This window comes from Triticum aestivum, chromosome 7D (assembly GCF_018294505.1).
Source record: "Triticum aestivum cultivar Chinese Spring chromosome 7D, IWGSC CS RefSeq v2.1, whole genome shotgun sequence".
NCBI classification, from domain to species: Eukaryota; Viridiplantae; Streptophyta; class Magnoliopsida; order Poales; family Poaceae; genus Triticum; species Triticum aestivum.
In genome coordinates, this window is record NC_057814.1 from 3,885,480 (window position 1) to 4,029,658 (window position 144,179).

The 144,179-nt window shown below is 45.1% G+C and overlaps 3 protein-coding genes, 2 long non-coding RNA genes and 2 pseudogenes across 14 annotated transcripts; 4 read left to right on the forward strand and 3 right to left on the reverse strand.

Moving 5' to 3' along the window:
* The first annotated feature begins 36,269 nt into the window (after positions 1 to 36,269).
* Positions 36,270 to 39,595, forward strand: LOC123163642 (uncharacterized). The gene is made up of 3 exons (XR_006481934.1): positions 36,270 to 36,597; positions 36,998 to 37,094; positions 38,760 to 39,595. It is a non-coding gene; the product is annotated as an uncharacterized lncRNA (long non-coding RNA).
* On the reverse strand, positions 38,453 to 42,444 carry LOC123163640 (disease resistance protein Pik-2-like; annotated as a pseudogene).
* A 1,338-nt stretch (positions 42,445 to 43,782) lies between these two features.
* LOC123166555 (uncharacterized) lies at positions 43,783 to 51,023 on the forward strand. 9 transcript variants are annotated; one of them, XR_006483594.1, is made up of 9 exons: positions 43,784 to 44,418; positions 44,783 to 45,011; positions 45,109 to 45,182; positions 45,291 to 45,437; positions 45,975 to 46,286; positions 46,368 to 46,740; positions 46,826 to 46,976; positions 48,664 to 48,819; positions 50,831 to 51,023. It is a non-coding gene; the product is annotated as an uncharacterized lncRNA (long non-coding RNA). The 9 variants fall into 9 exon arrangements; XR_006483595.1 differs by having other exon boundaries at positions 45,975 to 46,216; XR_006483596.1 differs by having other exon boundaries at positions 45,975 to 46,085; positions 46,167 to 46,740.
* A 2,344-nt stretch (positions 51,024 to 53,367) lies between these two features.
* Positions 53,368 to 109,723, reverse strand: LOC123166693 (uncharacterized). Its single transcript, XM_044584489.1, has 12 exons — positions 109,719 to 109,723; positions 103,323 to 103,475; positions 98,104 to 98,233; positions 54,806 to 54,940; positions 54,474 to 54,518; positions 54,309 to 54,388; positions 54,119 to 54,215; positions 53,929 to 54,018; positions 53,819 to 53,872; positions 53,675 to 53,740; positions 53,493 to 53,612; positions 53,368 to 53,388 (listed from the first exon to the last, which is right to left on the reverse strand). The coding sequence occupies exons 1-12, from the start codon at positions 109,721 to 109,723 to the stop codon at positions 53,368 to 53,370; spliced, it is 996 nt and encodes a 331-aa protein (XP_044440424.1).
* Positions 71,085 to 82,995, forward strand: LOC123170469 (disease resistance protein Pik-2-like; annotated as a pseudogene).
* LOC123170470 (F-box/kelch-repeat protein SKIP11-like) lies at positions 86,127 to 87,369 on the forward strand. Its single transcript, XM_044588336.1, has one exon. The coding sequence runs from the start codon at positions 86,212 to 86,214 to the stop codon at positions 87,328 to 87,330; it is 1,119 nt and encodes a 372-aa protein (XP_044444271.1). The 5' UTR covers positions 86,127 to 86,211; the 3' UTR covers positions 87,331 to 87,369.
* Positions 109,724 to 117,943: 8,220 nt separating the features above from the next.
* LOC123164561 (disease resistance protein RGA5) lies at positions 117,944 to 129,230 on the reverse strand. 2 transcript variants are annotated; one of them, XM_044582092.1, is made up of 6 exons: positions 128,514 to 129,230; positions 122,096 to 123,044; positions 119,689 to 121,719; positions 119,572 to 119,618; positions 118,382 to 119,479; positions 117,944 to 118,276 (listed from the first exon to the last, which is right to left on the reverse strand). In XM_044582092.1, exons 1-5 carry the CDS (start codon positions 129,028 to 129,030, stop codon positions 118,401 to 118,403), a joined length of 4,623 nt encoding a protein of 1,540 aa, XP_044438027.1. In that variant the 5' UTR covers positions 129,031 to 129,230; the 3' UTR covers positions 117,944 to 118,276; positions 118,382 to 118,400. The 2 variants fall into 2 exon arrangements, with proteins under 2 accessions (XP_044438027.1, XP_044438026.1); XM_044582091.1 differs by having other exon boundaries at positions 117,944 to 118,281.
* Positions 129,231 to 144,179: the final 14,949 nt, after the last annotated feature.

Genomic DNA, 144,179 nt, shown 5'->3' on the forward strand with positions numbered 1-144,179 from the left:
CGCGCATGAAGAGTTATTATATATCAGCGGGTGAAATGAACATGGATTGGATTGAAGTGAAGGCAACATGCATGTGGTGCGTGTCGAAAGTAGTACAATCCAAACTTGATCATGTCCGGATTAGTATTACTTTCGACATGCACCACATGTTGCCTTCACTTCAATCTAAGCCATGTTTAGGCATAGCAGTACGTAGCGTTGGTAAACCAAGCACGGAGATATAAGAGAGGACACTTCACTCTAATAGCTACCTAATAACAACCTAAATTAACCCCCCAAACCCCCCCCCCTTTCAAAAAAAAACAAAAACCTCAGCTCCTGCCAGGTGCTGACGCGTGGATGCCTATTGGTCCCGGTTGGTGGCACCAACCAGGACCAAAGGCCCTCCTGCCTGGGCTCCCCGCACCGGCCACGTGGACGGCCTTTAGTCCCGGTTCGTGTAAGAACCGGGACTAAAGGGCTAGGGCATTAGTAACAACCCTTTAGTCCCGGTTCCAGAACCGGGACTAAAGGCCCTTATGAACCGGGGTAAAAGCCCCTTTTCCTACTAGTGTTACCTTGCATGCCAACATGCTATTAAAATGGTTGTGATGTGGTATGATAGGGTGGTATCCTCCTTTGAATGATTCGAGTGACTTGACTTGGCACATGTTCACACATGTAGTTGAAACAAAATCAACATAGCCTCCACCATATTTATGTTCATGGTGGATTATATCCTACTCATGCTTGCACTCAATGTTTATTAATTTTAATGCATATTTATGACTATTCTCGCTCTCTAGTTGGTCGCTTCCCAGTCTCTTTCTAGCCTTCACTTGTACTAAGCGGGAATACTGCTTGTGCACCCACTTCCATAAACCCCAAAGTTATTCCATATGAGTCCACCATACCTTCCTATATGCGGTATCTACCTGCCGTTCCAAGTAAATTTGAATGTGCCAAACTCTAAACCTTCAAATAAAATTCTGTTTTGTATGCTCGAATAGCTCATGTATCAACTAGGGCTATCTGTATCTTCCATGCTAGGCGGGTTATTCTCAAGAGGAGTGGACTCCACTCCTCACTCACGAGGAAATGGCTGGTCACCGGGATGCCCAGTCCCATGCTCTAATAAAATCAAATCAAAATAATTGCAAACAAAACTCCCCAAGGACTGTTGCTAGTTGGAGGCACCCGTTGTTTCGGGCCAGCCATGGGTTGATGCTTGTTGGTGGTTGATACGTCCATTTTGCATCATGCTTTTATATCGATATTTATTGCATTATGGGCTGTTATTACACATTATATATCAATACTTATGGCTATTCTATCTTATTTTACAAGGTTTACCATGAAGAGGGGGAATGCCGGCAGCTGGAATTCTGGCTGGAAAAGGAGCAAATATTAGAGGCCTATTCTGCGTAACTCCAAAAGTCCTGAAACTCCACGGAACACCTTATAATAAATAATAAAAAATCCTCGCCAAATATGAAGGCCAGGGGGCCCACACCCTGTCCACGAGGGTGGGGGCGCCCCCCCTAGGGCGCGCCCCCTACCTCGTGGGCCCCCTGGTGGCTCTCCGATACCCCCCTTCTGCTATATGGAGTCTTTCGTCAAGAAAAAAATAAAAAGCAACCTCTCGGGACGAAACTCCGCCGCTACGAGGCGGAACCTTGGCTGAACCAATCTAGGGCTCCGGCAGAGCTGTGCTGCCGGGGACACTTCCCTCCGGGAGGGGAGATCATCGTCATCATCATCACCAACGCTCCTCTCATCGGGAGAGGGCAATCTCCATCAACATCTTCACCAGCACCATCTCCTCTCAAAACCCTAGTTCATCTCTTGTGTCCAATTCTTGTCTCCAAGTCCGGGATTGGTACTAATAGGTTGCTAGTAGTGTTGATTACTACTTGTAGTTGATGCTAGTTGGTTTATTTGGTGGAAGATCATATGTTCAGATCCTTTATGCATATTAATACCCCTCTGATTATGAACATGAATATGCTTTGTGAGTAATTACGTTTGTTCCTGAGGACATGGGAGAAGTCTTGCTATTAGTAGTCATGTGAATTTGGTATTCGTTCAATATTTTGATGAGATGTATGTTGTCTTTTCCTCTAGTGGTGTCATGTGAACGTCGACTACATGACATTTCACCATTATTTGGGCCTAGAGGAAGGCATTGGGAAGTAATAAGTAGATGATGGGTTGCTAGAGTGACAGAAGCTTAAACCCTAGTTTATGCGTTGCTTCGTAAGGGGCTGATTTGGATCCATATGTTTCATGCTATGGATAGGTTTACCTTAATACTTTTGTTGTAGTTGCAGACGCTTGCAATAGAGGTTAATCATAAGTGGGATGCTTGTTCAAGTAAGAACAGCACCCAAGCACCGGTCCACCCACATATCAAATTATCAAAGTACCGAACGCGAATCATATGAACGTGATGAAAACTAGATTGATGATATTCCCAATGTGTCCTCGGGAGCGCTTTTCCTATTATAAGAGTTTGTCCAGGCTTGTCCTTTGCTACAAAAAGGATTGGGCCACCTTGCCGCACTTTATTTACTTTTGTTACTTGTTGCTCGTTACAGATTATCTTATCACAAAACTATCTGTTACCACTTATTTCAGTACTTGCAGAGAATACCTTGCTAAAAACCGCTTATCATTTCCTTCTGCTCCTCGTTGGGTTCGACACTCTTACTTATCGAAAGGACTACGATAGATCCCCTATACTTGTGGGTCATCAGTGGTGGGGGAGTATAAACTTTACCATTCTGTTTGGGAACCGCCTATAATGTGTGTTGCATGGAAGATATCGAGATCTCTCGGTTGTTATGTTGACAATGAAAGTATGCCGCTCAAAATATTATTTGTCTCTACTTTAAAATCGAGCTCTGGCACCTCTACAAATCCCTGCTTCCCTCTGCGAAGGGTCGATCTATTTACTTTTATGTTGAGTCATCACCCTCTTATTAAAAAGCACCCGCTGGAGAGCACCGCTATCATTTGCATGCATTACTATTAATTTATATTGGATATGACTATGATTGGATCTCTTTTACCATGAATTACAATGTTTAGTCAGTCCTTGATCTTCAGAGGTGCTCTACATTTATGTTTTGCGGTCTCAGAAAGGGCTAGCGAGATACCATCTTGTTATATCATACTATGATTGTTTTGAGAAAGAGTTGTCATCCGAGATTTATTATTATTGCTCGCTAGTTGATTATGCCATTGATATGAGTAAACATGAGACCTAAGCGTTATTGTGAATATGGTTAGTTCATAATCTTTGTTGAAAACTTGAATGCTGGCTTTACATATTTGCAACAACAAGAGCAAACAAAGTTTGTAAAAGTTTTTCTTTATCACTTTCAGTTTGTCAACTGAATTGCTTGAGGACAAGCAAAGGTTTAAGCTTGGGGGAGTTGATACGTCTCCGTCGTATCTACTTTTCCAAACACTTTTGCCCTTGTTTTGGCCTCTAACTTGCATGATTTGAATGGAACTAAGACGGACTGACGTTGTTTTCAGCAGAATTGCCATGGTGTTATTTTTGTGAAGAAATAAAAGTTCTCGGAATGACCTGCAACTCAACGGAGATTATTTTTGGAATTAATAAAAAATACTGGCGAAAGAATCAAGGCCAGGGGCCCACACCCTGTCCACGAGGGTGGGGGCGCGCCCCCTGCCTCATGGGCCCCCTGGTGCTCCACCGACCTCAACTCCAACTCTATATATTCACGTTCGGGGAGAAAAAAAGCCAGAGAGAAGGATTCATCGTGTTTTATGAGACGGAGCCGCCGCCAAGCCCTAATCTCTCTCGGGAGGGCTGATCTGGAGTCCGTTCGGGGCTCCGGAGAGGGGAATCCGTCGCCGTCGTCATCATCAACCTTTCTCCATCACCAATTTCATGATGCTCACCGCCGTGCGTGAGTAATTCCATCGAAGGCTTGCTGGACGGTGATGCGTTGGATGAGATTTACCGTGTAATCGAGTTAGTTTTGTTAGGGTTTGATCCCTAGTATCCACTATGTTCTGAGATTGATATTGCTATGACTTTGCTATGCTTAATGCTTGTCACTAGGGCCCGAGTGCCATGAGTTCAGATCCGAACCTATTATGTTCTCATGAATATCTGTGAGTTCTTGATCCTATCTTACAAGTCTATAGTCACCTACTATGTGTTATGATCCGGCAACCCCGCAGTGAAAATAATTGGGACTACTCCCGGTGATGACCGTAGTTTGAGGAGTTCATGTATTCACTAAGTGTTAATGCTTTGGTCCAGTACTCTATTAAAAGGAGGCCTTAATATCCCTTAGTTTCCAATAGGACCCCGCGGCCATGGGAGGGTAGGACAAAAGATGTCATGCAAGTTCTTTTCCATAAGCACGTATGACTATATTCGGAATACATGCCTACATAACATTGATGAATTGGAGCTAGTTCTGTGTCACCCTAGGTTATAACTATTGCATGAGGAATCGCATCCGACATAATTCTCCATCAATGATCCAATGCCTACGAGTTTTCCACATATTGTTCTCTGCTTAGTTACTTTACCGTTGCCACTGTTGCAATTATTACAAAACTATAACTGTTACTTTTGCCACTGTTACCGTTACTTCCATACTACTTTGCTACTAAATACTTTGCTGCAGATATTAAGTTATCCAGGTGTGGTTGAATTGACAACTCAACTGCTAATACTTGAGAATATTCTTTGGCTCCCCTTGTGTCGAATCAATAAATTTGGGTTGAATACTCTACCCTCGAAAACTGTTGCGATCCCCTATACTTGTGGGTTATCAAGACTATTTTCTGGCGCCGTTGCCGGGGAGCATAGCTCTATTCTTTGAGTCACTTGGGATTTATATCTGTTGATCACTATGAGGAACTTGAAAGACGAGAGAACTAAGATTTTTCCCTCAACTACGAGGGGAGGTAACGAACTGCCATCTAGCTCTGCACTTGATTCACCTTTTGTTTTGAGTAAGCTTGCGACACCTAAACCTGCTTCTGCTATTCATTCTAATATGTCGCATGTTATTGATGATGCCACTTCTGCTATGCATGATACTTATGATGAAACTACTTCTATGCTTCATACTACTGTGCCACTAGGTGAATTTCTTGATGAACAACTTGCTAGGGCTAGAGAGAATGAAATTATTGAAACTGATAATATTGATGAAAGTGATGATGAAGACTCTCCCCCTAGATATGAATTACCTGTTGTGCCTGAGGGTTATGTTATGGATGAAGAAACTGCTAGAGACTTTCTTGCTTGCAATGATAGAAATGATTTTAAGAAATTATTAGTTAATCTGAAAGAAAAATCTTTGAATGCTAGAATGAAATATGACCCTGCTTTTGCTACTTCACCTATCTTTGTTACTGATAAGGATTATGATTTCTCTGTTGATCCTGAGATAATTACTTTGGTTGAATCTGATCCTTTTTATGGCTATGAATCTGAAACTGTTGTGGCACATCTTACTAAATTAAATGATATAGACACCCTGTTCACTAATGATGAGAAAACTCGCTACTACTATATCCTTAAATTATTTCCGTTCTCATTAAAGGGTGATGCTAAAACATGGTTTAATTCTCTTGATCCTGGTTCTGTGCGTAGTCCCCAGGATATGATTTATTATTTCTCTGCTAAATATTTCCCCGCTCGTAAGAAACAAGCTGCTTTAAGGGAAATATATAATTTTGTGCAAATTGAGGAAGAGAGTCTCCCACAAGCTTGGGGGAGGCTTCTCCAATTGCTTAATGCCTTGCCTGATCATCCTCTTAAGAAAAATGAAATACTTGATATCTTTTATAATGGACTAACTGATGCTTCCAGAGACCACCTGGATAGTTGTGCTGGTTGTGTTTTCAGGGAAAGAACAGTTGATCAAGCTGAATTGCTATTGAATATTATGTTGACTAATGAAAATAATTGGACACTTCCTGAACCAACTCCTTGGCCAACTCCGAAGAAAAGGGGTATTTTATTTCTCAGTCCTGAAGATATGCAAGAGGCAAAGAAATCTATGAAAGAAAAGGGTATTAAAGCTGAAGATGTTAAGAATTTACCTCCTATTGAAGAAATACATGGTCTTAATCTGCCGCCTGTTGAAGAAATACATGGTCTTGATAACCCGACACAGGTAGTAAAGCTAAATTCCCTCTATAGATTTGATGAAGGTGATATTCCTCGTTATAAGTCTACTAGCCAATGCTTATATGAGTTTGATAAATTTATTGTTAAACAAGAAAACTTCAATGCTTATGTTGGTAGACAATTGAAAAGAAATGCTTATATGATTGAACATGTCGGGGATATACCCCGTGGTATAAATAAGGGAGGTACACTTTCAAAATTGGTGTGAGCAACAGTTGTGACCCGGTACTATCAGTATTTACAAGTCGGCAGTTTTGGCAATTATAACTCGCCAGCCTCTATATCCTTAAACCGGCGGATCACCAGATGAATCTTGAGTCCAATATGTTTATTAATCCGGAGCTTTGGAAACCGACTCAAATGGATTATTTCTTATAATATTTCCCTACGAGAAACTAATGTTAGCAAATTGATTATGAAGCTGGTCTATTGACCCGGATTTTTTCAGAAGAAGTATCTGGATTTTTTGCATTGATAAAGTTGAAATATATATGCTAAGGAAGATTTGCTATGAGATCATGGACATGTATATATCAACAAAGAAATTACAAGGACTTAACGATGATCAAATGCCGGCTCAGAAGAACCTTCGACCCGGCGTATTATCTATCAAAGTTGGTCTTGTTTTGCAGGATAAGTTTACCATGGATAAATCCAAGCTAAACTGGGGGCTAATGTCGGGGATATACCCCGTGGTATAACCCGGGCGGACTTGGCGGCTCACCAGAGACACGACAGACATTTGACGATTCAAGGAGACCCACCCGATCATCGGCGACCTATTAGTGACCCGGCGGGCGGGTCAGATAGAGGACTAAGCCCAAGGCCCAGAAGGACGGCTCATGTTGTGGTGGGCCGGCTTAAGAGGAAAGCATAAGTAATATTCCCTTACAAAGGAAGCAAGACTAGGAATCCACTTGTAATAGAGCAATCCTAATCCTACTAGGACTAGTCATGTAACTCGCCCCTCCAACTTATATAAGGACAGGAAGGGCACCCCAAGAGGGACAAGCAAGAAAGAAACAATCTCTAGGGATAGACCCAACTAGAAGAGAGCCGGAGACACGACGTCTCCCTCATGAGCATAATGAGACCTAGCCACAAACAACATGTAGGGTTTTTACCGGATGATATTTCCCGGGGTCCGAAGCTGGCTAAATCGTTGTCTTGTGTGATGATCCGCTTCGCGTCTCTCATCCAGATCAACCCCTCTCAAGCTATCACATAGATGTGTTGGCCTCGCAACTAAGTTCTGACACTAAGGACATCTGCCGTGACAAATCCACGACAGAACACTTGAGTGATTGTATGTCTAGAGTTAAAGGTGAACTTAAACTCACTAGTAAACATGCTTCTGTGGTTACCACTCAAGCAGAGCAAGTACTTAAAGCTCAGAATGATTTGCTCAATGAATTAAATAGTAAGAGAAATAATAATGTTGTTAGAGTTGTGACTAGAGGGGGTAAAATGACTCAGGAACCTTTGTATCCTGAGGGTCACCCCAAGAGAATTGAGCAAGATTCTCAAAGAACTAATGTTGATGCACCTAGTCCTTATAAAAGGAAGAAAAAGAAAAATGATAGGATTTTGCATGCTTCTAGAGAACCTATTGTTGACACACCTGAGAATCCCAATGATATTTCTATTTCTGATGCTAAAACACAATCTGGTAATGAACATGAACCTAGTGATAATATTAATGATGATGTTCATGTTGATGCCCAACCTAGTAATAACAATGATGTAGAGATAGAACCTGCTGTTGATCTTGATAACCCACAATCAAAGAATCAGCGTTATGATAAGAGAGACTTTGTTGCTAGGAAGCCCGGAAGAGAAAGAGAACCATGGGTTCAGAAACCCATGCCCTTTCCTCCTAAACCATCCAAGAAAAAGGATTATGAGGATTTCGAGCGCTTTGCTGAAATGATTAGACCTATCTTTTTGCGTATGCGTTTGACTGATATGCTTAAAATGAATCCTTATGCTAAGTATATGAAAGATATTGTTACAAATAAAAGAAAGATACCGGAAGCCAAAATTTCCACCATGCTTGCTAATTATACTTTTAAGGGTGGAATACCTAAGAAACTTGGAGATCCAGGAGTATCAACTATACCATGCTCCATTAAAAGAAATTATGTTAAAACTGCTTTATGTGATCTTGGAGCCGGTGTTAGTGTTATGCCTCTCTCTTTATATCATAGACTTGAGTTGAATAAGTTGACACCTACTGAAATATCTTTGCAAATGGCTGATAAATCAACAGCTATACCTGTCGGCATTTGTGAGGATGTGCCTCTTGTGGTTGCAAATGTTACTATTTTAACGGACTTTGTTATTCTTGATATTCCTGAGGACGATAGTATGTCAATTATCCTTGGTAGACCCTTTTTGAATACTGCAGGGGCTGTTATTGATTGCAACAAAGGCAATGTCACTTTTCATGTTAATGGTAATGAGCATACGGTACACTTTCCGAGGAAACAACCTCAAGTCCACAACATAAATTCTATTGGAAAAAATCCATCGATTACTATTGGAGGTTTTGAATTTCCTCTTCCTACTGTCAAGAATAAATATGATATTCTTATTGTTGGGGACGTGCATATCCCCATTGAGGTAACCTAGTGTTATTCGAAATTTCTCCAGTTCCATGTTATTCAGAATGATTTTGTTAACAAGACTTGATCAACCTTGTTAGTGGATTCCTTTTGATGAGCATGAGATGGATGAAGTTAGAAAGCACAACCTTCTGTACCCTCCTTTTACTTTCTGTTATTTAGATTAAATAAAGCAAAAATAGTATTTTCCGTCTGTTTTCTGAATTATCTGTGCAATAAAAAAATACCCCAAAAATAAAAGTTCTCCAAATGCCCTGAAAATGAAATGTGATTTTTTCTAGAATATTTGAGAATATCTGGCACTGAGAACACATCAGGGGGAGCAAGCATCTGGCCACGAGGGTCCAGGGCGCGCCCCCCTGCCTCGTGGGCCCCTGGTGGCTCCCCTCCACTTATTCCTGCACCCACACACTCCTTCTTCCTCCCAAAAAAATGACCAACCAGCTCAAGCACGAGTTCTAGCTCATCTTGCTGCCATTTTCGATCTCCTTGCTCAAAGCTCCACTCACAAAACTGCTTTGGGGGATTGTTCTTCGGTATGTGACTCCTCCAATGGTCCAATTAGTTTTTGTTCTAGTGCTTTATTCATTGCAAATTTTGCTGCCTAGGTGACCCTGTTCTTGAGCTTGCATGTCAAATTTATTTGGTCCCAAGTAGTTCTAATGCATGATATAGTCTCTAGGCACTTGTGGGAGTAGTTTCTATCAATTTTGTTGAGTTTGGTTCACTTTTATTTTAAGTTACTAAAAATTTCAGAAATTTTCAGAAAGTGATGAAGAGATTTTTTAGGGGCTCTTCTAGCCGAAGCTCGAAGGATAAGCAAAGTGAAGAGGATAAAAGGCCCAAATATAATCTCCCTCGCACCGTGGAGGTTCGGCCGTGTGAATGGCCTTGTGATGAGTTCTTGACAGCAATCGGGATTCATGATGACTTCTATTATTTGGCTGAGAATGCGGGCCTCACCGAATTCCTCCACGACCAACGCGAACAATATCTCCTACTCACTAATATTTTTGTGCAAAATTTTCATTTCCATGCTAGAAGGTCACCACCTTCGGTAGATTTTTATTTATATGATGAGTTTAAGGAGATGTCACTATTTGATTTCTGTCGGGTCTGTAAGATACCCTTTACGGGCAGCATAGAGGAACCACATCGTAATGATGTGGAAGGATTTATTGATATGATTGTTGTAGGGGAAACGAGGAAAGTTTCCGATGCAAGAATCACTAGCATACACTTTCCTGTTCTGCATTACATTGCAATATTTGCTAGTAGATGTTTAATTGGTCGCGGAAACTGTGGAAACCTTAGTGCCCCTGATATTGTTATTTTGTGCCATGCCTTGTTTCGTGATAACTCCTTTAGTCTGGGCGCCATTATTGCAAAGCGATTAAATCTGAACCGCACGAAGGGTCCCATCTTGGGAGCTATCTTCGCCTCGTGCCTAGCTGCACACTTTAACATACCTATTAGGCATTATGAGAAAGAAGAAAAGTTGTTGCCTCCTGTTTTTCTAGACTATAAGAGTATGGTAGCACATGATTTTATTGTTAAGAATAAGGAAGAGAAGCTTAACTATAGACTGATATTTGATAAAAATTATTTTGAGACTATTACTTTGCCTGCTCCTTCTTTGTTTAACTTATTTTCAGGCAAGTATCTTGTCCTACCGAAGGCCTTTCATGTCTACCGGAGCCTAGCACCTGCTCCAGAGCCAGAGTCGGAGCCACAACTTGATCCTCCACGTCAGTCTATTTACCAGTGGGATCCGGAGGAGATCGCCAATCAGTGGTACCCCAAGGCTGCATCTCAGTACGACCCCAGCTACAACTTTGGATATCCGCCAGGCCAGCCGTGGCCATAAACCAACTTAGGCCAAAAGCCTAAGCTCGGGGGAGTACGTATTTCTCACCGACATTACATTCATGTTCAAACACTCATTCTAGTTGTCGGTGCTCATACTTTTTCATTGTAATATCCATGCTAGTTTATTTTCTTTTCTTAGCTTCTTCTTGTGTGTTTGAAAAACCTTAAGAAAAACCAAAAAAATTAGTTGTATCTTTTAGCTAGTTTACTTTCCATGCTTGTAGTAGTCACTAAAAGAAAATCTAAAAAGATTTATTGTTCTTCTTTTTGCTTGTTGGGAGCTTTCCCGTGTAAATAGTTTTATTTCTTTTCTTTTCTTTGGGGTCGAGAGGAGAAGACCATAATGAAAATGTTAAGTGGTTCTTATATGCATTATTGTTGATTTAACAAAGAGCCCATATTACCTTGTCTTCTCCATCGTATTGAATGCTCGCAGATTCTAGGTTAGTCCAATGCACGTGCACTATTATTATTATCCACACCATTCAGTCGTGCAAGTGAAAGGCAATAATGACGATATATGATGGACCGATTGAGAGGAGAGAAGCTAGTATGAACTCGACCTCTCTTTTTTTGTAAATATGATTAGTTCATCGTTCCTGATTTAGCCTATTATGAATAAACATGTTTGCAATGACAATTAGAGATTATAGTTGCTTATGCCATGCTTAATTAGATAGGAGTTTCTAATGGTTTACCTTGCGTGCCAACATGCTATTAAAATGGTTGTGATGTCGTATGATAGGGTGGTATCCTCCTTTGAACGATTTGAGTGACATGACTTGGCACATGTTCACACATGTAGTTGAAACAAAATCAACATAGCGTCCACGATATTTATGTTCATGGTGGATTATACCCTACTCATGCTTGCACTCAATGTTTATTAATTTTAATGCATGTTTATGACTGTTGTCGCTCTTTGGTTGGTCGCTTCCCAGTCTCTTTCTAGCCTTCACTTGTACTAAGCGGGAATACTGCTTGTGCACCCACTTCCATAAACCCCAAAGTTATTCCATATGAGTCCACCATACCTTCCTATATGCGGTATCTACCTGCCGTTCCAAGTAAATTTGAATGTGCCAAACTCTAAATCTTCAAATAAAATTCTGTTTTGTATGCTCGAATAGCTCATGTATCAACTAGGGTTGTCTGTATCTTCCATGCTAGGCGGGTTATTCTCAAGAGGAGTGGACTCCGCTCCTCACTCACGGGGAAATGGCTGGTCATCGGGATGCCCAGTCCCATGCTCTAAGCAAATGAAATCAGAATAATTGCAAATAAAACACCCCCGGGACTGTTTCTAGTTGGAGCCACCCATTGTTTCGGGCCAGCCATGGATTGATGCTTGTTGGTGGTGGGGGAGTATAAACTTTACCATTCTGTTTGGGAACCGCCTATAATGTGTGTAGCATGGAAGATAACGAGATCTCTCGGTTGTTATGTTGACAATGGAAGTATGTCGCTCAAAATATTATTTATCTCCGCTTTAAAATCAAGCTCTGGCACCTCTACAAATCCCTGCTTCCCTCTGCGAAGGGTCTATCTATTTACTTTTATGTTGAGTCATCACCCTCTTATTAAAAAGCACCCGCTGGAGAGCAGCGCTGTCATTTGCATGCATTACTATTAATTTATATTGGGTATGACTATGATTGGATCTCTTTTACCATGAATTACAATGTTTAGTCAGTCCTTGATCTTCAAAGGTGCTCTGCATTTATGTTTTGTGGTCTCAAAAAGGGCTAGCGAGATACCATCTTGTTATATCATATTATGATTGTTTTGAGAAAGTGTTGTCATCCGAGATTTATTATTATTGCTCGCTAGTTGATTATGCCATTGATATGAGTAAACATGAGACCTAAGCGTTATTGTGAATATGGTTAGTTCATAATCTTTGCTGAAAACATGAATGCTGGCTTTACATATTTGCAACAACAAGAGCAAACAGAGTTTGTAAAAAAATTTCTTTATCACTTTCAGTTTGTCAACTGAATTGCTTGAGGACAAGCAAAGGTTTAAGCTTGGGGGAGTTGATACGTCTCCGTCGTATCTACTTTTCCAAACACTTTTGCCCTTGTTTTGGCCTCTAACTTGCATGATTTGAATGGAACCAAGCCGGACTGACGCTGTTTTCAGCAGAATTGCCATGGTGTTATTTTTGTGTAGAAATAAAAGTTCTCGGAATGACCTGCAACTCCACGGAGATTATTTTTGGAATTAGTAAAAAATACTAGCGAAAAAATCAAGGCCAGGGGCCCACACCCTGTCCACGAGGGTGGGGGGCACGCCCCCCTGCCTCGGGGGCCCCCTGGTGCCCCACCGACCTTAACTCCAACTCTATATATTCACGTTCGGGGAGAAAAAAAGCCAGAGAGAAGGATTCATCACGTTTTACGAGACGGAGCCACCACCAAGCCCTAATCTCTCGGGAGGGCTGATCTGGAGTCCGTTCGGGGCTCCGGAGAGGGGAATCCGTCGTCGTCGTCATCATCAACCTTCCTCCATCACTAATTTCATGATGCTCACTGTCGTGCGTGAGTAATTCCATCGTAGGCTTGCTGGACGGTGATGGGTTGGATGACATTTACCATGTAATCGAGTTAGTTTTGTTAGGGTTTGATCCCTAGTATCCACTATGATCTGAGATTGATGTTGCTATGATTTTTCTATGCTTAATGCTTGTTACTAGGGCCCGAGTGTCATGAGTTCAGATCTGAACCTATTATGTTCTCATGAATATATGTGAGTTCTTGATCCTATCTTACAAGTCTATAGTCACCTACTATGTGTTATGATCCGGCAACCCCGAAGTGACAATAATCGGGACCACTCCCAGTAATGACCATAGTTTGAGGAGTTCATGTATTCACTAAGTGTTAATGCTTTGGTCCGACACTCTATTAAAAGGAGGCCTTAATATCCCTTAGTTTCCAATAGGACCCCGCTGCCACGGGAGGGTAGGACAAAAGATGTCATGCAAGTTCTTTTCCATAAGCATGTATGACTATATTCGGAATACATGCCTACATTACATTGATGAATTGGAGCTAGTTCTGTGTCACCCTAGGTTATAACTATTGCATGAGGAATCGCATCCGACATAATTCTCCATCAACGATCCAATGCCTACGAGATTTCCACATATTGTTCTCTGCTTAGTTACTTTACCGTTGCCACTGTTACAATTACTACAAAACTGCTACTGTTACTTTTGCCACTGTTACCGTTACTTCCATACTACTTTGCTACTAAATAATTTTCTGCAGATATTAAGTTATCCAGCTGTGGTTGAATTGACAACTCAACTGCTAATACTTTAGAATATTCCTTGGCTCCCCTTGTGTCTAATCAATAAATTTGGGTTGAATACTCTACCCTCGAAAACTGTTGCGATCCCCTATACTTGTGGGTTATCAGTGCCACCAACCGGGACCAAAGGCCTCTGCTTCCCGCCCTTTGGGCTGCTGAAAAGAGACCTTTGGTCCCGGTTGGTGGCACCAACCGGGACTAAAGGCGGCATTAGTCCCGGTTGGTGCTATGAACCGGGACCAATGCTCTGGGTATATAAGCAGGACTTGTGGAAATTTTTGCTTCTCATCTCGCAGTTGCCGCCCCGACGACGCCGATGACATCGACGCTGCCAGGCTGCCGCCCCCGTCCGCCATCTCCGTCGCCCCTGCCCCGACCTCGTCGTCGCCGAGCCCTGCCCGGACCTCGCCGTCGTCGAGCCCTGCCCCGACCTCGCCGAGCGCTGCCCCAGCCTCGCCGTTGCGCACGCCGAGCGCCCTGCCCCGACCTCGCCGCCACTCGCTTGCACTGTGAGCCTCACGGCGCCGTTCCCCCACATCTCCCCCTCCCTTACCCCCCCCCCCCCCCCCCGCGCCCCGACGACGAAGGCGCTGTTCACATATATATATATATATATATATATATATATATATATATATATATATATATATATATATATATATATTGTTCATATTGTAGTAGTAGTAGATGATGATGATGATGTATGTATGTTCACATGCAAAAGTTAGGTTTTTTCTGTTCATAGATTTTTTTGGTGATATTATTGTAGAATATGCAAATGTTTGTATGTTCATATGGAAAGAATATGTCATTTTTTATAGAATTTTTATGATTTTTTTCTGTTGTAATTTTGTTCATAGAATTTTTATTTTGTTCATAGAATTTTTATTGTTTTTTCTGTTGTAATTTTGTTCATAAAGTTTTAGGATGAAAAAGAAGAAGAAGAAGAAAAAAAAGGGAGGAGGAGAAGTTTCGTTTAGTTTTAGGATTGTTTTAGTTTATGTTTAGTTTAGGAAGAAGGAAAAGAAACAGGAGAAGAAGAGGAGAAATAAATAAGAAGAGGAAAAAAGGAAAAAAAAAGAGGAGAAGAAGAAAGGAATAGAGGAGAAGAAGAAAAAATATTCTTCCTTTTCTTATTTTTTATCGGGTATGTCGTTATCGATATACCCCCTCCCCGATAACTTCGACATGAGGGGGGGCAGGGGTCGCCGAGGGTTCGAGGGGCGAGGGTCGGGAACTAGCTAGGGTAGAGGGTCGAGGGTCACCAACGGGTCGAGGGTCGCCGAGGGTTCGAGGCCACCCAAATTTACCAAGTTAAAAGAGCGTTGTCGTCGAGGCCCCCCCGAACCCTTGAAGCGTTGCCGAGGCCACCCCATACCCTAGAGAAGCGTCGAGGCCACTAATGATTCCTTGTTGTGATTAGGTAGCTAGGTCTACGTTTGCCACTAATATATCCACCTGCTGTCATGTTTGTATAATAATTGCCATGCTGTAATATTTGCAGAAACAATGGAGCACGGACGAGACGAGGCAGCAGAAGAGGTGTTGGGGGACATAATCGCAGCCGGAGGTGATGTCATATCGTATCTCAATGAAACCGATGGTCTGGAAGGAGAGGGTGAAGTAGGCTACGGTTATCGAACAATGGAGGAGGAAGGAAATGATTATGATGGCTCCGGTGACCGAATGCCGGTGCAAGAAGGAGACCGTGATGACGGCTTGCTATGTCTTGAGCTTGCGTTGGTTTTCCTTGAAGAGGAAAGGGTGATGCAGCAGAGTAGCGTAAGTATTTCCCTTAGTTTTTGAGAACCAAGGTATCAATCCAGTAGGAAGCTCCTTCAAAGTCCCACGCACCTACACAAACAAACAAAGAACTCGCAACCAACACAATAAAGGGGTTGTCAATCCCTTCACGGCCACTTGCAAAAGTGAGATCTGATAGAGATAATATGATAAGATAAATATATTTTTGGTATTTTATAATATAGATGCAAAAAGTAAAGATGCAAATAAAAGTAGATTGACAGCTTATATGATAAAAGATAGACCCGGGGGCCATAGGTTTCACCAGTGGCTTCTCTCAAGATAGCATAAGTATTACGGTGGGTGAACAAATTACTGTCGAGCAATTGATAGAAAAGCGAATAATTATGAGATTATCTAGGCATGATCATGTATATAGGCATCACGTCCGTGACAAGTAGACCGACTCCTGCCTGCATCTACTACTATTACTCCACACATCGACCGCTATCCAGCATGCATCTAGAGTATTAAGTTCATAAAGAACAGAGTAACGCATTAAGAAAGATGACATGATGTAGAGGGATAAACTCATGCAATATGATATAAACCCCATCTTTTTAACCTTGATGGCAACAATACAATACGTGCCTTGTTGCCCCTGCTGTCACTGGGAAAGGACACCGCAAGATTGAACCCAAAGCTAAGCACTTCTCCCATGGCAAGAAAGATCAATCTAGGATGCCAAACCAAGCTGATAATTCAAAGAGGCTTGCAAAGATAACTCAATCATACATAAAAGAATTCAGAGGAGATTCAAATATTTCTCATAGATAAACTTGATCATAAACCCACAATTCATCGGATCTCGACAAACACACCGCAAAAAGAGTTTACATCGAATAGATCTCCACAAGAGAGGGGGAGAACATTGTATTGAGATCCAAAAAGAGAGAAGAAGCCATCTAGCTAATAACTATGGACCCGAAGGTCTGTGCTAAACTACTCACAACTCATCGGAGGGGCTATGGTGTTGATGTAGAAGCCCTCCGTGATCCATTCCCCCTTCGGCGGTGGAAACTGTTTTTCGGTGGCTCCCTGGATGTTTTCGGGGTATGTGGGTATATATAGGAGGAAGAAGTAGGTCGGTGGCCGCTCGAGGGGCCCAGGAGACAGGGGCGCGCCCAGGAGGGGTGGGCGTGCCCTTCTATCTCATGGCCGCCTCGTTTTCTTCTTGACTTGCACTCCAAGTTCTCCGGATCACGTTCGTTCCACAAATCACGCTCCCGAAGGTTTCATTCCATTTGGACTCCGTTTGATATTCCTTTTCTTCGAAATACTCAAATAGGCAAAAAAAAAGAGCAATACGGGCTGGGCCTCCTGTTAGTAGGTTAGTCCCAAAAATGATACAAATGTGTAAAATAAAGCCCATAAACATCCAAAAGAGGTAATATAATAGCATGGAACAATCAAAAATTATAAATACGTCGGAGACGTATCAAGCATTCCCAAGCTTAATTCCTGCTCGTCCTCGAGTAGGTAAATGATAAAAACAGAATTTTTGATGTGGAATGCTACCTAGCATATTTCTCAATGTAATTTTCTTTATTGTGGCATGAATGTTCAGATCCAAATGATTCAAAATAAAAGTTCATATTGACACAAGAAATAATAATACTTCAAGCATACTAATAAAAGCAATTATGTCTTCTCAAAATAACATGGCTAAAGAAATTTTATCCCTACAAAATCATATAGTTAGGCTATGCTTCATTTTCGTCACACAAAAATGTTCCCAAATTCTACACCCCCGATGACAAGCCAAGCAATTGTTTCGCACTTAAATAATCTCAAACTTTTTCAAATTTCACGCAATACATGAGCGTGAGCCATGGATATAGCACTATGGGTGGAATAGAATATGATGATAGGGATTGTGTGGAGAAGACAAAAAAGGAGAAAGTCTCACATTGACGAGGATAATCAACGGGCTATGGAGATGCCCATCAATTGATGTCAACATGAGGAGTAGGGATTGCCATGCAACGGATGCACTAGAGCTATAAATGAATGAAAGCTCAACAAAAGAAACTAAGTGGGTGTGCATCCAACTTGCTTGCTCACGAAGACCTACGGCATTTTGAGGAAGCCCATCGTAGGAATATACAAGCCAAGTTCTATAATGAAAAATTCCCACTAGTATATGAAAGTGACAACATATGAGACTCACTATATGAAGAACATGGTGCTACATTGAAGCACAAGTGTGGAAAAAGAGATAGTAACATTGCCCCTTTTTATTTATTTTCTTTTTTTCCTTTTTTTCTTTTTTCTTTGGCCCCTTTTTTTCTTTTGGCCTTTCTTTTTTCTTTTTATTTTTTCTTTCTTTTTTTCCGGGGACAACGCTCTAATAATGATGATCATCACACTTTTATTAATTTACAACTCATGAATTAAAACTCAAAACTAGAACAAGATATAACTCTATATGAATGCCTCCGGTGGTGTACCGGGATGGTGCAATGAATCAAGAGTGACATGTACGAAAAATTATGCATGGTGGCTTTGCCACAAATACGATGTCAACTACATGATCATGCAATGGCAATATGACAACAGTAATGTGTGTCATGATGATAAACGGAACGGTGGAAAGTTGCATGGCAATATATCTCGGAATGGCTATGGAAATGCCATAATAGGTAGGTATGGTGGCTGTTTTGAGGAAGATATAAGGAGGTTTATGTGTGATAGAGCGTATCATATCACGGGGTGTGGATGCACCGGCGAAGTTTGCACCAACTCTCAAGGTGAGAAAGGGCAATGCACGGTACCGAAGAGGCTAGCAATGGTGGAAAGGTAAAAGTGCGTATAATCCATGGACTCAACATTAGTCAAAAGAACTCATATACTTATTGAAAAAATTTAGAAGTCATCAAAAACCAAGCACTACGCGCATGCTCCTAGAGGGATAGATTGGTAGGAAAAGACCATCGCTCGTCCCCGACTGCCACTCATAAGGATGCACAATCCAATGACACTTCATGTTTCAAATTTGTCACACAACTTTAACCATACGAGCATGCTACGGGACTTGCTAACTTCAACACAAGCATTCTTTAAATTCATAATCACCCAACTAGCATGACTTTAATATCACTACCTCCATATCTCAAAACAATTATCAAGTATCAAATTGATCATAGCATCCAATTCACTTCCTATGATAGTTTTTATTATACCCAACTTGGATGCCTACCATTCTAGGACCAATTTTATAACCATAGCGAATACCATGCTGTTCTAAGAGACTCTCAAAATAATATAAGTGAAGCATGAGAGACTGGCAATTTCTACAAAATTAAGCCACCGCCGTGCTTTAAAAGATATAATTGAAGCACTAGAGCAAAAACTATCTAGCTCAAAAGATATAAGCAAAGCACGTAGAGTATTCTAATAAATTCTAATAAAGTAGGCTTCTCCCAAAAGGTGTGTACAGCAAGGATGATTGTTGAAAACTAAAAAGCAAAGACTAATATAATACACGACGCTCCAAGCAAAACACATATCATGTGGCGAATAAAAATATAGCCCCAAGTAAAGTTACCGATGAACGAAGACGAAATAGGGGATGCCTTCCGGGGGCATCCCCAAGCTTAGGCTTTTGGCTATTCTTGAATATCTTGGGATGCCTTGGGCATCCCAAAGCTTAGGCTCTTGCCACTCCTTATTCCATAGTCCATCAAATCTTTACCCAAAACTTGAAAACTTCACAACACAAAACTCAACAGAAATCTCGTAAGCTCCGTTAGTGAAAGAAAGCAAAACCACCACATAAGTTACTGTAATGAACTCATTCTTTATTTATATTGGTGCTAAACCTACTGTATTCCAACTTCTCTATGGTTTATAAACTATTTTACTAGCCATAGATGCATCAAAATAAGCAAACAACACTCGAAAAACAGAATCTGTCAAAAACAGAACAGTCTGTAGTAATCTGTAACTAACACAAACTTCTGGAACCCCAAAAATTCTACCAAAATAGGAAGTCCAAAGAAATTTGTCTATTTATCAGCAGCAAAACGAATCAACGCAAAATCACTTTTCTGTGATTTTCTAATAAAAATCTCGTGCGCGCAAAGTTTCTGTTTTTCAGCAGAATCAAATCAACTATCATCATAGGTTATCCTATAGGTTCTACTTGGCACAAACACTAATTAAAAGATAAAAACACATCTAAACAGAAAGTAGATGCAATATTTATTACTAAACAGAAACAAAAACAAAAAACACAAATAAAATTGAATTGCCTCCCAACTAGCGCTATCGTTTAACGCCCCTAGCTAGGCATAAAAGCAAAGATAGATCTAAGTGGTGCCATCTTTGATTTTCAGTTTTTTAGCGGAGTCATGCTCGAATCCAGGGGGTTCTTTACATTTCCCCTCATACTAGGAAATTTTTAGATCTAAAGAATCCAACTGCTTATTGCAAAGAGTAATCAACATATTCATGCGGTGAAGATTTCCGCTAACACTCTTAAGAGGTTCAAGAGATTTTTGTTACTTCCCAAATCTTTTCAAACACTTGTGTTTCTTCTTGGGTAGGATGTGATCCCCCTTTTTGAGGTGGTGTTCCCACTACTCCCTCTATAATCTCATGCGCAATACTAGGATCAATTTCAATAAAATTCCCTTTGGTAATGCAATCCAAGAGTTGTCTATGGGACATATTTAGCCCAACATAAAAATTGTGAAGTAAAATTCTGAAATTCACATCTAAAGTGCAATTACGATAAAATCCCATCATCCTATACCAAGCATCTTTTAAGTTTTCTCCCTCCCTTTGCTTAAAATTGAGAATTTCATGTTCGGGAGTGATAACAAGGATAGGAGGACTAGCCATAATGACAAGGTAACGATCTAACACATGAGCAAATGGAAAAGGGCAAGCGACAAAGGGAGGAGAAGATTGGGAAAGAGAGGGCAAATAAAATGGCAAAGGTGAAGTGGGGGAGAGGAAAATGAGAGGCAAATGGTAAATAATGTAAATGCGAGGGAGATGAGTTTGTGATGGGTACTTGGTATGTCTTGACTTGGTGGAAGCTTCCCCGGCAACGGCGCCAGAAATCCTTCTTGCTACGTCTTGAGCTTGCGTTGGTTTTCCTTGAAGAGGAAAGGTTGATGCAGCAGAGTAGCATAAGTATTTCCCTCAGTTTTTGACAACCAAGGTATCAATCCAGTAGGAAGCTCCTTCAAAGTCCCACGCACCTACACAAACAAACAAAGAACTCGCAACCAACGCAATAAAGGGGTTGTCAATCCCTTCACGGCCACTTGCGAAAGTGAGATCTGATAGAGATAATATGATAAGATATATATTTTTTTGGTATTTTGTAATATAGATGCAAAAAGTAAAGATGCAAATAAAAGTATATTGGAAGCTTATATGATAAAAGATAGACCCAGGGGCCATAGGTTTCACTAGTGGCTCGTCTCAAGATAGCATAAGTATTACGGTGGGTGAACAAATTACTGTCGAGCAATTGATAGAAAGCGAGTAATTATGAGATTATCTAGGCATGATCATGTATATAGGCAACACGTCTGTGACAAGTAGACCGACTCCCGCCTGCATCTACTACTATTACTCCACACATCGACCGCTATCCAGCATGCATCTAGAGTATTAAGTTCATAAAGAACAGAGTAACGCATTAAGAAAGATGACATGATGTAGAGGGATAAACTCATGCAATATGATATAAACCCCATCTTTTTATCCTCGATGGCAACAATACAATACGTGCCTTGCTGCCCCTGCTGTCACTGGGAATGGACACCGCAAGATTGAACCCAAAGCTAAGCACTTCTCCCATGGCAAGAAAGATCAATCTAGTAGGCCAAACCAAACTGATAATTCGAAGAGACTTGCAAAGATAACTCAATCATACATAAAATAATTCAGAGGAGATTCAAATATTTCTCATAGATAAACTTGATCATAAACCCACAATTCATCGGATCTCGACAAACACACCGCAAAAAGAGTTTACATCGAATAGATCTCCACAAGAGAGGGGGAGAACATTGTATTGAGATCCAAAAAGAGAGAAGAAGCCATCTATCTAATAACTATGGACCAGAAGGTCTGTGGTAAACTACTCACAACTCATCAGAGGGGCTATGGTGTTGATGTAGAAGCCCTCCGTGATGGATTCCCCCTCTGGCGGAGCGCCCGCGAAGGCTCCAAGATGGGATCTCGCGGATACAGAAGGTTACGGCGGTGGAAATTGTTTTTCGGTGGCTCCCTGGATGTTTTCGGGGTACGTGGGTATATATAGGAGGAAGAAGTAGGTCGGTGGCCGCTCGAGGGGCCCAAGAGACAGGGGGGCGCGCCCTGGAGGGGTGGGCGTGCCCTCCTATCTCCTGGCTGCCTCGTTTGCTTCTTGACTTGCACTCCAAGTTCTCCGGATCACGTTCGTTCCAGAAATCACGCTCCCGAAGGTTTCATTTCGTTTGGACTCCGTTTGATATTCCTTTTCTTCGAAATACTGAAATAGGCAAAAAAAACAGCAATACGGGCTGGGCCTCCGGTTAGTAGGTTAGTCCCAAAAATGATATAAATGTGTAAAATAAAGCCCATAAACATCCAAAAGAGGTAATATAATAGCACGGAACAATAAAAAATTATAGATACCTTGGAGACGTATCACGGCTCCGGTGACCGAATGCCGGTGCAAGAAGGAGACCGTGATGACGGCTCCGGTGACGGAATAGAGTCCGGCCAGGTATATATACAAATTAAGCCTGTGCTGACTAGCTAATTGATGCATTCGTTGTTTTGGTATGTACACATATTAACTCTCGTCTTTCTTATTTTTTCTAGCCCTCCGGATCGAGCACAACTTCGGTAAAGAAACGAGGCCCGAAGAAAAAGTTGCGCTCGGATGAAAGGTTCACGATGACAGCAATCGCGCGCGATGGCCAACTGATTGAACCCATCCGGACCAACAAAGCATTTTCTGCTCAGTGCGGGGTTCTTGTTAGGGACAAGATCCCGATTAGCATCCACCAATGGTTTAAGCCTAAGAAGGAAGACCCTGAGGTGTCTTATGTCAACGATATGCAGAAAGATGATCTTTGGACCGCGCTAAAGGCAAATTTCACCCTACCACCAGAGGAGGATCCGGAGAAGCCAGTTAAAGAGAAATTGATCAAGTCTCATGCTCTTAAGAAGATGGCAGATTCAGGAGGTGGAAGAATGAGCTGAAAACATCGTTTGTCGACCAAGAAAAGACACCAGAATTCACCGGCCGGTATGAGAAGATCAGAGATCACTGGCCCGCATTTGTGGCCCACAAGACATCGAGAAGAGTAAGAAGATGTCGGCGACAAACAAGAAAAATGCTGCGAAGAAGGAGCTTCACCATCGCACGGGGTCAGGTAGCTACCTCAAAGCCCGGCTATTGTGGGCCAAGGCTGAGAATGACCTGCTTGATAAAGGGGTCGAACCAGAGACATTGAACTGGACAGACTGTTGCCGGACTTGGTTCTTCGGGGTTGGTGGAACCTTGGACCCTGTATCAGGGAAGTGCGTTTGGACGAACGACCAACTTGACATACCCCTCAAGAAGCTTCAGTAGTATATCGATGCAGCACAGCAAGGGACATTCATTCCAGACAGAGAGAACAACGAGCTCACAATGGCCCTCGGGAATCCTGAGCACCCTGGACGGACACGAGGCACGCCAGGCTCCGTTTCGTGGAAGGCTGGGTTTTCGGACGCAGGCGGTTACAAGCCGGGAGAGGAGGAAGAAAGTGGAGCAGACCCAACTCCAGGCGCTGCACGCAAGGGTACAAGGGCTAGAGGAACGAGAAGCAGTTCGCAGCAAGCGACCTGCCGAACCTACCCCCAAAGCTACCCCGCCATCTCAGCGGAGAAGCAGCAGGGCTTCCACTGAGCTGCTTCAGCTGGAGCCTGTCTTCACGGCTGCTACTAGCTACCCCATGCATGCTATCACGGAGTCTCAACATTGCCACCTTATGACGCAATGGCACAACTTCAAAGTCAAGGCGGCTGTCGGCTCTGTTCGACCTCTTGAACCCGGCGCAACTTTTCACTGCCGTCCAATTCCAAAGAATATGCTAGGGTGACGGTGGACGAAATAACGGAGGGATTTGAGAAGCTCCAGCTTGACCACCCTACCGGTGAAGGGGAGACTCGGCTGGGTTCTGCTCTGAAGACTCCATGCCTATGGCGGAAGGAGCTCATCAACCTTTTGAACTGGATGCCTCCGCCTCCTCCTCCTCCTCCGGCGAGTCAGGGCACTCCGCCTCCTCCTCCGGCGAGTAATCAGGGCACTACGCCTCCTCCTCCAGCGTGTGGCGGCACTCCGCCACCTTCTTCGCCTGCGCCGGCGCGCCCGAGCAGCCAGCCTCCTCCTTCTCCGCCTCGTCAGCAAGGGCGGAAGAGACCCGCCGCCGCTCCGGCTGCTTCGGCGCGTCGTAGTCGTTCTCCTCCGCCTCGTAAGCAAGGAAAGAAGACAGCCGCAGCCGCTCCGTCTGCTCCGGCGTCTAGCAGTACAGCCAGAGGCGGGAGGCAATACAGATTCGGTCCATCTCTCAAGCCTCTAGAGAAGTTACCATACGAGAGGACCGTGGAGGAAAACGCGAAGATCGTGAAAGCCGAAGTGAGGGACTTCTTCGAAGCGGTGAAAGCAAAGAAACATCCACCTCCGGAGGAGAAGATAGATCTGGTGAAAGTGAAGAGCTCTATCGATGCATTGAAGCGACCACCACCTTCTCCGCCGCAATCCAACTATGATCGCATTATTCAAAGGTCATATATTGAAGCGGACTCCTCGGGAAGTACTATCAGTGATCAAAGGTTAGCAGAACGACGAGCTGGGAAAAAAATTGCCCAGCTCGGCGAACAAGCGAACCAATCGTACCCCCCTCTCAAGGTGTCTAGCGATATCATCGCCAATCATCCGTAGATTTTGCCCGGTACCAATCTTGGAGATTGCCTGCCTGAGGATGTACATTATGATACATTGGAGGTGGACGAACACAAATACCATTACGGGAAGCCTCTCGTCAAAGATGAAAGATCTCTAACAACGATGATGCGAAGATTCCATGATTGGTACATGAAAGCCTGCAGAGACTCTAGGGGGAAGGATACTTTGACGCTGAGAGTTAAAGAGGAGCATGACCTCGTTGGAATTGAGCTGTTGTCTGTTCCATTTGACGAGTTCTTCAAGTTTTTCAATCAAAAGGCCCTCGATAAATTAATGGTCACTTGCTACTTTCTGTAAGTACTACTCCTGTCATTAAGTCTCTATATATAGCTCAGCTCTTTCATTGCATGTACATATAATGATCCTCACTATATTATGCAGATTGAAAATCGCCGAATTAAAGAAAAGACAAATCGGTGATATTGGGTTCATTAACACAAATCGCATAGATGAATATATGGTTAAATTTCATGCCAAAGATACCGAGGCCAACTTGCTACGATCGTTGGTAATAAATCAAAACAAAGATATAATACTCTTTCCTTACAACTTCAAGTGAGTGTTACTGTCTTGTGCATATTCGGTTTCCCTTATTAGTCGAGGTTATAGTAATGTAATTGATGAGTTATGCATGCGTGCGCAGGTTCCACTATATTCTCCTAGAGATTAAGCTTGAGCAGGGACTAGTAACCGTCTTAGACTCGAGACGAAAAAATCCCTAGGAGTATGCAGACATGACTGAAATGCTCGAGAAGTAAGTTAAATTGATCATTATCGCACCATATCGGCAACTTTGTTCATTTCTTGATATCAAGTAATTGTTTTCTTTGTCTGGCAGGGTTTGAAAAAAATTCACCGCAAAAGCTCCGGGACTGCCGGGAAGCTCCGATTTATACACCCGAAAGTAAGTACTACTAGCTAGTTCCGCGCATCTCTCCTAGTGATTCAAGCGCTAGTTTCGTCAATACCATTTAGCATGCTTGCTTATCAGTTTGATTGACCTCTATTTCTTGTAAAGTGGTTGTGGCAGGAACCCGGGAATAATTACTGTGGATACTACGTTTGCGAGTCCATCCGCCACACGACCTGTGAGTGGGGCTACTCTAAAAAACAATATGAAGTGCGTAAGCAATAATATTCACAATTTTATTTTATTACCATCATTTGTGTTGAGTTTCATTCATTCATATATATGTATTGACCCCTTTCTTCAAATTAGATGTTTCAGATGCGGGATGAACTCCTAGCATAAGATCGCATGCGAGCAATTCAAGAGGAATTGGCGGGATTCTTTCTTGACCACTTGATCAATAAAGACGGAGAATACCATGTGGAAGTTGACTTGAGATGTTAGGGGAATATATTGTAAGAGATCTTACATTGTGTATATGTAGCCAGTAGCGTCGGATAGATATACGAAAACTTGTTGTTCGCCAATCTCTCGGAGAAGGAGAGGTCGATATCACTTCTCTCTATATGCATATGTTCATGACGATCTTCTGTACTTAATGGTTTCCTTCATTTGCTTACTAGCTAGCATGTCGAGTCCTCCCTATACGTATAGTACGTAGTGTCGACGAGATGAGAGAGGACACTTCTCTCTATTAATTAGCTAGCTAAAACAATATATGAAACACCTAAATTAACCCTACAAAACCCCCCAAAACCCCCAAACCCCCACCCATTTTCAAAAAAAAAACAGCCCCTGTACTGCTGACGCGTGGATGCCTTTTAGTCCCGGTTGGTGCTACCAACCGGGACAAAAGGCCCCCCTGCCTGGGCAAGCCGCAGCGGCCACGTGAAGCCCCATCTGTCCCGGTTGGTGTAAGAACCGGGACTAAAGAGGGGGCGTTTAGTACTGACCCTTTAGTCCCGGTTCTAGGCCCTTATGAACTGGGACAAATGGCCCTTTTTCTACTAGTGTCTCTATTTTTTTGACGGTGCATCAGCTCTTATCTGTATAAGGACTGCTACCTTACTTCTGAAACTGAAGAGTACGTGGATCAAGCCCTTCACGGATCCCACTTAAATTGAACCTGTTTACATAATGAGACATCATTATTGAACACTACGAATCCCAATTGGATCAAACCAACAACATTTAAATATTAAATACAAATAGTTATTACCCAGCAGAAATCCATACCAAATTGTAAAGATTAGAGAAGAGATAAGAAATAGTGGGTTCAACTTTCAAGAATTGTAAAACATACTCCCTCCGTCCGGAAATACTTGTCATCAAAATGGATAAAAAAGACGTATCTAGACATATATTAGTTATAGATACATCCATTTTTATCCAATTTGATGACAAGTATTTTCGGACGGAGGGGGTACATATCATCTTCTATCTTTCTTCTTTTGGAATGCACATCATCTTCTATCTACTATATATATAGCTAGTCGGTTCAATTAATATAAGCAGCAGCGACTCAGCGATCTTTAAAAAATAAATCAATAAGCAGCAGTAAAATCGACAATAGCAATAGCAACCAGCGTTGGTTGCAAACAATAAGCATCGGGTTGTACATTCCATCAGCACGCACGCATCACACAACCACATGCACGCGAGCCAATCATGCATGCAGCGGTAGGCAAACGCAGGCAGGGCCACCGGAGAAAGATCAAGACAGACGCCAAAATAAAGCAAAAAGGAGCACCATCGCCGCGGAAGGCTTTGCGAGCCGCAACAACCGCCCCCACGCGATCCAATCGGTAGTTGAGGAACACCGCCGGGGCTCCACCCCGTGCTCCTCTGGCCTCGGGTCTGTCTCCAGTGCTGGCCACAACCGGGAGAAGGGAGCGCACTCACATCACACCACCATCAAACCTCCAGATGCCACCAAGATCCGTCGCCGCCGCAACTGCTTTAAGCCGAAGCCACGGACGGACAAAAGCCCTCGCTCGCCCGTCACCGCCAAGCCAACGGCATGAGAAGAGAACTTGAGGAAAATTATACCGTCGAAGGAGGATCGTCAGAGGATCGACGAGATCCACCCTTTACGCTGAACGGAATTAGGGAGACCTGGAGAAGCTGGATGGGATCATACGGTTATACTCAGCCATGAACTTCAGAATAATGCAGAACCACATATCTCTCTCTGCGTAGTCCCCTTAGTCATCTCCACTGGTTTTGAATTTGGATCATCATGTTACTATATATGAAGCTGAGTACTTGTTCCATGCGGGATTGTTGGGATTCCGCTGCATCAAGTCCGACTGCTCGAGATAGACGCGTGTGGTGGGATTGAGACAATCTTACTCCAGAGGTACGGCGAGTGAAACAGCTTGTCAATGGAGTCAGCCGCAGCAGAGCCAGGCACGCACATATGCGAGCCCATCGTGAGGGGCTTGTTGGACGGCTTGATCCTCAAGGGTGAGTCCCTTCTTACAGACCTCGACTGCCTCAGGAAGTCCCGGAATTGATCGGGTGTAGGGGAGCTAGTTTTTTATCGATAGGGATGTGATGAAGGACTCGAGATTTGCAGCAAATCGATGGACTAACTCTTCGTTGGGAAGATGAGAGGAATTATATGATGGGGACAAGGTTCCCGATGGTGAACGTCCGAGCACGGATCTTTGATGGAGTTGTATTTGGTTTCTGTTTTTGGGTGATACATAGAAAAAGAAGAAGTCTATATACTTTTGCAGCCCAGCCGAGGCCCAGGAGGGGACGTACAGAGGAATCGGAACAACCAGCGAACGCAACAAACGAATCGTTTTTTTTTTTTTTGACTAAAAAAAACATCTTCCTCCTTCTAAATCTCAGCCGTCAATCTTTATGATTAACATAAAATCAAGAAATAGAAAAGTGTGACGTATGGAGAACTATGAAAGCCTCCTCCCTTTAATATTAGGGTATAGATTCATGGTGTATTATAAAATGCTCACCGTTTATATATAAAAAGTTGGACTATGTATTAAAAAATGTTCAGCATTTTTCTGAAAATGTTCATGGTGTATTTACAAATTGTTTATCGTGCATGAAAAAATGTCCATTATGCAAGAAAAACTCTTTGTTGTGTATTTATGAAAATGATTATCATGTATTGACAAATGCTCTTGTGTAAAACAAATATTCATCTTATAATACTAAATGTTCTACATGAATTAAAAACAATTAATGTGTCATTAAAAGAATGTTCATCTTCTATTTATAAAAAAACTATCGTGTATTTTAAAAGTTCATTATGTATTTCTAAATACTCAAAGTGTATTTGTAAGATGTCCAAAGTGTATTAATACGGTCACCATTTATTTGGAAACATTATGTATTAAAAAATAATGTACGTTTTATAAATATAAGAAAGAGGCAGGTAAATTGTTCAAGTACTTTTATAATAAAAAAATCATACTATTTGAAATTTAGAAAAAAGATGTTGACGATGAAATAAAATATTCATGTACTTTTTTTGCAGGTTAATGTTCATCTACTTAGAAACTATAGTTTAATAAATGTTTGCATACCTAAGTAATTGTTCATATAACTCTTTGAAAAGCATATATTTTACCTTCCAGGAACAAATAAAAAAAGTAAAACAAATTAAAAAATCCGAAGACAAAGAAAAAAACAGCAAAAAAAAAAAAGAAAACCAAGAAAGCAATATAGATAGGAAAAGTTAAAAATGAAAAAAAATCAAGCATGTATACTATTACTATAGGCGTGGCACGTACTTGCGGCTGATCATCTTGTTCTCGTTGTAGCTGAGCGCAAGCGCTAGGAGGTTGGGGTCGATGTGGGGATAGCAGCTTCGTTGCCGAAAGCCGTCGCAGAGGCCGAGCACCTGGTGTAGCGTCGACTCCTTTCCGATGCCGTAGTCGGCCAGCGTCTGGCCGTCCTCCTCATCTAGATCTAGCTGCTTCCCGACGAAGACGAGTGACGGCAGCTGGTGCGGGTCTTGGGAGGTGGTGCCGGTGATTCCTTGCTTGTCCTGGATCTGAGCATTGACGCCTGTTGACAGTGTCGGCGCTCTGGACCTCAAGCGTGAGAGTCTGCCCGGTGATGGTCTTGACCAAGATCTGCATTCTCGTGGTCGTGGGTGGCGTGAGCTTAGCACCGTGGAAGTAGGAAGTACATATAGCGATCGATCGCTACGAAGCCGATTGAGTAGCTTTGGAGCGAGGTTGCATATGACCCTAGATGGAGATGACGCAAAAAGAAAAGGTGTGCGCCTCGATGATGCCGACAAATTTCAGTTGATCAGTTTTTCAGTTGAGTCAATCTTGAGGGCCGAATAACTTGCGTCATGTATCAGACATGAGTGTCTGGTGTTGGGGAACATGGTATTTTAAAATTTTGCCTATGATCACGAAAGATCTATTTAGGAGAAGCATAGCAACGAGCGGGGAGAGTGTGCCTACATACCCTCGTAAACTGAAAGCGGAAGCCTTTAATAATGCGGTTGATGTAGTCGAACGTCTTCGCGATCCAACCGATCAAGTACCGAACGCATGGCACCTCCGCGATCTGCACAGTTCAGCTCGGTGACGTCCCACGTACTCTTGATCTTGCTGAGGCCGAGGAAGAGTTTTGTCAGCACGACGGCGTGGTGACGGTGATGATGAAGTTACCGGCGCAGGGCTTCGTCTAAGCACTACGACGATATGACCGAGGTGTGTAACTGTGGAGGGGGGCACCAACACAACTAAAATACCAACTTGTGTGTCTTGGGGTGCCCCCTTGGCCACGTATATAAAGGAGGGAGGAGGAGGAGGCCGACCTAGGAGAGGGACGCCTATAGGGGGAGTCCAACTAGGATTTCCAATACTACTTGGAATCCCCTTCCTTTTCCAAGAGGGGAGAGAGGGAAGGAGTCGGAGAAGGAGAAGCAAAGAGAAGCGGTTGCCGCCCCCTCCCTAGTCCAATTCGGACTTGCCATGGGGGGGGGCCACCCCTTGAGGCCCTTCTCTCCTTTCCCGTATGGCCCATTAAGGCCCACTACTTCATCCGGTGGATTCCCGTAACTCTTCGGTACTCCGAAAAATATCCGAATCACTCAGAACCTTTCTGATGTCTGAATATAGCCTTCCAATCTATCGATCTTTACGTCTCGGCCATTTCGAGACTCCTCGTCATGTCCGTGATCTCATCCGGGACTCCGAACAACCTTCGGTACATCAATTCACATAACTCATAATACAAATCGTCATCGAACGTTAAGCGTGCGGACCCTACGGGTTCGAGAACTATGTATACATGACTGAGACACATCTCCGGTCAATAACCAATAGCAGAACCTGGATGCTCATATTGGCTCCTACATATTCTACGAAGATCTTTATCGGTCAAACCGCATAACAACATACGTTGTTCCCTTTGTCATCGGTATGTTACTTGCCCGAGATTCGTTCGTCGGTATCATCATACCTAGTTCAATCTCGTTATCGGCAAGTCTCTTTACTCGTCCGTAATGCATCATCCCGCAACTAACTCATTAGTCACATTGCTTGCAAGGCTTATAGTGATGTGCATTACCGAGAGGGCCCAGAGATACCTCTCCGATACACGGAGTGACAAATCCTATTCTCGATCTATGCCAACCAACACCTTCAGAGACACCTGTAGAGCATCTTTATAATCACCCAGTTACGTTGTGATGTTTGATAGCACACAAGGTGTTTCTTCGGTATTCAGGAGTTGCATAATCTCATAGTCAGATGAACATGTATAAATCATGAAGAAAGCAATAGAAATAAAACTCAATGATCATAATGCTAAGCTAACGGATGGGTCTTGTCCATCACATCATTCGCTAATGATGTGACCCCGTTCATCAAATGACACATGTCTATGGTCAGGAAACATAACCATCTTTGATTAACGAGCTAGTCAAGTAGAGGCATACTAGGGACACTCTGTTTTGTCTATGTATTCACACATGTACTAAGTTTCCCATCAATACAATTCTAGCATGAATAATAAACATTTATCATGATATAAGGAAATATAAATAACAACTTTATTATTGCCTCTAGGGCATATTTCCTTCAATCTCCCACTTGCACTAGAGTCAATAATCTAGTTCACATCTCCATGTGATTTAATATCAATAGTTCATATCACCATGTGATTAGTTCACATCGTCATGTGACTAATACCCAAATGGATTTACAAGAGTCAATAATCTAGTTCACATTATCGCTATGTGATTAACACCCAACGAGTACTAAGGCGTGATCATGTTTTGCTTGTGAGAGAAGCTTAGTCAATGCGTCTGTCATATTCAGTGTAGTATGTATTTTGCAAATCTTCGATGTCTACAATGCTCTGCATGGAGTTACTCTAGCTAATTGCTCCCACTTTCAATATGTATCCAAATTGAGACTCAGAGTCATCCGGATCGGTGTAAAAGCTTGCATCGGCGTAACTTTTTACGATGAACTCTTTATCACCTCCATAACCGAGAAATATCTCCTTAGTCTTCTAAGGATAATTTTCACCGCTGTCAAGTGATCCACTCCTGGATCAATATCGTACCCCTTTGCCAAACTCATGGCAAGGTACACAAAAGCTTTGGTACACAGCATAGCATACTTTATAGAACCTATGGCTGAGGCATAGGGAATGACTTTCATTCTCTTTCTGTTTTCTGCCGTGGTCGTGTTTTGAGTCTTACTCAACTTTACACCTTGCAATACAAGTAAGAACTCCTTCTTTGACTGTTCCATTTTGAACTACTTTAAAAATCTTGTCAAGGTATGTACTCATTGAAAAATCTTATCAAGCGTCTTGATCTATCTCTATAGATCTTGATGCCCAATATGTAAGCAGCTTCAGCGAGGTCTTTCTTTGAAAAACTCCTTTCAAACACTCCTTTATGCTTTCCAAAAAATTCTACATCATTTCCGATCAACAATATATCATTCACATATACTTATCAGAAATGTTGTAGTGCTCCCACTCACTTTCTTGTAAATACAGGCTTCACCGCAAGTCTGTATAAAACTATATGATTTGATCAACTTATCAAAGCGTATATCCCAACTCCGAGATGCTTGCACCAGTCCATAGATGGATCGCTGGAGCTTGCACATTTTGCTAGCACCTTTAGGATTGACAAAACCTTCTGTTTGTATCATATACAACTCTTCTTTAAGAAATCCATTAAGGAATGTAGTTTTGACATCCATTTGCCAGATTTCATAAAATGTGGCAATTGCTAACATGATTCGGACAGACTTAAGCATCGCTACGAGTGAGAAAATCTTATCATAGTCAACACCTTGAACTTGTTGAAAACTTTTTGCGACAGTTCGAGCTTTGTAGATAGTAACACTACTATTAGCGTCCGTATTACTCTTGAAGATCCATTTATTCTCAATGGCTAGCCGATCATCGGGCAAGTCAATCAAAGTCCATACTTTGTTCTCATACATGGATCCCATCTCAGATTTCATGGCCTCAAGCCATTTCGCTGAATCTGGGCTCATCATCGCTTCCTCATAGTTCGTAGGTTTGTCATGGTCAACTAACATGACCTCCAGAATAGGATTATCATACCACTTTGGTGCGGATCTTACTCTGGTTGACCTACGAGGTTCGGTAGTAACTTGATCAGAAGTTTCATGATCATCATCACTAGCTTCCTCACTAATTGGTGTAGGAATCACTAGAACTGATTTATGTGATTAACTACTTTCCAATAAGGGAGAAGGTACAACTACCTCATCAAGTTCTACTTTCCTCCCACTCACTTCTTTCAAGAGAGACTCCTTCTCTAGAAAGGATCCAGTCTTAGCAACAAAGATCTTGCCTTCGGATCTGTGATAGAAGGTGTACCCAACAGTTTCTTTTGGGTATCCTATGAAAAGACATTTCTCCGATTTGGGTTCGAGTTTATCAGGTTGAAGCTTTTTCACATAAGCATGCAGCCCCAAATTCTAAGAAACGACAACTTGGGTTTCTTGCCAAACCCCAGTTCATATGGTGTCGTCTCAACGGATTTAGTGGTGCCCTATTTAACGTGAATGCAGCTGTCTCTAATGCATAACCCCAAAACGATAGTGATAAATCGGTAAGAGACATCATAGATTGCACCATATCTAATAAAGTACGGTTATGATGTTCGGACACACCATTACGATGTGGTGTTCCAGGTGGCGTGAGTTGCGAAACTATTCCACATTGTTTCAAATGAAGACCAAACTTGTAACTCAAATATTCATCTCCGCGATCAGATCGTAGAAACTTTATTTTCTTGTTACGATGATTTTTCACTTCACTCTGAAATTCTTTAAACTTTTCAAATCATCAGTGAAGGTTAGAAAAATAACGATACCCGCCGCGAGTCTCAACACTCATCGGATCGCATACATCAGTATGTATTATTTCCAATAAGTCAGTTGTTCGCTCCATTATTCCGGAAAACGGAGTTTTAGTCCTCTTGCCCATGAGGCATGGTTCGCAAGCATCAAGTGATTCCAAAAGCCCATCAGCATGGAGTTTCTTCATGCGCTTGACACCAATATGACCTAAATGGCAGTGCCACAAATATGTTGCACTATCATTATCAACTTTGCATCTTTTGGCATCAATATTATGAATATGTGTATTACTACGATCGAGATTTAATAAACCATTCACCTTGGGTGTATGACCACAGAAGGTTTTATTCATGTAAATAGAATAACAATTATTCTCTCCCGTATGGCCCATTAAGGCCCACTACTTCCTCCGGCGAATTCCCGTAACTCTCCGGTACTCTGAAAAATAACCGAATCACTCGGAACCTTTCTGATGTCCGAATATAGCCTTCCAATATATCGATCTTTATGCCTCGACCATTTCGAGACTCCTCGTCATGTCCGTGATCTCATCCGGGACTCCGGGCAACCTTCGGTACATCAAATCACATAACTCATAATACAAATCGTCATCGAACGTTAAGCGTGCGGACCCTACGGGTTCGAGAACTATGTAGACATGACTGAGACACATCTCCGGTCAATAACCAATAACGGAACCTGGATGCTCATATTGGCTCCTACATATTCTACGAAGATCTTTATCGGTCAAACCGCATAACAACATACGTTGTTCCCTTTGTCATCGGTATGTTACTTGCCCGAGATTCGATCGTCGGTATCAACATACCTAGTTCAATCTGGTTACCGGCAAGTCTCTTTACTCGTTCCGTAATGCTTCATCCCACAACTGAATCATTAGTCACATTGCTTGTAAGGCTTATGGTGATGTGCATTACCGAGAGGGCTCAGAGATACCTCTCCGATACACGGAGTGACAAATCCTAATCTCGATCTATGCCAACCCAAAAAACACCTTCAGAGACACCTGTAGAGCATCTTTATAATCACTCAGTTACGTTGTGACGTTTGATAGCACACAAGGTGTTCCTCCGGTATTCGGGAGTTGCATAATCTCATAGTCAAAGGAACATGTATAAGTCATGAAGAAAGCAATAGAAACAAAACCCAACGATCATAATGCTAAGCTAACGGATGGGTCTTGTCCATCACATCATTAGAGAATGATGTGACCCCGTTTATCAAATGACAACACATGTCTATGGTGAGGAAACATAACCATCTTTGATTACGAGCTAGTCAAGTAGAGGCATACTAGGGACACTCTGTTTTGTCTATGTATTCACACATGTACTAAGTTTCCGGTTAATGCAATTCTAGCATGAATAATAAACATTTATCATGATATAAGGAAATATAAATAACAACTTCATTATTGCCTCTAGGGCATATTTCCTTCATCTGGTGTCTAGCAGGACATGGTCAGGTCGGACTGTTTTGACAGTGAATTTTGCGAATGGCCTTGGATTGAGATGATTCAAAAGGCAAAACAGTTCGACGTGATGAGGTGAAGACTTTTCATGTTAAACACTTTTCCATTTGAGGTAGTTTTGAAGACATTATCATTTTCGTATAAACATTCCTTTTTCTTTCAGCAAAAAATGAAAGCTTATTTTGTTTCTCCGATCCCAGATATGCTGATTGGGAAGGGTGGAATGCAAGGCACGGTTTCGATGGCACCTAATATACGCTGCACAAAGTTTCTGAAACCTTGAGCTAATGCACATCACGCATTCATCGGGGACATTGTGTAATTCAATAGGCTCTGGAATTTTGCGTGAGATTCACTCCAAGACTTGCATGCATGTAACATCCAACATTCAAAGGTTGGCCAAGAGTTCATTGTCTGTGTTCAACTTTCAGTACAGACAACATTCAGTACAAATGTTTATGCCAGTGATATAGAGAGGCACTGATGGTTTAAATGATTGTGCCGCGGGCACACGGTGAGAGTAGGGAGACGGAAAAAAACGATCGGTCAGTGTTGAGACAGGATGGTCGTGATCCAAAAGCAATCGAGGAGGTACCCAAAAAAGTAAAAGTGATGACTTGTATAGTTTACACACATACACGTACACATGTCAGCGGAATAAAAACGTGCACAGTCGAAATGGGCCCCAGAACGCGGGAAGAAGCCGTGGAGAAAATTGGTTTAGCGCGAACGATGGGGGGCCGTCGGCCCACCTGAGGGCAGCTACGTGAGACACCAGGCTCTCTATCTTGAAGAAAGGGGAAAAAAGGACAGAGACCCATGCCATCGCCCTCCACCCACAGCTCCACGCCGCCGGCGACGATCCTCAGCCGCCGCTTTATCCATTCTTCTCCCGTCGCGCCTCCCCGCTCTTCTTCGTCCCCCTTCGCGCTGGGGGATTCAGCGACCGCGGTTTCCTCTCCCCGTGAGCAGGGGAGCGGAGGGAGGGATGTGGCTGAAGCCGTTAATTACAGTTCGGTCCACCCAGCCACTAAATCCTCGCAACGCGATGCAAGTCCAAGGTTGAAGTGTGGTGGTTCAGATTGTGAATCCACTTCAGGTGAATCTCTTCTCAGTACAAGTATATATTCTTCAGTGTGTAGGCTGTTCTGACTGTGTGGTTACCTTTGACATCTGCATTACTTTCGTACTAGTACAAATTAATGTTCCCTTTTTTCAGTAAAAGTGAGAGCTAATTTCTTTCTCTGTTACAAATGTGTTGATTGGGAAGGGATGAACTAGTCTAGGCATGCTTACAGTTTTGTTATGCCGTGAAAATTCATTTCAGAGACTGGCACTGAATTGCAACATTAGAATATTGTCCCCCTAAGTGGATTTAATTTTGATAACTACCAGTCTTTTGTTTGTGTATGCTGTATGCAGCAGGGAAGGTAAGCATCAAGTCATACTATTCGATCCCTGACCTCTTGGTAAGTCTAGTAACTTCAACTGCTCTGCAGTCTGCAGGCAAGTGTGAGAATATTCAGTCTTAACTCTCCATCACATCGCACTTGAATTTCTGCATCATGGTGGTGTTACCCGGTCTGAGGTCTCATGGTAAGTTATACAACAATGATGTTATAAAAAATAGGACAGTTTTAAGCGACTTTTCGCACACTGTCCAGCTTTGGCACATTGTTTGCATTGGTTACTCCAACTCTGACGAAGGCTACCTATGCTTAGAGTCCATCAACATTTTCTACCTTGGCCAGCCCTCTGTTCCACACTCCCAATGGCTAGCTTTTGAGAATTTCATATGCGTCTGGGCATGGAAGCGCTAGCCCAGCAGTGCAACCGTGTCTCTCTCCATATAGCTTTGTGGACAGGCTGTTATTTACGAGGAACTTATTATTACCAGGAACTTAGAAGCCCAACCTCAGAAAATATACGATTAAATGGAAATGATACTCGAAGAGGAAGAGGCAACCAGTGGGCTGGAGAAGGAAGCACTGTATATATACTCCACTCCACTTCCATGGAAGTAGTGTCCTATCCAAAAACCCGCTGCATGCTTTGGTCTTCTGAGAAGAAAGGAAGCAATTACCAGAGCAAATATGTAGCTTTGTTATTAAGCTCTTCCCAACATTGTTTACTTTGTGGAGTCCAGCAACATTGTTTTCCAAAGATTCAAGGCTCAGCATATTAAGCTCTTCCTCTACCTCCATAAATTGGTCAGGCGCTGTACTCTTGTAAAGGTTTGACTTAGGAAATACACCTTCAGCTCCCATGACATCATGGTGGTGCCGGAAACCTTCCAAAGAAATCACTCTTCATAGTGGTCCCATGGTGTCTTCAGCTTTATTAGCTTCCCAATTCCCAACTCAGCCAAACTTGAACCACCATATTTTGTAGTATAAAATTACATGCATGAACAGGAAACTATATATGGTCAGCCACGATGGTATATACCTAAACAAGAAAATGAAGAAAAACAATAAGCAAAACCTACAAATAAATGAGACAGTAAACTCTAATGACATTAATGGTTTGACATTTCACGAGTTTATACTTGGCCCCTCCTCCTTCTTCCGGGCTTGGGACCGGCTATGCAAAGATATTAGCATAGGCGGAGTTACACCCCCCCCCCCCTCCCCCTACATACACAGAGACACACAAAAACAAGGAACATAAAAACACACATCTGCCTGTTAAGTCTTAATCAATACACACAAAAGGACAGACAAACACCGCAAACACACACAAACACACAAAATGGCACGAGAACCCAACTTTTTTTGGAGTTTTTTCTTCCGAAGTAACCTAGCAACAGACTACTGGACTCCACAAAGTAAACAATGTTGCTTTGTTATTTCATTTTCCTGCACTACAAAAGACAGTAAAACAACCAATTTTTTGTGATTTTTTCATTTGCTACAAAAGAAAACATACCAAACAGTCACTGTTCTTTGCCTTTGTGTCATTTTTAAATTTGCTGCAAAAGAAAGCAAAGTGTTTTTTGTGTGTGTTATTTTTTTCCTTTCGTTCTTAGGACAATAAATAAGACCAAACAAACGAAAGACTCTTGCTATCGTTTCTTTCCCCGCGGCTGGTTTGGTGATGCTTCCAGCCTACAGATATGAAGTAACTTAGAAAACATATAAGTGGAGTGCATGGTTATTATTTGAAATGATGAGAAAGATATACGTAGCGTGCATGCATATTGGTAATTGCTTCTTTTTCTATTGACTGACAATTGCTGTTATTTACTCTGGATTCTGGCAGGTGGATGTACCTTGATTCTGGCAGGTGGATATACACGGCTAGCTTAGGTTAATCAGTTTGGGAATCTGTAAAAGGGGAAAAAGGAGATCGTGAGATACACGGCTAGCTGTCCATGGAGATCATTACTCCCTCTGTAAACTAATAGAAGAGTGTTTAGATCACTATTTTAGTGATCTACACACTCTTATATTAGTTTGCGGAGGGAGTACTGATGAATAAATAAATATACACTTTGTTACCTCCGACTCCAATCCCTCGTATCCTGTTGTATGATACGATGCCTAAGGCAGTTGGGAAGCACATCAATTGTGCACGCTTTGCCGTTTCAGCAGCATTCTCGAAATCCGCAAGAGGGGCCCATAAGTAGACTCTGACTTCCTGAAGGAAAGGGAGGTTCCCTAGGCTACTAAAGTCAAATTCAAAGCTAATCTCATCATCATTGGCATGTGCTACGACATGGAAATCAAGATATTCAAGGACCGGCATATCTCCCTCTTGAAATGAGCAAGTCGTTGCTTGTGTCTTGAAGACCCTCAGCTTGGGGAATGCACCTGCACCGCCCATGGTGTCATGATGGAGAGCTGACCATGTGTCCAACTCAAGGGCAACAAGCTCTCGGAAACATCCAAAGACCTCCAGGTCTGGACTGTATACATTTAGTTGTAAATGGGAGAGTTTGGAAAGAACTGAGGGATTGATCGTTGCCACCAGCCCGGGTTCTTGGTAGGCCATGCGCAGCACACGGAGTTGTGGAGGGAGGATGTTCTGTTCCCAGGGGTTGTCGTCGTGATTGGAGAATCTGTACCCGAGAAAAAAATCAATGTCTATGACTTGGATCTTGCTCAGTTTGGCTACAGACTCTGCCCAACTATTCATTGCGATATTACCACCTACAGTCACACTTTTAGAAATGCGGAGCTTCCTCAACTCTGTCAGCTTACCCAGTTCTGTCACAAAATTTGAGTGCATACCAACTTTTCCTAGGCATAGCTCTTCTAGACATGTCAAATGTCCGATCCAGCATGGCATTTCAATATTTGTTTCGCTAATGTTCAAGCACTTGAGTTGACTTAGTAGATGAATACTCTCGGGAAGTTCACTTATGCTATTTCCAGCCAAGTCCAATACAATCAAGAACTTTAGATATCCTATTTCCTTTGGGAGCTGATGGATACCCATGCTGTTTAGTTTGAGGTGCCTCAAGTGAACTAACTTCCCAACATGCTCAAGAGAATTAGGATAGTGTGAATTAGTGGGGCCATCCAAAGCTAGGACACGCAAAACTTCAAAGCATGAAAGTGATGGCAACATCTCATGACTGCACATGGCATTAAGTGACCTTGCTTGTAATGTGGATGTGCTAGCCAAAGGTTGTACCCTACGATGAACAACTAGCCTACGAGAGTTGCAATGTGAAGTTGTATATTGCTCGTCACTATCCAATACAGCAACAAACTTTTCTTCCTTTGACAATAGGCATATCACGTCAAGCATTATGTCATGGACACGACAACCAAATATGATTCCATGATAAGGTATTTCTACTGGCATTATCATGCTTTTGTTCACCAACTCGTTGAAGTACCTTTCACCAATCTCAAATAGTCTTAACCCTGGTTCCTCGTGGATAAAACCTTCGGCGACCCATTTCCATATCAAACTATATTTCCCAATCAGATGATCTTCAGGATATATGCTCAGATACAATAAGCAAGTCTTTAGGTGACAAGGGAGATCATAATAGCTAAATAAAAGTATTTTTCTTGTGTTTTCCACGTCTTCATTCTCTTCATGCCCAAAACCAATTGAGGTGTATACCTTAGACCAAAGCTCCACCGGTTTACTGATGAGCAAACTAGCTATTGTGATTATAGCCAATGGTACACCGCCACATTTATGTAAAATTTTATTGTATACCTCTGATGGTAGATGATTAGGCTGATTTATTTTACACCCAAATAATCTTCTATGAAATAAATCCTCCGATAAATCACGAGAAAGTGGTTGTAGCCTATATACTTTACCAGTTCTTGTGGCAACTTCAAGTATACGAGTAGTTGTGACGATCCTGCTTCCACAGTTAGTACACACCAAAGCGGTCTTGACTAGTTCCCAAGTTTTTTTATCCCATATGTCATCAATGACGATTAAGTACCTGTCATCACCATCCATAATGCAAAAGATATCATAAATTAGGGAAACTATTTTACAAGGCATCTAAGTATGTAAAATATCTTTAAAAGGAGGATGCATGAATGTCAGCCACCACCTCGTTAAGGAATCTAAAGTTGGCATTATTGAATAAAGAAATGGAGGGGTACAGGAGAGAGATATGCATGCACCAGCAGAGGCTGATCCAGTTTATCCACGAGAACTCTATTTCTGATTAACAAAATTTTACAATCCAGATACTTTCATCTTTCAGATGTATTTTTTAATTGACATCTATCATAAGAAGTTCAAGAATATATGAACATGGGCGAACGTTCAACAGTGAGTCCCAACCCAAAGAATAGCAAAGAAGGTAGGAAACTTGATATTATACATTATTCCGCGCAAAAAAAAAATCATTTTTTGAAAATATACAAGAATGACCATAGTCCATCCGAACCCATCTATAAGAGATGTGTCAAACATAATTTATCACTCATTTTTCCGCAGGTGTGACACTATCTTTGCCCCCTTTTACTATTTGATGTATAGTATGAAACTACATAATAGATGCATACCTCTTTATAACATAGTTCATCAATCAGCTACCTTTCATCCAACTCCCCATTTACTACTTGAACTATATGAAATTAAATAATAGGGTATGTACCTTTTTTTCTCAAGTAATACTCGGATTTCATCAATCAGCTGCCTTTCATCCAAACCAGGGTACATTTTCTTGCCATTCCATAGAGAATGTCGTTGAGAAGTTTCTTCACGCTAGGGTGGCGTCCTACCGGAACAAAAGCACTGCAATCGAACTGTGTTTTGAGCTTATCATATACTGCTTTGGCAAGAGTTGTCTTGCCAAGGCCTCCGAATCCAAAAATAGAGATTGCCTTTAGTTGCTTGGACACATCACCATCCCCGTCACTCAGCATCTTGGTTAGCTCATTCAATGAATCATCAATGCCAACGAGCTCTTTTTGGTCCTTGTACAGAGCCAACAGGCGAGGGTCGGCCGTGGTTGCAACATTTGGATTAGCAACCACCTCGTGGACCCTGTACCGGTCACGCCGGTCAGCCGCCTCCTGAACACTGACCTTAATACTTTTGATCTCGTTGCCGATGGCATGGCGTTTCATAAACTTGGTGAATAAGCCGCCCATATTCTTCATGAGTTGTTTGAGCATGTGTGGCTTGTTTTCAGGCTCAGGGCCCTCGACATGCACCAGGAACTTGTCGATGATATCCTCTATTATGTATGAAAGGTCTCTTACCTCGTTGGCCCAGAGCTTGACTTGTTCATCGAGCTGGTCCCGTGGCACGTCCCCGACCTTGCTGAGGGCAGCGTGCATGCTCTCCAGCTCTCTCTCGAGATGTTTGATATCATCCTTAACGCTTCTCTGCAGTTTGTACTCCTCCTTAAGGAGTTCGCCGAGCTTGGGGAGCAGGCTGCCCATGGCACCTGTTGCGTGGTCCATTGCTTGCTCTTAGCAGCTGGGTTTTTGGGTGCAATAATATTTCCTTTATTTTCGTGATGATGGAACGAGTGGCTAGCTAGAGTGATTATAGATAAGATAGTACAGGCTACAGATAGATAAGCCAGCTACTCGAATTTGTGTGGATCCGATTTGCAGATTTTATCAGCCTGCAGAACATATAACGCAAATCATTCAGGAGCAATCTCCATCAGAGAACCTTTTACTCGTTAATAATTATACAACTCTGCTCTGCTTACAAACCATTAACATTTTCTACTTTGGTCTTTTCTATGCTCCAGCAGACTTTGTTCGTCCCGACTGGCTTCTTCCCCTTTCTGGTCTCCTTGTTGCTGTGGTGGTAGCCTCATTTTGGTTGTAATAAGGTTGTTTCGAGACTTCCTGTTGGTTGCGAGTACCGCACGGACGGTGCCATGTGATGTACTTCCGTTAAGCAATTATTAATAGAAAGGAGTGAAGCATGGTTGAAAAAAAAGTAGAATTTTTTTAAAGGCCTCCAGCAGACTATCGCAACAGCTTTTGAGGATCTCGCATGCGTCTGGACATGGAAGAGCTATGACGGATCACCAGGCCCAACGGAGCAATGTCTCCATAGCTTTGTCGATAGGCATCTCAATCTATCAACCTTCAACGGACTGCGCGGTTCATCTGGAGGGACGCGGAAAATCTCAGTGACGGTGCTGAAGACAAGGTTTCTGCGGGTACTCGGTGAGAGCAGAGCGGTCCAAAAGCAATGGAGGAGAACACCAATGCGCTTCCATTAACAGGCAGTCAGGCACTGACGGCTGCTATACAATTTACCTCTTGGCTCAAGGTTGGAAATTCAGAAGACAAGCAGCCGCTCAAGGTTGGAAAGGTAGAGCTGAGTGTATGTTGCGTAGTGCTGGAAAACCTGCCTTCGGTGCTCTGTTTCTAAAGCGCGGTTAAGGGAACACTGATGGTGTATATATATAGTTGAGTTGTGAAGCTTACCTGCCGGAGACCCCTTGATGATGGACGCCGTCAATTCATTCTGTCTCTTGAGCGCAGGGCCTGGATTGCTCCAGCCAGCGAGGGTGAAGGCAGAAGATGGACAATCACAACTGATACATTGAACATATAAACCTCGCTAGGCTACCCGCCTAGCGAGGGCACCTGCGAGCGCCGACGACTCTGGATCGAGCGATCCTTTTACTGTGCTGCTTTTTACCCTGGTGGAAGCTGGTCAACCGTTGGTCTCTTTCTCACGCACGATCTCATTCTGGCGCTGGATGACTGGTGGGCTCGTTAGATTGTGGGGTCTAGCGAACGGAGAGTGGGCTGCTCATAGGTTTGAGTCGCAGTTTACTGCGTGCATCTGCCAGGAGGATAGAAACGTGGGGATGGGCTGCGTGCGTGCAGTAAAACCTAGCCGCCCCTCATCCCCATTCTCCCCCTCTCGCGCCGCTCATCCCCACCTCCCACGCGCCTTCTCGCTCGCCGCCGCCGCCGCCATGGCCTCTTCCTGCTCTGTCCTCATCCCTGGCGTGTCCCGTGCGTGAGAGGCCGCCACCTCTCCTCACCTTCTCCTCGCTTCCCGGTCTGAAGCGAAGGGATTGACGCGGCCGCCGGGGATGACTCCAGTTCATCGTCGATGGGAGCAGGGGAGCAGCAGCCGCCTCCCTCTCGGCCTCCCCGTCTCGTCGGAGCCGCCGCTCTCGGGGTCCTTCCCAGCCATCCGAGGATCTCCCATCCCATCCCGAGCCGGATTTCAGTGATAGGGGAGGAGAGAATCGACGATGCATCAAGGCGCCCGCCACCTCTTTTGCAGCACAGCACAACGGCCTCTGCAGAAGCTAAGCGGCAGTTGCCTCGTCTCCTTTTCAATCGCAACCCCTGCGACCTTTAATCTCAATAGCAGAGCCCTCAGTTGTTAGGGAAGGTGTGCTCTTGCTTGTGATGGTTGGCCACATCCCAGCAGTGTGTGGGAGCCGCTGTTTTCAGCCAGAGTTGGGTCTCCTTGCCATTCATCACCAGCCTGTCTGCAGGTATGGTAGCTCCTACTCTTCTATTTGATACTGATGAAAAAGGAGAGGCACAAGATGAAAAAGGAGAGGTCCAAATCTTCAGACCTTTGCTTCCGTAGTTTCACTGAACTGAACTTCTCTAAAATATACCCCAACCAGAGCTTAGTCTTAGATATTTTGTTTGTAATTTAAATTTGCTCAGAGTGATTACTCCACCATTACAATGATGTTTATAGTGACAAAATGATTGTATATGTATGATTGATTGATATAAAAGCTGGACAGTTATGTCGAACCTTTTATCTTGACATTTTCCTTTTATGTATCTACTAAAGATAAGGGAGAACCTTTTATCTTGACTGAATCGTTGTTTGAGAGAAAACAGAAAGACGAAGGCGATGAAGAGGATACATGAGCGGTCAAGTCAGCGTGAGGTGGAGAAGATGTGGCGTTTCTGTTGGCGGCGCTGGGCCAGCAACATCAGGCAGTGGACTACGGGGAGCTGCCGTGGGTGGTGGCTACAGTTTCCACGAGAGTGGGGTGGGGGTGGCACACGTGGGGGCGACGGCAGCAAGTGGATCCGCACCGCTGAGGTGCACAACCACTCTGAGAAGGTAATGACCTTGCTTGCTGTCGTGCGCTTTGCTCTTCTCTTCTTGCCCTGTTCAAGTGCTAATTCTTAATTGCTTGTTGGGGTTGATCATTGGTTAGACCACAACAGCAGAGGAGTGGGATCGGCGAGAAGATTGAAGGTGTTGCGGACCCTGATACTCAATTCCAACAAGGTCATGACCTTTTTTTCCTTCTTTCTTTGTCGGTGGATTTGCGGCTGCTGAGTTCGTGTTTGTGATGAAATTAATGAGTTAATGTTTGCACTGGTTTGCATGTTATAGATTAACAAGGCATCTATGCTTGACGAGGCCATTGAGTATGAGAAGCAGCTGTATCTGGAAGTACAAGTTAGTAAGCATGCCTGGATGCATGGTTGGATGATGAACTTAGATTGAGGGAGATGGTGGTCTCATCGAGGACGTATGCATGTAAGATCTCTATGATTAGGGCCCAATGCTCAGTTAATTTCTGAGTGATGGAGTTCGTCGAATAAATGTGAACCACATCATCGGAAGGGGTGTTATTCTAGCTTTAGTCGATGCACATTGTTCAGTTCATATATGATTCCAACGGCTTTACTTCCATATCACAGGTTTTCCCAAACCAAATATTAGTAATGCCACATGTATACGATTAGTGTCTATTCATTTGTTGTTTCCACTTCCATTTTATTGCCAGCAAGCAACATTGACCTCAGACATCTACTACTCATTGCCTTTGCTATACGGATTTATATAAAAAACGAAATTTAGCCTGCCATGTATGTGAACATTTCTTCTGTTACAACTTACAAGGGCTCTCCAGGCTTATGATCTTTCTAGGATAATTGATTGTTGAATCTGAAGGTATATAATCAGTTTCTTAACTCATGTATCTTTATGCATTTTTGTTCATCCTCAAAATATTGTTGCTTACTTTCCTTGTCCTACATTTTTGAGGTTGCTGAGGAGGTTCACTTCTTGTAGGCAGGGTAAAACTTGAGTCGCCTACAAATGATTTTGCCCGTTTGTTGAAGGTTTTTCTGGGCTTGTGCATGGCGAGCCCGCTGGGCTGCTTATGAGCAGTTTGCACTGTAGGTTGTCAAATCCTTGCAAGATAGAATATGTTTTTTGCATTCTGGGCTTACAATGGAGTAATCAACAGCTACGACCATGCAGGTATGAACTTTGTATGAGAGGCTAAGATAGGCATGGCGACATGGATCATGGTAGTTGGTTTTGCTAGATTTCATGTGTCTATCCATCCGTGCTATCTCCAGCAATGCGTATTTTTTCCATGTATCTCTCATTCTTCCATGTAGCTAGAGACTTAGAATAACCAACGGAACATTCTCAGTTTTGTGTTTTCGCTCTTCTCAGATTTTACGCTGGGTGTATAGAGATGTGCGGCACACACGGAATTCAGATTTCAGTGGGAATATATCATTGTGCCATGTTCAAAATTATAACTACAGAGAAGAATGAAATTTTGTGATTAGGCTGCTGTGGTGTTTCTTTTTAAATAAATGGCATGCTAACTTGCTGGTTTAATTTAGGTGTGTAGGATAGTGTCTCCTCTCCGTTGCAACAAACAACTTTCTCAGGTTTGTCCAGTGGTTTGATGCAGCTGAACCATAGAAGCAACCAATAGCTATTCTGAATAACTATGACTGTTCTCAGCTGAACCACACCTGTACTAGCTGAACCAAGGAAGCAACTTATGATCAAACCTGACAATGGTTAGCATGATCAGGTATGTACTTCTTAACTTATCCTGATTTCTGTTTCTGTTTTTTTTTTCTTTCGGTTTGTATCAAACTGATAGTGTTTGCATAAAGGTTGGAGGCGTTATTTCTCGTGAGGAGGTCTTTTTGCTCAGTCTTGGTTTACTAGCTTCATCCGGTTTTGAAGTGTCGGCATGGTGTAGAAGCCCGGTCAGTTTTCTTGGTCTATGAATTTAAGAATTAGAAGCAGCAGGCGGCAGCTCAGGTTAGCACCATGTGCACCTTGCATAGATGACCTACTCCCAATCCTCCTTACCTCCCCTCTGACTCCTTTATGCCTCAGAGGTTGCCCAGGCTTTCGTTCAAATTTGGCATGATTTTTTGGTACACATTACCCAACCAACGCCCTCCCTTTCAAAGGAAAATGATGATTTTTTGTACTTAAGTGTGTTGTGTGCTGTCTGTGGCACTGTGTTGGATTTTTAGAGAAAATATCATTGTTGCTTCACTGCTATATGTGGTTTGAGTTGATGCTCTGTTAATAAAGAAACAAGTTTAGAATAGGTAAATTTTAGTTAAGCCCCATTGTTTTGCTTTAGGCTATCCTTTGTATTTTCCTTGTCATGTTGCGTGCTTCATAGCATGTGTGTGGAAGCATATAAAAACAGCCATATAAACTGCAGTTGTAGTATCACATTTTTCTATCATAAATGTGTAGAAATTTGAGAGCTTAACAGGAGAATAGAATCAAGGAGAAGAATGAATGCTTAGTTTTATGCGTATGCATGTAGAAGCATCTCCTTGATCATTGATCACGGCAACTAGAAATCCATCATATATCTATACTATCTGCACAAGCACACATAATTCGGTAATTAAACTATTTATGGTTTCTGGGAACACCAATAGCTAGCTAATATATCTACTTGTTGAGTTAATGAGGTGACCAGCATGTCCATCTCTAAAAATACAGTAAATACCTATCCTGAAGTTAAAACTTATGTACCATTTTACCCTATTACCGGTAAACACCTATCTTAATAAGCGCATAGTTTAGAAATTAATGAACTTCACGGATAATTGTTCATGTTGTTTGAATCATAATTGGATGAGGTGTGGTTATTCTTAATTTTAACTGAGTGGTACGACTGCAAATTAACGGTAAGCTGTCGGTAAACGCCCTCTTTTTGGAAACTTGATAGTGCTCATTGGTTATATTGCTATATGCTGACATTATAATTCTCTGTTGACCTGCTCATGCAAATCCTACCTTTCCGGTCAGGTCACTACTACATGTTGGTTGACTGATCCTATCCCAAGATCGGTCCCCTCCTGAGCAATTTGATCACCAAATGCGCACGCAAACGCCTCCCTCCCATCCCCATCTTCTGCAGCGCTCGCACGCTGCTGCGTGGTGCGCTCCCTGAGCCACCCTCGTCGGCCACACACAACCTTACGACCAAACTTCTGTACCATTACTATATTACGGGTGTTCTCTGTTCTTAGCATTCTCTGTTAGTTTTCTATCTTTGGTCTTATAGTTATATTCTTTAGAATATCGCCAAGTCATGGCTGTAATCAAACATATAAATCACGCTTTGTTTAGAGTCAACAAAAGAATGGAGTAACAGGGCATGGGCTTCGTTTAGAGTGAACCAAAGAAAAGTTTTTTTCAGAGTAATTTTCAGTTCACTGTTTGCTTCGACTTTTGTGACTTATGATGTTTGGATCAAGGATTTCAAGATTTCCTGTTTTTATTATTGATGATGGAAGATGGATCAGATTTATGCCTGTTCTAAACCATTTATTCTTTGTTTGGGCTGTAATTTCTAAGTTCGCTTTCTTAGTAAAGAACTTAATAAAGCTTTGTTGCTGCGGACTATTTTATCTTTTCTTGGATAAGATTATATTCTTTAGCTCGTGAGCTGACCTATTTGTGATTTGTACCTCAGTTGACGGGATATCTCATAACTGAAACCAAGAACAACAAGTGCTTCGGTTCTGGTGTTGGCGACCCATTGCTTGAGGCGACATCGTGTGCAAGATTATTCTTGTGGAGGCCACTGGCACGGTGGCACCCTCCTCGGCCTGCTGATCCCATTACCCGGGTTAGCTTATTCCCCTTTCCTCATGCCTGATTCCTATTTTTGTGTTGCTCTGTTCGATTTGGAGTTTCCCCCATGTTCCATGAGATGCCTTGGCGATGGCTGAGGCCTCCTGTTAGAATGTGATTTATGTGGTGTTCACGGTGAGATAAAGTTCGAGGTCCATTTGATCCATAGTTATTCTTCCAACATATTTTGTGGCTCTCATAAAGTTTGGATGACATCCCGAATTGGAACTGGGCGAGGTATGTCATGAAAGACATTATATCAGTAGCACGGGCATTGGGCAACAAACTCACTGATGAGACAAAAGCCACCTTTTTCCTATAAACCTCGCTAGGCTACCCGCTATTCTGAGGCTCCCGCGTGCACTACCCTCTGTCCCGAATTATTTCCCCATTTCTCCTTGGTCTAAACTCTAAAAATCCACATAAGATTCCAGGAAGGTTTAGCTCAGCCAGATTTTGTCATGTATTTAAAACAAGTTCATGTATAATGTTTTATAAATAATTCAATTGTGGTAAATCAACGAGTCTATATTTGGTTTAGCATGGATTTTTGGGGATTCAATCTTCGTCTTTGCTAGCTGGAATTTGCGTCAAGAAATCTGATAGATAGCTAAGCTAAAATTTGTATTGTTGCACGAATAGCAATTGTAATTTCTTTCTCACCTTCCCTCTTTGCTCAGTCTCTATTTGACAAATAGTTTGATTGAGGTCAATCAATGAGTCTCTATTTCGTTTAGCATGGTTTTTGTGGGGATTCAATCTTATTCTTTGCTAGCTGGAATTTGAGTCAAGAAATCTAATAGATAGCTAAGCTAAATTTTGTAATTTTGCACCAATAGCAATTGTAATTTCTTTCTCACCTTCCAGCAAAGTCCCTATTTAATATGGTTCTATATTGGTTTCTTTAATCTGATACTTGTCTAAAGAGATCATTTTAAGTTCTGCTAATCACGAGTTGACATCAAAATTCCTTCGAGTCTCATTCAGTATGCCTTCTTACTATATTACCTAATTAAGTGACAATAAGGCAAAAACAAAGCTGAAGCATCAGAATGTGCCGTCGATCAATATTTTAGTTAGTAGATCGTGAAATTGAAAAGGTCAGTTTGCTCTCTCCAAGAAACATCATATCTTAAACCATGTTCACACGCGTCATCTAAACCTATGTGATGCCTCTTTGTTCAGTTTTGATGAGGTGTGTGCAGAGAAAAGGCAGCATAAAGTTGGTCCAAAGAAAATAGTGAATATTAACCTGGGAAGGGTGTGAAAATTGAGCTGCAAGGAAAACCGTAGCAACTTTTTCCTTTTTTCTCTCCTGAAAATTTATATACAATGAGAAAGTTCATATTAGCATGTGGCATACGTCATGAAGGAAGCTGCACTGAATGAGTCATGGGAAATCTGAAACTGCAGGTCGAACCTTCATCACCGCATTCGTGCCAAAGTGAGCTCAAATGAACCATGTGCTATCAGTCAGTATAATATCCATAGATATATCGTGAACCCTGTAACCAAAACTGTTATAACCTTTCCAAGATGCACTATAACTTTATGAATCATAATTTAGCAACTGAAGAGTGGACAAGAAAAAAACTCTTTAGTTTAGTTAGTTTGAAGCCAAATTCTAATCATACAACTGAAGCCGAAAAGATTCTATGGGGTCCAGCTCCTAATGATTGATGATGTACAATGTGTCTAATTCCAGTTCAAACGTCTTTCACTTGATTGGCTTGACCTCTTATTTTTAGATGGTATTAGTAGTCAGTCGAGCATCGATTTTTAGATGGTATTAGTAGTCAGTCGAGCATCTTGCATCTTGCATATTTTTAGATGGTATTAGTAGTCAGTCGAGCATCTTGCATCTTGCATATTTTTAGATGGTATTAGTACTTTAGTAGTCAGTCGAGCATCGATTTTTTCTGTGTTCACTGCAAGTTTTTTTTTTCAAAATTCATCTTTCTTTGTGCTAAATGTTCTTTCTTACTGAACCATCACTCCAATTGTAGGTTGCGTGTTGCGCCTAAAGGTTGGATATATGGTGATATGGTAATGCCGATTTGGGAAAGCAGGTTTACAGTGTGTATAAATTAAGAAAACAATTTATATTCTGTGATGTGATCACTGCATTTTAATTTAGTATATGCGATCCCCTCAAGTAGGGAAGTATCGAATGCACCTCTCTGGCAAGTGCACGCATAAGGGTACCATTTTTTACTCAATCGATTTCAAAACAAGGCATGAGACTAACATACACTCTTTAATTGCATCGTGTAAAGATATGTGGTGTGAGGGGAAGGAGAAATGTGGGAGCTCGTATTTTAAAGTGATGGCCGAGTTGACAACGAAGCCATTATTTGGGCAAGTATTCTTAAAACTGGAATCGCATGCAGTTTAATGACTATATAGTTGGTGAATCACTGTCAGTATACTGGATCTAGCAACTGGTGAGATCATGGTAATGTAGGTGACTGATGTTAGCAAAGTTTAAATTGATTACTCCTGGGATGATGATCTCCATCTCCTTATTGTGGACGTCGTGGTTCAGTAGTGGGGGCCTGGGGGCAACTCTCTTCCACCATGTATGTTGAATGCATTCCATCTGAAACAACGTTAAGTGCGTGCTTAGAGCAGGTAAGACAATTGTGGCTGCGTGGTTGGTTGACGTGTCGTGACGCTGGCCGATGCCATGCATTGCTGGATTGACGAGCTTCATTGAGCTCTATGCGATGGGTGCACCGATCCTATCTACTTCTGTCAAAGTTGGTAACTAAAGCAGTAAGTTAAGCTTGAAGGGAAGCTTCAGCCAACAACAATCTGCCATTCTTCTCCATGGTGCACGGTGCCCCCCACAACAAATGTAGCACATAAGCGGCGTCCATAAAAATCAGCGCCTAATCCAATGACATCGTTGCTCAAGAAACACCGTACCGAACACAGCCCATGACAACAAATGTAATACCAGAGGAAACAATACAAACCAGATCGCACGCAGGGCAAAGCAGCAGGCCGAGAAGACGCAGGGCGAGATGGATGACCAGAACAGCAACGGCGCAGCAGGCCGAGAAGACGCAGGGTGAGATGGATGACCAGAACAGCAACGGTACAGTTCGCGTGGACGGTGAAGCAACGCCCAAGGAGCAGCCGCAGAAGTAGCACCGACAGCCGGAACAACACGACTGCGGGGATCCTCCAGCCACAGCTTGGAACCGAGGCGTACCCAGCACCCCAAATCGCCAATCTCCACTCTTCAGAGCTGTGCCGAGTCGCTAACCCGTTGAGAAGACACGCTCACAGGGAAACCCATACACACACCCGACACGCGGCTTGGACCAGCAGCCAGCCGGAGATTAAAGCTTGCTGAGAGGACACACACACACACCCGACACGCTGCATGCATCAATGCGCATCCTGGGTCCTTGCAGCCACAAGGCGACGAGCGCACTACAGCTCTACCTGCCTACACATGGTCACGGGCGGACGTGCCTTTTTCTAGACCATGGCTCTCGTGATTTTTTAGTGGGATGGTAGTATGGTTAATAATACAACAATCTGTTATAAGGCGTGTCGGGTGTTTTTATGCATGGTGCAAGAAATAAATCATGTCATGAATTCAAAGCATGGTTGAAGGCTATATCTGAATACCCCTCTCCATTTTTATCTTTTATTATTTTATTTCTGTTACAGACATTTGAAAAATTATATGTACATGCAGTAGGATAGTTAGTACTGTTTTCCCTTAAAAATATGTTCAGAAGAGTGTCTATTTTCCTGGAAATTCAAAAGAGTATGTTACCTTCAGCTTCTCCGATGCACACTCTGGACATTCCGATCTGAATGAAATTAAGGGAGGAACAGGCAACCACTTCGCTTTGGCACAAGTTGAAATTTTCAAATATGTTTTTAATAGAGAAAATTGAAACTATGGAATTTCCAATTTCCTTAAAGTCTGAATTACCGGAAGTTTTGAAATTTCAAAAGTTCTAGAAATTCGAAAAGCTGGAGTCGGATTTTCCAAAAGTTAATGGAAAGACTGACCCAGGGATGACTTTCCTAGAAAGGAAATAACATCTGGTAGGAATTGGGCCGCTGAGGAATTAACTGGCGGGTGACCGCCAATTAGCAGCGCCAGACCATGAGCTCAACTTCTCTTCTCAACAGAGACAAAAGGAATTAGATCATCTATCACCTAGCAAAAACCGTGTGTAATTCTCGGGTTACCCCCCTTTGTGGCAAGTATCGCACGCTGAACATTTTCTGAATAAATATATATACCTCAAAAAAATATACATATCTTGGACTGAGCTTATGCACAAATTCAGATCCTAGAGATTCCCACTTGTCTCCACATCACATGAGTTGGACAGAGAAAAATATCATATTTTCTATCAACAGCTGCTATACTTCGTTGGCTCAAGGTTCGAAATCCAGAGGCATCTATTCTTTTTGGAAATTCGGTAGTGTTATTTTCCTTCAACTTTTCCAGTGTACACCTTCGAGAGATCAAGCAAAATCAGCAGCGGTTCCCATCAGCTATCACGCTTGACTACACTGTAGTTTCGTCACCCTGCAAAACATAAATAGCATTCTCCATCACACAATTGTCTGCTTGGTTACTAGAGCTCTGCCGAAGAGCTATGCTATGCTTAGAGTTTATCCACGTTTACTAACCTTGTTATGTCTTATGTTCCAGCAGACTATTACAGAGGAGGAGCTGCCATTAGTTGACAGCTCGACCACCAGACCCAACCGCAGCAGCGTCTCCATAGCTTTGTCGATAGGCATTTCAATCTACACTTAATGATTTCATGACAACCAGAGAATACATGGATATAAGGTGTCAGACTCCCCACCTTCGCATTAAATTTCTCATACATAAACTGCTCGCACATATCTCTGATGCTTGCGCGAGAAGACACCTGCACGGATTAAATCAGGCCAAGGATTCTGTAAATTTAACGTGACAAGTCTCGAGTACTAAAAGGAGCAACACATACCTGATACTTATTTCTGCCGAGTAACATAGCATATGCCAAGAGTGCTTCCTTATACTATACAGAAAGAGACAGTGAGGAAGTTTACATACTTAACTCACTGAATGTGCTACCTGTTGTTGCTCGGAAGCATCTACAAGAAAGTATACTGAACCAAAGCCTCTTGCTAATGTCTTCTCATAGAGCGTCTTATTGACAAGAAGCTGGAGAAGAGGTATTGATGTCAAATAAACTATCGTTTGCAAATTGAACCGCATAAATTTTCCTTTATTATCAAAATATAGAGCAACATAAATGATCCACCTGGTATCTATCCCTGGTCTGTTTGTAGCCCAGCGTAACACGGAACACCAGTATTGCAAGTGCAGTAAAAGCAGCTAGATCAAGAAGGAAAGCTGACCTACATTACGCGGAAGAAATGTAAACAATGTTACTTGTTTTGTGAAAATAAGAAAGAATCCCCTAATAATACTGATGCAAATTACATACTTACGGCGATGAGGCTAAACTCTCGAATTTGTAGTTGACAACATATGCCAACAATCCTATTACTGTAGCTATATCCAGCCTTACCTGTATTTTTGAAGGAAAACAGTATCAACAAACCAAAATGCAGGAAGAAGAAAAGAGAAAGAAAAAGAGTTCAAGAGCGAATTACTGTATCAAGGATGCGGAAGGACAGCTTTTTGTGAGGAAAAACCACCTGCATACAAGGTTCATATGGCAGTTACTTACTATGGTAATATTTGGCAATATTCTCTTAATGCAGAAGATGTGCATTTTTCTTGTGTTTTCCGAAACAGAAAGTACTATGATGCTAAATATATTCTGAATAGTGCATAGGCCTTTAGATGCAACTTCAGTACTGAAATATGCATCAAAGTTTTTTGGCCAATTTTTCCATCTTGATGACCATAATAGATAGGGATTATGAGCAATGTACTGCAGATGTTGGTAAACCAAATGCATCCATGAGACTGATGCACTTACTGGCAGATCTGGGATGGGTATTTTCTCGTAAATTTTCAACTGTGGCGGCAGCATCTGCCTCTCAGAGCTCTCCTTCTCATTACTTTGAGCAGAATCATCAGAATAAAGTATGATCAGTTCTTCGAATGCTGGTTCCTGTCAAATAACAAAATGGAATTATTTATCTTCTTTGTATACTATTTTGATAAAGTAACATTACTGTAGCTTATGAGCATCCACAGTAACCAGAAAAATATTAACAAATAATCATCTGAATATTGTTAGTTTCCTGTAAAATCAAAATATGTCTCGGGTAATTTGGGTAAAGGTTGTGTCCATCATATGTTTGTTACAATTATATTGTTTCTTATGCTTCACTATTCAAGGTGCTTAATGGCCATATGTAAGACTACAGAGTGCACGCCAGTTCTATAATAATGCTCAACTATTTCACACAAACTACTCTACCCTCTCTTTTTTCACACAACATGGAGAATACTTCACAATCATAAACTACTCTAATCTCTCTTTTTCACACAACATGGCGAATACTTCACAATCATAAATGGACATTTATATTCATCATCAGCATACCTGCAGAGTAGACTGGGCAAATAGAATGCCGAAAGAAGCTTTACCGAAAAAGGGTTTCCCCCGTTTTGTATTCCACAGCAAATCACCATTGTACACATCGCAATGCTGGGGCGAGCAGCACAAGAAGCCCAAAGAAAAAGAAAAATAAAAAATACCAACAGCGGCAGCTCGACAAAGCGCGGAAGACCCGCGACCACTGCGCCCTCTGGAAACAAACCACCACAGCCCGAGGCTCCGATCTACCGCGGACTAAGCAACACCTTCAAGAAGGGATGCGACGCCGATGATGCTGCTGCCCGAACAAGTCCTAGGGTTTCCCCTAGTACGCGGAGGGAGGTGGGGGATAGCTACTCCCGACACCCTCCAAGAAGGGATAGTGGCACCCGCCGGTGTCACCGCATCGGAGCCGGACGAACTGGCAAGGATTTCTCCCGCATGCCAAACCCCACCAGCCAATCGGAACCGACCAGCCAAACCACCGCCCAACTATGCGCCATCACGGTTGCGCCGCCACCAACACCGTCTCGCTGCGAACACCACCACGAGGCCAAGAAGACCGGAGAGAAGATCCAGGCGACGGGAGCAGCAACATCAAGGCCGAGCGAGAGGGAACCACCTCCACCGCCGTCGTGCGGTAGGCCTGCGCCTCCGGTACCATCGCGGTAGCCCTCCGGACACGGCAGCGGGGCATACCAGGCCACCCCTAGCCTGGTCAGGCCCGAAACGGGCCCGCTAAGCCCCACCGGCCATGCTGCAGCAAGCTGGCCTCGACGCCGCCAGCACCCCGCCGATCATCGCCGCTCGCCACCGCCTCCTGAAGGCCACGCTGACGCCACTCTTGTCGCCGGCCCGCCCCGAACTAGATGGAGCTCGAAGGGCCCAGATCTGGGCCGGTCGGGCGCCGCCAGCCCGCGCCGCTGCGCTGCCCCGCCGCCAACGGCGCCGCCGCCGCCCAGAGCTCGCCCCCGCCTGCGACAGGACACCCTGCCGCCGCCCAGGACCGCCGCCGCTTGAAGACACCGCCCGGAGCCGCTCCGTCCCGCGCCGGAGAAACCCTAGACGGGGAAGGGCCGGGGGCCGCCGCCACCAACGTCGCCCGGGCCAGGCCCGAGGCGGGCGCCGGCGTCGGCGGCAGGGAGGAGGAGGAGAGAGGGGGACGCGCGCGGGGAAGGAGGGGAGGCGCGGCCGGCCGCCCGCGGGGGCGGCGCGGTCGCGGACGAGAGGAGCTCTACTGCATATATGGCTCCGAAAGAAGCTTTCACTATCTCCCAAACATTGTTGTCACAAGATTCTCTGCTTGCTGGCTCTATGCATCCCTGCTGGTGGTAGCCGGCAGGAGCATATGCTTGGCCAGACTTGTTTTCTCTCTCTGCTGTTTGTCACACCGAATGCTATCATTATTGTGGACGATATGCTGCTATGTTATTCCTTAAAATAAATAAATCTTGGATATTGCAAGGAAACTTTGAAGCTCAATTTTTCTGTGTGGCTTGCTTGTGGAGTACTGTATCTCAACTGAGCTTAGTTAGTGTTAGCAGAAGTGGTTGGAAAGGTAGAGCAGAGTGTATGTTGTGCAGTGCTGGAGAAGCTGAGGAGCGCTTGTGCCCTTGTGTGCTCTGTTTCAGAAGCGTGGTTAAGTGCACACTGATGGTCTATATATGTACGGTAGTTGAGTTGTGAAGCTTACCTGCTGGGAGACCCTCGATGATCCGTCAATTTATTCTGCCTCTTGAGCCCAGGGCCTGGATTGCAATTTGCAAACCCCATGCTTCAGCCTACAATTATCAGCGAGGGGGTGAAGGCACAAGGCAGTGGACAAAGATGGGACAATCAGAACTGATGCATACATAGATACAGACTGCAATTATGTTTTGTTCCATTATATGTGATGATAGTGGAACCTGATCCAATTTCGGTTTGTACGGAAAAAAATGATACAGACTGCAAGTGCTTAACTGTAGCTCTGTTTTCTCAACTCTGAATATTTGGCTGTCCCTTCCTCTGCTTTTGCTCTGTTTTCTCAACCCTCAGTATTTGCATGTCCCTTCCTCTCTTTTGCTCTGTTCTCTCAACTCTGAATATTTGGCTGCAGTTTCAGGTCTGTTTCATGTGTCAGGTTCACAGCGGCTGCTATCTACCCTCTCTTTCTTTTTAACATGGAGAATACAGACTAGACTATGATATTCAGATACAGCGCTGAATCGACAGTTTCAGGAACCCTAGCTAGCTACTCACAGTCCACAGACCCAACACTTACACATCAATCAGCGAGGACTCCACCTGAGCTCTGGGACAGGATGGTGCCAGCACCGGGCAACCTCAGCCGCCACCGCCGGAGAGAAACCCTTCGCTCGCCACTTCTCCGCCATCTCTATCTCTCTCGACCAGAGAGACACCCGTGTGTCAGCGGCAGATGTGCTCGCACGAATCGTAGCGTGGATCCAACGGCCACGAAAACTCCGTTGCTGCTCTGCTATGGCTCTTCTATTTTAAGGGAATGGGAATCCACAGAAGTTTGAGTACCATATAATCACCAAAGCGCTCATGACACTATGCCATTTCGTGTTTCACCAGCCAAACACAAATTAAGCTTTAAATTTTGATTTACTTAATGTTCCATTAACAAAATACTCATGACAGTATGTAGCGACCAAAGTGCATCAGCTTAAATTTGATTTACTTGATGTTGCTGCAGTTAAATTTAAACTGGGTAGTTTGTAGTAAAATTGTTGTTTGTGCCCGGCTGTACGTCAACTAAGATTTGTAAACCTTGCGTGGTGTGCATCTGATTGATCGACGAACCACATATAAACCGAGCTTAAGCTGTGTGTGTTTGATGAAACAAGAAATGTTATGCTGTTACGAATGCTTTGTTAAATATATGGTACGGTACCGAAGAGTTTGAGTGGATAGTCTTGTGGTGCTGCCATCATAGTAGTACTGATATATTCTTCTTCATGAGGCTGGCTTCTGTCATTCCGGCTGATCCGTGATTTGAATTTACTCTAGTAGATTTCACTCAGAATCTGAAGAACATCGCACATTCAGTTTGGATTCATGGTACATGATTTGGCTCTTCCATCGCATTGCCGTTCGTGATGGCCTATATCTTCACTAGCATCTCCACAGTACCATCAGGCTGCAGAATACGGTCCATCTCCAGGACCAGGAGAATGTATATTATGTCACGCCTTTTTTTTTGAGACAAATATTATGTCATGCCGTTTTTTGTCAGTAGCTGTTATTTTTTGTTGTGATTTGGATTCCAGTAACTTTTGACACACTCCCCGGTGTTCTCGTGACATTTCATCTTCAACGCCCTACTTTTACTGTCAGCTACTAGTATTTCTGAACATCAAGTTCAGTGTTGAAGACTGTTCGAATCCTCAATTAATAAAATTCTAAATTCTCGGGTGGAAGGACAAGCCACTGCTCTCCGCCTGGCATTGATAATCTCCGTTCATTAGCATTGTTATGATGATGGTGTGTTTTGTGACCTGCAACTTTAAGTTTTGTTCCGAATTGACAGTTTCAGACTATCGTTAAGAGAAATAAGAACAGGTTCATTCTTTGCCGGCCTGCCCCCAAGGCTGTTCAAATTCTGAAGATATCAAATGGTCCACCGAAACTGACTTGTGCATTTCAACATTACCAAATCTTTGGTTATTTTCATAATCTCCTCAGTGCACTACATTCATCACCCAAGGCGAAATACTTCACAACGTGTCCGAGATGAGACCGATCGTACCTAGTGCCCTGCAACGCGTTGATCGGCTCAGCACAGTCACTTTGGAGGCTCATCCAGGGAGTTGAGCAGTGTTCTGCAGGGCTATGGTGTTCTTCTCTGATAACAAGAAGCTCAGCTTCGACTGCATCAGCATATTTATTTATGCCCTAAATGTGAATATTTGTAGTGCTAAAGAAGCCTATGGACCACTTATTCCTTTTATGCCCTGTTTCTAAATGTTTGTTGACTGTGGTTAAGTACTGGTGTCGCACTTAAGAAGTAATCTCCAATATATCTGGTGTCACACTCAAGGCTAGAGCAAATATGTGATGTCAGACTGTCGTGGCGAGATCCCGTCCTAGAGCTTGAGTGGAGTCTGCGGCTAGTTAGGTTCCTGATGCAGTAGATTTCACGCCCTAGATTGAGTATCTTGGACGTATCACGCAGTCTAGTGTGTATTCTCCTTGCTAACGACAAGACAGTTATCAGCCGCCATTAACGTGAGAAGTCAGCATCTCCGTCTGTGATGTGGTTGACCTGACGCTTGAAACCTCAAGCTAGAAGCACCTATTCAGAGTCCAAAAAGCAGAGGATGCTAACCATAGGCAGGTATTCAGGGTTCAGAAAGCAGAGGAAGCACAATTGCAGTCTGTGTCAGTGTATGCATCAGCTCTGATTGTCCATCTTCGTCCACTGCTTCTGCCTTCCCAAATCTCTCTGATAACCCATCGAGTCGAGTCGGCAACCTGACGAAAATGGAGTCGCTGGAACTCAACAGCCTTTGCAATCCTGGACTGGACCTAGTCAAAAGGAATTATTTGCTGTGGTTAGCCCCAACCGGCTGGCATCTCTTTATATTGATTAAATCAACTTGTACAATAAGGAAATACAATGGGTATACAACACGTACACGTATATATATATAAAATACAACTCTAACACCCCCCCTCAATCTAAACCGTCGTGAACAAGGTTGAGATTGGAACTAAAACGACGAAGTGTGAGCTGAGAAGTAGGCTTCGTGAATACGTCAGCCAACTGATCGCCAGTGGAGATGAACCGAACATCAAGAGTACCCAAAGCAACCCGCTCACGCACAAAGTGAAAATCAACCTCGATATGCTTCGTGCGGGCATGAAAAACTGGATTGGCAGATAAGTATGTGGCACCAACATTGTCACACCACAACACCGGAGGGCGAGAAAGAAACACACCAGGCTCCTTCAGCACCGACTCTATCCATATAGCCTCAGCGGTGCCATTGGCCAAAGCCTTGTATTCTGCCTCAGTGCTAGAACGAGAAACTGTGGGTTGCTTGCGAGAACTCCAAGAGACGAGGTTGGAGCCAAGAAAAATGGCAAAACCGCCCGTAGACCGACGATCATCAGGACAGCCCGCCCAATCGGCATCAGTGAAAATACTTAGTCCCATAGAAGCGGAGCGCCGGAAACGCAATCCAGTAGACACAGTACCTCGGATATAGCGAAGAATTCGCTTCACTGCCTCATAGTGAGCGGTAGTAGGCTGTGACAAGTATTGGCACACCTTGTTAACAGCAAAGGACAAGTCAGGACGTGTCAGAGTGAGGTACTGGAGAACCCCAACAAGACTCCTGTACTTGAAACATCCTCAGAGCTCAACGGCTGGCCTTGATCTCGAGACATTTTGTCGGAAGTAGACATGGGAGTAGTAACAGACCGACATTGCTCCATGTTGGCCCGGTGCAAGAGATCAAGAGCATATTTGTGCTGACAAGACCAGACCCTCAGAATTATAAGTGGCCTCAATTCCAAGAAAATACTCCAGGCGCCCAAGGTCCTTGACAGGAAAAGAACCAGAAAGAGTGGTAACCAGTTTCTCAACAGCAGCCGAAGAGGACCCACCCAAAACAATATCGTCAACATAGACAAGCATATATATGATAACCCCATGATGATCAAAGATGAATAGAGAGGTATCAGCCTTGCTAGCAACAAAACCGAGCTGATGAAGCTTGTCACTCAAACGGGCATACTAGGCACGAGGCGACTGTTTGAGACCATAGAGAGCACGCTGCAGCTTGCAAACATGCCGAGGGTACCGTGAATCCTCAAAACCGGGGGGCTGCTGCATATACACTTCTTCAGACAGAAAACCATGAAGGAAGGCATTACTCACATCAATCTGACGAAGGCACCAACCAGGAGAGACAGCAAGAGAAAGCACCAGGCGAACTGTGACTGGTTTAACCACAGGACTGAAAGTATCATGATAATCTATACCGTACTGTTGTGTGAAGCCCCGAGCCACAAGCCTCGCCTTGTATTTATCAACAGAACCATCGGGGTGGAACTTCGTTTTGAAGATCCATTTGCTGCCAACAATGTTAGTACCAGGTGGACGGGGTACCAATATCCATGTTTTGTTAGCCTGAAGTGCCTCGAACTCAGCCTCCATAGCAGCACGCCAAGCTGGCTCAGAGAGAGCAGTACGATGAGATGCAGGCTCCACCATAAACGCCCGACGACGATAGGGATCATATCGAACCGTGCCATCCCGATACACCTTGGGACGAGAGATATCATTGCGCCGTCGCGTGATGATGACCCGTGCCGGTTCAGCAGCGGGAGGCGGCGACGCTGGTGGTGTAGACGACGTCGACGAGGGCAAGGAAGCGGCCTCGTCACGGGCCGGAGACGGGCCAGGCGAAGCAGGCCCGTCAGGAGCCGGCGAGGCAGATGACCGCGCTGGCGACGGAGAGCGAGACCGCGGGCGGAGGTCGACGACCAGGACCGGCGTATCGGCCTGGGCGGGGTCGGCACCAGAAACAGCACGAGAGGCCGACCCGGGCGAGTGGGGCGTGCCTGTATGCGAGCCGGGCCCAGGCGTGCCAGCGGAGGCAAGCAGAGGCGGTGCCGATCCGGGAGCAGCCTGCGTGCCTGCATGCAAGCGGGCCCCTGGCGTGCCGCTCGAGGCATGCAGAGGCGGTGGCGCTGATGGAGCAGGGACATCGAGCGGCGAAGTTGACGTCGCGGGGACCTGCACAGGAGAACTAACAACAACAACAGGTGCATTAGCCGGTAACAAGGTAATGTCATAATTACGCGTGTCGGTACTCTGAGTAACTGGCTCATCTGACGGAAACGACACGGGAAGGAGTTGGGATACATCAAAAGTGGTACCGGGAGTGGCATAGGGAAACACAGTCTCGTCGAACACGACGTCACGGGAGATGTAAATACGACCAGTGGAGCGATCAAGGCACTTATAGCCTTTATGCATAGGACTATAACCAAGAAACACACACATCCTAGAGCGAAACTCGAGTTTACGTGAATTGTACTTACGCAAACTAGGCCAACACGCACAACCAAAAGTGCGGAGAAAAGAATACTCCGGAAGCATGTTGAGGAGGCGAAAAACAGGTGTGGCATTGTGGATAACAGGCGTAGGCATCCTATTGATGAGATAGCAAGCAGTAAGAAACGCCTCGTCCCAAAACCGAAGAGGCAGGGAGGAGTGTGCGAGGAGGGCTAGACGCGTCTCAACGAGATGACGGTGCTTGCGTTCAGCTATACCATTCTGTTGGGAGGTATGTGGACAAGACACACGATGAGCAATGCCGGTGCGCTGAAAATAAGCATGGAGACGGTGATACTCACCACCCCAGTCTGACTGAACAGAACGAACCTTAGCATTCAAGAGACGCTCAACATGGTTTTGAAAAGTGTAAAAAATGCTCTCAACATCAGATTTATGCTTGATCAAGTATATCTAGCAGTAACGACTATAGTCATCAATGAAGCTGACATAGTACTTAAAACCCCCGGAAGATGGCAAAGCAGGCCCCCAAACATCGGTATGAATAAGCTCAAGTGGTGATGTAGAAACACGAGTAGAATAATTATATGGTAACTGGTGACTCTTAGCACGCTGACAAGCATCACACACAGAGGACTCGTTGTTTGGAGAGCACAACAATTTATTGGAGCTAACAATGGTATGAACTATTTTATTTGAAGGATGACCAAGACGCCGATGCCACTGCTCGTTAGTCAGCCTAACGCCGGAAGACGCATGACGTCCAGAGGTGACGGCGCGACTGAATGGAAGAGGGTAGAGGCCGCCACGACTCCTACCGCGAAGAAGAATTTTCTTCGTGAACTTGTCCTTGACATAGAAAAAGAATTTATGAAATTCAACAAAGATTTTATTGTCAGAAACAAGACGATAAACGGAGAGCAAATTAGTGCTAAGGTCAGGAACAAGAAGAATGTTTTTAAGTTCAATTGGGGCAGATGAACCAGGTAAACGAGAGTGACCAACATGTGTAATAGACAAACCTGCACCGTTAGTGACTTGCACTTGATCCGTGCCATTGTAGCGCTCCTAGATGTTCATCCGGCTCATGTCGTTGGTGAGATGATCCGTGGCGCCGGTGTCGAAGAGCCAAGGTTGACTGGGGGCAGGTTGGGAAGAGGCAGAATTGCCAGCACGATTTTCGTCGTACTGAAACGCGTGGTTGTAGCGTTGTTTGCACTGCTCGCGCCGGTTGTTGCGCCTGCCACCGCCGTTGCCCTGTCCTCCTCCTTCGCCGTTGCCACCACCACCGCCCCCTTGGTTGGGGCGGTTGTTATCAAGGGAGGCCTACTGGCCGCCGTTGTACTGGCCGCCTCCGTGCGAGCCAGTAGGACGACCCCCGCCGCGGCCGTCGTTGGTGGTGTCGGCGAAGATGCGCCCCCCTCCACGGCCGTCGCCTTGCCATCCCACGGCATTAGCGGAGGTGGAGAACTCGGGGGCGAAGGCGTTCTGCTCCTTGAGGGATTCGCAGGAGAGGAGCATGGAGTAGAAGTCCGACAGGCTGAGGTTGTCAGCGCCGGCGGCTGCCAACACCGTGAGAGAGTGCTGGAGGGACTCGTACTGAGGCCCGAGACCGACAACGATGTAGTCGATCACCTCAGCATCGGAGAGAGGCGACCCCACCTGGGCCATGGCGTCCGCGAAACCCTTCATCTTGTGAAAGTAGGCGGCGGCGGTGAGGTCGTTCTTCTTTAGCGTCGAGAGTTGACACTGCATCTGGCGCACCCCGGCCCTGTTTTGCGCCGAGAACATGGACTCGAGGCACGCACACACAAAGGACGCGGTGGTGCGGCCGATGACATGGCCGAGGATCTCCTCCGTCATGGAGCCGGCGATGATGCTGAGAACACGCTGATCCGTGTAGAACCACAAGGCGTACTCCGGATTGGGCTTGGTCGCGGCCTTGGCACCGTCTCCTTCGGTGATCGTGGCCGGAGGGGCTCCGTAGGAGACGTCCAGGAAGCCGTACCAGCCCTGGCCGGGGATGTTGGGGACGACCTGCATCTTCTAGAGAAGATAATTGGTGCGATCTAGACGCACCGTGATGGTGTTGAGGTTCTGGCCGGTGGGGGCGGAGATGATGGCGCCGGCGGGGATGGATGGTGCGGAGGACTGGGACGAGGTGCTCGAAGTGGAGAGGGCAAGCTGCAACGCGGCGGCGGTGTCACCCATCGCGTCGAGGTGCTGCGGCGGCGGCAGCGGGGAAAAGAGACGGCGGCGGCGGAAGCGCGTGAGCGAAACCCTAGGTCGGATCGACCCGCTCTGTATACCAAGTCAAAAGGAATTATTTGCCGTGGTTAGCCCCAACCGGCTGGCATCTCTTTATATTGATTAGATCAACTTGTACAACAAGGAAATACAATGGGTATACAACACGTACGTGTGTGTGTGTGTGTATATATATATATATATATATATATATATATATATATATATAAATATAAATATAATACAACTCTAACAGACCTCGGTTCGAAAGACAGACAGAATCAACAGCTCTGATTGAGGGAATTGACTGGAAATAGTCCGGTCAGTGCTTATGGAGCGTGTAAACTGCCCTTATCTAGCATCACAAACGGCAGCTGAAGTAAGAAACATATAGTGCTAAAACATTAAGATCCTTCATTTCTTTTTAAATGCTAGGTATATTAGAAAGTACATTTAATTTCAAACACTGGGTATTCATAACGTGGAACGCCATATTAATATGGTGTAAAATCTCTGCGTCCAAGTTTGATGAGCTTAGCACTTTTGCTGGAATTTATTGAAGCATCCTGGGTTTTGTGGTGATGGTCTTTGCTATGTGGACACCTGCAGATGGAAGCATTTTCATGAACAGAAGATTTTCCAAAAATTGTCGAGGCGTGTTCAAGGCCAGTTCGAATTATACGTGGGAAGCAAATTGAGTCTGCTTGGGAGGTACTGGCTGCTTTTACATAGACACATACCAACTCAACTCAGTAACAAACTCAGAGTGCAGCTTGAGTCATGAACTAAGCTTGCTGATGCAATATGCAGGTCGACGCAAGCGCATTCGAGAAAGAAGAAGAGAAGGCATTGTGGAGCGCCTACTTGGAGGCTGCCAATAAGATCCATCCTCGTACACAACTCTACTATTCTTATTTCTCAAAGCTACAGGTTTCAGATCTGCAGTTCACTGCCATTGCAGGAGTCGATGTCAAAACCTTCGCCAAGGCCTCCCTGCTTCTGATACAACCCCTGGAGGATTTCTTCAACAATGTTTTTGTCATGGCGGTGAGCATAAATCTATGTGTTTTAAGATCTAGCACGATTCATTTCATTTTACCACTTGACAGTGTATATATGCACGTACATACCATACCTTTGCTAATTAAACTTGTATGGTGATGGCCCATGGAACAGGAAGACGAGAGGATCCACAACAATCGGCTGGTGCTGCTGCAAAAGGTTGCGAGTTTGACCAAGGGGATCGCCGACCTCTCGGTTTTACCAGGGTTTTAGTTAGCCTTGGAGCGAGCAGGCGGTCGAGTTAGAGGGTACGTCCCATTTTTGAGCTGGTGTCCTCAAGTTGGAACCATTTTTTAATTTTTTTACAATTGTTACTGTTCATTCATCTGGGGGAAAATTACTGGGTGAAGAATGAGAATGAAATTGTAAAACAGGTCCTTCCATGGCAGTTGGTTCAGTTCCCAGGGTTTCTGTATTATTATGTTGTTTATGCTAGTTGATTAAATGCATTGTCTTCTTCTGTGTTGTGTTGCTGATATTATTTGGAATCCTCTTTGATTGGAGGATGGTGTCCCAGGAAAAACTTATTTGGCATTCACTTTGATTTTGCCAATTTCAAGCAGATCAGGTGGTCGGTCCCTCATGTTGATATTAGTTTGTCGGTGTATAATTTTTCTTTTAAGAAGATTGAAACATTTGCAGCTGGCCTTCTGTGTTGGTTCCTGATCATTTTGGTCAATCTTTTGGTAAAATACACTATCAGTTAGCTTTTGCCGGGTTGTTGTAGTAGTATAATAATCTCGTTTAGTAGCGTACGTAATTGTTTTAGTAAGGGCCTTCCCCTTACAATGGTAGAAGAGAAATCCTAAGTGCAGCTATGTAATATAGTGATCTAAACCATTTTATATTTCTTTATAGATGGAGTATGTATTAAAATGAAATGTTGCTTCCTACCTCTGGCAACAATAACTGTGATGTGACTTGCTTTTAGCCGTGTATGATATGGTTGCATGTAGTATAAAAAGTGTAAGATTCTTAACATTTCTGTTGGACCTGCCTACAATGGTCCATGGTAAGTCTGTGGAGTTGTTAACTTAAAGTAGTAACGGAACAGAAAAAATAAAGAGAGATGTATAATATGTAGACGGATATACTCGTTATCTAATTAATTCCACCTGCTTACACTTATCACTACATACACCGGAAGAAAATCTTATACGACCTGGGTCGTGCGCTGCCGAACGTGAGACCCTGTCTAGCGCCTGACACCTGGAGAAACGAATCTCAAAGCAACATGAATCCCGTTTCCATTCCCGACTTGCAGCCGCCCCGTTTTCCAAATCCCTAATCCCTTTTCCTTCGCCGCCGCCCTACGCTCGCTCGCCGCCGTCGCCGCCGCCGCAACTTTTCTGCTCACTCTGTCGCGGAAGTACCGAGCCCGTCTCCGCTGCTCTCCCACGCCGTCCACAACCATGCTCATCGACGCCCCGGCAGCTCGCCCATGGAGGCGCAACTCCTCTGCTCGCTGCGTCGCTAGCCACTGGTGCTCCTTCCACGGCCATGCTCCTCATCCGCCCCGCTCACGGCACCACCTACTGCTTTACTCCGCCGGCTGTGGCCTGGCAACTCGGCGTTGGAGTTGTTACCTGCTGCTGCTGGCTGCATCTTGACACATGGTGCTGGACACTGACGAAAATGCAGAGCTTGATGTTCTGTCGACACTGACGAAAGACGGGCAACATGCATGATGGCAAAAGGAAGATAGAAGAAACAGCAAAACGATCGGCAGATCTCCGGCTCGATTTACTGTTGTGCATGCCTGTGTGGATCATGATTCAGTGCTTTCTACAAATGTATGTGAGATGTTGTTTCAGTCATCAAAACAACAAAATCAGGAAGTCAAGTCAAGTTGTTTAGGATAGCTGATGTTTTGTTCATTTTTCTTCAGAATTTTATTCTGAAGTCAAGTAATATAGGATGGCTGATGAGATCATGGAGCTTTTCTGTATAAATGAATTTATGTACTCCCTCCGTCCCAAAATTCTTGTCTAAAGTTCCTGGTATTTGCAGATTTATTGTCCTACTTGTTATATTTGTGATCAACTGAACAAAACATCCCAGATTTACAGCTCTAATCAAGCACCAACAATATACAGGGAAAAAAAACTGCCTTTGTTCAGTATTGTACAGCTCTAATCAAGCACCAACAATATACAGGGAAAATTCTTATTGAGTCGGCGGTGCCGCAAGTGCAGGCGCCCACGAGCATGGTCGTGGCCGTCGGGGACTAGCAGTTGGCTACTTCTGACGGGAGTGGAGCACCACCAGCAAGGAGTCACGCCCGGCCGGCATCGAGGGGCATCCCCGTGGCCAAATGTGGAGAGCAGTTACGACGGTGCCGTGAGTACTGCCGGCGGGGATGGAACGCGCCGTGCTGGGGTGGTGTACCTGGCGTCGAGGAGCACACCGGCGGCGATGTGACGAGCAGGCTGCAGCTTGGGTCGTTGACTCGTTGGAGAGATTTGGAAACGGGGAAGTGGGGAATGAGATGCTGCTGCTTTAGGATTCGTAATGCCAGGTGTCGCACGCGGGAGAAGGTCTCACGAGCAGCTGTATGCGACCCGGTCGCATAGGATTTTTTCCCACATACACCCCTAGCTACTTAGTGATCTAAACGATCTTATATTATTGAGTACCTACGAAATACTAGCCTGCTTACGCTTATCACTACAAACACCCCCTAGCTACTTAGTGATCTAAACGATCTTATATTACTGAGTGCCTACAAAATACTATATCATACAAAAAAAAAGGCTAACGCCCTGCTTTATGTATAAAGCAACGATCATGCAAACCGATACATACAACTCGAGACCACACCACACGCACCCAAGGCTAGATACAACGTGTAGAAGAACATCTACACCACTCCTAGCACCCAAGGCTAGATACAACGGTGTAGAAGAACGTCTACACCACTCCTTGCAACGGAAGTCGCACTAGAAAGTCGGAGCCCTCCGCTAGGACCGAATATCATGAAGAGGCGAAGTCGTGCCCGATGAACCGTGGACTCCAAGACGGTAACTTCAAGAAGGGGAACGACATCGGAGTGTCGCCGTCGCCCGATCCAAACAATCAAGGTCTTCACCCGGAGCCACCCGAAGGGCGGAGAGAACCCGCAACGATGCCTTCAACAAGGGAACAACGCCTGTGGACGCCGCTGCCGTCGGCCTGGCCGAAGCTAGGCAAGGAATGAACATTGGTAAGAAATCTCCGCCTCTAAAATGTGGTGCGACCAGCAGAGAGGAACCCGCCACACCACCGACACCGAACGTCGGGCACCGCCCACCATGCGACTCTCATGGCCATGGCAACCGGTCCGCACCTAAGCCGCGAGCTCCGCCCGCGAGCCTCGGAGCTCCCACCACCGGGGCCGCCGTCCCGGCATCCAAGACCACCCCACCTCCGCTCCCATGGCACATGGACGCCATCGACTAGTAAGGGGCAAAAGGAGGCTCCTTTCACCCCCAAACCACGCCCGTTGGTAGGAAGGATCGCGCAACCGACCAGAATCAGGAAGGGGAAGGTAGACGACATCTGTCGGCCCTGCCACAGTCACCACACCGCACCACCAGGACCCGGGCCACCGTCACGACCTATCTGGCTCCTTCAGATATCGGCGTCGGCAAGGTCGGGAGGCCCCCTGCCTTCCTTCCCGGTTCGCCCCTGCCACCACTGGCCTACCGATGACGCACCCCCGCGTTGGCCACCGACACCACCGACCGAAGCACCAGAACATGAGCAGAGGAACCACCACCGCTGCCCATCCCCCACCAGCGGACCGCCATGGCAAGGGGAAACCGCCCGCAACCCAGGTCAACCACGACCTGCACCACGCCGAGGACAGATTTGAGCGACACCGCCGAAGATGTGGACGTCGTCCCCGTCCAAGCCGCGTGCACCACCACCACGACGCCTGTCGCACAGCCATGACCCGCCGCTGCACCCCAACGTCGGCGAGCCGCCGTGCAGCAATGCCCGCCACCCAGCGCCCCTCCCTACATCGGCAACCTCGCCCCGCTCTCCATGGCCACAACGCGAGGGGACAAACAAATCCCCGCTGCCGCCGGCGCTGACCGGTCTTTGCCGGGCCGTGCCATCAGGCGACGGCGAGGGAGTGGGGAGGAGGAGGGGGCTCTAGCGAAGGTGGCGGCTAGGGTTCCCCCTAGGTCGCATGCATACTATATATACAATATAATCTCTGCTTGAGCGTTAGCCAACTATAAATAATCTCTGCTTTCGGTTACAACAAACAACATAAACCGTAACATTTATTATTATTACATAATAACAAGAGAGTTTTGGTAACAATGAAGTGCATGATAAAACCTAGTCTACTAGTAGATAAGAGGAGCAAATTGTTGGCTCCCATCAAAGGGATTACAATTAAATTACATGACAATACCGGGCCCTAATTCAAAGTGTTCCACTTGCACGGTGCAAGGCAGATGCACCTTTGAAGTGGCATACAGATACAGGTGCCTTTGAAGGGACAACTCAACTTGGCTCCCTTCGAAGGGATTACAATTAAATTACATGACAATACCGGGCGGGCCCTAATTCAAAGTGTTCCACGGTGCAAGGCAGACGCACCTTTGAAGTGGCATACAGATACATGTGCCTTTGAAGGGCCAACTCAAATTGGAAGCATTTGTTGCATATGACAATGGAAATTAAGAACAGCTAGCATCAGCTGGACAAAGCCTGAAGAAGAAGAGCCATGCGTCGATATATAGTTGAAGATGGTTGCAGACAGATTGAGGCAGTCATTAATTACGATGATGAAATAACCAACCAACCTGCAAATTAGGATGACTGTACAAGTAAGTCTATTAGTTAGCTATAGTGGCGGTAATAAAATAAGACAAGGAAAGAGCCAAGAGTATTACCTCAAGAAACCCAATCACGCTTCTTCCTGGATCTCGCCAGTCGTCCCACTGCCGGAAATCTTTCCGCTCTCGTTCGTTGGAAAAGTCTCTTCCTCCTCCCGGATCTCGCCCCTCCCAGTATTTGGAGTGTCGTCGATCTTGCTTGTCCCACTGCTGGAAGCCTGGGCGCTCTCCTCGATCGCTGGAAATTCCTCTTCCTCGTGGCCAGAGACACGAAAGCGATCTTGTTGGGATGGTCCTGGGCTTCTTTCCTCACGACGTCAATTATGGCGCTCATGCACGGGCTGCTCTCTGCTGCTCCTCCATACCATTCCTGGCTGCATTTAAAGTAGACCAACCAGAGGCTCCGGAGGTGTCTGATACCCAGTTGAGGGCCTTTATTTGCAGGTGGGGGTGGGCCACCGTAGAACTGGAACTCGAAAACAAGCATAAACAACACCGGCATCGCTCCTTCCTGGAAGGTAAACCATGGGAGGCAGATTGTAGTAGTGAAGATCACAGATAAGGAAGATGGAGTTTGTAGTGGGTGCTTCGGAAGCCACCATGAGATCTCTCCTAGGCAAGTTGGGCGGTCTCCTTGCCCAAGAGTACACTCTGATCCGCGGCGTCCGCGGCGACATCCAGTACATCAGCGACGAGCTCGCCAGCATGCAGGCCTTTCTTGGCGACCTCGGCTCTGCCCTGGATGACCACGATCGCCGGCTCAAGAGCTGGATGAAGCAGATCCGTGACATGGCATACGACATGGAAGACTGTGTCGACGACTTTGCTCATCGGCTCCCTCAGGACTCTCTCAGCGATGCAAGATGCTCCTTCATCGTGACGACAGTCTACGAGCTGTGGACGTTCTGGCATCGCCGCGACATTGCCTCCAAGATTGCCGAGCTCAAGGTCCGGGCACAGTACATTGCTGAACGACGCAGCAGATATGGAGTGAACAATCCAAACCCAAGAACAAGCTCCGGAGCCGGAGCAGCCCATGCTGTTACGTATGGCATTGCTGAGCATTTGGTGGCAAGCCGTCAGCTCATCCGCACAGAGAACCCCGTGGGAGTGAAGGTGGACATGGAGAAGCTCCAGGATTGGCTAACCAAACATGATAAAGGCTCTCATCGAGCCGTTGTGTCCTTGATTGGATTCGGTGGTGTGGGAAAGACCACCATTGCCATGGCATTGTACCAAGATTTCAGGAATGAATTTGACTGCCGGGCGTCAGTCACAGTGTCTCAGTTTCGATGAAGATGATGTCCTTGCTCAAATCAAGCCAAAGGAGGAGGGGTAGGAGGACAGCAATAGCAACACAACAAAGTTGGTGAAGAAAAACCTAGTGGCAGACATTAAAAGCTCAGTGAAGCGAGTTGTGCCACTGCTCTCTGGCCACAGGCCGCAAAGCAATGATGGCAGTACACAAAGTAAGATAGAAACAATGAATCGTGACCAACTTATTGAAGAACTCAAAAAACGCCTGCTTGGAAGGAGGTACTTCAAAATCATTTCTTTTTCTTTTTTTTGTAAATTACTCGTAGTAATTACTGTGCATATATCCATCAAGTGTCTGCATTGTAGTAAAGCTGTGATAAAATTGTGTTGTTTACCACAGCAATTTCATTCTGAAGTATACAATGGTGAATGAGAAAAGGGATTTTTTTCAGAAAATAAAAACCTTATGTAACTAGTGGAGCCTAGATAATTAAACACCAAAATATTAATAGTTAAAGTTGCACAAGGAAGTTTCGTCAAAAAAGGTTGCGCAAGGAATAATTGTGGAATTTTGATAACTGAACTTCAACTTGTTACCAATAGCAAATTTTATAGCTGAACCTAGTCAAGTATAAATAAAAATTTCTGTAAAAAATGTAGAATCAAAATCTTATAAATGTAAAAACTAGAATAAACTCAGAAAATTATAGCAGGTCACATACTAAAATTGGACCCAAAGACTAGAATCAGAATCAGAAAATTATATCCATCCAATTCATAAAAATATGGCAATTTGGACATAGGTTGGGTCAAACTAGTTGAATTTGTGTTGAATCTAAATATGTATAAGGCTCTCTTGGACTGTTCGGAGGATTTTTTTTCGTCAGTGATATTTTGACAAAGTTCCTCAGTGGTATGAACATAAATAAGCTAAGGATGTTTCTTCTCACTTGTATTTTGTTTCCTTTTTCTTGGCAGGTATCTCCTCTTGATTGATGATATATAGTCTGTACAAACATGGGAGACCATTAGAAATTGGTTGCCACATGATAATAATAAGGATAGTAGAGTAATAGTAACTACAAGATTTCAAGCTGTTGGTGCGGCTTGCTCAGAAAGAGATGGAACTGATTATCTGCATACAGTTAATGCCCTAAGTGATGCCGCCTCCAAAAGTCTATTTCATCAGGGTGTTCCTGAATCCCCAAGCAGCCAAGAAAGCGAAAGAATGGATACAAGATCTGAAGGAGATAGAACTGACCATCTGCATTCAGCTGATGTCCCAAGTGATGCCAATGCCAAAGGTCCGTTCGATGACCGTGTTTCTGATCCACGGAGAAGCAAAGAAAGGGAGAAAGAAAGGGAGAAAGAAGAGGAGATATGGAAATATTGTGGGGGGCTGCCTTTGGCCATAGTCACCATGGCTGGCCTTGTGGCCTGCAACCCAACAAAAGACAATGACCATTGGCGTAAAGTTTGCAAGTCATTATTTCCAGAGCAAGTAGCTCCCCTTACATTGGAGGGGGTGACAAGGATACTTGATTATTGCTACAATGATTTGCCAGCAGATCTCAAGACCTGCTCATTGTACTTGAGCATATTCCGCAAGGGCTCAAAAATTAGTAAGAAGCGTCTGACCCGACAGTGGATATCAGAATGTTTTGTTGCTGAGAAGCAAGGGCTGAGTGCGGAGGAAGTGGCAGAAACATACTTCAATCAGCTTCTAAGCAGGAAGATAATACACCCTGTGGATCACAGCAGCAACGGGAAGGTAAAATCCTTTAAAGTTCATGACATGATCCTGGAATATATCGTGTCCAAGTCAAGCGAAGAGAATTTTATTACTGTTGTTCGTGGACATTGGTTGATGCCAACTCCTAGCAACAAAGTCCGTCGACTCTCCATGCAAAGCAGTGGTTCCAAACATGGGAATTCAACAAAAGGCATGAACTTGTCTCAAGTGCGGTCCTATAACCCTAGCGGCGGCGCCATCGGGGGAAAAGGAGGGGCCGACGGGATCGGATGGCGACCGCAGCGACTTGCCGCACGGAGAGATCGGACGGGAGGAGGCACGATGGGTACAATGGCGGGCGATCTTCTCCGACGGGACGGATCCGGCCATTTGGATCGAAGGACGTCTTCGATTTACTCCGCGTTCGCGATGGATGGTTCTTCTCGATCTGGAGAATGACGTCCTTGCTGGCGATTTTCTCCCGGACGGCGACATGATTGAGGTAGGTTTTAAATTCAAACTTGATTTTTATGACGTGGTTGTTGGCGAATGTGTGCAGGTGGATGTACAACCGAAGGCACCGGAGATGATCGATCTGACGGAGCCGATGGTTCATGCACGATCGGGAGGAAGGTTTTGGGCGCTTCTGGAGAGCGACGATGATGAGCAGGCGGAGGGTCATGTCCCCATGAAGAATGCCGGAATGCCCCTGGCCTCGCAGAGTGTCGTTTCGTTGCCGGAGCCCAAGATCACGACCGATCGGCGTCGCTCAACAATTCAAACTTCCAAACTGGCCATGAAGCCGTGGAGTGGACCAATTCCTAAGGTAATGAGAGAACCGGTAACGTTGTCAGATTTCTTACCGGAAAACTGGACTCTTGTCACGCGGAAGAAGAAGAAAGGCAAGATTGGCCGGCCACCGCCGCCGCCCAGATCGCCTGTGGCGAGATCGGCGAGCGCTGTTCGAGCTGCCAGACGGGCTTGTTTGAATAAGTTATTGGGCCGTGGGCCGGAGTTGGATGCAACGTCGGATGGTACGATGGTCGTGGGTCCTCCAGGCGCGGGCGAGGCCCAGCCAGAGGTCCAAGCCTCGTGCCATCACGATCGGACGTACGTGCATGTATCGCCGTTGCCTGTCGCCTCTACGTGCGAGTCTAGCCCTGGGTTTTCCTTCGCTCGGCACAGGACGCGCACGGAGGATCGCGAGCGCCGGCGGCATGGCAGGACGAGGGCTGCCGCCCGTCAAGCGAGGGCCACCTCCCTCCGCTGGCAATCCTGGCGGGGCTGGTCGTGGATCTTTGCCGGCCAACGGGGCTGCCGCCACGGGTGCGGCCGGTCGTGATGCGCCGCCGATCGCTGGCGCGGGTGCTGCTGGCTGCGGTGTCCTGCCTATGGGTGCTGTGGGCCGTGGTGCTCCGCCTGGTGGTGTGGTTGGCGGTGCTGGTCGGGGCGGCTTGCCTCCTCCAAGGCCGGCGGCGGCGGGAGTACAACCCCGGGTCAGGACCGGCCGGGGCGCTCCGTCATCTGCGTGGCAGGGGGTGATGCATCGGGTTCTATGGTGACGACGCATGTGCCCAGACCAAACACGCGTCAGCCTGATGCAGCAGCACAGCTACCAGCAGCTAAGGCGCCGGTCCTAGGAAGGGATCGCGGCGTGCACGGGCGAGGTGGATACAGTGGTTACATTAAAGATGGACAGAATTTCAACCGATATGGCCAGTGGGGAGATGACGGCTATGATGCATATGGTGAGGGACTGCACCGTGGATCTTCGTCCGGTGGCGGCCGAGGATATAACCGATATAATGATGAGGACACCGGACATTTTCAAGGTCCGCCCGGTAATTTTGTTGAAGGTGTTGCCGAACCCAGGGATCGCTTCCGAGGTGGATATCGTCGCGGTGGGAGAGGGAGACGCCCACCACCGCCCCGACACTACCCACCGCCACCACCACCTGCTATGGATATGGCTTCGGGAGAGGAGCTCGAGCACGGTGCGGCTGAGGTGGGAGACCCATCCACGCTACCCGCGGTGGCAGTTGACGCGGTTAGGGCTTTGGCAGCAGTGCAGGTTCCGGTGACTTCTGGAGGGACAAAATCTAGGGAGGGCACGTCTGACAAAGGGTCGGAGAAAGCAGAGGGAGAAAAACTCTCTAAGTGGGCGATTAAGAAGAAAAAGTTGACTTGCTATAGATGTGGTGAACCGGGTCATTTCGTGGAAGAGTGTACGAATGAGCTTTGTGACTCTTGCCTCCGCTCCCAGCATGTGACTGGGGACTGCCCTCTCCTCTCCGGTCCTAAGCCTGGTATTAACATTTTTGGGGTCTGCTGTAAGGAGTTGATGTTCTTTGAGACACCGGAGGTGGACCCTCTACCGCAGATGGTTGAGAGTTCCTTCTCGGCAGTAATGAGAGTTACTAATGGACAGTTGACCGAGGCTCAGATCGTGAGACAGCTACGTGACTTAGTGCCAGGTAATTATCAGTGGCATCTGGAGCAGTTAGAAGGCCAGACTTATAAGGTGGACTTTCCAGTAAAGAGGATCAGATGCATTTTCTTAAGTGGGGTTTATGCAGAGTTACAAGCACAAACATTGTGATCGCTTTCGACGAGTGGAAGCAGGAAGAACCTGAGGGTACACCTTTGGAGAAGGTGTGGGTTCGTTTATATGGCATGCCACCTAAATTTGTAAAGCATTTTCTGATTGCTTGGAGTTTGGGTGGTATGATTGGTAAGACAGAAAAGGTTGACATGCCATTCACTTGCGCACAAAACTCTACGAGGTTGTTGGTCAGTGTTGTGAGTGTTGAGCATATACCAGATGTGGTCAGATGGACACATGTTGGAGTCACTTATGTCTTAGAGCTTGAGATCGAGGATACTGCAGTTTCCGAGGATGGGGATGGGACACAGGACATGGATACGACTGAGGGAGGTGGCGCGCCCGGGAATCAGGATAAGGGGGCCGATGATACACTGCCGGAGTCGGATAAGGGGCCTACTACATAGCCAGATAAGGTAGCTAGTTCTACCAAAGAGGCGCCCCCGTCCACTACTCCAATGAACACACTTCGCTTTGGTTCATTTGCACCGGGGTCCGCTCCTAGTCGGTTATGGAGCACCAGGGTCGAGGCAGACGACCCGGCGGAGCACCAGTGCTGAGTCTAGTTGGTGAGATGACGACCGCGGAGGCTACACCCGGTGCGAGGGTGGACCCTGATGGGTAGGCCGCGGGTTTGGGGAGCCGTGGGCATGAAGCCCATAACACCCAGATACCAGAGCCCGGCTTTTCTTCGGTGGGAGGGGCGCTTGTATAGGAGGTCTATGGCGTTCTTCCCTCTTCGACGTCTCCGGTCGAGCTGGGGGTGAGGTGCGGGAAGGAGTCCCGTGCTATAACCCCTCCACAGGACCGCACCATCCAGAGTGGCGAGCCGGGGGTGAGATGCGGGAAGGAGTCCCGTGTCGTAACCCCTCCGCAGGATTGCGCCGAGCAGGTTCGCCGGGGGACGACAGTTTCCGCGGGAGATAGGGGGGACGGGACAAGCGAGCAGGCGTCTCCACGGTCCTACTCCCCCTTGACATCTGCAGCGGAGGTCCGCTCCACTACACCCTACCCTTCTTCACCGATGATAAGGGAGGGGCGTGGGAGTCCTGACCGTACCCCTCGCGAGAGGACGACGGAGGAGATCATCGCTTTTGGCGGGATAGCGGATCCGGTGTCGGCTGGCAGACGTGTCAGCAACCGGATCCAGGGACAGCCAGATGCGGACGACCTGCAGCTAGCGCGTGCCAAGAGGGCCGCCATGCTTCGTCATGCCGAGACTACTACAGGTACGTCTTGTGATAAAAGTTGTTCAATTTTACACTTCTCTGAGAATGAAATAGTTGATAAGGCAAACGACTTAGGAATTTCTTTGGGATCAAATGAAACCGAATGTCGTCAAATCTGCTAATGATCTTTTAGACTTGGAAGCGGAGAGGGCTTCTGAGATCATTCGTAATCTTGCCTCTATCCAACCTATGAATGACAATGACATGAATAATTTAGGAATTAATGATCTTGCAAATATATGTAATAATCTGTTGCCTAGTGTCGAGGCTGAGGATGAGGAGGATGTTGAGAACACAGATACAGTAGAGCCTCTCTTGATGGAGGATGCAGTGTCTGGCATATCTAATACTATCGTCCCACAGGGTGTTCAGGAGAAGCCCAAACGACCCTGGAAGCGGAAAATTTATCCTACTTCGGCAGTATGCAGAAGTGCTAGAGTTAAGCTTAAGAAAAAATTTCATGATGACTTATGAAAGGACTCTTTTGGAATAGCAGAGGTCTAGCAAACTTGGCTAAACAAAGATTCTTAGCAGAGACAACGTTAGAGCATCACTTAGATTTCATTGCACTTTTGGAAACCGGACGAGATAATTTCACATCCCAATTCCTTCAAACCCTCTCCAGTGGTATCGATTTTGACTGGCACATTCTACCTCCTAGAGGAAGATCTGGCGGGATTTTACTAGGAGTACGGTGTGAGACGTTAGAGGTGCTTAATGTGGTTCAGGGAGACTTTTTGGTTAAATTCAGGGTAAGATCAAAATTGGATGGGTTCCGATGGTCGCTAGTTGCGGTATATGGGGCAGCACAACCTGAATTTAAACCTGATTTTCTAGCCGATCTAGTGCGGATTTGTGGAGATGAAAATCTGCCACTACTAGTCGGGGGGATTTTAATATCATTCGGAGGAGAGAAGAAAAGAATAATGACAATTTCGATGGACGTTGGTCTATGATGTTTAACATGATTATCGAGAGCCTCAATTTGAGAGAAATTGAGCTCACCGGTAGACAGTTTACATGGGCCAACTCGTTACCTGTACCGACTTATGAAAAGCTGGATAGGGTACTTGCTAGTGTGGAGTGAGAACAAAAATATCCGTTGGTGTCGATTCATGCGATGCAGAGAGCGATTTCGGATAATACACCACTCTTTTTAGATTCGGGGAAGGCTACCCATGTTGCAAATAAAAATATCTTCTCCTTCGAGCAAAGCTGGTTTGAGCGAGAGGGATTTATGGAGATGATTGCACGCGAATGGGCTAAGCCGGTTACGGGAAGGACACATGTCGAGATATGGCAGAATAAGATTAGACACCTTCGACAATTTCTGAGAGGATGGGCCAGAAATGAGAGTGGGACTTATAAACAGAAAAAAGAACGTCTAACTCAACTCATTGAGGCACTAGATGTAAAGGCTGAAACCACTCTCCTTTCTGTTAATGAGCATCGAACCAAGTCCGAGGCTGAGCAAGGCCTATGTGCTCTCCTGAGAGAGGAGGAGCTCAAGTGGGCGTTGCGTGCGAAAACGCTTAAGGTGGTCCAAGGGGACGAGAACACACAGTTCTTCCATATGGTTGCAAATGGTAAACGTAGGAAGAAGAAGATCATACAGCTTGAACAGGACGAGGGGACAATAGTGGGGCATGAAAATCTGAAAGCGTACGTATATTTCCAACTATTATAAAAGCCTATTTGGACCCCCGAATACATCCGCGGTGTCTCTTGATGAGTCCGTTATTGATGATATACCTCAATTACAGGCAGCAGAGAACGATGTTCTCTCTGCACCGTTTACTGAAAAAGAAGTTCATCTGGCCATAACCCAAATGAAGCCGAATAAAGCACCGGGACCAGATGGGTTTCTGGCTGAATTCTATAAGAAATGTTGGCATATCATTAAAGATGATCTTATGCCTATGTTTCACGATTTTTTCAATGGCCATTTGGAGTTGTTTCACCTCAATTTTGGTACGATAACGTTGTTGCCTAAGAAGAATGAGGCGGTTCGGAACGAACAATTCCAACCCATTTGCCTGCTGAATGTGAGTTTTAAAATTTTCACAAAAGTAGGAACCAATAGATTGAAACAAATTGCTCACTCAGTGGTTCAACCTAGTCAGACAGCTTTCATGCCGGGACGACACATACTAGGAGTGGTCGTCTTACATGAAACACTCCATGAGATTCACTCGAATAAACTAGACGGGGTTATCTTCAAAGTGGATTTCGAGAAGCCTTATGATAAAGTAAAATGGCCTTTTCTTCAGCAGGCAATGCGCATGAAGGGTTTTAGTGAAACCTGGAGGAACCAAGTTGATACTCATGTCCAGAAAGGTAGTGTCGGAATTAAGGTGAAAGATGTCATCGGTCACTACTTCCAGACGCATAAGGGGTTGAGACAAGGGGATTCCATGTCACATCTTCTGTTCAATATTGTGGCAGATATGTTGGCCGTCATTATTGGCAGGGCCAAGCAGCATGGCCATGTAGAGGGTCAAGTTCCTCATCTAGTTGATGGAGGGGTGTCCATTCTACAATAAGCTGCTGACACTATTCTGTTCATGGAACATGACATGGCTAAGGCATGTAACATGAAACTTATCTTGTGTCTATTCAAACAATTGTCTGTCTTAAAAATCAATTTTCATAAGAGTGAGGTGTTCTGTTTTGGGAAGGCCAAAGACGAAGAACATACATATAGACAATTGTTTGGATGCGAATTAGGTGTCTTACCGTTCAGTTACTTGGGTATTCCGATTCATCACGGTAAGCTATCCAATAAAGAATGGAAATTTATTGAATAACGAATTGAAAAAAAACTCAGCTGCTGGAAGGGTAAGCTGATGTCATATAGAGGTCGGCTAGTTTTGATTAACTCAGTATTGACTAGCATGCCAATGTTTTTACTTTCGTTCTTCGAAATTCCGAAAGGGGTCCGAAAGCGACTTGATTTCTTTAGATCTCATTTTTTTTGGCAGTCTGATGAGGCCAAGAGGAAATACCGTCTCGCGCGATGGGATATCCTTTGTCGACCTAAAGACCAAGGGGTTGAGAACTTGGAAATTAAGAACAAATGTCTTATGAGAAAATGGTTGTACAGGTTAGAGACAGAGCCGGAGGGCATGTGGTCTCAAATCCTGAGCAATAAGTATATGCACTCGAAAACGCTAGCCCAGGTTACCATCAGACCGACTGATTCGCCGTTCTGGAAGGGACTTATGAGAACGAAGGATATGTTCTTTCGTAGGGTCAAATTCTTGGTTGGCAGCAGGATGTCAACAAGATTTTGGGAGGATACATGGTTAGGAGAGACGCCTCTGGCCTTACAATATCCCACCCTCTACAATATTGTGCAACGTAAGGAGGATTACGTAGGTATCGTCCTTCAAACTATTCTCTTGAACATCCAGTTCAGACATACGTTAGTGGGTGAGAGATGGACAGCCTGGATGCACTTGGTTCGGAGATTGATTGAAGTTCGACTCTCCGACATGCCGGACTCAACACAATGGAAGTTAACTAAAAAAGGGATATTTACGGTGAAATCTTTTTATACCGATCTCATTAATTCTGGCCCCCTCTCAAGGTCACTACATATATGGAAGGTTAAGGTTCCTATGCGGATTAAAAAATTTATGTGGTTTGTCCACAAGCAAGTAATACTCATAATGGACAACTTACTTAAGTGGCGATGGGTAGGCAATTCGCGGTGTTGTTTTTGTGCTCAGGATGAGACAATACAACATTTATTTCTTGAATGCCCACTTGCCAAGTTACTTTGAAGAACGATTCATATAGCTTTTAATATCAATCCTCCAGTAGATATTGCGTCTTTGTTTGGGACGTGGTTAGCTGGGGTTGAATAGATCACGGCAACTCCTATTCGGATTGGAATATGTGCGTTATTATGGGCTATATGGAACTGCAGAAATGATATGATTTTTAACAGACAACATAACTTAACTTTTTTGCAGGTTATCTTCAGAGCTACAGCTTGGATCCGTACGTGGTCCTTACTCACTCCTATGGACTCTAGGGAGCCTTTGGTTACTGGATGCAACCAATGGAAGATGGTGGCTCGGGTTATATTCAATTGGTTCGGATGGCATTCGCATAACAGGATAGGAGTCTAGAGAGCTTCTCCTTATTATTACCGTATCGGTTGTCTTTGTCCGCTTGTAATTTTCCGGTTTATGTACTTTGTTTTGCTCCGTTTACGAGCTGTAAGACCTTTACGATGATACTTTTTGAATTTTTAATAAGAGGGTCGCATGCATCATCATGATGCAGAGGTCGGGGGTATACCTCCATTTCCAAAAAAAAAGTGCGGTCACTGACAGCATTTGGAAGCCAAAACCGACGACTCCCATTCCGTTCGTTCAATAATGGAATAATACAAGTGCTTGATCTTGAGTGCTGGAAGGGTTTGACAGATAAGCATATGAATGACATATGTAAAATGCTTGTGCTGAAGTATTTGAGCCTCCGACGAACAGAGGTTTCTGAGATTCCATCAAAGATCGAGAAGCTCCAGTATCTAGAAACTTTTGACATAAGGGAGACAAATGTCGGGGTGCTGCCAAAAGCTTTTGGACAGCTCAAACAACTTCGTAGCATGCTTGGAGGGAACAAAAACACAAAGAAGGCTTTGAAGTTGCCACATGAGAAGAACAAGGAGCTGATGAAAGCACTTCGGATCTTGTCAGGGCTTGAGATCGGTGAGGACTCATCAGCTGTAGCAAGCCTTCATCAGCTGACAGGGCTAAGGAAGCTTGCCATTTACAAGCTCAATATAAGGGAGGGTGGTCAGACCTTCAAACAATTACGCTCCTCCATTGAGTACATCTGTAGCTGCGGTCTGCAGACATTGGCAATCAATGATGAGAGCTCTAATTTTATCAACTCACTAGACACCATGACCACTCCTCCAAGATACATCATCGGCCTAGAGTTGTCTGGCAAGATGGAAAGGCCTCCACAGTGGATCAGAGAACTCAATAACCTCTATAAGCTGACCCTTTATGTGACAGTTCTTCGGACTGATACTTTCAAGCTCATCCAGGACCTACCCAAATTGTTTACGCTCACCTTTACACTCAGTGCAGCCAAGGATGATAGGGACATAGTGGACATTCTTGAGGAAAATAAACAGCTTACCGATAGGGAGATCATTATTCCACCTGGAGGATTCAAGAGTCTAAAGCTGCTTCGCTTCTTTGCAACTATGGTGCCAAGGCTGAGCTTTGCAGTTACAGGAAAAGAGGTAATGCCACCACTGGAGAGGATTGATATGCGGTTCGAAGCCTTTGAAGGGATTTACGGCATCGAGACTCTCGAAAGCCTCCAAGAGGTGCACCTCAGTGTTGGTAATCAAGCAGATGAAATAACCAAGTTCTTGGTAGATGATTGAAGGACACCCCTAATTACTTGGATCAAAAGTACGCCAGCAAGTGGCCAAAGATAATCACCGAGTGAAGAGATTGGAATATGTCACATTATCTTTGGGTTGACCAACAAATCATCTGGTACGTGTTGTATAATTAAGTGGGGGTTGTTTCATCAAGTCTGCATCACCTTCTTGAGGACTAAATAAACAGACTGCATCCACTATTGATTCTTGTAATGCATATGTGGTACTGTTGAATCCGTCACTGATTCTTGTAATTTGTACTTCTATTGTAATGTTACTTCCATTATTGATCTTTTTGAACTTACCTCTCGTGTTCGGTTATGGTATGTATATATCCCGCAGTATGTGTTTGATTGAGATTTCGGTACCCTATATTTAACTGAATAGCAGCCACATGGTTCAGTTGGTGTATGGAGGTGTCTTGCCCAAAGTGCTGGAGTTTTAGGAAGGTAGATTGCCTTCAAATGCATGCAGGCAATGTCGAGTTTCTGTTAACCTATTTTACCAGGAACTCCCGCTTTGTACATGTTTGATTGTCTTAGCGAAGCAAAGAAGGAACCCCCGTTTTGTATATCAATGCTCGAAGATTTCTTCTTTGCGACCATACTGTAGCAAACTAGGCCATGTTTCGTGTTTGGAAACAGCCAATTTTTGTGTTTGGACATTGGCAACAAAGTCATTTATTTTATCATAGGAATTCTCGAATGCATATAAGTTTAATACTACCAGTGACAGTTTTTGACATTTGGCTGTATACATCCAAAATGTAAGGTTACAGAGAGGTCAGGAGAGTAGATCCTACACAGTCATTTATCACATAAATGGATGCTAATCTGAAGAACAAACCCGGAGCGGGGGGGGGGGGGGGTACCTCATCTCGGCCGACAGAGCGAAAGAATGATGCAAAGTGTCAATATGATCCGCAGCCAAGAAACAGAGTAGTTACTACCACTGCATGCATACCAGTTCTTACTTCACCTCTTCGAATGTCAGTTTGTCAAGCTTGTCGATGGTTGAGCAGACCATTCTGAACATCTCACGAGGCACACGGCAGATCTCAGCATGACATCAAACAACTTTCTGTGATTTAGTTTTATCATACGTGCCAATATCTAGCCTATCCAGCAATTCTGTCAGAATTCCATTGGCTCGTATACTCCAGCAATGTCAAAGTCACACTCGTAGAATTCTCGGTGTCTTCCCTTTGATGGGTTATATATCTCCTGTATAGTTTTGCTATCTGGTACCTCCTCAGTGCATTATATATGTTATTCATGGCAAGATACCGGGCGAATGGAATGGTGAGATCATACCGCAGAGAGCAAAGCTCAGGCAGCCTGCAGGTTACTTGATGGTAAGATTTCAAAGTTCAAACATCTAGGAATGTATATAATTCAATAAAGGATTGACAGAGTTGCTGAATTCCGTGGTTCTAAGAGTTCCGGGATTAACCTTGTCTGAATAACAATTTATATACAGAAGCAGCAGATGACAAATCACACAGAATTTAGGATGTTCAGCAAAACCAAACCCTTCAGCTAACATTAATTATCGCTATCTGGTACCTCCTCACCTGATCAAGAAGGTGATACACCAAGTTAGAGTCTTGACCATATTTGCCCATAAGGGTTTCTCTCAACTCAAATGCAGGAGTATCAATTTCAACAGCACCGTGCATCTCAAATACCGCTGTTATTATTGAAATTGCATGCCACCTTGTGGCCATTTGATCTGCCCCAAAGTCACGTGTTGCCTAGCAGGACAGGAGTAAGGATAAACATTTAGACATAGAATTGACTCTTGCTATTTGTTCAGGATGCTTCTGAAATCTACTCAATTTAAGTAAGAAAACCGTGCGCAGTGGTTCGTTAATTCGTACTGTACCTTGGGAACTTTAGGCAACCTCCTTTCCTTCACTTTATCCACAACGGACTCCGATTAGGGACACCAAACAAGAGCGATAGCTTTGTTTCCTCAATCCCCAACCGAAACACTTATTCTTGTTCTTCATCATGTTGCCTTTCGATTTCTCTGAGTAGCTGCTGCCCATAGCTCAGCAGCAGCATCAAAGCCTCTTCCTCCTCCTTCCCCTCGCCGGTTTCAGCGGCAGCGGCGTCCCACTTCCCCAGCCTGACGGAAGCGCAACAAGATTGGATTGGAGGACCCGGTTAGGAGCCTCTTGAGGTCGGCGCCGACATTGGCCTCGTCCTTGGCGGGCGACGCGCAGAGCGCGGCCTCGCAGAAGAGCAGGGCCGCGCAGCAGCCGATGGCGGCCTCGTCATGGTGAGTGCGGCGGCGGTGGGGGAAGTCGCCATGGGAGTTTCCCGATGGGGGGTACAGTCGCCTAAAGTGCGTGGCACTGCGCTAGGCCCAGCATTGCTTAATCTTCTTCTATTTTTACATTTTTGTTTTGTTTATATATATATTTTTCGGCGAAGTATCCGGTGAAAATGCCTTTTCAATGAAAATCTGAAAATTCCTATCCAACACTGTTCGATTGATGGGGGACGTCCTGGATTAAAGGTGGGACTGCTAACATCCACTTAAACGGAAATTAGCAGATAACCCCCTCTCTCTATTCATCATCAGATCAATAGGGCTTGACACTTGGTTAATTCTTCTCTTCGTTAATTCCCGGATGACTGCACACGCTTCGATAACCTTTGAACAATCTGATTCAACGATTATTTGGCGGTAGCGCCATTAAACAGGGGAGGAAGGAGTTGAAAGTTGAGTAGCGTTAATGTGATTGGGTTCAGAATGCATTCCAAAACAGCCTTCCCACAGCCTCGAAATATGGAGGTTGCACCGTACCCCTCTGCTAAAGGTTGTCTTACTAGTAAAGCAAAAGTGGAAGCAAAAGGAGAAGGAAAAAGAAAGTAAAGCAAAGCAAGCTAGCAGTGCGCGCATCCTACTCATCCCTCACTCTCTCCACGCTCTTCATCTCCAGCACAGGTTCTGCGACTGCATGCTCCACTGCTATATGTCTTGCATCTCCTTCTAGGTTAGAGAGAAATTGCGTGTGATTAGCAGGCGGCTGGACCAGGTGGACGGAACTCAACTCGCGATCTTCTGAGCGAATTCACACCCAGCGTCCCAGCCAATCCGGTTAGTACTACACTACTACTAGCTACCATGCATGTTCACTGTTAAACCAAGCTAGTAGGAAATCTATATGCCCACCTTTAATTTAATTGGACTTGGATTCTTCGCTTTAACCTGATTTTCAACTCTTCATTCATGCTCTAATGGATGCCAAAGAGGTTGAATTGTGTCGCATGCCAAAATTCTGTGAATTTTGGAGAAAATATATTGTACAAATACTCTTTAAAAGGAGAAATTATACCAATTCGCAAAACTATTAACTGTTGACTCTTGTCAGATAGTGAGGGCAGAACAGGAGCGGCCACGGGGTTGAAGGCGCGGCCACCCATGGAAACCCATGAGCCTTGTGGTCATCGTCTCGGCGACAGGGTTGATGGAGAGCAGCAGCACGTCGTCTCCTGGAGCGATATCATTGGTGTGATAGGCCGTAGCCTTTCCATCAAATGCCTCCTGCGGCTGTCCAGGTCAGACTATGGCTCCGTGGCGTGTCTGAACCAAGACTTCAATTCGCTGGTCCGCAGTGGGGAGATCTACCGCCTGCATCGGAACAATGGCGTAGAGGAGTACTGGCTCTACTTCTCCCGCAACCCTCTGCAGTGGGATGCTTACGACCCACACTGCGGACGCTGGATCGAAGTGCCCAGGATGCCACAAGACGAATGCTTCATGTGCTCCGACAAGGAGTCCCTCGCTGTCGGAACCGAGCTACTGGTGTTTGGGATGGCACACATTGTATACAAATATAGCATCCTAACAAATTCATGGACACGGGCTGGTCCGATGAACTCACCGCTTTGCCTATTTGGGTCGACAAGTGCTGGTGAAAAGGCATATGTCGCGGGGGGGATCGATTCGCTTGGAAGGAAACTGAGTGCCGCGGAGATGTACAACTCTGAGACACATGCATGGACACCCCTTCCTTGCATGAATGAGGCTAGGATGATGTGTTCTGGCGCGTTCATGGATGGCAAGTTTTATGTGATCGGTGGTGTTACCAACAACAACAAGGTACTGAAATGTGGTGAGGAATATGACTTGGAGCGGGGGTCTTGGAGGGTCATCGAGAACATGTGTGAGGGCGTCCACGGAATGGCCGGTGCTCCTCCACTCATCGCCGGTGCTACTCCACTCATTGTCGTTGTCAACAATCAGCTTTATGCAGCTAATTACAACGACAAGGATGTGAAGAGGTATGACAAGCTGAATAATAGGTGGATCGCTCTTGGAAAATTGCCTGAACATTGCGTGTCAAAGGATGGTTGGGGCATTGCTTTCCGAGCGTGTGGTGACCGGCTGATTGTCATTGGAGGTCCTAGGACTTATACTGGTGGCACGATTGAGATTCATTCATGGATCCCGGATGATCAACAACCGCCTGTGTGGAATTTGGTTGCTAAACGGTCATCCAAGAGCTTCCTTTATAACTTGGCCATGATGGGTTGCTGAGTCCGCTGAATAAAGATTGAATGCGGTGGATATTTATGAATAAAGATTATCCTCTGACCTTCTTGAATATTTGTTTTATTAGCTTTAATTCTGTTGAGTTGCTAATAATATTTGTATTACTTTGCTGGTTGTGGCCTTTTTTATTGCTTGTTTGTAATGTGATACAAGATGGTCCTCTTGATCTTGCTTGTTATTGTTTTAGTTTTAAGTTGATGGTCAACTTGTGTGTTCGATTTCCATGAACTGATGCTTCTGTTAGTCTATCTTTGAGTTGAGTTAGACAGTTTGAGTGCTTCTCTTTTCTGTCAGAGTGAACAATTATGGAATACTATTCAAAATTTAGAATTATGTTTCTTATGGAACCTTATCCTAATCGAGCGCTACGTCTTGTCATAAGTTTGTTGTGGGTTCAGGACTCGACGCATAAAAAGCAAGTCGTCGCCTTTGACGCTGCAAAGAGGTCTTGGGCCTGCTGTGGCAGCTCATGTCACCACCACTGGTACTAAAACACACGACATCAGTTGAAAAGAAAATCCCTGAAGAAACATGTGTTTTTTTTGGGAGGAATCATCATGCGGGTTTTTAGGCCCTGTTCGGAGAACCTCCACTCCACAACTCCACTCCCGGATTTGGTGGAGTTGCAGTTGAAAACCACGGAGCTGCTATTTCCTGACTCCACAGCTCCTGGAATTTCATGGAGCTGGTGAAATTCCGAACAGGCCTTCAGTCAGTAGCTGTTATTGGATTCCAGTAAGGTTTGGACGCTCTTCCCGGTGTTCTCAGGATCTTTCATCTTCAATGCCCAACTTTTTCTGTACCGTGGCACGTTACTGTTAGCTACTAGTATTTCTGAACATCAAGTTCAGTGTCTATCCGAACACTGTGTCGTGGAGGCTCACCGGACGGCGGAGTTTTCGGTGAGTTCGGCATATCATGCTCTCTGCCAGGCATCGGCCACACCTTGGTTAGTTCCAATGTGGAAAGCCCTCATCCCTCTGAAGATTAAGATATTCCTGTGCAGTTCCTGTGCGAGGTTCTTAAGCGGCACGGCCCGGGCCGAGAACGGCTTGTGCCCCCTTTGCGTGGTACCGGAGACGGAGAAACATATCTTCTTCACTTGTACGACTGCAAGGGTGATGTGGACATTCGTCTACAAGGCGCTGGGGTCCGAATGGGAGGCCCTGGACCTGGCAGACTTTCTTTAATATAGGGCTACCCATCCCGACAACATCGCCACCTCCTTTGGCTAGTTTTTACAGCGATGGCTTGGACACTTTGGACGACTCGTAATAAGATGGTGATTGAGAAGGTCTTCACGGCAAAGGCATCCGACTCCTTCAAATTCCTTGCTTTTATGCAGCACTGGCACCCACTCTCGAGGCAGCGTGACCGTACCCGCCTCGGCCACATGATGGATGCGCTTCTGGCTACACCGCTTCGGCTCTCAACATCGTAGTGTCGCTTCGTGACTGCCACTAGGTGGCCTTTTGTCATATTTCTTTTATGTTTTCTTGGGCACTGCTGTGTTGTGGCCCCAACCGTCGGTTTGTTGTTTGGGATCTGCATGACTGTTATACGGAACTGTGCTTTATCTATAAAGCGGGGCCAAAGCCTATTTCGAGAGAACTTCATTGTCTAGCTTTGCCATCTTCCTGTTGAAGATTGTTCGAATCATGAATTAATAAAATTCTAAATTCGCAGGTCGAAGGGTAACCACTGCTCTCCACCTGGCATTAATAATCTCAGTGCATCAGCATAGTTTCCTTCCGAATTGACAGTTTCAGACTGTTGTTAAGAGAAAGAAGAACATGTTCAGTCTTTGCCGGCCTGCCCCCAAGTCTGTTCAAATTATGAAGATACAGAATGGTCCACCGAAACCGATGGGTGCATTTCAACAGTACAGAAAAACATTGCCAAATCTATGGTTATTTTCATAATATTCTCAGTGCACTACGTTCATCGCCCAATGTGAAATACTTCATTGAACGACAAACTTCAGATGTTAATGTAAGTTTACCTCGTTGACAACAGATCACCGATCTGAGAGACATCCAAGACGTGGCCGATGACGAAGAGCTGGTGGGTCGAATTCTTCTTAATTAAGTTCCTGGGGCACGCACTGATGGTATAAAAAGGGGAGACATGAGTGAGTTCAAGAGGAGGTGCCTGCATAAATAAACATCTCAAGGCTTCTTGAGTTGCTACCTGCTGTTTTGCTCTAATTCTGCCGTACCGGGATACAGATGCTTGCACATTACCTCTACTTTGGCTCTGTTTTCTGAACTCTCCTTTCCCTTTACTCCTTTGCTTTCCTCTGTTTTCTCAACTCGGAATATTTGCATGCAGGTGTGCTCGCAGGACACAGCACAGATCCGACGGACACGGAAACTCGTTGCGATTTAGAATGTCTATTTTTTCAGGTAGCTGGCTCTGCTATGTTAAATCAATTTATTTTTGCTTTCAGGGATCAATTTGCTGTGTTGGTACCGATGTAGTTTCACCACCATATATATTTCAAAATAAAGTATTGCTCTGTGTTAACCCAAGCTGATAAAGATCCATGCATGCATGTATGTATATCGTATAGCAGCCTGCAGACAGAAATTGGTTGATAGAAGCTTCCCGTCCAAAATAACAGGGAGCATGCCGTCCTAGACGGCAACATCACAAGTTTATATTTCCACTCAGACTCTTGAGAACAATCGTCAGCTTGGAGTACCATATGAATATGATAACCAAAGCACCCATGACACTTATTTCATGTTTCATCAGCCAAGCACGAATTAAGCTTTGAATTTTTATTTACTTCATAATGTTCCATAAACAAAGCACTCATGACAGTATATAGTTACCAAAGCACTGATGACATGGTGTACATCAGCTTAAATTTTGATTTACTTATGTTCCTGCAATTACATTTAGGCTGGGTGGTTTGTAATAAAATTCTTGTTTGTGTCAGTGTGCGTGATTGATGAACCATTTAAACTGAGCTTGATTTGTGTGTGTTTGATGGAACAAGAAATGTTATAGTATCATCAGTGCTTAGTTCAATATATGGTTATTTGCGATTGTACCAAAGAGTTTGGTTGGATAATCTTGTAGGGCTACCATCACAGTAGTACTGATATATTCTTCCTCATGATGCCGGCTTCTAATCAACTCGGCAGATCCATAACTTGAATTTACTCTAGTAAGTTTCATTCAGACAATGAACTGTAAGTTAAGTCATTCCCATCGGCAACCGTATGTGCCAACCTGCTGATCCTCGAGGAGCGGATGTCGTGTACGACACATGATTCCCGTATGTGTTCGTTTTTTCATCTCCATGCGGCGAGCCTCCTGGTTTTCTGGCCAGGTTCCCTTCTCCGGCGTGAGAAGGAGCGGTGGCTGGTGCTTTGTGGCGATCGAGACTGGGTCATTGGAGGGGTGAGGACGAATTCTTAAAACCCGCTAGTATTTGCCCCTTTCTTTCTGTCCAGGCCGTTTTATTTGCCAAGTCCAGGCAGGGGGTGGGCGGGGCAAAAATTTTCTAACTGCGAAGGCAAATCGTGAACTAGACACATCTGACATCATCATTGGACAAAAAATTCGACTTATACTAAAATGAAAATCGGTAGACAGTTGAATGGAAAATTCCAAAACAAAAGGACTTACTAAATCGTACCAGAGTTTTGGTGGCCGTCCGGCGATTCGCGTAAGCACCTGCGGCTCCTGGTTTCATTTGTAGGTTTAGTAAATCGTCCCAATCAAAATGGTGGAAATAATTTATTATATGTGAAAGAACATGGTGGTTATTTTTCTCGTTGTGCCTATCTCCATATGCTTGCACATATCTCCATCGTACTCTAATTTCCTATGTCACTTTTCCATTAAAAAAATGCAACTATGGATTTGTCAAAAATTGGTAGACAATATCTCCCACTCACTCTGACAATATATTGTTCTTTTAATAGATAATTGTGTTGTATTTAGTACTATAAAAGTCATCAACCTTGCAATAGAAACCACACATTCCACTTTCTGCTAATTAACTATTGGAATTGATTCCCTTGCATAAACACATAGCAAATCAAATTGACTTGCGAATTTTGGATTTATTATCATCACTAATTGGCCAGACCCAACTAAATCCAACATGTGATACTTACTTTAATCCTTGCGATCGCCCCAGTGCCTTCTCGATGACAGGTTTACTCATTCCATGCAAGAAGGAGCAACAAAATGATCCACACCACTACCATGATCTGATTTTGATTAGTAAATGCCCCCATATATAAATGAACATTATGTACTACTTGACTATAAAGCAGAAAATTTATTTCCAATATTTATAAATTAATGTCGGGGCAGATTTTTTTTGTAAGGAGAATCAAATAACACATCGTTAGTTCACCTCATTAATTTTCAAATCTTAAGAAATTAATGCTAGATCAGAAAATTTCTGCGACAAGACTAGAATAGGAAGAGATAAATGACTATGAGAGGAAGGAGGTGAGGAAACATCCATATAAATACAGTACACATCGTATGATAGACCGCCAACCAGATTAAGAAATAGCCATGGCTCATAAGGTTTCCGTCGTTGTTGTGGCATCCATCCTCATATTGGCGCTCCTCGTATCTTGTGGTAATAAGAAGATAATGGTACCTTCTCTCCATATAAGAGTTTTGTACATTTAAATAGAATAAAACAACTTTCTTTCGTTTGCAGACGTGGTTCAAAGCACATGCCATGACTATACCAGCAAGGTCCGTTGTGGTGACTCCCGAACTTGTTCTTGGTGGTGCAAGTACAACGGTGCTAGTGATGGTCGCTGCAATAAACGATTATGTGTGTGCACGGACTGCAGGCGGCACGTGATGGGTTCTACTTGATTAGTTCCTTTGTATCTGAAAAGTTATTTGGTGATCAGGGGTCTCGTACTCGCAGAATAAATAGTATGTTATGATGAACCGAGCATAGCTTTCATGGTTAGTGAAGGTGGTTTCACCCTTGATAATCTAGGATTGAACGCTAGGTTTGATTATGGGGGTGGGGGTCATCTTAGTGAGTTTCACCTTATTTTTGTTATGTACCCCTCTAATCATGTGCCCCCCAACACACACACACACACACAAATGTTTCTCAATCCCTTACCATCGGCCATGTTTTTAGTCCATCCCACAAAGATTCACCATTCTTAATTACATAGCCTAGCAGTCCACTTATTCCCCCCAACCATAAAAGTTCTGTTTTGGTAGCAAATACTACCTCCATTCCAAAATACAAGACGTTTTGGTAAGCTAGTTTAGCCTACCAAAACTTCTTATATTTTAGAACAGAGGTAGTATACTTGAACCACAATTTTATGAGTAAGCACATTTGTTTGCACCTATCACTATCAGTAATCACATCTTAATAAATGAGACATCGGCATGTACATGGCAAATATATTCCTGCTAGAATCGTAGGAAAAAGAGAGAAAGAGAGAGATTTTCTAGACCTGAGCAACCACATATGAAAAACAAAAGGGCTTACAAAATCGCACCTGAGTTTTGGTGGCTGTCCGATTCGCGTAAGCACATGTGGCTCTGGGATGCAGGGAGCGGAGGAGCCGAGAGAGAAAAGATGCCAGAGAGGCACGGGAATGGTTCTGCCGGCGGCTGTGGCGGAGGTTGCCTGGTCCCTGAGCTCGAATGCAGTCAGTCGCGGCTTGAACTGTAAGTGTTTGATTTTGATCTATGCATGCTCAGCAGTGCCCTGACTGTATGTGGGCCCGCAGTGCCTCTGGCCAGAGTTTTCTTCATGTTGCTGTCAGAAAGTGGAGTCTCAACGTGGTGGATTACGTACGGATGGAACAAACTTTATTTCAAATTCTGAACATGACAGCTCTTCATCTGGCTGTTAAGAGTGGGAATGAGCGTTCCTTCTGCAGTTTAATGAATTACATGGGAGTTTGTTTGAGTATCTCAAACAACGAGGGGGACACACCTCTAGATCTTGCCGACTTCAACGTTGAACCTGGACTCTTTAATTTGATGGTACGCAGCCTTGCATGTATATTTACCTATCAGTTTTCTTACAAGGTTGCTCTCCACTGTCTAAGTAGCAAAGCAATTTTTTTCCTTGATTATGCTCCAGGATTCAAAAACATTGATGTATCGTCAATTGAAAAGGGCTTGAGCTGACTATGGTACTTATCGGTGGGATGAATCCAATGATAACATGACAGGAAAAGTTGATGAGGCAAAACTATCTGAATCAATTAGCAAGTATGCGGGACTCATGGCTGTCTGCGCAGTTGTCACTCTGAATATGTCGGTTACAGCATTTTTTAGTGTTGGAGGGCCACGCATACCTAACACTGGTTCCGTTGCTCCTGCGCCTGCTCTTGCTCCTGCTCATACTACTAAGAAGTATGGACTCCAAGATTTGAAAATGCTAATCATCTGCGATGCCATCGCATTTGCTTCATCTGTGCTTTCTGCATTCTGCTGCACATTTGCAGGGCTTTCCTCAATGGACATTGGGATGGGCCGTGCTTACCTTCTGTTAGGGGGGGCTTCCCTCTACATTGCCTCACTATAATACCCACTATAATACCACTCTCTCTAATGTTCATGCCTCACGCATGGACTTTATTGCGCAGACGCATACTCTTGACCATCATATATACCATCCAAAAGATGTATCATTAATATGCTTGAAAAATCATATGTTTCCCACGAACACATTACTGACATTCCGGAAAGAACTTCTGTTGTACAGGCGCCTCAGGGTGGTGGTCAACCATTGATGATTGATAGGCCCCGTTGATAACAATCACTTATTCGCACTGTGGCATGTTCTGTTGTAGCAGTTGTCTCCATTATTTGAGTTTAGGCTATGTTGTGATGATGTATTAATATTCTGAAGGGATTTGTTGTAATCAATTAAGCTTGAACCATATATTGAAGCTGCAAAAATAGATAATTGCACTCCCCCCTTAAAACTATATTTCTGTATTAAAATCTGCATGTGTATCAGCTGCATTGTAATATCAATGTCTGGAATCTCTTATGGTGTTTTGTTTTATATTGGATCTTGTGATATGATAAGTGCTTGCAAACATATATTTCAAGCTGATCCGTAAACTTGTGAGGACTGAAGACACTGCTTGGCTGATCCTTAAAGTTGTGTTCGTGTGAATATAAGTATTGCATATGCATCCATGAACCAAAGGATATGGATATAATTAAAGAAGTGGGAGAAAGGGAGATAGTGAAGCAGAGAGCCTGATGATGTTCATTACTGTAGAAGATCATGAAACTAAGCCTGCAATGAAATAACTATAACTGACGAACTAGCAATTTTTTGGGTTGGGGGAGCCTATCTCAACTGGTTGGGGAGTGGATGTACAAACCCAACACCTGGGTTCAAATCCTCACGGAGGCAAATTTACGTTCATATTTATTCTTTAGGACCAGGCAGGCCGTATGCATTCCTAGTTGTTGCAGAGGCCGGGGAAGTGAAATTCGAGAGAGCTCCACCGCCGCCGCCTGATCTCCCGCCTCCGGCCACCTCATTCACAACAGAGACTAGATCCGAAATTCTCTCCTCACCCTCTCTCCATCTGGCGTGGTGCTGGTGGTCTGGTCGGACGGCTGACGGATCTTCGGTGAACCAGGGCCTGGCGTGGCTGCTCTGGTGTGCTTCTCTCCTGCGGGTTCCTGGCGGTGCCGGCGTGGCTTGCCCGGACCCTGGCCGGTGCCCGCGGGTGAAGCTGGTGGAGGAGATCCACATTGGGGAAAACCCTTGGTCGGCCCCGGCCGGCCGCACTGACGATGACGCTTTAGGGCAGCGCTTTTCTTCTTGGAGACGTCGGTCTACGTCTGCTCCTCTACTTCCCCCCTACCTGCCTCTCGGGTGAAAACCCTAACTCCGGTGGGTGGCGGCGGCGTCCTTGACGTCGTGACCTTCCTGAAGGCGTCGTCTTGAGGGCTGAGTGGTGGTGGGCATTGTGTGGGTCCTTGACGGTTGCTGGTGGTGGGCACTGCTTCGGGGAAACCCTAGAATCTGGTGTTCCAGAGCGGACGGTGGCGGTACTGCGGTGCCGTTTCTCTCTTGGGAGCATCGTTTGTGGAGCACCGTTGGATGGCAGAGGGAGGAGGTGGAGCGGCTTCGTCTTGCACGGAGCTTTGGTGGAGCTGCAAAGTCATGCCTGGCCGACAGGTGCTACACTGAGTCATGCCTGGTTGGCAGGTGCTACGCACGACAGTCTTCTAGAGTCTTCGCGTGTGGACGGATGAGCGCAGGGCGGTGGCGCCATTGGGCGCCGTGGTAGCGTCGACGGTTGTCCGGACTGGCAATTATGATGCGTATCTCCCTCCTGAATATGGGTCAGTGGTTCGATGATGATGGCGGCTTCTAAAGCGGGCAAATTTGACAAATTTGACTTGTGGACGAAATCAAATCACAGAATGAACTGTCTGTGAAACTATTTCACGCGGCTGACCTTTTTGTGTGACGCCCGACACGAAGGCGTCACACTACACTGTGCAACGCCTCCCGGATAGGCGCTACACGCCTGGCCAGCGTTGCACCCCAGACTGCCTAAAAATTGCTAAGTCATTGTGCAGAGCCTAAGAGCTAGGGGCTGCACTGTATAGTGTGGCACCTAGCTCTCAGGCGCTGCACTAGTGATTGCACTACAAAATGAAGCAACCACTAGTGCAACGCCTAGAAGCTAGGTGCTATACTGTATAGTGTGGCGCCTAGCTCTCAGACGCTGCACACTGACTTAGTAATTTTTGGATCACACGGGTGCGACGCTGGCCAGGCGTGTAGCGCCTATCTGTGAGACGTTGCACAGTGTAGTGTGACGCGTTCGTGTCGGGCGTCACACAAAAAGGTCAGCCGCGTGAAATAGTTTCACAGACAGTTCATTCTGTGATTTGATTTCGTCCACAAGTCAAATTTGTCAATTTTGACTCTAAAGCGTGTGCATGTGGTGTGCGGTTTAGGTTTGCTGCACCGGCTGTTGGTCCGTTATGTGGATGGATTCGCGACGACACCGGTTTTAGATATAGGGAGTGAGAGCATTCTACATTATCAAGTTTGTAGGTATGAGTGATGGTTTCGGATGGGTTAATATATGTTTTTGTTAGACCTTTGTGAAATAATTAATAAAGATGGCTACATGCATCGATTGATGCAGAGGCCGGGGGTTAACCTCCTTTTCCAAAAAAAGCAAATTTTCCCAGTATAGATTCACTTCCCAAGATGTGTACGTGTTTTTCAAGTATATTCATTCAAGAAGTGTTCAACATTCGATGCGAAGAACAAAGGCAGGCAGAGAATTCGACGCCGTTGTTCAACTTTCAGTACGGTTGACTACGCTATCAACTAGAGCGATTAGGACAATGTCAATGGCGGTGCTGAAGACAAGGTTACCGTGGGCACATGCACATGCTGAGAGCACATCACTGGAATAGTCGTGATCCAAAAGCGGTAGATGAGAACTATATTCTCAAGAAAGCAAGATTTGGAAAATGTTCAGATTTCCAAAATTTTGTTGCTATTTTTAAAAAATTCGAAAATTGCAAAAAATCGCCCATTTTGTTTTAAAAGATTATTATTTGTCGATATTGTTCGGAATTTCGAAAAAGAAAATGGCATTTCGAAAAATGCTCCAAATTTCAAAATAATTCCTTGTTTAGTGAAATATCAAAATTAAAAATAATATTCGTGTAGAAAAGATACACATTTTCTAAAAATCTTATGAATTCTCAACACATGTTCCCATTTTAAAAAATGTTCGCAAATTCAAATAATGTTCATGTTTTAATTAAAAAAATTGGTGTTTTCATAAAATGTTTTTGAATTTTAAAAGATGTTTCCTTTCATATTATGTTCACGTTTTTTCGAAAGTGTAGTCAATTTTTAAAAAACTGTTTAGCATTTAAAAGGTTATTCATGTTTCTTAGAATATTCAGAAACTAATACCTTAAAATCCCCTCGAATCAAAGGATTGAAAGGAATAGTAGATTGAATAACTCATGCGCCTTCTTTGACGTACGATGACGTAACGAAACTCTTAAATGCCCTCGATCAATGAATGGAAAAATAGCGGATTGATTCCTTCACACGCGACGAAACCGATAAGCTAAATGTTTCTTTTTCATGTGCACACATATAATTCTCACTAACTTTAAATGCATAGTATTTTATCTCCCGTTGCAACGCACGGGCATATTTGCTAGTCAGAATAAAGTATGATGAGTTCTTCGAATGCTGGTTCCTGGCAAATAACAAAATGTTATTAGGTATCTTCTGTGTATACTACTCCCTCCTTCCCATAATATCAGATGTTTTTTGACACTATACTAGTGTCAAAAAACGTCTTACATTGTGGGATGGAGGGAGTAGTATTCTGATAAAGTAATGTTACTGTAGCTTATGCACATTCCATGGTAACCACACAAAAATAATCATCTGAATAGTGTTAGTATCCTGCAAAATGAAAATATGTCTCGGGTAATTTGGGGAAAGGTTGTTTCCATCATATGTTTGTTACAATTATATTGTTTCTTATGCGTCACTATCCAATGTGCTTAATGGCCATATCACATATGTAAGATTACAGAGTGCACGCCAGTTCTATAATAATGCTCAAGCATTTATAAGATGAACACAAACTACTCTGCCCTCTCTTTTTCACGCAACATGGTGAATACTTTACAATCATAAATGGACATTTATATTCATCACCTACTGGTAAGAAAGGGGTGTTCATAAATCAAATCCCAGCATACCTGCAGAGTAGACTGGGCAAATAGAATGCCTAAAGAAGCTTTCACTATCTTCCAAACATTATTGTCACAAGATTCTCTGCTTGTTGGCTCCCATATATTTGCAAGCGTAATTCTAGGCAGAAAATTTGGCCTGAAGAGAAAGGAGAATATACTTCTTAAAATTCATGAACATTTAAGTATGGAGATAGGCAGAACAAATTAACAAGGGAAACACTATTCATATATATTTCACTGAGCAATAAATTTTAATATTGATTATAGAAAACTTCTTTCAAGGATTTTTTTTAAAAAAATGATAAATAAGGGCCACAAAAGTACTTATGAAGTGCTGGTGAGTTGCAAGGATGTACTCAAAGGAAAATGATAATGTGATTACTCGAAGAGTGTTAAGTTTACGATAGCACATGGTTAAGGCGTTCTTACTAAAACCATGGGCTCCGCTAGTACTAGTGTGGAAATAGATTGCCAAAGGTGATATAAATAAGCAAGATGTGCCCCTAAATAGCAAACAAAAACCAGCATCTACTAAGAATCTAACCACACATAGCCATCAGATTCACTAGTAGAAAAAGAGGCTTCCATACGCCCCCATTAGTCCCCAAAATAATCGAACGACAACCAAAGGGGTCTTTAATCGCGGTTCGGGAGGAGACCCGCGACCAACTAGCTGGGCCCAGCGCGCTCGGTCGACAGCTGGCGGACGGGAGGGGCTTTAGTCCCGGTTGGCCTGGCCAACCGGGACTAAAGGTCCTCAGGCTGGCCCGAAGGCCTTTAGTCGCGGTTGGCCAGGCCAACCGGGACTAAAGGCCCATCCCTATATATAGGACTCAGCTCACTTCACTTCACTCAGCTCACTTCACAATATTCAGAAGGGGGGTGGTGGGTTTGCTTTTGGTTCCTTCTATGCACACAAGGTGTTCGATGAAATCCCCGAGAGCATGAAACAAACATGATATGAAGTGTCCGAGCCACACTTGAGCTTTCTCATTTATTTTTCCTCTGCGATCGCGGTTAGCAACTTGAACCTTTCATGTGTCATTGATAAAATATGCATGTGTGTAGTTCATTATTTAATTTGTATTATTTCTAGCTAGTTAGTTTAACAAATGCATGATGGTTAATTATATACTTTATATTATAATAATGCAGATGAATCGGCAATGGATGTACGGTCCCCGACTCTCCGGCGAGTTCACTACGGGTTTGAAAGATTTCCTCGTAGTGGCAAATGCGAACAAGCAGCGAGGTTTTATTATCTGTCCATGTGCTGTCTGTAAGAATCAGAAGGGTTACTCCTCCTCAAGAGACGTTCACATGCACCTGCTTCGGCGCGGTTTCATGCGAAGCTATAATTGTTGGACCAAGCATGGAGAAAGAGGGGTTAGAATGGAAGAAGATGAAGAAGGGGATGATATCGATGACAACTATCATGATCATTTCGGTGATACTTTCATGGTGGATGATGCTGAAGGTGGGGAAGGGTTAGGTGAAGGTGAAGAAGAGGCACATGATGAGCCCGCTGATGATCTTGGTCGGACCATTGCTGATGCACGGAGACGCTGCAAAACTGACAAGGAGAGGGAGAATTTGGATCGCATGTTAGAGGATCACAAAAAGTTGCTGTACCCAGGATGCGATAATAGTCTGAAAAAGCTGGGCTGCACACTGGATTTGCTAAAATGGAAGGCACAGGAAGGTGTAGCTGACTCATCATTTGAAAATTTGCTGAAAATGTTGAAGAATATGTTTCCGAAGAATAACGAGTTGCCCGCCAGTACGTACGAAGCAAAGAAGGTTGTCTGCCCTCTAGGTTTAGAGGTTCTGAAGATACATGCATGCATTAACGACTGCATCCTCTACCGCGGTGAATACGAGAATTTGAATGAATGCCCTGTATGCACTGCATTGCGTTATAAGATCAGAGGTGATGACCCTGGTGACGATGTTGAGGGCGAGAAACCCAGGAAGAGGGTTCCCGCCAAGGTGATGTGGTATGCTCCTATAATACCACGGTTGAAACGTCTGTTCAGGAACAAAAAGCATGCCAAGTCGTTGCGATGGCACAAAGAGGACCGTAAGTCCAACGGGGAGTTGAGACACCCCGCTGATGGAACGCAATGGAGAAAGATCGACAGAGTGTTCAAAGATTTTGCAGCTGACGCAAGGAACATAAGATTTGGTCTAAGTACTGATGGCATGAATCCTTTTGGCGAGCAGAGCTCCAGCCATAGCACCTGGCCCGTGACTCTATGCATCTACAACCTTCCTCCTTGGTTGTGCATGAAGCGGAAGTTCATTATGATGCCAGTGTTCATCCAAGGTCCAAAGCAACCCGGCAACGACATCGATGTGTACCTAAGGCCATTAGTTGATGAACTTTTACAGTTGTGGGGCAGACTTTGTGTACGTGTCTGGGATGAGCACAAAGGAGAGGAATTTGACCTACGAGCGTTGCTTTTTGTAACCATCAACGATTGGCCTGCTCTCAGTAACCTTTCGGTACAGACAAATAAGGGATACAATGCATGCACGCACTGCTTACATGAGACTGAAAGTGTACGTTTGGGTAATTGTAAGAAGAACGTGTACCTGGGTCATCGTCGATTTCTTCCCAGAAATCATAACGTAAGAAAGAAAGGCAAGCATTTCAACGGCAAGGCAGATCACCGGCCGAAGCCTGCGGAATGTACTGGTGCTGAGATATTTGATATGGTCAAGGATTTGAAAGTCATCTTTGGAAAGGGTCCTGGCGGACAATCAGTTCCGCGGGGAGTTGACGGGCACGCACCCATGTGGAAGAAGAAATCTATATTTTGGGAGCTAGAATATTGGAAAGTCCTAGATGTCCGCTCTGCAATCGACGTGATGCATGTTACGAAGAATATTTGCGTGAACCTGCTAAGCTTCTTGGGCGTGTATGGGAAGACAAATGATACAAAGGAAGCACGGCAGGACCAGCAACTTTTGAAAGACCCAGATGACCGGCATCCGGAATGGTTTCAAGGTCGTGCCAGCTACGCTCTTACCAAAGAAGAGAAGGTCATTTTTTTGAATGCCTGAGCAGTATGAAGGTCCCGTCTGGCTTCTCGTCGAATATAAAGGGAATAATAAACATGGCGGAGAAAAAGTTCCTAAACCTGAAGTCTCACGACTGCCACGTGATTATGACGCAATTGCTTCCGATTGCTTTGAGGGGGCTCCTACCGGAAAATGTTCGAGTAGCCATTGTGAAGCTATGTGCATTCCTTAATGCAATCTCTCAGAAGGTAATCAATCCAGAAGATCTACCACGGTTACAGAACGATGTGGTCCAATGCCTTGTCAGTTTCGAGTTGGTGTTCCCACCATCCTTCTTCGATATTATGACGCACCTCCTGCTCCACCTAGTCGAAGAGATTTCCATTCTCGGTCCTGTATTTCTACACAATATGTTCCCCTTTGAGAGGTTCATGGGAGTATTAAAGAAATATGTTCGTAACCGTGCTAGGCCAGAAGGAAGCATCGTCAAGGGCTATGGAAATGAGGAGGTAATTGAGTTCTGTATTGACTATGTTCCTGACCTTAAGCCGATTGGTATTCCTCAATCGCGGCACGAGGGGAGACTAAGTGGAAAAGGCACGATCGGAAGGAAATCAACGATATGTATGGACGGTCATTCTATGACTGAAGCACACCACACAGTTCTGCAAAATTCCAACTTGGTGGCTCCGTACTTCGAGCAACACAAGAATATTTTACGCTCGGACAACCTGGGGAAGCCTGAATCCTGGATTAGAAAGGCCCACATGGAGACTTTCGGCAATTGGTTGCGAAAACATTTAATGAAGGACAATGATGTTGGAGATCAGCTGTACATGTTGGCCAAGAAACCATCTTCGACTATAACGACTTTCCAAGGGTACGAGATAAATGGGAATACATTTTACACCATCGCCCAAGATAAAAAGAGCACCAACCAAAACAGTGGTGTCCGCTTTGATGCAGCAACCGAGAATGGGCAGAAGGTCACATATTATGGTTACATAGAGGAGATATGGGAACTTGACTATGGACCCTCCTTTAAGGTCCCTTTGTTCCGGTGCAAATGGTTCAAGCTAACAGGAGGTGGGGTAAAGGTGGACGAGCAATACGGAATGACAATGGTGGATTTCAACAATCTTGGTTACCTTGACGAACCATTCGTCCTTGCCAAAGATGTCGCTCAGGATTTTTATTTGAAAGACATGAGTAGCAAACCGAGGAAACGGAAAGATAAGAAAACGATCAGTACATCATGCGATGATCCAAAGCGCCACATTGTTCTTTCAGGTAAAAGAAACATCGTGGGAGTGGAGGACAAGACAGACATGTCAGAAGATTATAATATGTTTGGTGAAATTCCGCCCTTCAAAGTGAACACTGACCCAAGCATTAAGTTCAATGATGAGGATGCTCCATGGATACGGCACAATCGTAAGCAAGCAGGGACACAAGGGAAGAATTGATGTGTAATAATTTATTGTACCAAACTTTGTTGAATGGATCATGTGAATTAAAACGTACGATGGCGAATCCGGATGATTTGTATTTGGTCGATGAACTGAATGATGTATCAAACCTTTTGTCAAATGAATTAGTTTTCTTTTTTTGAATTTTTTGATATATTATTTCTATTTTTAAGATTTTAAAATGAATTAGTTTTATTTTTTTGAATTTTTTGATATATTATTTCTATTTTTAAGATTTTAAAATGAATTAGTTTTATTTTTTTGAATTTTTTGATATATTTTTCTATTTTTAAGATTTTAAAATGAAAAGTATATGAAAAACGACCTTTAATCGCGGTTCGTGACACGAACCGCGACTAAAGGCTCTTTCCGCGCGGGAACGAAAGCGGCGCGAAAGGACCTTTAGTCCCGGTTGGGGAGGAGACCCGCGACTAAAGGGGGGCATTGGTCCCGGTTGGTGCCACGAACCGGGACCAATGCTCTGTCTATATATACAACACTTAGTAAATTTTCCCCCACCTCCCATTCTCCTCTCGACGCCGACGCCCTGCCCCGACGCCGATCGACGCCGACGCCGCCAGGCTACTGCTGCGCCGCCCTTCGCCGAGCCTGCACGCTCCCCCAGTGAGCTCCGCCGCCCCCAGTGAGCTCTGCCCCCACTTCCCCTGCCCTACGCCGCCGCCCTTGCCCTGCACTGCCGCCGCCGCCCCTGCCCTGCCCTGCCCTGCGCACCGCCGCAACCGCTGCCCCTGCCCCTGCGCGCTGCCGCCGCCGCCCCCCAGTGAGCTCCGCTCCCCTTCCCCCTGCGCCGCCGCGTGTTGCCACCCCTTCCCTGCGCTGCCACCGCCGCCGCAACTGCCCTGCGAGTTGCCGCCGCCGCCGCCCCTAATTAAAAGAAAAGGAAAAAGAAAATGGCATAACTAATTAAAAGAAAAGGAAAAAGAAAAGGAAGAAGAAAAGGAAAAACAAAATAAGAAAAGGAAGAAGAAAAGGAAAAACAAAATAAGAAAAGGAAGAAGAAAAGGAAAAAGAAAAGGAAGAAGAAAAGGAAAAAGAAAAGGAAGAAGAAAAGGAAATTTATTTGGGAATAATTGTATAAATTTGACCAAAAAAACATCAATTTTATTTTTTAATAGCTCTTAATCATTCAACCGTCGCTGCTCCTCCTCTATGTCCCCTTAATCTTATTTTTTAGGTCCTTTATACTTAATTAATTTTTACTACATGCAGGAGTGACATATGGCGGACGATAGAGCCGAGCCGCTTAGGGATCCGGAGGCTGAACGTTATTTAATGGGCATCATAAACAACGAGATTCCTTATGTGCCGGGCTCAGCAGATGAGCAAGAAGAGGATGTAGTCTCTTCTTTTCTGAACCTTGACGGTGGAACAGACATTGTCGATGATCAAGAAGGTGAAGGAACGGACATTGTCGACGGAGGTCAACCGTCAACAAACGACGATCTCGAAATGCAAGTAGCAACCACCTCCGGCGAGGTATATATATACATTGAGCCTCTCGTGATACAAACTTACTGAAATGTGAATACATATGTATTAACGCGCGCGACTCTCTTTCTTTTTTTAGCCCTCGGCCGGATCGAGTACGACAAAGCGTGGCAAATCCAAGGCGATTAAAACAGGAGAAACATATACCATTGATTTTGTCAGTGAAACCGGCAAGCCCCTACAGCACACCTCAAAGTTTATCAACCAATGCGGAGTCGTTGTTAGAGACAACGTCCCGATCACCGTCCAGGAATGGAAGGAGCCAAAGAAGGCACGTCTTGGTTTCAGTTTTGTCGACAAGAGAACGAAAAAGGATTGCTGGAGAAAGCTTATGGAACATTTCATTCTACCTCCGGAATACAACAAAGTCGATGAATTCGGTAACGAGGTTCCGAGTGGACGTGAGAGGAGGAGGCTAGTTAAAGAGTTCGCTCTTCAGAAGATGGCCGAAGCATTCCGGAACTTCAAGAAAAATTTAACCCGTGACTATGTCAACAAGGGCAAGACTCCGGATTTCAATGGACAACATGAGAAACTGAAAGATGATTGGCCAGAATTTGTGAGGCAAAAGAAATCGGAGCATTTCAAGGAAATATCGAAAAAAATAAGGATAATGCGAGTAAGAAAAAGTACCATCATATTATGGGGCCAGGAGGATACCGCCTTTCGGAGCCTAAGTGGCAGAAGATGGAGGAGGACCTGAGGGTGCGAGGAATCCCTCTAGGTACAGAGGGATGGGACCCAAGGGCCAAAAGCTGGTGGTACGGGCATGGGGGATCGCTAGACCCGGAGACAGGGGTGTGTGTTCACCGGAAGAAAAAGTTTGCTCCCACCCAAGCCCTTATTGACGCAATGACCCAAGCTCAAGAGGGCTTGATCAAGTTCAACAGAGAGAAAGACGCACTGACAACAGCCCTCGGGAATGATGAACACGGAGGACATGTACGAGGCAAAGGCAGAATTCCGTGGAAAGCCGTAAGAGAAAGACGGACCGGGATGCAGATCTTTTGGCGAAGTTTGCATCGGAACTCCATGAGTTGAAGCAGACCGTGCATGAACTAGTAAAAGAAAAATCGGCTGCAGGGCCGCATGAAGATCATGAAGCGGATCGCGGAAGCCAGCAGCGAAGAAGCAGTGTGGCTTCCACGGATGCCCCGCCTGGTGCTAATGCACCGACGATCGAGATTCGTGCACCAGAGCCTCACTACCCCGTGGATGATGTAAAGGAGATGAAAGAATGTGATCTGCATTATCCCGTGGGGAACGTTTCCACGAAGGTAGCTACCGGCAGTGCTTTACCCTGTACACCTGGAGCACTCCACCACAACAACCCCATTGCATATGGCTATGCTCGTGTCACGGTGGAAGACATAGTCCAAGAGTTTGAGGACCTAGAGATTGACAAAGCTACACCCGAAGGGGAGAGAAGACTTGGAGATGTCAAGCGCCAGATCATTCTATGAAAAAAGAAGTACATAGTGTTTCTAGGCGAGGCGCCAAGGCTAACAAGTCCACCCCCCTCCGATGGTGGTGGTGGTGGTGGTGGCGGTGGTCGTGGTCGTGGTGGTTCACCTACACCTCCTTCACGCCATTCGACGCCGTCCCCCGATCCACAACCTCCGGCGGGTAAGCAGCCGCCGCCCCCCAATCCTCCTCCGGCGGGTACGACGCCCCCCAATCCTCCTCCGGCGGGTACGACGCCCCCCAATCCACCTCCGGCGAAGAAGCAGAAGCAGGCGGACAGCAAGGAAACCCGCTCCTGGACTATTAACCCGGACCCTTATGTACCTAAGACCACAAGGGTACCGGAGCCATCACTGAAGCCTCTCCTCCCAAGGCCTTTGGAACTTAGTGAAGCTGAAACCAAATTGGCCGCGTCTGCTCATTATGAGAAATGGAAGGCGGATATGAAGGCGATAAAAGAGCCTGAGCCCAAGCAAGTATTCACTGAGAAGCAAAAGAAGTGGGCTAAGGATTTTTTGACGACAGCGTCCCAAGCCGAGCTGAATATGCCTGACGACTATGGACATGAACTTCGTAGGCAAGCAAAAATATTGAAGGAGGAGAAAGAAGAAAGTAAAAAAATCGGAAAACAAGTTGACCAGCTCGGGATGCAGAATAAACAATCGATCCCCCCGCTCATAGTGAAAGCCGGTCCGGAAGAGGACCCCGAGATCATAGCAGCTGCGGCAGCACTTGGATTGACTGTAGCGAGTGCCATGAAACAAGCGTCCGAGATGGGTTTGACTCTTCGTGCCTTGTTAGGCCTTGAGGATGCGCCAGTATGTGAGATAGCATTACAATATGTGCGGAATGGGCCTCTCGTCGAGCCTGCGCGGGAAAAGAGTCTACCACCACAAATGCGAAATCTGCTACGTTGGTACAAGCATTTCATAACATGGGCCGACAAAGAATATGTTTATGCGGATATTACAGAGGAGCATCACAGCAAACGGTACTCTGTACAAGTTCATATGAGTGAATTGTTCCAGCTGTTCAATCTGCGCGACCTCGACAAATCTATCCTGAGTTGCTACGTTCTGTAAGTGATTTATTTCTATCTCATCTCGTTCTTCATTGCCTGCACTATATATATATATTGTCCTAACTATATTGTTGCGTACGCTATTATGCAGATTGAAGATTTGGGAATGCAAAATAAGAAACATCCATGATGTTGGGTTCATTGACCCACATATCGTTAATGGACATGTGTTACAAAATCACCCCGAAGACGTGGAGAAAGACTTGTACAAGTTTCTTAGAAAGCATCAACTCAAAAGTAATATTCTATTTCCTTACCATTTTGGGTGAGTGTTTCTGTCTTATGCCCATTTTTTTTTGTTTACTCCATGCATGGTATGTCTAATCGATGAGTTATGCATGACTGTGCATGTAACGTGTCCGCAGGTTCCACTGGATTCTGCTAAATATTGAACTTCACACCTCCAGAGTTCTAATCATGGACTCTATGGATTCGGATTCAAAGGTTTGGGCCGACATGAGAAAAATGCTGCAAAAGTAATTATTTTCAATCATTTGAGCTCTATATCAATCGGTCTCTTTCGTTCATTTCCTAATATCAAGTAACTAATAACTCCCTTGTTCATTTAATTTTCTTTGCCCTGTAGGGTTTGGAGACGGTTCTCAGAAGAAATTGTCGGTGAATTCAAACATGAGCTAGATTTTAGAAGGTTAGTTAATGTGGATAAGCAGCCACCGGGGACCAATCTATGTGGATACTACGTTTGTGAGAACATCCGGAGACAAACCTCTGAGCGGAAGGCATCGGATAGCGTGCGGAAGGCGACGGATAACTTGCGGAGGAGGCTTAGTCCAGAAGCTCGCTTCCGACCAATTCAAGATGAATTAGCAGGATTTTTCATGAGGGAAGTCATCAATCCTAAAGGAGAACACTATACCGAGGACGAAGACATTTATATGCATACCCGAGATTGAAACTTGTTCGAAGTTGTATATGGTCATCCATCCTAATTGTGTATGGAAACTTGTTCGAAGTTGTATATGGTCACCCGAGATTGAATATATATTATATATTCCTCTTGAATTTTTCTTGTTTGAAATTTCATATGCATGTATATAGTAGCGTAGAATATGTGTACTGAAACTTTATCAAAATTAAAATAAAACACAAAATAAAATATAAAAGAAATAAAATAGCGTACATGGGCCGCGCGCGGTGGTGCAGCAAAGCCAGCCCAGTTATTTTTCTGCCCATGCAGCTGAGAAAACTCTATTTTCCGCACGGTGGGACAAATAATCAGAGTTTCGCACAGGACAACCAATAATGGGCTGGCCCATTTTTCTTTTTTTCTGAGTTTTACTTCTATTTTTATTCTCCTTTCCCTATATCTTTTTTCCCTTCAAAGTTTATTTTTCTGTTAGAATTTATTTCGTAAATTAAAATTCCAAAAAAATGTTCATAATAAAAAAGAAAATTTTGGAAAATATTGTGAATTCCATAATTTTGTTTCTAATTTAATTCGGAAATTGTAAAATGTTGCCCTTTTATAAAAAAATATTGTTTTCTAAAAATTTTAGGGATGTCAAAAAATAAAATTGTATTTCAAAAAAAATCCAAATTTGAAAAATATTCATGTTTTAGTGAAATTTGAAAATTGAAAATAATGTTCGTGTATAAAAGATACACATTTTCTGAAAATCTTATGAATTCTAAACACATGATCCTGTTTAAAAAAAAGGTTCACAAATTCATATAATGTTTATTTTTTCTGTGATTTACTTCTATTTTTAATCTCCTTTCCTTATATCTTTTTCCCCTTCCAAGTTTATTTTTCTTTTAGAATTTATTTCGTACATTAAAAATTCTCAAGAAAGCAAGATTTAGAAAATGTTCAGATTTCCAAAATTTTGTTGCTATTTTAAAAAAATTCGAAAATTGCAAAAATTCGCCCATTTTGTTTTAAAAGATTATTATTTTTCAATATTGTTCGGAATTTCGAAAAATAAAATGGCATTTCGAAAAATGCTCCAAATTTCTAAATAATTCCTGGTTTAGTGAAATATCAAAATTAAAAATAATATTCGTGTAGAAAATATACACATTTTCTAAAAATCTTATGAATTCTCAACACATGTTCCCGTTTTAAAAAATGTTCACAAATTCAAATAATGTTCATGTTTTTATTAAAAAAATTGGTGTTTTCATAAAATGTTTTCGAATTTTAAAAGATGTTTCCTTTCATATTATGTTCGCGTTTTTTCGAAAGTGTAGTCAATTTTTAAAAAACCGTTTAGCATTTAAAAAGTTATTCATGTTTCTTAGAATATTCAGAAACTAATACCTTAAAATCCCCTCGATTCAAAGGATTGAAAGGAATAGTAGATTGAATAACTCATGCGCCTTCTATGACGTACGATGACGTAACGAAACTCTTAAATGCCCTCGATCAATGAATGGAAAAATAGCGGATTGATTGCTTCACACGCGGCGAAACCGATAAGCTAAATGTTTCTTTTTCGTGTGCACACATATAATTCTCACTAACTTTAAATGCATAGTATTTTATCTCCCGTTGCAACGCACGGGCATATTTGCTAGTCCTTCATAACGAGAGACGGCCCTTTGTGCACCAATCCAAATAGGAAGATCTGCATCTGGTAATTGATCTGGCTTGAGCCTGTCCCCACAGTAGTTTTGTATCAACAACAGTGAATTCTCTTCATAAGTTTGCTCTTTCAGCCAGAGCTTCAATTTTGTCAATCCAGATCTGAAATCCCGGGCTCCCTGTTAATTTTTTCAATGCCTGGCATGAACTAAAATAATCCCATACAATTAGCTAGGAGTGGTACGGGCATGCTGTATTATAGAGTCATAATGAGTTCAGACAAGAGAATAATAACATGAATATCAGTCTATTCAGTGTTTCGTAGCCACGGTAGGAAAATTACCACTGCATGTTTATGCAAACCTAATTTGAATATTCTGAGTTCAGTTCACAATTATCTAAGAGAGTACATGTCTAAGTGAGTTCAGTCAGAGACTAAGAGTGCGACTGAATGAGTTAGTCGGGATGTGATTAAATTTGAGGTGAGCAAGACATATAGAATGTGATCATGAGGGGAAGATTGACTGACCTCATTGGTCCATTTACCCAGTTTCCCCAGGGGTTTGGAAAGGCTGAAGCAAATATTCTGCAACAGTTTGGACTGCAGGTAGAGACACCCGCGTGTCAGCGGCACATGTGCTTGCACGAATCAAGTGCAGATCCGACGGCCACCGGAACTCGGTTGCTGCTCTGCCATGGCTCTTCTATTTTCAACTCGGTTGCGTGTCACCAAGTTCATCAGTCCTGTTGTCTTTCGTGTTGAAGATTGTTCCGATTCTGAAGAACAAATCATTCGGAAACAAGCACATTCAGTTTGTCTTCCATCGCATGCCGTTGAAAACAAAAGGGCTTACTATATCGCACATGGGTTCTGGTGGTCGCCCGACGGCGCGGTGATTCGCTCAAGCACCCGTGCATCTCGGACGCAAGGCGTCTGTCCGGCCAAGAGAGAAAGATGCCGGAGGGGCGAGGGGATGGTTCTGCCAGCGGCCATGGCGGAGGTGGCCCGGCACTCTGAGTCCCTGCTCCAACAAAAGGATAGCATCCGCCATTAGCGTCCTCTGCTCAGGAGGAGGATAAATGGAGTCGCTGGGGCAGAGGAGTCTGCATTTTTGTTAATCTGACATCCACTTGCTCTGCCAATTCTTAGTTCAGTCTTCAGACATAGTAGGAGTAAAAGAAGAAGAAAAACTCTGCAAAATCTGTAAATTTGATATGCTTTAACTGTAACTGTTAAATAAATCCTTAGTTCAGACTTGAGACATAGCATTGTCAACAGCGTACAAATAGATGGTCCTTTAACAGCATACTGAATGAAGGGCCCATGGTAAAAGTTCCCTGAAATTCAGACACGGCAAAGTCGACCGGGACCAAATTCAGAGACGTCAACAACATACATTCTTACAGGAAGAAAAGCCCACCAAATTGACATGCTTGAAAACAAAAGTCACATACTGGAAGCAATAGTACAGGTAGGAGAAACTTGTTGGGAGGAGAACTTCATCATAAGGAGACCTGTCGGCGCCAGTGTTGGAGACGGTCAGCCTCAGGGACTGGTAGTGCTAGGGCTTGAGACGGCTACCAGCCATGTCACATGAAGGTCCCAAGCCATTGGTTGAGTGGTGGGAGAGACTCGAGTAAGACGGCTCCGAGTCCAACCATGAGCCAGAGCCATCACTCTTCGAGACACGCCACTCGACTTACTAAAAGAAGACCATCCTGAGGGTCTCTGTTCTAAGGTATGGTTCATTCAGACATGGACTTTGTTCTATGCAAAGATATACAGATTGAGCAAGTGTCATCGATGTACTAACGAAAATAGAGTTTTTTTTTTGAAATGAACGAAAATAGAGTTATCAGCCGCGGTTAACGTGAGAAGGCAGCATCTGGTCTAAAGGAGGAAGACAGTTTAGTGCGACAACTGAAACCTCAAGCTACAGGCAAGTATTCAGAGTCCAGAAAGCAGAGGAAACCACAGGCAAGTGTTCAGGGTTCAGAAAGCAGTGGAAGCGCACTTACAGTATTCATTCCTCAAAGCCACAAGCTTCAGATCCGCGGTTCATATAGATCAGCTCACATGTGCTCTGTTCACCGCTCTTGCAGGCGTCGATGTCAAAACCTTCGCCGTGGTCTTCTCTGCTCTTGATACAGCCTCTGGAAGATTTCTTCAACAATGTTTTTGTCATGGCGGTGAGAGTAGAAACTCTTTGTTTTTAAGATCTATTGTGATTCATTTCATTTTACTGTTTGACCGTGTATATATGGACATGTGATTTTGCTGATTAACCTTTGTTTGTATCTCGTGATGGCGCCCATTGGACAGGAAGATGAGAAGATCCGCAACAACCGGCTGGCACTGCTGCAAAAGGTTGCGAGTTTGACGAAGGGGATAGCCGACCTCTCGGTTTTACCAGGGTTTTAGTTAGCCTGAAGCGAGCTGAGAACGTGCGTCCCATTTTTGAGCTGGTGTCATTAAGTTGGAGCCATTTTTTTGTACTTTTGTTACTGGTCATTCATCTGGTGGAAACTTACTGGGAGAAGAATGAGAATGTAACTACACGGGATCGTATTTGATTGGAGGATATCAGTTAAGAGGTGTAACTACAAGACGAACCAATAGACAAAATGAGGTGTTGTTTATGCTAGTTGATTAAATGCATTTTCTTCTTCTGTGTTGTGTTGCTGACATTATCTGGGGTCGTCTTTGATTGGAGGATGGTGACCCAGAGAAAATTTATTTGGCATTCATTTAGATCTTACCAATTTCAAGCAGACCGGGCGGGCGCTCCTTGATGTTGAGATTTGTTGGTCGATGTATAACTTTGTTTGAAGAAGATTGAAACATTTGCAGCTAGCCTTCCTTCCTTTTGCCTGTTGGTTCCTGGTCACTTTGGTTAATCTTGTAGCAAAAAATATCAGTTAGCTTTTGCCGGGTTGTTGTTGTACTATAATCCGGGTCACTAGCGTACGTAGTTGTTTTAGTAAGGGCCTTCACATTACAATGGAAGAAGAGAAATCCCGAGGGCACCTATGTATGTATGTTTGTACTCCTATGTATTAAACCAAAATGTTGCTGAATTCTTCCGGCAACAATGTCTGTGATGTGACTTGCTTTTACCCGTGTATGATATGGTTGCTAATGTCAGATGGAACATGAGTATTGCATGTTGGAAATTCGCCCTCAGGATCGATCACATCAAACAAGATGAACACGCGCACACGAAAACTGATAGCCGAGGGTACGTCTCGTACCCCTAATTTTCCTCTTTATTGATTTTCTGTTTTTCTCTTTCGTTTTTTCTCACGGTTATACTTCCACACAGGCCCTGCGTATATATAGATGGCCAGCACCAACCGATCCAAGAGATCATGTCCTACACGGACATGACTTGAAACCCAGACCGGATACAAGCCTACTAACCTATACGTACACAAAGCCAAAGCTAACTCCTAACCGAACACTACTCAAACGAGGACTCCTTGCACTAACACACGTTATGCAAGCTTGCCGGATATACTAATGATTTGCCTACTCTAATTACTTGACACTAAATCAAGATTATATCTAACATTGCAAGTGCAGTAAAAGAAGGAAAAACATGTTCAGCCTTTCCTTATTTTCGGCTGAAGGTTGTTCAAACGACTCTCAAGAAATAAACAATTTCATCTAAAATGAAAGCTAAATAAAACTGTTGCTTATTGATGATTTGGTGCGGCATACACGAGTATATAAGAGGGTACAAACCAACTTGGGGTAGGGGTACAAAACTGACTTGGACTAGAAGTCGTATACCATAATGACTACTCTAACATCCCCCCGCAGTATCAACGGCAGGCTCGACGACGTTGAGACTGAAACAGATATCTTGAAACGGCTTAGTAGGCAGTGCCTTGGTGAAAATGTCAGCAAACTGAGCCGTAGAGAGAACATGAAGCACCTGAACCTGACCAAGAGCAACCTTTTCACGAACAAAATGAATATCAATCTCAATATGCTTTGTGCGTCGGTGTTGAACTGGATTGCTGGTCATGTAGACTGCTGATATGTTGTCACAGTAGACAATAGTGGCATGCTCAATAGGCCTGTGTAGCTCGGAGAGTAACTGCCGAATCCAGATTGTATCTGCAACGGCATGTGCCACAACGCGATACTCAGCCTCGGCCGACGAACGTGAGACTGTAACCTGTCTTTTCGAAGACCAAGAAATCAAATTGTTACCAAGAAAAACACAAAAACCGGAAGTGGACCTTCGAGTGTCAGGACAACCAGCCCAGTCTGCATCAGAGTATGCGGTAAGCGAGTTTGGAGAAGAATTATTGAGGTGGAGACCATGATTGAGAGTTCCTTTTAAATACCGAAGAATGCGTTTAACATGATTATAGTGAGGAACCCGGGGATCATGCATATAGAGACATGCTTGTTGAACAGCAAAAGAGATTTCAGGACGAGTAATGGTGAGATATTGGAGAGCACCTATTAGGCTACGATAGAGAGTAGGATCGGAAAAGGGTTCACCGGTAGCCGAAAGTTTAAAACTAGGATCGACAGGAGTGCGAGATGATTGACAGTCAAGCATACCAGCACGATTAAGAAGATCAAGAATATACTGGCGTTGGGAAAGAAAAAGGCTGGAGGAATCTCGAACAACAGCAATGCCTAAGAAATGATGAAGGAGTCCTAGGTCAGTCATAGAAAATTCAGATCTAAGAAGAGAGACAATATGATCTAAGAACTTTTGAGAGGAGGCGGTAAGAATAATATCATCTACATAGAGAAGTAAATAGGCAGTGTCAGAAGTTTGATGATACACAAAAAGAGAGGTGTCGGAGAGAGATGGAGTGAAGCCTATTGTTTGAATGAAGGAGGAGAAGCCTTGAAACCAAGCTCGTGGGGCCTGTTTAAGACCGTAGAGAGATTTCTGAAGAAGACATACATGAGTTGGAAAGGATGGATTTTCAAAACCCAGAGGTTGCTGGCAGTAGACAGTTTCGTGAAGGGAACCATGGAGGAAAGCATTTTTAACATCAAGTTGGTGAATGGGCCATGAAGAGGAGACAGCAACACTAAGAATGGTGCGAATGGTGCTAGGTTTAACAACAGGAGAGAAGGTTTCTTCGTAATCAATTCCTTGTTGCTGAGAAAAGCCACGACAAACCCACCTGGCTTTATATCGTGAGAGGCTCCCATCGGAGTGGAACTTTTGGCGAAAAATCCATTTGCCAGAAACAATATTTGTATTGGGAGGACGAGGAACAAGTTGCCAGGTGTTGTTTTGAAGTAAAGCATTATATTCTTCTTGCATGGCAGCGGCCCAATTGGGATCAAGTAGAGCAGTTTTGTAATTCTTTGGAAGAGAAGTGAGAGATACGGAGGTATGAAGGTTTAGGCGGTCTTGGGGTTGATGAAATCCTGATTTGGCCCTAGTACGCATGCGATGATCATTAATCGGGGCTGCTGTAGGAATAGCACGAGGGGGTAAGGTGGGTACTGGTGAGTCCGGCGCAGCGGAAGAGTCGGACGAAGGAGTAGGGCTGGGTAGTGGAGTGGGAGCAGGGCTGGGTGGTGGAGTGGGAGTAGGGGCCGGGGGTGTTGGGGAGGGAGCAGGGGTCGGGGGTGTTGGGGACGTCTCGGGTGGGGTGAGTGTATGCTTGGGATTGGCTATGGTGGGTGTTAATGGTGGTGGTGATAAGTTGTGTTCGGCAGGTAGGGGAGTATATAGTTGGAAAGGACGGGGAGAGGGGGTGTTTGCGGAGCTAGGGGTGTTGGATGGTGTAGTAGTGTGTTGTGAGAAAGGAAAAATGTGCTCACCAAACGTGACATGACGAGAGACATGAACGTGTCCGGTGTGAAGGTCGAGACAGCGATAGCCTTTGTGCTCGTCAGAGAAGCCGAGAAAAGCACATGGGATAGAGCGTGGTGACAATTTATTTGCAGAAGTGGCGTAGGCATTGGGAAAACAGAGACAGCCGAAAACATGAACCGCGGAGTAGTCGGGGTGGGAAAGAAAGAGGGAATAATAGGGAGTAGTGTTGGGTTTAGTTTTGGAAGGTTGAATATTTAGAAGGAAGGTGGCCATGTGTAGGGCTTCAGCCCAAAACTTGGGAGGCATAGATGATTGAATGAGGAGAGTGCGAACTATATCATTGAGGGTGCGAAGAGAGTGTTCTGCTTTACCATTTTGAGGGGAGGTGTAGGGACATGAGAACCTAAGCAGGATGCCATGTTGTAAGAAGAAAGTACGATTTTTAATGTTATCAAACTCGCGACCATTATCACATTGGATAAAGCGAATTGGGAGGAAGAAGTGAACAGACACATAGCGTTCAAAATTAAGGAAAAGAGAATGGACCTCGGATTTGTTGCGTACAGGAAAAGTCCAGACAAAGTGGGTGAAATCATCTAGGATAACAAGGTAGTATTTAAAACCCGAAACACTTGCAATGGGAAAGGTCCATAAATCACAATGTATTAATTCAAAGGGATAAGTGCTACAAGAACTAGAGGAACTAAAGGGAAGACGCACATGTTTGCCTAATTGACAAGACTCGCAAAACACAGAATTATGAGAGTCCCTATTACATGGTATGGTAAATTCACTAAGCATAGAAGCTAAGACGACGGGGTTGGGATGGCCCAAGCGACGATGCCAGAGATCGACGGAGGCCAGCATGGATGTTGGAGGGGTGGCGGCAGGAACGCCATTAAGAGAATAAAGATCACCGGAGCTATTGAAACGAGCGATCTCAGCCTTGGTCAGGTAATCCTTCACAGATAAACCAAAAGGGTCAAATTCAGCCGAAACTAGATTGTCGCAAGTAAATTGGCGAACAGAGATCAGATTTTTAATGAGGGCGGGTGCAACTAGAACATCGCGAAGTAAAAGAGGTTTGGTGGAAGAGGGAAGTTGAGCCTGACCAACACAATATATAGGAATCGATGATCCATCTCCAAGGATAATGGAAGGGAAAGGAGATTTAGTGCAAGAAGATAACCAATTACTAGATGCAGACATATGACTAGAGGCCCCTGAATCAAAGATCCAATCCGTACCTGAGTTTCCTTGTGCAGCAAAGTTATTCATGGCCTGGAGAAAGGCAGCTTGATCCCAGCTCGGCGTCGCAGGTGAGGGTGGCGTCGGAAGCAGTGCCGGCGGATACGATGGTGAAGGCAGTAGGGCCGGCTGGGGAGGGTAGTAGGCATTGGCCGGCTGTGGTGGGGGTGGCGTCGGGAGCACGGCCGGCTGAGGTGTGTAGTAGGCGCCGCCGTCGATGCTGTAATGACCATAAGGAGCATACGTCGGGGCGGCGTGATAGGCATTGGCCGGCTGTCGGGGGTTGAGAACCCCGGGAGCACCAGTAGGCGGCCGAAGGCCGGGTTTCCAGGCACCTGAGTATGCCGGCGGAGCACCAAGGGTGGACGGAGCGGACCAGGGCATGGGCCATGCTTGAACAAGCCCCGTCCAAGGATCATGAGGAGGCCGCCATGCAACCGCAGATGGAGCACTGGTGGGTGGTGCAGGACTCGGTGCTGGTGATGTCGTAGGCGGAACCGAACGAGTCGACGGCGGCCTGTAGATAGGGTTTTTGCCGCGGTTGTTCGGACTAGGACGCCAGCCTGGGGGCGGTTGAACAGATGACGATGCGGACGGCCCGGCGGCAGGAGCCGGCCTGGAAGGCGGCGCTGGTGTAGACGGCAGAGGAGGATGAGCCGCAGCATGAAAGACCTTGGGGCGAGAGTCCTTGCGAGCTTGTGTTTCCGCCGCGAGTTGTAGCAAGGAACGAACTTCAGCGAAGGTAGGAGGGGGCCATATCATCGGTATGAACGAGGCTTGCTTGTCAAAGTCTTCGCTGAGGCCGACAACGATGATATTGATTAGCTGTGAGTCGCTAACTGTATCGCCGAGTTCGCGGAGCTCATCACCAATGGTCTTAACGCGCTGGTAGAACAGGTTCACCGGGGCGTCTCCTTGCACCATATTGCGAAGCTCGGTGTGGAGAGCGTTTTTCCGAGTGTCGGTGTTGCTTTGGAAGAGCTGACGGAGGGAGTGCCAGATGTTGGCAGCAGTGGCGCCGTCGTGATCGAGCATGTTGAAGATTTCGGTGGTGATGCGGGTGTAGAACCACTGGACGATCGCGAGATCGTCTTTCAACCATTGCGGATCGTCGGGGCGGGGAAGACAGTTGGCGGCGACATGCGAGCGCAGGTTGCAGCGGCCGAGGTGGAGATCGAAGAGATGTCTCCAATGATAGTAGTTGTGGGCGGCGAGATCAAGAACTATGGGGATGTAGGGGCTGACGTCGGAGATTGTGTCAGCAAGAGATATTGGTGCGGCGAGGATGGGTGCAGGGTAGTTTTGTGGAGCTATGGTGAGGGCCGAGAGAGAAGCGGCCGCGGCGTTGGCAGCCTTGGCGATGAGTGCGGCCCGGCGCTCGAAGTAGCCGGGCGGCGGCAGCGGCGGTGGCGTTGGCGGAGCCATACCCTAAACCCTGGGACCGGTATCTGATACCATGAAAGCTGAATAAAACTGTTGCTTATTGATGATTTGGTGCGGCATACAAGAGTATATAAGAGGGTACAAACCGACTTAGGGTAGGGGTACAAAACTGACTTGGACTAGAAGTCGTATACCATAATGACTACTCTAACATAAAAGAATAAACAATTTGAAAGAAAAATCATGATTTCACACTCCTAGAGCAAATTAATCTATACCAAACTACGAGTAAATACATTTCAGAACAGCTGACTGAATATCGTCGGGTCCAAATTGCTTTTTATTCAGAGTTTGAAAAATCTTGAACAAAAAGAGAGGGCAAGCTAGAGACTGAATTCGATGTTTGAAAAGTAACTGAGATTACTGTTTTGCGGTACAGATAAAGTTTGGTGATGGAGATGAAGATCATCAGAACACCGTAGAAAGCGTTAAAACATTATTGGAACACAAATTGCAACTGGAAATCACAGCGAGTGACTAAAACTCGGATGTTTCTACAGGCACTTTCTCTGGAACTCATTCATGTCTTCTCTTTTTATATCATCATCAGCGGAGTGCTCCCAGGAAATTCAGGCTGAGGATGAGGCACAGCCTGCACTGCATGGAGATAGGAACAGAAACTCCGTGTCATTGAAATCATGGAGCAAACTGGATAAAGAAAAAATTATACAAAGCGAGTACAAGGTAAGTAACTTACTCATATTGAATCGACCGACTCAGCAACCCATCACCGCACACAGAATCCAGCTGTGACCATTGTATGGGCGTGTGGCAACCAAATTCCACAGAGGTGGTTGCCCATCCGGGGTCCATGAATGAAGCTCACCCACCTTTTCATCACTAAAATTGTTTGGAGGCCCAATAACAATCAGCCGGTCACCACAAGCTCGGAAACCCATGTCCCAGCCTTCTTTCTTCTTAGACCGTACAGGCAATTTTCCAAGAGTGATCCACTTGTTGTCCAGCTTATCATACTGCTTCAAATCATTATTCTCACTGTAATCAGCGGCATAAAGCTCATTGTTCACAACTGCAAGGAGCGGAGGACCACCCAACCGATCAAGGTTGAGTTCCTGAGACATGTTGTCGATGACCCTCCATGACCGCCGGTTCAGGTCATACTCCTCACCGCATGTCAATAGCTCGTGGCTACTGCTAAGACCACCGATCACATAGAACTTGCCGTCCATGAACGCGCCAGAGCATCCGTACCTAGCCCTATTCATGCCGGGAAGGGGTGTCCAGGTATGTGCCTCCGAGTCATACATCTCTGCGGAGCTCAATACATTAATAAGAGAAGAATCAACGCCTCCCGCGACATACGCCTTTTCACCGGCACTTGCTGACCCAAAGAAGCGCCGCGGGGTGTTCATCGCATCAGCCAGCCCTGTCCATGAATTGGTAAGGATGCTATATCTCAAGGCAACCCTTCCGCAGTCCCCAAACACCAGCAGCTCGGTTCCTACGGCAAGCGACTCCCAGAAGTACCTTTCAGCCGGTGGCATCTTGGGCACGTGGATCCAGCGCCCAGTGGACGGGTCATAAGCCTCCCACTCCGGAGGATCAGTACCGCAAGAGAGGTAGATCCAGTGCTCTGCGACCCCGTTCTTGCGACGCAGGCGGTAGATGTCCCCGTTGCGAACCACGGAATTGAGGTCGCGGTTCAGAGAGGCGATGGCGGCATATTCCCACCTGGAGAGGCGGTGGAGGCAATAGATGAAGAGGTCACGACCTATCACACCAATGGTATTGCTCCACGAGACCACATCCTGCTGCTCTCCACCCTCCTCTACACCTGAAAAATGTCAACAGTTCATTGTTTTGCTAATTCGTAAAATTTCTACGAGTAATTTATTAGAACTCGTGTTCACTAACTAGAAAGCATACCTGGAGGATGCAGGCGCGAACAAGACTCCGGTGACCTCCATGATATCCTGATTACAACAACCATTTAGACCATGTAGAGTCAAATCAGGTTAAATTGAATAACTGAAGAGTTACTACCTTTTATCATCATCTGATTGTTGTTTCTGTACTGTGCTTTCCTCACAATAGGAACCAGAGTCAACTAATTGCACGCTGATTACAGGATTGCCCCGATGATTAATAACTACGCCAATCCTCGAGACATACTGCAGATCAACAGCTGCACCTCCAAATTTAGCAGAGACTTCTCTAAGGCCTGTCATATGGTCGATGCTGATTAATGCAGTACCATGTTGATATTGTTTCCACTGGTCAGGCACAGAATAAAGTTCAAGTCGTTGGTCCACCAGTGGGGGGATGGCGTCGAAAACGAGCCTGAGCTTCCAGAGATTAGGCATTGCGTCCGCCTCAAATCTTAGCCAAGCTATTCCACTCATGAACCTCAGCTTCAAGTACTTGAGAGCTGTGAATCCAGCAGCCGTGCCAAAGGTTATCTTAATAGCAGGTGACTTCTCCACATACAACGACAGAGCAGTGAGGGCAGGCAACCGTCCAAGAATATGGACATCATTTACTGAAAGTCCATCCACTGCAATCTTCAGAATGCATAGGTTGCCAAGTTGGATCTCCCACAAATGCATATCACAAAATATGACGGGGCTGTGCGGTGAGACCTCAACTCTCTGGACATGGTGGGTAAGTTTATCCAAAACCCACTTAAATCTTGCTTTTGAAGCATCACCATAGCTAACCGAGGATCCGTGAGCCACCAGTTTTACAGTTTTCAGGCTGTCATGTTCATACCTTAAGTAATCCAGAGCATACATGCTTCTCTTCAGACGGTCGGAATCTGAAGAAAGCGGTGTAGAAATGCAAAGATCCTGCAGGTGGTTCGGCCTGCAAAGGCTCATATCGTCACCAAGTGACCAATCCAGCAGATTTGTGTCAGGAGGAAGACTGAGGTGCAACAAGCGTGTGAGATATATTATGTCCCATGGAACATAAGTGCCTCTTGGTGTATCCATAACGTCCAATGTTTCCAAACACTGCAGCCCTCTCATACGGTTTGGAAGTTTTACGCAGACATCACAAACAATCTTCAGATATCGCAGATGGAAAAGTTCTGATACTCTAGAGAGGTCTATGGACAGGTCTTGGTCGCCATTATGATGGCCAGACAATTGAAGGTTCAGAACACGAACAAGCTTGAACTCTCCAATACAAGGCATACACTCTGATACTCCAAAAATTGCAAGCGTCCGTACTTGTGACTTTCTGATGTTTGCTGGTATCTTGGCATATTTTGCATCACCAAGTTGGAGAGACAGTCGATGGACCTTATGAGAAAGTGCCATATTCTTCCGATTGCAATCTACTATCACAAAGAAATTCTCTTCTGCAGACTTGTGTGCAATAAGATCATGCACCACGGCGTGAACTGTGCAGGATACCACCTCATTGTTGAAGTTGATAGACACAGGTTGGATGAATCTTCTATCAACAAGTTGATCGAAATACATTCCAGCAACTTCTTCCATATTTTGCCCTTCACTTGCAGCAAGAAACCCTTCAGCCACCCATTGCCTGACCAGGTCATGTTTGAAGATTATGGAGCCCTCTGAATACATGCCAAGTTGGAGCAAGCATGTCTTGAGGTAATGAGGAAGCCTGTGGTAGCTGAGGTTCAGTACTTGTCTCGTTCTTTCTGAAGTTGAATTTGATGACAAACAAGACACTAACGAATCATGTATGTGTGTCAATAAATCCACTGATACAAAAGGCTGGTTTGCTAAAAGACTAGCAATGCTGACGGTTGCTAGCGGTAAACCACCACATATTTCTACAATTTGGCTTGAAACTTGTTTCAATTCGTCAGGACAGTTACTTTCAGAACCAAAAAGCCTGTCAAAGAATAGCTTCCTTGAGTGATCATCATCCAAAGGATTCATCTCAAAAACTTGTTCTGGGTCATCGCTGCAACATGCTAATGCAACATATTCAATCTGTGTAGTTGTTATTATTCTGCTGCCTTGACTACCCTTGGGAAAAAGCTGATTAATAACATCCCATGCTGATGTATCCCACAAATCATCAACAACAACTAGATACCTGCATGTCAAGAATGCACGCATGTCACATTTATGTGTCAGGCTAACAGTAACAACCTGAAGTTATGTATCAACCAGAATTTAACTTGAAGAGTTAAACTAATGGCCATTGAATCGACAGGCTTACTGAAGCTTTTCTAGCTTACTGAATCGAGGTTTTCTAGAATACCGTAAAGCTAGTCTGAAAAACATCCTTTTAGAAACTGACTTATTTTTGTGAAAAACGTAAAGAGCAACCTGTAGGGAAATAATATAATATACAGTGATTCCTGATATAGTACTACTAGTACATACTGATGTGTACAACCTGTAGACAATTCCTGATACACTGATGCATACAACTAGTACATAGTATTTGGATGTGGAAAATAAAGTACCTTTTGCCATGTAGACAATTGCCGATATTTTCAGCAGTAATGCGAAGTTCATCAGAAGCGTCTTGGCTTGCTTGGGGCTGCTTCCGCTGTAATTGTGATAGCATGTCGTGGAAAAGCCTCTTCATATCAGGGTTTTTGGACACCCGGACGAAAGCCCGGCAATGGAATTTCCTCCCAATTTTATTGTACAACACTTTGGCAAGCATTGTTTTACCAAGACATCCAAATCCATGAATAGACACCACCTTGAGCTGCTGATCCGCGTCGTTAGCCAGAGAGTTAATAAACTTGCTCATCCGACCATCAATTACTAGGCCGGAACAAGTTTTCTCACAAGGCAGTGGCGGCATTGGCATTATAGGCCCAATGGCTGAAAATCTACGTGCCGCCGAGGTGCTACAAGAATGGAGCTGGTACCTCTCGTACCGTCGGATCGCCTCCCGGGCATAGATTCTGAATTCTGATACCTTTTCAACCATCTGCTGGTACAACTTGAGCTTCCTGGGAGCACGAATGACATCAACACGAATGATTTTGGAGATAACATGTCCTGACACATCAGGAGCTGCATATTCAATCTGTTTCTGCCACTTGAGTCTCTTGGGAATCTTAACATGAGTCATCTTGTGGTCAGATTTGTAGCCAAGAGACTCAGGGGGCATAAAGTTGTCAATGCAATCTTGGATGTCATAAGATAACTCCCGTGCTTCTTTCATCCAGCACTTGGCCGTCATGGGAGGGTCCTCCACCTCTAACAGATCTTCAAGGTATGCGGCTATTTCTTCAAGATCATCTTTGAGGAGCTGCGACCTATCATTCACCCCCTTGGTCAGCTTGCATCCATGAGGACCTAGCATCATGTCAAGCTTCTTAAGAAGGGGGCTCATGGCGCCAAGAGAAACACCGAAACTGGCATCCATCTCTCTGCCTCTACCTCCCATTGAAACATCTGAAAAGAAACATAGACGAGGAAGAACGATTTAATTTATACAACGAGTGTTGGATGTAATACATAACTACCAGTAAGTGTCACACTCGCATCTATTTTTATTCACATAACTGACATTTAGAAAAGCCAAAATATATTGTTTTTGTACTTTGTACTTCACTCATCATATCCACCAACACATTAAAATTGCAGAGAAAACAAATTGCTTATAGACATTTTCTTGTGGACTTTATTGACTCAAAATGAAGCATATATACCAGATACGAGCACAATGAGCACACACCCATTGTCTACATGAGTAGGATACACACAATCAACACTATCACACCCAAAAATCACGCATGCAAAGAGAAAGTTCATAGAAGACTAAGGCTCTGCGTAGTTTATTCAACCAGTTGTGGTCATGTTTTAATTTTAGTATTAGTTTTTCTGGTACTCGATGACTTGAACTTGTTTTCAAATTTAATAAAATTATTTGGGTGCATCTTGTGATGCAGAGGTGAGGGTACTACCATCCCCAGTGTATGAAGTTCTCCCCACTTTGCTATCTTTTCAGAACCTCATCTCCCACCACTTTAACCTAAATATACCAAAAAAGGCTTTGCCTCACTTTATATATAAAGCAACGATCCACAAGCACCACGATACAAACTCACGCCACCACCGCACACAACACACACACCCAAGGCAAGATACAAAGGCGCCGAGCACCGCCACCCCACCCCAACGACTACCAAACCACTACATATGCGCGAGGACGAACCACTTGGAGCCAACGGAGAGCTCTAATCCTACTAGGAGAGGTGAGACCGAAAACGATGGAGTAAGGACTCCAAGATGGTGCCTCCTAGAAGGGAACGACCGCTGATAGACGCCACCATCTGATCCCAAGGATCCAGTTTTTACCCGGAGCAACTCGAAGGAGTAAGGACACCGTGACAGAGCCTCTATGAAGAATACGGTGTCCACGGACGCCGCCGCCGTCGGCAAATAAATGATTGGGTAAGTGATATACCCTGGCACGCTCACCCCTCCGACGCATCCTAGCTCTGCCAACCACCAACGACCACCAACCCACGTGGCCATGGCCGCTCGCCTACATCCGAGGCGCAAGTTTCGCCCGTGAACGCCGTGACTCTTGCCGCCCGTGCTACCGCCCTGCATCGAGACACCCCCAAGACCGACCAAAGTGGTCGGCTTTGGGCAAAAGGATGCACCCGACCGAAGAGACCGCGTCAGCCCACACACGCCCGGGGAGGGGGAGGAGGGGCAGCGATCGCATCCGGGCCGGCACACCTCTGTGCCAGCGATGGGTGGCCCGAGCTCGTCAACACATCTCATCCCTCCTGCCGCATCCCCACCGGACACCTCCTGTGTCGCCCCGCCTCGACGGCGAATGCAGCACCACGTGAGGCCACCAACACACATCCGCCCACCGGCAAGGAGAGATCCCAAGGACCGCCGCCAATCGCGAAGGAAGCTCACCGATGAGCCCATCTGCGCTGCCTGCCGTCGTCCAGCCGCTGTAGCTCCTAGATCCCGGCAGACCCGCCCACCGGCCAGCCGCACTGCGTTGCACCACCACCCGCCATGGCCATGGCAGGGGCAGAGGCTTGCAGCCCGCGGTGCCCTCGACCCGTGCTGCCACGCCCAGATCTGGCCTCGACCCTACCATCCATGGAGACCAAGGCGCCCCCGCCATCGCCGTCGACCAGCCCCGGTGGAACGTCGTGCTGCCGTGCCCGGCGCCCAACGCCCCCCAACCCCTCCCGGTGTCGGCTCTCGCCGGCCTTCGCCCAGTCATGCCCCCTAGCGGCGGCGAGGGAGGGGAGGAGGGAGGAGGGGTGCCCCGCCAGCGGCTAGAGTTATCCTCTCGTGCGCCCGTGGGGGGCATTGCGGGAGGAAGAGGAGGGGGTCTATACTAGTCTAACAGAAACATACTAACACTTAAAATAGGCAATGCATGGGCCAAATTTTATAATCACTCTACCCGCGAGTTCTTCTCCACACACGGCATTGCTCTACGCATGTCGTGCCTCTACACTAGCCGACACTGTCCAGCCTTCTAATCCACACCACCATGCCATTTTCCTTCTCGGTCAAAGCACTGAACACCTCCACCTTCATACTTAATAGACGTCCATGCCGTTCTCGCCACAACGTCACTCCATTCTACCTACTCTACGGTGCTCACCTAGACCACATGAACATGCGCGTTTAAGGGTGCCTATGCCATCCTCACACCACCGCCACCACTGCTCACAAACTCGCTCCTCGCTCAACGCCGTGCGTGTTTCTCTTTCTCGGCTACTCCCCGGACCACAAGGATACCTTTGCTACAACCGATCGACCGGCAGAGTTATCATCTCACGTAATGTATTCTTCGACGAAAGTTCCTTCCCCTACCGCACCTCACCTGGCCCTCGACGCCGTCAAACAACCCGTAGTACCTCACTAGCGCCCATGGCCGCGGCCAACTCCACCGTGCCATCGATGCCCCTATGGCAGTCATCACCAGCACCACCCCCTGCCGATCACACACTCCATCTCCCCCTCGGCGCACACCTCCGATAACGAAACCCCATCGCCACGTACATCACCTCCCCCTCCTGCCAAACCCACACAACCCCGAGCTCGTCTTGCACCCACGCAACACATGGTCACCCGCGGTATCAACGGCATCTTCCATCCAAATCCCAAGTACAGGCTCCAGGCTCATGTAATCACAATCTACCCCATTTCTAAATCTGTGCGCATGGCATTGCGCGATCCGTTTTGGCTAATAGCTATGCAGGAGGAGTACCGGGTGTTGATTGCGAACAAAAACCTAGAAGTTGGTGCCACGCCCACCTGGAGTCAACATTATCACTTGGAAGTGGTTGTTCCGGCACAAGCTCAAGGCTGATGGATTCCTGGAACGGTACAAAGCCAGGTGGGTGGTGCACAGCTTCTCGCAATGACCGAGTGTGGACTTCGACAAAACCATCAGTCCCGTCGTCAAGTCTGCTACCGTTCATGCCATGCTCGCCATTACAGCGTCGCTAGACTGGCCCGACCATCAAATAGACATGAACAATGCCTTTCTCCACGGGCAGCTAGCCAGGCGCGTCTACTGTCAACAACCAGTCGGCTTAATTGACCACGACCACCCTGACTACGTCTGCCTCCTCGACAAGTCGACGTACGGCCTCAAGCAGGCTCCGCCTACCTGGTTTGATAGGTCCGCCGTGTTCCTACCCACGATCGGCTTTGCGGCGACACGCTCTGACCCGTCGCTATTCGTGTACTACCACGATGGCGGCCTGACGTACCTCCTCAAGTACGTCGATGACATCGTGCTCACCGCCTCATCGAGCTGTCTCCTCCAACACATCCAGCAGCGCCTCTTCGCTGAGTTCTCGATGAACGACCTTGGTCCTCTACATTACTTCCTCGGCATCAGCGTCACGCGCAGCAGCTCTGGCTTCTTCGTGTCGCAGCGCAAATACTCGGAGGAGCTCCTGGACCGTGCCAACATGACCACATGCAAGACCTCGCCAACGCCTTTGCGCACACGTGCCAAGCTATCTGCATCCGATGCCTCACCAGTTGCGGATTGTTCGGAGTACAGAAGCTTGGTTGTGGCGCTCCAATATCTCACCATGACTCGCCCGGATCTCACCTACGCCATCCGGAAAGCGTGCCTCCATATGCATGACCCGCAGGAGTAGGTTGGCACTGGGGATTACCCAGGCGGGTATTGGACTCCCATCCCCGTCCCCGTGACAGTCTTACCATGCCCATCCCCATCCCCATACCCATCTGCGGGGATAAAAATATCCCCATCCCCATCCCCGTCGGTTTTTTATACCCGTGGGGAAACCCATACACGCAATCAGCAACAACCTTACATAGCATTTCAGTAGATTTCAGCACAATAAATAGTCTGTTGTGTCTAGGTTAGGGTTTTTTCGGGCTTTTTGGCCAAAGGGGTGGGATGGGTGAACATTTCGGTGGGTAAGGGCGGGAATTACATGGGGTCTACTAATTTTTGAGCTTGCATGTAAGGCCTTCACGGGTAAGGCGGGTAACGGGCATGGGTAATGCTACCCCATCCCCATCCCCGTCGTCCACGCTGGGTAAGGTATTTGACCCACAAGATTCCCCGTGGGTATTAAAGTTGGCACATCTTCGTCCCCTAATAGAGTAATTACCCATGAGGACACGGGTAACGGTTAACCATTGCCAGCTTGACGCAGGACCAACACTTGGCGCTCGTCAAGCGTATACTGCGGTACCTGCGAGGGACGACAACACACATCCTTCATCTTCATCGCTCGCAAGCACTCGACCTCGTCACCTATTTGGACGCCGACTGGGCCAGCTGCCCCGACACGCGCCGTTCCACCTCCGGCTACACCGTCTTCCTCGGCAACGCCCTGATCTCTTGGTCCTCGAAGCGCCAAGCCATGGTGTCCATATCGAGTGCGGAGGACGGTTACCGTGTTGTCGCCAACGTCGTCGCCGAGTGTTGCTGGCTCTGGCAGCTTTTGGGCGAGCTGCGTGTCTACGTCCCCAAGCCCACGGTCGTGAACTGTGACTACATCTCTAGTGTCAACATGGGGGGCAACCGTGTCTATCACCGACACACCAAGCACATTGAACTTGACATACATTTTGTTCAGGAGAAGGTGTCGCTTGGTGAGCTCCGTGTCCTACACGTCCCGGCGATGCAAGAGTTTGCTGACGTGATGATGAAGGGGTTACCTACAGCTGCATTTGAAGAATTTCGGTCCAGCTTGTGCATCCGGTGGCCAGAAGCTCAAACGGCGGTGGGGTCTCAACGGATTTCTGCTGGTTCACCCAGCCCACTCTGTATACGGCCTAGTCTCCCCCATCTCTGCGCACTAGGCGCAGGATTGCAGAACGGCTGTACTCTCAAACTATATATATGCAGAGCTAATGCATCGGCATGCACTACGGTGCATTGCATTCTTCTTTCCCCCGATCACAAAATCTTACTACCTTTCTACTTTCTTCTCTGTTATTTGGACTGTCGTTACAGAAGGAAATTTCGTGCCTAAGCCGAGCCTACCCATCCTGCCATCCAATGACGCTTGTTGTGCACTTACCGCGATCACCGCGTCATGCCATCCCATGACCAGATCACTAGCAGAAGAAATCAGCTCGACCAAGTCACGTACAAACGAGTTACATGATTTTATAAAGAGGGTTAATTTGATTGATCAATAGGTGAGAGGAAGGTGGCCCACCCTCTGAAAATCAGGGGAGGGGTCAAGTTTGTGATTGGTTAGAGATGGAAAGAGCCTGTAAAATCATGTATTTGTTTGTAGGTCTAGCATTTTTGTGCGCAAAGTTCCACCAGGCACATGTCCTGGCCGTTCAGTCTTGGGGTTTTTCTTTTCTTTTTGTAGGAGCTATATAGAAGTAGAGGGATAGGAATTAGGAAGGAGAGAAAGGAAGTGTCACCTTGGGTTGGATAAAAAAGGACAACCCTCTCCTCCTTCTCCCCCTTCTCCTCAGTAATGCCACTTACAGGATCCACCATCTTGTTGTTGCGGGACTCGCTGCAGTCTTCGCATGGCTCGGAGCCGACCCTCTTACAGGCTTGGCAGACGAAGGCGGTGCTCGGCCTTGGGGCGCCGTCGAGGAGAGGCCGCAGCCCGCCGGCCTGGTGGAGCTGCCTGACCTGGTCAGGGCCGCCGACGAGCCGGCCGCCCACGAGGAGCTGCGGGAGGGAGAAGGGGCAGCCCCGAGCCGCAAGCAACGACTTGAGCTTGCAGCGGTGAGCATTGCTCGTGGACACGCTACGCACGTCCACGGCCACGCCGTAGCCGCGCAGCAGGGCGCGCAAGGCGTAGCTTTCGGCAGAGGTGCGCACTCTGCGGCACGACGCTGAAGCTGACGCCGTGTAGAGAACCACCTCCGGCTGCAGCTTCTCCTTGCCATGTGGCCGGGACGACGAGCTGCCGCCAGGGTCATACATGTCCGGTGGCCTCCTCACCGAAAAGAGAGAGTGTGGCTAGTAGCGTTGTGGCGAGAGGAAAGCGGAAGCAGATGGAGACGGGGACAAGTGATGCCTCCTCATGTCATGTGGGTCGACTTTGCATTGAATCGAAACATACACTTTTACCGTCGTATGGACGGACTCATATGTTTTTCACACCACACTAAACAGCAGTTTCACAAATTATCGTGCTCCACAGCAACCTGCCGGCCACTAGCGAGGGCTCACGACATCTCCAATGATAACCCGCAAATTTACCCCCGCATCTTCATTTACAAATGGAGAGACCAGTTCGTGGACATGGACGTGGAAGGCCGTCATCCAACTATAACCGTATATGTTTCAATCCACATTTTAACAAATCGGACGAATTTCATATGAACACGATGAATTTCATTAAAATTCATAGATACTTTATATAAAATGGTCGGTATTTCAACCGTTTAACTAAAAAACTAAACCCTATACCAGACGACCATCTCGTACGCGTGGCCGCCCTGCTATGCCACATCGCCTCGTCTTCCGTGCCGTCGTTCCTCCGGCGTCGGCACATCGCCGGAGGGCCGCGGCATCCTTGTTCGGTGGCTGCCTGCCGCTCACGGAGGAGCCTCTCCGCCTCCTGCTGCACTGTGCGGAGGGCCGCCGCGGCCACTGCCGACTTGGCCTTCGGAGCCCTGGTGGTGACCTACTTAAAACAGATGGTGAATCAAGTGTAGAGCTAGATGACACACACCCCCTCGCCTTAGAAGGTATGATCTTGGTTCTAGTATCTTTCAGATTCTTCATAGTGTAAAATCTCAAGTGAACTCAATAAATTAAGCTATGCTACTCGGCAACGGCGTCACAGAAAAGTCTTGATAACCCACAAGTATAGGGGATCGTGACACTCTTCGAGGTTAGTATTTCACCCAAATTTATTAATTCGACACGAGGGAAGCCAAAGAATATTTATGAGTCTTACCGATTAAGTTGTCAATTCAACCACACATGGGAAATTATATTTCTGCAACAAAGTGTTTAGTAGCACAGTATTTTGATAGTTTTGATAATAGTAGTAACAGTAGCAACAGTAACAAGAATGTAACAGTAGCAGTAGTACTAACTTAGCAAAAATCAATATGAGAAAAGTGTAGGCTTTGGATCAGCGATGGATATTTGTGTTGGATGACATTCATCATATAACAGTTACAATCTAGATCAATACAAAATAGCTCTAATTCATCAATGTAATGTAGGCATATATTCTGTATATAGTCATTCATGTTTATAATAAGAACTTGCATGACATCTTTTGTCCTACCCTCCCATGACAGCGGGGTCCATAAGGAAATCTAAGGGATATTAAGGTCTCATTTTAATAGAGAACCGGAACAAAGCATTAACACATGGTAAATACATGAACTCCTCATACTACGGTGGTCATCGGAAAAAATCTCAATTATTTTCACATTGGGGTATGCAGATCATAATATGTAATAGGTGCATACAACTTGCAGCATAGGATCAAGAGCTCAAATATATTCATGAAAACATAGAGGGTTCAGATCCAAAATCATGGCACTCGGGCCCTAGTGACAAGCATTAAGCATAGTAAAATCATAGCAACATCATTCTCAGAACATACTGGATACTGGAGATCAAGCCCTAACAAATTGACTTGATTACATGAGAAATCTCATCCAATCTATCACCGTCTAGCAAGCCTACAAAGAAATTACTCACTCCCGGTGGTGAGCATTATGTAATTATTGATGGAGGATGGTTGATGATTGCAACAGCGTCGGACCCCCCTTTATAGAGCCCCGAGCGGACTCCAGATCAACCCTCGCGATGCAGAATAGGAGGTGGCGGTGGCACCGTATCGTAAAACACAATAAAACTTTCCTCTTATTTTTTTCTTCACGAAACGGTATTTATGGAGTTGCAATTACGGCAACCGGAGGCTCGTGGGACTCACAAACTCATAGGGCGCGCCTTGGGAGGTAGGCACACCCCCTGAGCTTGTGGCTCCTGGGTGGCCCCCTCCAGTAGTTCTTCTCACCAATATTTCATACATTTTGAAAATATTCTCCGTAAATTTTCAGCTCAATCCAAAAAGTTTTATTTCTGCACAAAAGTAACATCATGACAATTCTGTTGAAAAGAGTGCCAGTCCGGGTTAGTTCCATTCAAATCATGCAAAATAAGAGCAAAAATGTTTGAAAAAGTAGATACGTTTGAGACGTATCAACTCCCCAAGCTTACCTCATTGTTTTGCTTGCCCTCAAGCAATTCACTTGATAAACATAAAATGATAAAGAATTTTTTTTTACTATGTGAAGGAAAGAGTTATGAAAAAGTAAAGGAAGTAGACTCGCAAACAAAAATCTAGTTATATACGTACTTGTAAACAATTGCAATAAATATGAACAAAGAGAAAGCAAGAAGGTAGAAAACAAATACCAATTCAGTAGCCAACCTTATAGAGAACCCTATAGCATGAGTGAATGGACTGCTATCTTTTGATAACATGGCAGTTTTACATAGCCTGCCGGCTATATCATTAACCTTGCTCTTAAGTTGCCATGCAAATAATGAGTGAAATGCGTCTTTAGTCCGTTAACTCAACTGGTTGCACATTTTTGGCCAAGGAATGACCATATTTAGACCATGACCTCGTTTATTTGGTCAAATACGGCCAAAATCGATTCAGAATAGAAAACCATCCAAGTGGCTGCCACGTTGGCGTACCTTAGACTGCTCGCAACCTAATTAATATTTATGTTCTTTTTTGCAAGAATGCAAACTTTTTTGGGTGAAAAACGCACTCCAATGGATCCCCTTTCATTAATTACAAACTATGGCTCTCAAATAAAATAAAAAAGGCTGCAACTAATGGGTTCGAACCCACGACCACCTAATAACACGCCAGCACTCATGAGCTACCCAGTACAGCAAGTAACTTTTTGTGATCAAAAAGAGAAATGCTGAATTTTATACTTTTGCAATGACGACTACTCATATCCAAATAATATTTCTCCAACCAAATTTCCATTAAGAGAAAAAATTGAACACCCAATTTTTTTGAATTTAAACGAGAGAAACTAGTCTAACAATACATGAACGTAACTTAAATGCTCATATGGGCATACAATATCATACCCTCTTTTGGGAAATAATTTTTTTGTGCTATTGTTAATCATTAAAAAAATGATGTTATTTAAAATATTGTTCTCGTTGCCGCAACAATGAATTCGACGTGTGACTTTTCTATAGGGAAGGAGTCGGGCTGACCACTGTACAGGAAACACTTTTTTAAAGTAATGTGCTAAACTAAATATATTTAGACTTAAAAAAATTAAATTCAAAATTTATTTCAATATTTCAGACGAAGAAACACAGTATTGCCTAGATATTTCGAAAACCGGATATTGCAGCTCCTTAAAAAAATAGAATAAACAAATCTTGCTCGTGAACAAGTTTGTGTACGTTTGGGGTTAAACATTATACATTTTGACGCGTGTTTTAAAATCAAATTTCAACTAAAAAATTTGGCGAAAAAAGATTTTTTTGAAAACCTATTTTTCTGGCCTACCCGGGAAAACAGAATCAAGAAAAAAAATAGGTGTTCAGTGTGAAAGTGAATGTATTTCCACGTATGCATGGAATTGTGTTCGGTGGAGTAGTTCGCTAGTGCATTCACGTAAATGAACTCCCGAGTTCGAGCATACCACACCTTTTTTATTTCTCATTGCTTGCAACAGTGGGCCATAGCCCCACTGGCATGCCACGTAAGCACAGGATACAGACGAAATGACCGTATTTGCGTGAGATGACAAGTTATGTGACCTCAATTCTGTAATTTACAAGTTTTGTACTCAAACTGAATATCAAGCGTAAGTTGTATGACTTCTGATGATATTACCTCAAAAGCAAATCACTGATGAGTGGATGCAGCATCGGAAAAGTGAGATTTAAGCCATCTAATCTTCTGATTGGTGTGAGCAGATCAAACACACTAATGTACTGTAGTAGTACTTTAAGTATTAGATTACTAGTGACTAGTGATAAAAGTGTTAAAAGTGGTATCCAGTGGGGTGGTAGAACAGTGTAAAACATGTAGAAAGATGCTCGTTGCCTCCTTGCCGACGACTCCCCGTCGACCCGACCACTGTTACCCCTACCCCGTGATGGTGGAGTCGGCATGCATGCTCCATCATGGACACAGTGCTACTGCTACTTGTACTGTTACTTCACGGAAGGGCGCGCTTGTTTGTTTGATTGATGATGTGAAATCCAAGTGCAGAAAGGTGGCAAAATTTGCTGTTTCGACCTTTTTGTAAAAGTTTAGCCGGATCTGGTCCTACATTGAAAAAAATTCAGAATCTGACTTTTTTTCCCTACCGCCATAATCCTTGACGGTAAGATATAACATGCTACCGTCACAGTCTATGACGGTAGCGTTTAACAGTGCCGTCTCGCCGTTGTAACGTGAAAAATACCATGACGGTAGGCCATTATATTTTACCATCATAAATGTTGGCAGTAAGAACTGCACCATGCAACACTGGATCTGCGGTGCATGCTACGATGATAGACATACTGTGTTTCTGAACATTGCTATAGCCTATAGTGATCCATGCCCCATGCCCACCGTCCCACGCGCCTGCTGCTTGTGCAGTTAGCTGCATGCTTTTCTGGCTAGCTAGCTGTATTTTATAATCCATGTCCAAGTTTTGAACTGCTAGCTCAGTCTCTCTCACTTTTTCTCTCTCCTGTTATGGCTTTGTTACGTCTTGTTTCAGCTAGAGGCCTAGGGTAAGGGGCCTAGGAGATGGAATCTGGCACATGAATAGATTAATGGCTGGTGATGTCTTAGTAGATATAGCCAATTCAGGACGGGGAGACAGGCTACTCCATTTTCACGGCGCAGTGCATGCAGGTCTACCGCCAACATTTCTGACGGTAAGGTATAATGGCCTACCGTCAGAGACCTTGGCGGTAGGGTATTTTTCATGTTACGACGGCGTAACGGCGCTGTTGAACGCTATTCCCATAGACCGTGGCGGCAGCATGTTATACCCTATCGCCGAAAACTATGGCGATAGGGAAAAGGGTCAGACCCTAAAAAATTTCCAATGTCAGGTCTGGATATACTTTCACAAAAAGGTCAAAACATGAAATTTAGCAAAGAAAGGACAAAGATGCTTTTTTTGCCTCGTCTGCGCGGTGATGATGCTCGGCTCCTGCACTCATCTGCGTGCCTGAAACCTCAAACGGAGGGACGAAGTTGTATTCTGCCTGGGCACTCAACAGAAAAAGAAAGGAACAAGCTTAGAGAATCTCCAGCCATTCGGCCCTTCAAGGGGCTTGAAATAGCGCCTCCTAAGAGTCAACCGGTGATAAAATGGGCCCCAGACGTCGCCCCAGAGCCTCAGACGTCATTTTGTAAAAACCAAACTCGGCCAAAATTCGACCAAACACGACACAAATTTGGAGAAAATTTAGGTGTCTCATTAATATTGTACAAATTAAAAACATAATTTAAAAACAAACTAAAAACAATAACAACTACTACTACGCCGCCGCCCGCCGCGCCGTCTTGAGCCTTCTACGTGCCGAGGAGCCTGTAAAAGTTGGAGTAGTCGCCGTCGTCGTCACCGTCGGCGGCGAGAGGGGGCGAGACGTTGTGGCGAGGGAGTGTGAGAGGCCATCGGCGAGGGAAGGGTGGCTTTTATAGCGGCGGGAGGGCGGCGAACGGGTGACAACCATGTGCACGCTTGACGGGAGGGGGCGGGATGCGCGTCGGCGCGCCTTCACTGCGCTGCCCGTGAGGAATCAATGGAAGGTTGAACGGCGGCAGCCTTCGCATTGATTCCCGCGGGAAACCGAGACGATGAGGACAACGAATGCGCCGAGTCGCTGACTCAACGAGTCCACCAGGCTTTCGCGCTAAAAATGTTTGTCCTTGGCTACCTTTTTTTTCCGTTTTCTCAAAGTGTAGGATTTTAGCCATCTAATCTACTGATTGGTGTGAGCAGTTCAAACACGCTAATGTACTGTAGTATTTTAAGTATTATACTACTAGTGACCAATAATGAGAAAGTGGTAAAGCGGTGGCGGGTGGGGTGGTAGAACAGTGTAAAACACATAGAAAGATGCTCGTTGCCTCCTTGCCGACCTGACTACTGTTACCGGTAACGATGGAGACATGTGGTGGACACAGTGCTACTGTTATTACTGCTACTCCACGCAAGGGCCTCGTGTGCACAGTGATCCGCGTGCCTGAAACAGAGGGACGAAGCTGTATGCTGCATGCATCGAAGAAGAAAAGAAAGGAACAAGACAACCTCCGTGACACATGACACCGAATTGGACCCATGGCAGGCCGACCCAAATGGGTAGTGCAAGACATATCTAGTCGGTACCGTATCAACCGTATAAGGTATACTGTAAAACACTTCACACAGGCTCATATAGAATAGATCCCGTGAAGTTGGTACTGCAGATGTAAATCTGCCATAAAGGCCCACATGTCAGTAACCTTTGGTCGTCTTCTTTCCCATCCCATCGGCACACGCCGCTGTGTCCGGCCAGCCACAACACAACTAAGAGCATCTACAGCCCGACTCGGAAATCCGACCCCGTGAACGTGTTCATGTATGTTTGCGGACAGTGACCGGTCACGCTTTAAAAAATGCATTCTATTTCTGAAAATCTCAAATTAAAAATCTTAAATTTATATGTAACCTGAAACCTAATATAAGCGGGGCTCGCCCGGTTCCGCTCCCCGCTCGCCCGTCTCCGTCGTAGCCATGTCCGGCGACTGACTGCGCTTCTCAAAATGTTGGTCCGGCCGTCGCCGAGATAGAGTAGGGCATGAGACACGAGTCGGCTCAAGGGACTCAAGAAGTTGTTGTCTTCCATGCCCTACTCTTCCTCGTCGGCGCCAGAAACCCGAACAATGCCAGTGGACATCAGATCGATGGCGGATCCATCCTGGACGAGCCGCAGACGTCCACCACGACGTGGTTGCGGCGCCCGGACTGATGCGCCATACGGGGTACCATAGATTACGACTCCGCCTCGCCGACGTCCACCGCCTCGAGCGAGGCCCATGATGGGTCCCCATCCTCCGCACGCCAAAGGAGAGGTTGCACGTCCGTCAGAGCGTTCGCACACAAACGGACCGCACGGTCTCCGGCAAGGTAGCTAAAGCTTGCCTAGCGCCGGATAGCTTGCCTAACGCCGGATCCATGAGTCATTTGAGTGGACAAAATGAATTCCTGATGGAAGAAGTCTGAGCGCTGGCTCGCACGGGCCTCCTCTCGAAAGCGGTGGCGGGTGGCTGGTGGGGTGCTCGAATAGTGTAGAACACATAGAAACAAGCTCGTTGCCTCCTTGCCGACCTGACCACTGTTACTCCTACCCCGTGATGATGGAGACAGTGCTACTGCTACTCCAAGCAAGGGCGCGCTTGTTCACCAGGCCCGATTGAGCATGCCTTTTAGGCTACTTTTTTTTTTTTCCTTTTTGATTGATCGCACTTGCCATTGCTCTTTTTCTCTACGTGAGTTGTTTTTTTTGTCACGCAAGCAAAAATAAAAAAATTGTTTTTTAACATCAGTACAAATATAAGCGTCCATATTTACGCGCATACACTTACTCCTATGAATGTAGACATGCACACTCTATCTCAATGAGCACCTTCGAAAGACTGAGCCGACATATCATCTTGAAATTTACAAAGTTACCGTAGGCACCTTGTCGTCGACGGGAACATCTCCTCTCACTGAATGCGCATCGCCGAAAATCCTGAAATAAATACAGGAATAAATGCGAGCATCAGGACTTGAACCCTGGTGGGCTGAGGATACCACAATGCCTCTAACCGTAAAAGTTAATTTTATCTGCTGAGCAATCAAGAGTCCAACTCACGCACATTTTAGATCAAAACTGGTGTGGGTCCGCTTTTAGTTACGAGGATCTAAAGGATTTTCTAGCTATTTCCCTATTTTGACCCGTATTTTCTTTCTAGTATATGATAGATAGAATAGATTTAAGCTTAGGCGGTATTTTATTAGTCACGGATGAAACAACGCGAAATCATTTTGCTCTGTATTAAGAAAATTGTTCGATCATTTTGCACAATGCATAAGTATTTCAAGAAACACACATCTTTCTCTTTTCGAGGGGTAAGAAACACACATCTGCAAGAAAGCCATACCACAGCTCAAGCACGAATAAATGTATATGCAGCTGCAACTCAAAAATAGGTATACAAGCATTTTAAATCCCAAAAATGATTTATTTCATATTTTAAAAACACAAACAATAAGATTTTCACTGGCCTCAGGGCATGCTCGGGGTGTGCTTGCGGATAATTTTTTTTACGAGCAAGGCAGGAGTTTTGCCGATTACATTAAGTGAGAAAAAAACAAATACAGAGTTGACCGGTTATACAAGGAAACCAAGGCCGGAAACCAACATTGACCCAACACCGACGATAACACAAACAGGCGAACACCACCTAACATGACCACAATCTGAAGCGATGGTAAGCAAGATCTTCAAGAAGGAAAACGACGCCCGAGGAGGCCGACGTCACTGAGTGGATATTGGACTTGATTATGGAGATGCTACCGGACGAGTAGAAAAGCAAATCACTGAGTGGATGCAACATGGCAAAAGTTTATCTTTATCTTTGTCTCTTCCAAGTGTGAGATTTAAGCCATCTAATCTACAGATTGGTGTGAGCAGTTCAAACACACTAATAAAGTGTAGTACTTTAAATATTAGTATATGCTAGTAGTGACTAATGATAAAACTGTTAAAGCGGTGGCGGGTGGGGTGGTAGAACAGTGACAATGGTACTGTTACCCCTACCGGCCCGGCCACTGTTACCCCTACCCGTGATAATGGTACTGCTACTCCACGCGCGCCAAGAGGAAAAAGGATGTAGATGCTTTTGCCTCTCTGCGCGGTGATGATGCTCGGCTCCTGCACTCATCCGCGTGCCTCAAACCTCAAAAGGAGCCTGCGTGTTAGCAACCCAAGCCCAGCTCCCAGTCCGTCGACATATGTTCAGACGTTTTCGGTGCGCATCGAAAACTTCATTACAAGCAGAGAGCCCACAACATCTCAAAAACCGTCCTGAAGGGAGTATGGCACTCTCCCTTATAAGGAGCTCCTAGCCTCCTCTCATATTCGAGGTGGGACTAAAGTCACTGGCGTTGCCCAAGGTCAGGTTCCTGACACCCCACCCCCTTAGGGAAGCCCCCCTTAGGGTGGCGTGGGGCCCAGCTCTGATACCACTTGTTAGCAACCCAGGCTCAGCTCCCAGCCCGTCGGCATATGTTCGGACGTTTCCAGTGCGCATCAGACACTTCACTACAAGCAGAGAGCCCACAACATCCCAAAAGACTGGCCTGAAGGGAGTGTGACACTCTCCATTATAAGGAGCTCCTAGCCTCCTCCCATATCCGAGGTGGGACTAAAGTCACTGGCGTTGCCTAAGGTCAGATTCCTGACACCCCCCCCCTAGGGCTTATATGGTGGATGGATACAAGAATTCACTCCTTACAAGCACAACTGTGCCGAATTTGTGATAAGGGAAAAGGGAAATTAGGCTTCTAGATAGCCGCCGCCGCCGTGCCGTTCTGATCGATCTTCGATGCCCCGTCTGCCTCACTCGCTACTTCCTTATAGGCTCGGGCCGCATTCACCCACTGCCCTCCCATCACTCTCTGGTCGGGCCTTGGGCTCTGTTGTTGTCAGGTCCGGCATCTAGCTATGACGGTGGCCCACTGGAGCCAGGGGTGCTAACACCCTCCCCTCCTTGAGTTGCGGCTTGACCCCAAGCCGCTGCATAGGGGAAACGCGACTTGAGCTCGTCACGGTCCTCCCAGGTGGGATCAAGTCCATCACTTGACCAACGCACCAAGACTGTTGTTACACTGATAGCATACAACTCATCAGTGTCACTGATACGTCCATTTTGCATCATGCTTTTATATCGATATTTATTGCATTATGGGCTGTTGTTACACATTATGTTACAATACTTATGCACTTTCTCTCTTATTTTACAAGGTTTACATGAAGAGGGGGAATGCTGGCAGCTGGAATTCTGGGCTGGAAAAGGAGCAAATATTAGAGACCTATTCTGCACAACTCCAAAAGTCCTGAAACTTCACGGGAGCACGTTTTGGAATTAATAAAAAATACTGAGCGAAGAAAATACCAGAGGGGGCCCACACCTTGGCCACGAGGGTGGGGGCGCGCCCCCCTGCCTCGTGGGCCACCCGGCAGGCCCCCGGTGCCCATCTTCTGCTATATGAAGTCTTTTACCCTGGAAAAAATCATAAGCAAGCTTTCGGGAAGAAACTCCGCCGCCACGAGGCGGAACCTTGGCGGAACCAATCTAGGGCTCCGGAGGAGCTGTTCTGCCGGGGAAACATCCCTCCGGGAGGGGGAAATTGTCTCCATCGTCATCACCATCGATCCTCTCAGCGGGAGGGGGTCAATCTCCATCAACATCTTCACCAGCACCATCTCCTCTCAAACCCTAGTTCATCTCTTGTATCCAATCTTTGTCCCAAAGCCTCAGATTGGTACATGTGGGTTGCTAGTAGTGTTGATTACTCCTTATAGTTGATGCTAGTTGGTTTATCCGGTGGAAGATTATATGTTCAGATCCTATATGCATATTAATACCCCTCTGATTATGAACATGAATATGATTTGTGAGTAGTTACGTGTGTTCCATAGGACATGGGAGAAGTCTTGCTATTAGTAGTCATGTGAATTTGGTATTCGTTCGATATTTTGATGAGATGTATGTTGTCTTTCCTCTAGTGATGTTATGCGAACGTCGACTACATGACATTTCACCATTGTTTGGGCCTAGGGGAAGGCATTGGGAAGTAATAAGTAGATGATGGGTTGCTAGAGTGACAGAAGCTTAAACCCTAGTTTATGCGTTGCTTCGTAAGGGGCTGATTTGGATCCATATGTTTCATGCTATGGTTAGGTTTACCTTAATACTTATTTTGTAGTTGCGGATGCTTGCAATAGGGGTTAATCATAAGTGGGATACTTGTCCAAGTAAGGGCAGTACCCAAGCATCGGTCCACCCACATATCAAATTATCAAAGTACCGAACGTGAACCATATGAGCGTGATGAAAACTAGCTTGACGATAATTCCCATGTGTCCCCGGGAGCGTTTTCCTTCATATAAGAGTTTGTCCAGGCTTGTCCTTTGCTACAAAAAGGATTGGGCCACCTTGCTGCACCTTATTTACTTTCATGGCTTGTTACTCGTTACAAATTACCTTATCACCAAACTATCTGTTATCAATAATTTCAGTGCTTGCAGAGAATACCTTACTGAAAACCGCTTGTCATTTCCTTCTGCTCCTCGTTGGGTTCGACACTCTTACTTATCGAAAGGACTACGATAGATCCCCTACACTTGTGGGTCATCAGTCACCGATTGGCCGCCAGGAGAGGGCATCTGCCGCACCATTGTCAGACCCTTTTCGATAGCACAAACGGTAGCGCAGTCCCAAGAGCTTAGTGAATGCTTTCTGTTGCCACGAGGTGTGCAAACGTTGGTCCTCGAGGTGAACTAGGCTGCGCTGGTCGGTCTTGATCACGAACTCAGCAGATTGCAGATATTGCCGCCATTGTTCAACAACTAACAAGATTGCCAACTGTTCTTTTTCATAGGTCGAAAGCCCCTTGTTGCGCGGACCCAATGGCTTGCTCAAGAAGGCCAATGGGTGCCCGTCTTGCTGCAAAACTGCACCAACGCCATAATCGCTCGCATCGGTCTCAATGGTGAATTGTTTATTGAAATCCGGCAAGGCCAGGACGGGGGCTGTAATCAATGTCTGCTTCAAAGCCTCCAACGCTGTTGTGCACTCGCTAGTCCACACAAAAGGAGCATTCTTCTTGAGCAATTGGGTCAATGGTTTAGCAATTATGCCATAATGTCGGACAAGTTTGCGATAGTATCCAGAAAGGCCCAAGAATTGCCGGAGTTGCTTAACTGAGTGTGGCAGTGGCCATTGTTGGACACGCATAATCTTTTCTGGTTCAGTCGAGACCCCTTGCTCACCGATTACAAAGCCCAAGTAGGACAATTCCCGCTGTGCAAATGAACATTTGGACATTTTAATTTTCCATTGGTTGGCTCTCAACAGCTGCATCACTTGTGTGAGGTGTTGGATGTGGTCAGAAAATGACTTAGAGAACACCAAAATGTCGTCAAAAAACACAAGAACACAAATTCGTGCAACTGGTTTCAAATTATGATTCATGGCACCTTGGAACGTGGCTGGGCCACCCGCAACTCCAAACGAAAGCACCTTGAACTCGTAATGGCCAGAATGGGTTTGAAATGCCGTTTTATATTCTTCCCCCTTTTCTAGACGAAATTGATGGTACCCAGCGCGGAGGTCCAATTTTGAGAACCAACTTGCTCCTGCCAATTCATCAAGCAACTCATCTATAACCGGCAATGGGAACTTAGGTGTCACAGTCAGCGCATTGAGCCGACAGTAATCGATGCAAAGACGCCACTGGCCATCCTTCTTGCGTACCAAAATGGCAGGTGAAGCAAATGGGCTAACAGAGTGTGCTACCTCTTGAGCATGCGTTGGTTTTCCCTTAAGGAGGAAAGGGTGATGCAGCAAAGTAGCGTAAATATTTCCCTTAGTTTTTGAGAACCAAGGTATCAATCCAGTAGGAGACAACACACAAATCTCTCGTATTTGCAAAAACAATTAAGAACCTTGCAACCAACGCGATAAAGGGGGTGTCAATCCCTTCTCGGCCACTTGCAAAAGTGAGATCTGATAGAGATAATAAGATAATTATTTTTGGTATTTTTGTTGTATAGATTGAAAAATAAAGATTGCAAAATAAAAGATAGCTAGTTGACTGAAGATTAATATGATGGAAGATAGACTCGGGGGCCATAGGTTTCATTAGAGGCTTCTCTCAAGATAGCATATTCTACGATGGGTGAACAAATTACTGTCGAGCAATTGATAGAAGAGCGCATAGTTATGAGAATATCTAGGCATGATCATGTATATAGGCATCATGTCCCCGACAAGTAGACCGAAACGATTCTGCAACTACTACTATTACTCCACACATCGACCGCTATCCAGCATGCATCTAGAGTATTAAGTTCATAAGAACAGAGTAACGCCTTAAGCAAGATGACATGATGTAGAGGGATAAACTCATGCAATATGACATAAACGGATAAACCCCATCTTTTTATCCTCGATGGCAACAATACAATACGTGCCTTGCTGTCACTGGGAAAGGATACCGCAAGATTGAACCCAAAGCTAAGCACTTCTCCCATTGCAAGAAATATCAATCTAGTAGGCCAAACCAAACTGATAATTCGAAGAGACTTGCAAAGATATTAAATCATGCATATAAGAGTTCAGAGAAGAACCAAATATTGTTCATAGATAATCTTGATCATAAACCCACAATTCATTGGATCTCCACAAACACACCGCAAAAAGTATTACATCGAATAGATCTCCAAGAAGATCGAGGAGAACTTTGTATTGAGATCCAAAGAGAGAGAAGCCATCTAGATAATAACTATGGACCCGAAGGTCTGTGGTAAAGTGTTGATGTAGAAGCCCTACGTGATCGATTCCCCCTCCAGTGGAGCTCTGAAAAAGGCTCCAGGATGGGATCTCACGGGTACAGAAGGTTGCGGCGGTGGAATTAGGGTTTTGTGGTGCTCTCAGATGTTTTTAGGGTATATGAGTATATATAGGAGGAAGAGGTACGTTGGTGGAGCTATGCGGGGCCCAACGAGGGTGGGGGGCGCGCCCTCCTGCCTCGTGGCCACCTCGTGGCTTCCCAGGCGTGTACTCCAAGTCTTCTGGATTGCGTTTTTTCCAAAAACGATCCGCGCGAAGGTTTCATTCCATTTGGACTCCGTTTGATATTCCTTTTCTGCGAAACACTGAAATAGGCAAAAAAACAACAATTTGCACTGGGCCTTGGGTTAGTAGGTTAGTCCCAAAAATAATATAAAAGTGCATAATAAAGCCCATTAAACATCCAAAATAGATAATATAATAGCATGGAACAATAAAAAATTATAGATACGTTCCAACGTATCAGAGTGTTGAATGATTCCGGATGCCAATAATTCCTCCCCTCCTTTTCAATATCATCTTTTGTTTTTGGGGTGTGCCAATAAGGACGTGTGCTGATTGGGGTGGCGCCTGGCAGTAGTGGGATATGGTGATCACAAGCCCTGCGCGGGGGAAGTCCTTGCGGTTCAGTAAAGACATCTGAATATTCTTGCAGCACCTGCTGAATTTCTTCGGGAATAGGCGGTTTGGTTGTGGGTGTCTCTGTGGACTTGCTTTCATCTGGTATACGGCACAGGTACACAACATGCTCGACCTCCCCTTGATTGCACAATTGCTGCAGTTCCATGGCAGAAATTTGCGGAGATTTGTCGTCCGGGAGTTGATGTCCTTGTAGCTGAATCATCTCGGATGGGGAACAGCTCGTCACGGTTTTCTGAACCCAATCAATGTTGGGGTTAACTGCTTCTAGCCAATCCATTCCAACGATAACATCAAAACCTCCCAATGGCAGCACTTTAAAGGATGTTGAGAACTGATGGTTTTGGACTACCCGCGAACAATTGGGAATTTTCGATGTGCACTGCAATTCAGCACCATTGGCGACTTTGACGCGGGCTGCCTTGACCATAGACTGGATCCCTTGAAGCCCTTCCACATGTCTGGCATTAATGAAAGAAGCTGAACTCCCTGAGTCCACAAGCACTTCCACATCACGCCCTTGAATCTGAGCGCTGAATTGCAACAATTTGGAAGACTCATTCCCATTGAATGCTTGAAGAGAAACTGCAAACACAGTATCATCAACTTCATCTGTATCTGTGCTGGCCTGGCCTTCTTCTGTCAAGGTAACGCCCATGAAATCCATGAATTCCTCCAATACATGCATCTGGATGGTGGCTGGGCAAGTGTGATCATGCCCCCACCTCTGTCCACACTTGAAACATAACCCTCTGGCCCGTCGATATGCATGTAGGGTGTTAATGGGGTTAGCTTCCAGAGCCAC

Coding starts and splice junctions, on each gene's coding strand:
- LOC123170470 (XM_044588336.1), top strand. CDS start 86,212: ATGGAAACCCATGAGCCTTGTGGTCATCGTCTCGGCGACAGGGTTGAT.
- LOC123166693 (XM_044584489.1), bottom strand. Junction 98,234..103,322: donor CAGGGGCAGCGGTTGCGGCG/GTGCGCAGGGCA, acceptor CTTTCTCTTCAG/GCCAAATTTTCTGCCTAGAA. Junction 54,019..54,118: donor AGACCAGGGATAGATACCAG/GTGGATCATTTA, acceptor CCTCTTCTCCAG/CTTCTTGTCAATAAGACGCT.
- LOC123164561 (XM_044582092.1), bottom strand. CDS start 129,030: ATGTATGACCCTGGCGGCAGCTCGTCGTCCCGGCCACATGGCAAGGAG. Junction 123,045..128,513: donor CCTTTTTTATCCAACCCAAG/GTGACACTTCCT, acceptor GTTTCTTTTCAG/ATGTTTCAATGGGAGGTAGA. Junction 121,720..122,095: donor AATTGTCTACATGGCAAAAG/GTACTTTATTTT, acceptor CTTGACATGCAG/GTATCTAGTTGTTGTTGATG.